Below are 144179 nucleotides of genomic sequence, written 5' to 3'. Positions count from 1 at the left end.
GGCTTACATGCTCTCCTTTGGTTTACAGAAGATAAAAGAATTCTGCCTTCTGCTCCCTGTAACTCCCCACCATTGAAATAAGTTTTTGCTTAATTGTGAATGAGATCATGAACTCTGGCATTTGCTTACCTGGTATACTCAAATTCACCTATGATATATTTATTTAAATTTTTTTTGTCATGAAAATTTTAAACATACACAATAGTAGAAATAATAGTATAATAAACCCCTATATATCTATCATCCAAATTAAATAGTACCAAGATTTTGCTACATCTGCTTCATTTATCCTTTTTGCTTTATTAAAGCAATGAAAACAAGCATCAGACATTATCATTACACCCCTGTATATTTTAGTGTGTATTTCTAAAAGTAAATATGTTATTATATAATCTCAATGACAATAAGATTTTCAACTGATATTCAATTATAGAAAAAATTTGTGAATGTATATTCAAATGATAGCAATCCAGGAAAAAGTCCTTTACTGTATATTTAAGGAATAGCCATTAGTGTAGGTTGATTATAGGCTATATGTATGTACAAAAGAATTAGAAAAGATTGAAAACATGTTTAATTCACACTGCAGGAACTAATAATAAGCCCTAGATACTGAGCTAGATACTTTACATACATCTTATTCCTATCATATAGGCATTATCAAGCCTATTTTACACATTAGGAAATTTAGGCATGGGGAGATTTTGAGTCCCAGGTTAAGGATTTTAGAATTAGATACTAGTGGCTAGATAGTGGAAGCTTATTTTAATTCCTGGCTAGTTATATGATGAAAACTGATTATGGAAGATTAAATTATGCACTATATTCAGTTCAGTTGCTCAGTCATGCCCAACTATTTTTGACCCCATGGACTGCAGCACACCAGGCTTCCCTGTTCACCATCTCCCGGAACTTGCTTAAACTCATGTCCATCAAGCTGATGATGCCATCCAAACATCTCATCCTCCGTTGTTCCCTTCTCCTGCTACCTTCAATCTTTGCCAGCATCAGGGTCTTTTCCAATGAGTCAGCTCTTTGCATCAGGTGGCCAAAGTACTGGAGCTTCAGCCTCAGCATCAGTCCTTCCCATGAATATACAGGACTGATTTCCCTTAGGATTGACTGGTTTGATATCCTTGCAGTCCAAGGGACTTTCAAGAGTCTTCTTCAGCACCACAGTTCAAAAGTATCAGTTCTTTGGCACTCAGCTTTCTTTATGGTCCAACACTCACATCCATACATGACTACTGAAAAAACTATACCTTTGACTATACAGACCTTTGTCAACAAAGTAATGTCTCTGCTTTCTAATGCACTGTCTAGATTTGTCATAGCTTTTCTTCAAAGGAGCAAGTGTCTTTTAATTTCATGGCTGCAGTCACCATCTGCAGTGATTTTGGAGTTCAATAAAGTAAAGTCTTTTACTGTTTCCACGGTTTCCCCATCTATTTGCCATAAGGTGATGGGACCAGATGCCATGATATTAGTTTTCTAAACGTTGAGTTTTAAAGCCAGCTTTTTCACGCCCCTCTTTTAATTTTATCAAAAGGCTCTTTAGTTCCTCATCACTTTCTGCCATAAGGGTGGTGTCATTTGCATATCTGAGTTTATTGATATTTCTCCCAGAAATCTTGATTCCAGCTTGTGCTTCATCCAGCCTGGCATATCACATGATGTACTCTGCATATAAGTTAAATAAGCAGGGTGACAATATACAGCCTTGATGTACTCCTTTCCCAATTTGGCACCAGTCTTGACCTGCATACAGACTTCTCAGGAGGCAGGTCAGGTGGTCTGGTATTCCCATCTCTTGAAGAATTTTCCAGTTTGTTGTGATCCACACAAAGGCTTTGGCATAGTCAATAAGGCAGAAGTAGGTTTTTTTTTTTTTTTCTGGAACTCTCTTGCTTTTTCTATGATCCAACAGATGTTGGCAATTTAATCTCTGGCTCCTCTGCCTTTTCTAAATCCAGCTTGAACACCTGGAAGTTCTTGGTTCATGTACTGTTGAAGTCTTGCTTGGAGCATTACTTTGATAGCATGTGAGATGAGTGCAATTGTGCCATAGTTTGAACGTTCTTTGACATTACCTTTCTTTGGGATTGGAATAAAAACTGACCTTTTCCAGTCCTGTGGCCACTGCTGAGTTTTCCAAATTCGCTGCCATATTGAGTGAAGCAGTTTTACAGCATCATATTTTGGTTAGGATTTGAAATAGTTGGAATTCCTTCACTTCCACTAGCTTTATTTGTAGTGATGCTTCCTACAAACTTTGACTTTGCATTCCAGCATGTCTGGCTCTAGGTTAGTGATCACACCATTGTGGTTATCTGGGTCATGAAGATCTTTTTGGTATAGTTCTGTGTATTCTTGCCACCTCCTCTTAATATCTTCTGCTTATGTTATGTCCATACCACTTTTGTCCTGTATTGTACCCATCTTTGCATGAAATGTTTCTTTTCTTTAAGAGATCTCTAGTCTTTCCCATTCTATTGTTTTCCTCTGTTTCTTTGCATTGATCATTTAGGAGGGCTAATCTTTCCTTGCTGTTCTTTGGAGCTCTGCATTCAGATGGGTATGTCTTTCCTTATCTCCTTTGCCTTTTGCTTCTCTTTTCTCAGCTATTTGCAAGGCCTCCTCAGAAAACCATTTTGCCTTTTTGCATTTCTTTTTCTTGGGGATGGTTTTGATCACCACCTCATATAGAAAGTCATGAACCTCCTTCAGTAGTTCTTCTGGCAGTCTCGTCTATCAGATCTAATCCCTTAAATCTATTTGTTACTTCTTCTGTATAATCATAAAGGATTTGATTTAGGTCATAACTGAATGGCCTAGTGGTTTTCCGTACTTTGTTCAATTTATGTCTTAATTTTGCAATAAGGAGTTCATGATCTGAGCCATAGTCAGCTCCTGATATTGTTTCTGCTGACTGTATAGAGCTTCTCCATCTTCAGCTGCAAAGAATATAATCAACCCGACTTCAGTATTGACCATGTGTAGATGACACATGACACATGTAGATGACACATGATGTCCATGTGTAGAGTCTTCTCTTGTGTTGTAGGAAAAGGGTGTTTTCTATGACCAGTGCGTTCTCTTGGCAAAACTCTATTAGCCTTTGCCCTGCTTCATTCTGTACTCCAAGGCCAAACTTGCCTGTTACTCTGTTACTTCAGGTATTTCTTGATTTCCTAGTTTTGCATTCCAGCCCTCTATGGTGAAAAGGACTTTTTTTTTTGATGTTAGTTCTAGAAGGTCTTGTAGGTCATCATAGAAACGTTCAACTTCAGCTTCTTCAGCAATAGACTTGGATTACTGTGATATTGTATGGTTTTCCTTGGAAAAGAACAGAGATCATTCTGTCTTTTTTGAGACTGCACCCAAATGGCTACGTTTAGGACTCTTGTTGACTGTGAGGGCTACTCCATTTCTCCTAAGGGATTCTTTTCCACAGTAGTTGATATAATGGTCATCTGAATTAAATTCACCCATTCCTGTCCGTTTTAGTTCACTGATTCCTAAAATGTCGATGTTCACTCTTGCCATCTCCTGTTTGACCACTTCCAATTTGCCTTGATTCATGGACCTAGCATTCCAGGTTCCTATGCAATATTGTTCTTTATAGCATCGGACTTTACTTCCATCACCAATCACATCCACAACTGGGTGTTGTTTTTGCTTTGGCTCCATCTCTTCATTCTGTCTGGAATTATTTCTCCAGTGTTTTCCAATAGAATATTGGGCACCTACTGACTTGGCGAGTTCATCTTTTAGTGTCTTTTTTTTTTTTTTTTACTTTTTCATACTGTTCATGGGGTTCTCAAGGCAAGAATGCTGAAGTTGTTTGCCATTCCCTTCTCTCAGTTCAGTTCAGTTGCTCAGTTGTGTCCAACTCTTTGTGACCCCATGAATCGCAGCACGCCAGGCCTCCCTGTCCATCACCAACTCCCAGAGTTCACCCAGACTCACATCCATCAAGTCAGTGATGCCATCCAGCCATCTCATCCTCTGTCGTCCCTTTCTCCTCCTTACCCCCAATCCCTCCCAGCATCAGAGTCTTTTCCAATGAGTCAACCCTTTGCATGAGGTGGCCAAAGTACTGGAGTTTCAGCTTTAGCATCATTCCTTCCAAAGAAATCCCAGGGCTGATCTCCTTCAGAATGGACTGGTTGGACGTCCTTGCAGTCCAAGGGACTCTTAAGAGTCTTCTGCAACACCACAGTTCAAAAGCATCAATTCTTTGGCACTCAGCCTGCTTCACAGTCCAACTCTCACATCCATACATGACCACAGGAAAAACCATAGCCTTGACTAGACAGACCTTTGTTGGCAAAGTAATGTCTCTGCTTTTCAATATGCTATCTAGGTTGGTCATAACTTTCCTTCCAAGGAGTAAGTGTCTTTTAATTTCATGGCTGCAGTTACCATCTGCAGTGATTTTGGAGCCCCAAAAAATAAAATCTGACACTGTTTCCTCATCTATTTCCCATGAAGTGATGGGACCGGATGCCATGATTTTCGTTTTCTGAATGTTGAGCTTTAAGCCAACTTTTTCACTCTCCACTTTCACTTTCATCAAGAGGCCTTTTAGTTCCTCTTCACTTTCTGCCATAAGGGTGGTGTCATCTGCATATCTGAGGTTATTGATATTTCTCCCGGCAATCTTGATTCCAGCTTGTGTTTCTTCCAGTCCAGCATTTCTCATGATGTACTCTGCATATAAGGTAAATAAGCAGGGTGACAATATACAGCCTTGACGTACTCCTTTTCCTATTTGGAACCAGTCTGTTTTTCCATGTCCAGTTCTAACTGTTGCTGCCTGACCTGCATACAGATTTCTCAAGAGGCAGATCAGGTGGCCATTAGAGTAGTATCATCTGTATATCTGAAATTTTTTATAATTCTCCAGTAATCATGAATTCAGCTTGTGATTCATGCAGCCCAGGGTTTCACATGATGCACTCTGCATATAAGTTAAATAAGCAGGGTGACAGTATACAACTTTGTCGTACTTCTTTCCTAATTTGGAAACATTCTATGTCTGGTTCTGTGTCTGGTTCTAACTGGTTGCTTCTTGACCCGGATACAGATTTCTCAGGAGGCAGGTAAGGTGGTCTGATATTCCCATCTCTTTAAGAGATTTCCACAGTTTATTATGATCTACACAGTCAAAGGCTTTTGGTGTTTGGTAGATGAAACAAGGGCTTTCCTCATAGCTCAGTCAGTAAAGAATCTGCCTGCAATGCAGGAAACCTGGGTTCAATTCCTTGGTTGGGAAGATCCCCTGGAGAAGGAAATGGCAATCCACTCCAGTATTCTTGCCTGAAAAATCCCATGGACAGAGGAGCTTGGTGGGCTACATTCCATGGGGTCTCAAGAGTTGGACACAACTTAACGACTAAACCACCACCACCAGATGAAACATGTACGTCTGTTTCATTAACTAGCCAAAACCTTTGGCTGTGTGGATCATAATAAACTAAACCTACACAGGTAGATTTTGGAATAGTTTTATACAATAATTTCCATACTACAGTGAATTATGGCAAGAGTTGAGACTTTCAGAGAGGAATAATTTGTCAACCCTGAGAATAAGCAGAATGTTATTTTGGCATTATTTGTACAAATGCAAAAAGAGATTTCTGAAATGTTCAAATTACAGCATTCATCGGTTAAAATGTAGTTGATGATTCACACATTATTATTAGAATTAGTTACTTTTTCTCTATTTTTCTTCTTATTTATATTCACTTACATGAACTTGTGAGTTATAACTCATTTTGGACAGCAGTTATTTGCTTTTTTTAGCATGACATCCAGAATTGTAATGAAATTTGTAAGATAGTTCAAACACTGACTTCTTTAAAATCTGAAGTTTTTTCTTGAAAGAAATGCCATATATGTTGTAACAGAGGCAATATGGTAAATTTTTTTTTTTGTTTGTTTCCAGAATGACTTTGCTACATGTGGGAACCGTCAGCAATTTAGCTTCACTCCCAATCAACATGAGCAATTCGTAATCACAAACTTTGTGACAGACAGACGAACAGGGAACTCTCAAGACCAAATTAGGCATAATTAATACAGGAAACTCTCCAGTAACCTGGCAATTTGCAGCCAGGGGAGGACACATGCAGCATTGTCTTAACAAGTTCATCAAACATGTAATTAGCCCCTGGCCATCTGTGCAAACAGAATCTGAGCTGCTCCTAATCACAGATTGGCTAGCAGATGCCTCTTAACAGAACCTAGGTATGTGTTCAAATACAGCGTGTACCACTAGAGGCAAACAGTCATATTTGTCTGGCTTTTTATTTGATGAACTCACAATATTTTTCCTTTTTTAATGAACTTGGATTTCCGGGGTCAGTTTCACTCAAGTTATTTTCTGAAGCAAAAAGCCAAGGCAGGATATTGCTTTCTCTAGTGGCAGATGAAGTCAGTTGGCTTGCAGAGATGGCCTTGATTCAGATAATTAGATTTTCCATTGGAAGGAGTTGGTTTTAAAACTTCTAATAAGGAGAAATAATCAGAACCCCACTGCTCATGGCCTGCCACATCCAGTATAGTGAGAAAGGCTTCAGGATCCCATCTTTTCATTCCAGAATTGTAGAAAGAATTAACTGAAAAACATTGTCTCTGCAAATAAAAAATAATAGTACATCCAATTAAGCATGACCAATAAAGATTAAAGTCTGTGGCTTTTCTTTCTGGAAAAATCTGTCAATTCATTCTAGGACCAGTATAGACTATTTCTCTCAGGATGTAAGATTTCAAAGGAAGAAAAATGTTCTCAGAGCTCAGTTGGTAATTCATCTTTCCATATGACTTCCTCATAGTTCTTATTAATTATCAATATTCAATCATGCATTAAAAATGAATCTTTTGGGCTTCCCTGTAGCTCAGTGGCAAAGAATCTCCTGCCAATACAGAGGACATGGGTTCAATCTCTGTTCGAGGAGGATCCCACATGCCACGAGACAACTAATCCTGTGTACCACTGTACTGAACCAGTGCTCTAGAGCCCACAAGCCACGACTACTGAAGTCTGTGCACCTAGGGCTGGTGCTTCACAAGCAAGAGAAATCACTGCAATGAGAAGCCTGCACAGTTAGAGAGTAGCTGCAGTTAGAGAGTAGCTCACACTTGCCTCATCTGGAGAAGGCCTGAGTGAACCAACGAAGATCCAGCACAGTCAAATAATAAATGAATGAATCTAGAATGAATCTTTCTTTTTAAAAAATGGATTTTTCTTTGACCGAATTTAGCTTTTTATAAAACTTACTTTTCAAACTTTAAAAAAATTTTTATTGTATATTCGAGCATAGTTGATTAACAACGTTGTGTTAGTTTCATGTGTACAGCAAAGTGATTCAGTTATGTATCTATTCTTTTTCAAATTCTTTTCCCCATTTAGGTTATTACAGAATACTGAGCAGAGTTCCCTGTGTTATATAGTAGATCCTTCTTGATTGTTGATTTTAAATATAGTAATCTGGGGAATTCGGTGCCAGTCCAGTGATTAGGACTCTGAACTCACTGTCAAGGGCCTGGATTTGACCCTTGGTCTGGAACTAAAAATCCCACAAGTCATGCAGTGTGGCAAAAAAAAAAAAAATAGTGTGCATCTATTAAATCCCAAACTCCTAATCTATTCCCCAAACCTTCCCCCCGTAACCCTAAATTCATTCTCTAAGTCTGTGAATTTGTTCCTGTTTTGTAAATAAGTTAATTTTGTATCATGTTCCTTAGATTCTGCATATAAGCAATATCATGTGATCTTTGTCTTTTTCTGTCTGGCTTATTTCACTTAGTATGATAAGCTCCAGGTCCATCCATGTTGCTGCAAATGTCATTATTTCATTCTATTTAATGGCTGAGTGATATTACAGTATGTGTTTGTACTACATCTTCTAAATTTTATTTTCTAAATTTTTATTTGAGTATAATTAATTTACAATGTTGTGTTAGTTTCAGGTGTACTGCAAACTGAATCAGTTATGCATATATCCACTCTTTTTTTAAAAAAAGATATTCCCCATATAGTCCATTACAGAGTATTGAATAGTGTTCCCTGTGCTATGCAGTGATCTATTTTATAGTTATCTATTTTAGTTATCTATTTTATATATAGTAGTGTCTGTATGTCAATCCTAATATTCCAATTTATCCCCTTATCCCCTGGTAACCATAAGTTTGTCTTCTACCTCCATGACTTTACTTCTGTTTTGTAAATAAGTTCATTTGTACCCCCTTTTTTGGATTCCATATATAAGTGATATTGTAAGATATTTGTCTTTTTCTGTCTTACTTCACTCAGTATGATAATCTCTAGGTTAATCCATGCAGCTACAAATGGCATTACTTCATTGTGTTTTTAATGGATGAGTAATATTGCATTTTATATATCTACCACATCTTCTTTATCCATTCCTCTATTGATGAACATTTACATTGCTTCCATGTCCTGGCTATTGAAAAATAGTGCTGCAATGAACATTGGGGTACATGTATCTTTTCAAATTATGGTTTTCTCTGGATATATGCCCAAAAGTGGGATTGCTAAATCATATGGTAGCTATATTTTTAGTTTTTTAAGGAATTCCATACTATTTTCCACAGTGGCTATACCAATTTACATTCCCCAGCAACAGTGTAAAAGGATTCCCTTTTCTCCACATGTCTACAACATTTATTGTTTCTGTTGGTATGTTTTTCCATCTTTTTGTGTCCTCTTCAATTTCTTTTGTCAACGTCACATAGTTTTTGGAGTACAGTTCTTTTTTCTCCTTCAGTTCAGTTCAGTCGCTCAGTCGTGTCCGACTCTTTGCGACCCCATGAATCGCAGCACGCCAGGCCTCCCTGTCCATCACCAACTCCCGGAGTTCACCCAGACTCACGTCCATCAAGTCAGTGATGCCATCCAGCCATCTCATCCTCTGTTGTCCCCTTCTCCTCCTGCCCTCAATCCCTCCCAGCATCAGAGTCTTTCCCAATGAGTCAACTCTTCGCATGAGGTGGCCAAAGTACTGAAGTTTCAGCTTGAGCATCATTCCTTCCAAAGAAATCCCAGGGCTGATCTCCTTCAGAATGGACTGGTTGGATCTCCTTGCAGTCCAAGGGACTCTCAAGAGTCTTCTCCAACGCCACAGTTCAAAAGCATCAATTCTTCGGCACTCAGCCTGCTTCACAGTCCAACTCTTACATCCATACATGACCACAGGAAAAACCATAGCCTTGACTAGATGGACCTGTGTTGGCAAAGTAAAGTCTCTGCTTTTCAATATGCTATCTAGGTTGGTCATAACTTTCCTTCCAAGGAGTAAGCGGCTTTTAATTTCATGGCTGCAGTTACCATCTGCAGTGATTTTGGAGCCCCCAAAATAAAGTCTGACACTGTTTCCACTGTTTCCCCATCTATTTCCCATGAAGTGATGGGACCGGATGCCATGATTTTCGTTTTCTGAATGTTGAGCTTTAAGCCAACTTTTTCACTCTCCACTTTCACTTTCATCAAGAGGCTTTTTAGTTCCTCTTCACTTTCTGCAGTTGAGCTATTTCAAATCCTGAAAGATGATGCTGTGAAAGTGCTGCACTCAATATGCCAGCAAATTTGGAAAACTCAGCAGTGGCCACAGGACTGGAAAAGGTCCGTTTTCATTCCAATCCAGAAGAAAGGCAATGCCAAAGAATGCTCAAACTACCGCACAATTACACTCATCTCACATGCTAGTAAAGTAATGCTCAAAATTCTCCAAGCCAGGCTTCAGCAATACGTGAACCGTGAACTTCCTGATGTTCAAGCTGGTTTTAGAAAAGGCAGAGGAACTAGAGATCAAATTGCCAACATCTGCTGGATCATGGAAAAAGCAAGAGAATTCCAGAAAAAACATCTATTTCTGCTTTATTGACTATGCCAAAGCCTTTGACTGTGTGGATCACAATAAACTGTGGGAAATTCTGAAAGAGATGGGAATACCAGACCACCTGACCTGCCTCTTGAGAAATCTATATGCAGGTCAGGAAGCAACAGTTAGAACTGGACATGGAACAACAGACTGGTTCCAAATAGGAAAAGGAGTATGTCAAGGCTATATATTTTCACCCTGCTTATTTAACTTATATGCAGAGTACATCATGAGAAACGCTGGACTGAACAAAACACAAGCTGGAATCAAAATTGCCGGGAGAAATATCAGTAACCTCAGATATGCAGATCACACCACAGTAGGTTAATTCCTAGGTATTTTATTCTTTTTGATGTGGTGGTAAATGGGATTGTTTCTTAATTTCTTTTTCTGATCTTTCATTGTTACTGTATAGAAATGCAATCTATTTCTGTGTATTTATTTTGTATCTTGTATCTTTTCCTAACTCATTTATGAGCTCTAGTAGTTTTCTGGTAGTATCTTTAGGATTTTCTATGTATAGAATGATGTCATCTATAGACAGTGAAAGTTTAACTTCTTTTCCAATTTGGATTCTTTTTAGTTCTTTTTCTTTGCTGATTGCTGAAGCTAGGGTTTCCAAAACTATATTGAATACAAGTGGTGAGAGTGTACATCCTTGTGTTTTTCCTCATCTTAGAGAAAATACTTTCAGCTTCTCACTATCGAGTATGATGCTAGCTATAAGGTTGTTTTATATGGCCTTTATTATGCTGAGGTATGTTTCCTCTATCCCCACTTTCTGGAAAGTTTTATCATGAATGGTTGTTGAATTTTGTCAACAGCCTTTTTTTCTTTTTGCATCTGAGTTGATCATATGGTTTTATTATTAAATTTGTTGATGTGGTGTATAACACATTGATTTGCAGATATTTGAGAAGTCCTTGGGTCCTTGGGATAAATTCCACTTCATCATGGTGTATGATTCTTTTAATGTACTGTTGGATTGAGATTGCTAGTATTTTGTTGAGGATTTTTGAATCTATGTTAATCAGTGTTATTGGCCTGTAGTTTTCTTTTTTTGTGATATCTTTCTCTGGTTTTGATATCAGGGTGATTGTGGCCTCATAGAATGAATTTGGGAGTGTTCCTTTCTCTGAATTTTTTGGAAGTGTTTCAGAAGAATAGGTGTTAAGTCTTTTCTAAATGTTTGATAGAATGTGAAGCCATCTGGTCCTGGACTTTTGTTGGTTGGGAGTTTTTAAACCACAGTTTCAATTTAGGTACTTTTGATTCATCTGTTCATATTTTCTATTTCTTCCTGGTTCAATCTTGGGAAATTGTACCTTTCTAAGAACTTATCTATTTCTTCTAGGTTGTCCATTTTATTGACATATAGTTGCTTGTAATAGTCTCTTATGATCTTTCATATTTCTGTGGTGTCAGTAGTTAACTTATTTTTCGCATTCCTAATTTTTTTTGAGTCCTCTTCCTTTTTTTCTAGATTAGTCTGTCTAAAGGTTTATCAGTTTTGTTTATGTTTTCAAAGAACCAGCTTTTAGTTTAATTGATCTTTGCTATTGTTTTCTTTGTCTCTCTTTTATTTATTTCTGCTCTGATCTTTATGATTTATTTCCTTATACTAACTTTAGGTTTTGTTTGTTCTTCTTTGCCTGGTTGCTTGACATGGAAGGTTGATTTTTCTTGTTTCCTATGGTAATATTGTATTGGTATAAAGTCTATTGGAACAGTTTTTGCTATATTTCATAGGTTTTAGATTGTTTTGCTTTCATTTTAACTTGTCTCTATGTATTCCCTCTTGGAGTTCTTTAGAGATCTATTGGTTTTTAATATCATATTGTTTGGACTCCACGTGTTTGTGTTTTTTCCCTACAGTTCTTTTATTGTAGTTTATTTCTAATTTCATAACTTTGTGATCAGAAAAAATGCTTGATATGATTTTAATTTTCTTAAATTTACTAAGGCTCACTTTGTGGCCCAGCATGTGGTCCATCTTGGAGTATTTTCCATGTCCACATGAGAAGACTGTCCTGTTGATTTTGGATGGTATGATGTATAAATATCGATTAAGTCCCTCTGGTCAAATGTATCATTAAGGCCTTTGTTTACTTATTGGTTTTCTGTCTAGATGATCTGTTGATAATAGTACAGTAATAAAGTCTCCCACTGTGGAGGCTGACAAGATGGCAGAGGAGTATGTGGATGAGGAGTACATCTCTCTCCATGGATAAATCAGGAATACATCTTCAGATGCAGAAGATCTTGCAGAGCACCAGCTGATAACTGGCAGGAGTCCCTGACAACTGGAAGGGAATATATAGATTTATGCAAGACTTGATAAGAAAAAGGAAGGAAGAGGAAAGAGAAGAATGAGCAGGACTGGACCTTACCCAGGGGTGACAGCCCTGCACCTGGGTCAATCATTTGGGACAGAAGGGAAGCATTTGAGGCTGTTAGAAAGTGAAACAGCTGACCTGTGACACTCTGAATGGAGTAAGAACCACATAGACAATCCATGCTGCAAGTGCATGTATCCCAGACAGGGACACAAACCCAACAGAATGTACAGCAGATGGGACCTGAGGCATGGGTGTTGGATAGAAATTCCAGAGCGAGGACATAAGGACTGCTATTGACTGTAGGGAGATGGCCTACAGGGATGGGAGGGAGGAAATTCATGGCAGAGAATGCCTTTGGAGAAAAGCAAGGCAGCCATGGAGGCAGGGCACTACTGCTTTAGTCATACACGAGGTGGAGCCATCACTGTAACCTCTCTCTCTCTAAATGCTGGTGCCAGCAGTTGACCAACAGAAAAAGACCCCAGCGAGGGTGGCCCTATGAGTGCCTGCTGTGCCAAGCAATAGAGAAGGACCAGTCAGAGAGGCCTTTGAGTGACAGCTGCTACAGGCTAGAAAAGAATCCTAATAGCTCCATATCTCCTGCACCAGTAGCCATTGGCTTCCCTGCGCACCCGGCACTGCTGGTGTCCTGATGACCCAAACAGCCACAATACCTATATGCCTAGTCCAAACTGGGGCAGGGGGTTCCCTCATAGCTCAGTTGTTAGAGAATCTGCCTGCAATGCATGACACCTGGGTTCAATTCCTGGGTTTGGAAGATCCCCTGGAGAAGGAAATGGCAACCCCTTCCAGTACTCTTGCCCGGAGAATTCCATAGATAGAGGAGCCTGGCAAGCTACATTCCACGGGGGTCACAAGAGTCAGATATGACTTAGTGACTAAACCACCACCAAACTGGGGCAGAGCTGCCAGAGCCTAGAAAACTATACTAATAGTGTTGTAACTCCTGCACCTGTAGTTACTGGCTTTGTTGAGCAACTGGTGCTGCTGGAGTTCCCATGATCCAAGCAGCTGCACCACCTCCACACCTGGTCCTCACTGGGGCAGACTCAAGTCCTCCATGGAAGCCTCAGGAGCAAAATCCTGTGTATGACCCACATGCAGAGGTGGAGATAAAAGAAAAATTGAGCTTCACGGGTGGAGAGATCACAGAAGAGGATCAAAAACCTTTCCACCAGATGTATAAGCTGCAGATTAAATCCACAGGATCAACTAGGTAGACTCTGTCTATGGAATATATAAACAGACAGTAAGTGTTCCCACAAAATAAAATGATCTAGCATTGGAAGCTGTGGACATTGGAGGCAAGCACTTGAAGGAGTATGACCAGATTAGAGTTGAAACTGTCCCTACAGCAGGTCCAGAGACCAGTCCTCCTCAGTACTGGAGGGCATCCTAGGGAAGTGAAGGTGGGCTATGGCTCATAGTGGAGAAAAGGATGGTGACAGCTAAGACCTGAGAAAAATATTTATTATATTCTTATATTTTGACTTGTTCCATAGTTCTGGACTTTTTATTCTTTTTTTCTGTGTTGCTGTGGTTGTTGTTTTTATTATCATCTCTGTTTAGGCTTTTGGGAATTTTTAATTTTTTTATTTTATTTTATTTTTTAACTTTACAATATTGTATTGGTTTTGCCATATATCAAAATGAATCCGCCACAGGTATACATGTGTTCCCCATCCTGAACGCTCCTCCCTCCTCCCTCCCCATACCATCCCTCTGGGTCGTCCCTGTGCACCAGCCCCAAGCATCCAGTATCGTGCATTGAACCTGGACTGGTGACTCATTTCATATATGATATTATACATGTTTCAATGCCATTCTCCCAAATGATCCCACCCTCTCCCTCTCCCACAGAGTCCAAAAGACTGTTCTATACATCAGTGTCTCTTTTAAATCACACTTTTAATCACTTTTCTATATTTCTACTTCTATTTGGCTTTCTGTAGTTCTCTGTTTTTTCTTTTCTTGTTTTAGTTTTTTGTTAATGCATATAGATATTTTTAATATATTTCTATTTAGCTTTGCTTTTCTGTTTTTTTTTTCCAGTTTTTCATCATGTTTATTTGCTTGTTTTATTTGCTTTGCTTTATTCATCAGTGGGCACTCTTCTGTAATCTTGTTTTCTGCTTTGTGTTTTAGTTAGTTTTGTTTTAATTGGTTGATGTCATTTTTGGTGTCCTTTGCTCTCTTCTACTTTGTTTTCTTTGACCTGTTTTGGTTTCGTGTGTGTGTGTGTGCCTGTGTGTGTGTATGTACCTTTGTTTTTATTTTCATCTGATTTTTCTTTTACTATTTGTCTGGGGTTTGGATTTTGCTTCTTCTTCTTTTTTTTTTTTTTTTGGTATTTTTATTTTATTTTTATTTTTTAAATTTTATTTTATTTTTAAACTTTACATAATTGTATTAGTTTTGCCAACTATCAAAATGAATCCATCACAGGTATACATGTGTTCCCCATCCTGAACCCTCCTCCCTCCCCATGAAGCTTTCTTCTTATTTTTTTGCTTCTTTGTTTTAATCCCCTTTACTGCCATAACAAACAGCTTATGTGGTCTTGGTTCCCTGAACAGATGTCCAGCCTGAACCTCCGGAGTGGGAGCGCTGAGTCCAGGACACTATACCACCAGAGAACTCTTGACTTCAGGGAGGATTAATCAGTGTGAACTCACACGGAGGCCCCCACTTGTATCCAATTCCTGGAACCACCTAATTGCCTGCAACACCCAGTGCAGGATGCCTCACTGAAATGACAGTCAAGTCAAGAACACAAACCCAGTCATCAACACACAGGCTTCCCACAGACATCCAAAACACACCACCTCACACAGCCCTGCTGTGTGTGCTTTGTGCTAAGTTGCTTCTGTCATATCTGACTCTTTGTGACCATATGGACTGTAGCCCACCAGGCTCCTCTGTCCATGAGATTCTCCAGGAAAGCATTTTTTGTAGACTTTTTGATTATGGCCATTCTGACCAGCATGAGATGATATCTCTTTGTGATTTGGATTTGCATTTCTTCAGTAATGAGTGATGTTGAGCATCTTTTCATGTTTATTAGCCATCTGTATGTCTTGGGAGAAATATCGGTTTAGGTCTTTTGTTCACTTTTTGAGTGAATTGTTCTTTTTTCTAGTACTGAGCTGCAAGAGCTACTTGCATGTTTTGGAGATTAATTGTCAGTTGCTTCATTTGTTATCATTTCTCCCATTCTGAGGGCTGTCTTTTCACCTTGATTATAGTTTTCTTCGTTTTTAAGTTTAATTAGGTGACATTTGTTTATTTTTGTTTTTATTTCCGATATTCTGGAAAGTGAGTCATAGAGGTTCTTCCTGTGATTTATGTCAGAGAGTGTTTTGCCTATGTTTTCCTCTAAGAGTTTCATAGTTTCTGATCTTACATTTAGGTATTTAATCCATTTTGAGTTTATTTTTGTGTATGGTGTTAGAAAGTGTTCTAGTTTCATTTTTTTACACATAGTTGACCAGTTTTCCCAGCATGACTCGTTGAAGAGACTGCGTTTTCTCCATTGTGTATTTTGCCTACTTTTTCAAAGATAATGTGTCCATAGGTGCTTGGATTTATCTCTAGACTTTCTACTTTTTTTCTCATTGACCTATATTTATTTGTGCCAGTATCATACTGTGTTGATGACTGTAGATTTATAGTATAGTCTGAAGTCAGGCAGGTTGATTCCTCCAGCTCCATTCTTCTTTCTCATGATTGCTTTGGCTATTTGGGGTCTTTTGTGTTTCCATACAAATTATGAAATTATTTGTTCTAGTTTGGTGAAGAATACCATTGGTAGTTTGATAGGGATTGTGTTCAATCTACAGATTGCTTTGGGTAGTATACTCATTTTCACTATATTGATTCTTCCAATCCACGAACATGGTATATTTTTCCATCTATTTGTGTTGGTTTTGATTTCTTTCATCAGTGTTTTATAGTTTTATATATATAGTTCTTTTGTTTCTTTAGGTAAATTTGTTCCTAAATATTTTATTCTTTTCATTGCAACTGTGAATGGGATTGTTTCCTTAATTTCTCTGATTTTTCATTGTTAGTGAACAGGAATGCAAGGCATTTATGTGTATTAATTTTATATCCTTCAATTTTACTATATTCATTGATTAGCTCTAGTAGCTTTCTGGTGGCAATTTAGGGTATTTTTAAATTTTATTTTATTTAACTTTACAATATTGTATTGGTTTTGCCATATATCAAAATGAATCTTCCACAGGTATACATGTGTTCCCCATCCTGAACCCTCCTCCTTCCTCCCTCCCCATACCATCCCTCTGGGTCGTCCTAGTGCACCAGCCCCAAGCATCCAGTATCGTGCATTGAACCTGGACTGGTGACTCGTTTCATATATGATATTATACATATTTCAATGCCATTCTCCCAAATCATCCCACCCTCTCCCTCTCCCACAGAATCTAAAAGACTGTTCTATACATCAGTGTCTCTTTTGCTGTCTTGTATACAGGGTTATTGTTACCATCTTTCTAAATTCCATATATATGTGTTAGTATACTGTATTGGTGTTGTTCTTTCTGGCTTACTTCACTCTATATAATAGGCTCCAGTTTCATCCACCTCATTAGAACTGATTCAAATGTATTCTTTTTAATGGCTTAGTAATACTCCATTGAGGGTTTTCTATGTAGAGAATCATATCATCTGCAAACAGTGAGAGTTTTACTTCTTCTTTTCCAATCTGGATTGCTTTTATTTTTTTTTTTTCCTCTGGTTTCTGTGGCTAGGGCTTCCAAAACTATGTTGAATAGTAGTGGAGAGAGTGGGCGCCCTTGTCTTGTTCTTGATCTTAGAGGAACTGCCTTCAGTTTTTTGCCATTGAAGATAATATTTTCTGTGAGTTTGTTGACTTTTGTTGACTTTGTGACTTTATATGACTTTTATTATGTTGAGTTATGTTCCTTCCATTCCTCCTTTCTGGAGAGTTTTTATCATAAATGGATGTTGAATTTTGTCAAAGGTTTTCTCTACATCTATTGAGCTTATCATATGGTTTTTATCCTTCAATGTCTTATATGGTGTATATTCCTGGTTCAGTTTTGGAAGCGATAGCTTACAGTGAATGGTGTCAAATTTGTGATCTCTGAAGAAGATTCACCTTTGGAACCAGGAACCAGGCTTGATCCCTCAAGAGCTTTTGTGTCACACAGTCTTATTAAAGTATAAAAAGGGACAGAGAAAGCTTCTGACATAGACATCAGAAGGGGTATGGAGAATGCCCCACTTGCTAGTCTTAGCAAGGGAGCTATATACTTTTTAAATTGGCTATTGCAATAAATCAAAAGAATGTCTCAAGGTTGTAAAGATCTTACTAGACCCACTCCCACAATTTACATTTTAAGATGACAGGATTAGAACTAACAATAGAAAGATCATACAAGACTTACTCCAATAATATACATTTTAAGATAACAGATTAATATGTTCTAGAATTAAGGTTGGTGATTATACAACTCTGTGAATATGCTCAAAACTACTAAATTATATATATGAAAATGGTAAGCTTATAGCATATGAATTGTTTCTTTATAAAAATGAATCATTTAAAAATTATTATATTTATTTTACATTGAATGATAACATTTGGCTATATTCAGTTAAATAAAATATAAAATTTAAATTAAAAAGTTTGTCCTTTCCTCCTCCTTGAGAATTACAGACCCCTTTCTCCTTCTTGGGGACCTCAGACTTCTTATCAACCTGCCTAGGAATTGACTCTCTCAGAAGGTTATACTCTTCTAAGAATTTGTCCATTTCTTTCAGGTCGTCCATTTTATTAGCATATAGTTGCTCATAGTAGTCGTTTGTATTTCTTGGATATATGTTGTAATTTCTCCATTTTCATTTGTAATTTTATTGATTGGAGTCTTCTCCCTTTTTTTCTTGATAAGTTTGGCTAATGGTTTGTCTATTTTGTTTATCTTCTCAAAGAATCAGGTTTTAGTTTTGTTGATCTTTGCAATAGTCTCTTCATTTCCTTTTCAATTTTTTCTGCTCTGATTTTTATGATTTCTTTGCTTCTACTAACACCGAAGGCTTTTTTGGTCTTCTCTACTTGTTTTAGGTGTAAAATTAGGTTGTTTACTTGACATTTCTCTTGTTTCTTGAGGTAGACTTGTATTGCTGTGAAATTCCCTCTTAGCACTGCTTTTACTGAATCCCATAGGTTTTGGGTAGTCGTGTTTTCATTATCGGGATTCCCTGGTGGCTCAGAGGGTAAAGTGTCTGCCTGCAATGCGGGAGACCTAGGTTTCATTGTTTTTATGCATATTTTGAATTTTTTATTTCTTCAGTTTTCTTTTGGTTATTCAGAAGCATGTTGTTTAGCCTCCATATGTTTGTGTTTTTTTATAGTTTTTTTTTAATGTGGTTGATATCTAATCTTATAGCATTGTGATCAGAAAAGATGCTTGAAACAATTTCAATTTTTAAAAATTTACCAAGGCTAGATTTGTGGCCCAGGATGTGATCTATCTTGGAGAATGTTCCATGTGCACTTGAGAAAAAGGTGAAATCCATTGTTTTTGGGTGGAATGCCAGATAGATATCAATTAGGTCTTACTGGTACAATGTATCATTTAAAGCTTGTTTTTCCTTCTTAATTTTCTGTCTGGATGATCTGTCCATTTGTGTGAGTAGGGTATTAAAGTCCCCCACTATCATTGTGTTACTGTCAATTTCCCCTTTAATAGTTGTTAGCATTTGCCTTTATGTATTGTAGTGCTCCTATGTTGGGTGCATATATATTTGTAATTGTTGTATCTTCTTCTTGGACTGATCCCTTGGTCCTTATGTATTGTCCTTAGTCTCTTATAAGAGCTTTATTTTAAAGACTTTTTTACCCTATGTAAGTATTGCCATCCCACTTTCTTTTTGTCTCCATTTGCATGAAATATCTTTTTCCAACACTTCACTTTCAGTCTGTATGTGTCCTTAGGTTTGAGGTGGGTCTCCTATAGACAGTGTATATAGGAGTCTTGTATCCATTCAGGTAGTCTTTGTCTTTTGGTTGGAGGATTTAGCCTATTTACATTTAAGGTAATTATTGAAAAGTATGATCCCATTACTATTTACTGTTTTGGATTCATTTTTATAAACCATTTCTGTGTTTCCTGTCTAGAGAAGATCCTTTAGCATTTGTTGAAGAGCTGGTTTGGTGGTGCTGAATTCTCTCAGCTTTTGCTTATCTGTAAAGCTTTTGATTTCTCCTTCAAATCTGAATGAGATCCTTGCTGGGTAGAGTGATCTTGGTTGTAGGTTTTTCTCTTTCATCACTTTAAGTATATCCTGCCATTCCCTTCTGGCTTGCAGAGTTTCTATGAAAGATCAGCTGTTATCTGTACGAAGATCCCCTTGTATGTTGTTTGTTGCTTTTCTCTTGCAGCTTTTAATATTTGTTCTTTGTGTTTAATTTTCCATCATTGATCAGTATGTGTCTTGCCATGTTTCTCTTTGGGTTTATCCTGCATGACTCTCTGGGCTTCTTGGACTCCAGTGGATATTTCTTTCCTTATTTTAAGAAAGTTTGCAACTATTATCTCCTCAAATATTTTCATGCCTTTTCCTTTTGTCTTCTTCTTCTGGGACACCTATGATTCAAATATTGGAGCATTTAACATTGTCCCAGATCTCTGAGACTGTCCTCATTTCTTTTTATTTTTTTTTCCCACTCTGCCTCACTTATTTTCATCATTCTATCTTACAACTCACTTATGCTTTCTTCCGCCTCAGTTACTCTACTGCTTGTTCCCTCTAAAGTGTTTTTAATCTCCTTTATTGCATTGTTCATTACCAATTGACCATTGTTTATTTCTTCTTGGTCCTTGTTAAAAATTCCTTGCTTCTTCTCAATCCATGTCTCTAGTGTACTTGCCTGTAACTCCATTTTGTTTTCCAAAGATTTTGGATCATCTTTGATATCATTATTCTGAATTGTTTTTTGGGTAGACTACCTTATCACCTCCTCTTTTGCTTTGTTTGGTGGTTTTTCATCATGATACTTCACCTGCTGGATATTTCTATGACTTTTAATTATTTTTTAGTCTAATGTGTTCATTTTCTCCTTTGTGCAGGTTGGAGAGTTGTAGTTCCTCTTAACAGTGGAGTCTTCTTGCTGTGGGTACAGTTTGGACCAGTTGCTTGTGAAGGTTTCCTGGTTGGGGCAACTTGTGTCTGTGTTCTGATGGATGGAGCTGGATGTCATCTCTCTGGAGGTCAATGCAGTGTCCAGTAGTGAGTCTTGATTAGTCTTTGGGTTTGGTGTGGCTTTGGACAATTTGTCTTTTAATGTTCAGGTTTGTGTTCCTGTTTTTCTGGAGGATTAGTGTGGGGTGTCTTTTACTGGAGCCTGTTGACTTTTGGGTGGAACTTCGTCTCAATGTATGGGCTCTCATCTATTAATGTTCCCTGGGGTCTGGAGTTCTTTGATGTTCCAAAGTTCTGGAGTTGAGGCTCCTGCCTCTAGGTTTGGCTCTCCCTCTGACATTAACCTCAAGACTTCTCTGTCCACACAGAACTGAAGGGAAAAAACTCTAGGTTAATGGTGAAACAACTCTCCACAGTCAGAAACACCCAAAGAGGTTCACAGAGTTATATATAAAATATAAGTGGGAGGAGGGAGATAGAGGTGATCAGGAGGAGAAAAGGGAGTGTCAAAATGTAAGTGAGTAACTGAGCCAGTAATCAAATCCCTATGTGAAAATGGATACTAAAAACTATAATCTTAAAGGTAAAAAATTAATAACAAATATCAAAATGTAAAAATTAAAACCTAGAATAGAGATTAGGCTCTCAAAAATACCATACATAAAAAGCAAAACAAAATTGAACACAAAAACTAATATATGCAGTTAGTTCAGTGTCAGATAATCCCATGTTCTGGCTTGTACTTGTTTTCAAAGCCTATAGTTGACCCTCAAATGCACCTCAGCTTAACTGCAGAATTTTAATCTGTTGCACCTGCCACTTTCAGGGCAGTTCCCCTTCTTTTCTTTGCTTGGGCTGGCCTCTTCTGTTTTCCAATGTCTTCAGTGTCTAATCTCCACCTTGACACGAGGGGATGAATGTGTCCATTTATGCAGGCTCACTTGCTCAGTTGTGCTATGCAGAGGGAGGGACACTGCAAACAAACACCACTGGCATATGTGGGGAGCACTCATGGTATGTGGATGGACCACACTTGGTTGCCACAGCCCTAGGCAGGGTGAGCTTTCCATGTCAAAGCCACTCAGGCTCCTGGGTGCTCCACGAGGGCCCAGTCCCAGGCAGGCTGTGCATCTCATGTACTTCCCAGGCTCAAGCTGCTCAGACTCTCCTTGAGGGCACAGTCCCAGGTGAGCTGTGCATCTTGTGCACTTCCCATGTCCAAGCCACTCAAGCTCCCAGGTGCACCACGAGCACACAGTCCCAGGTGGGCCATGCATCTCCTTAGGGGAGCTGTCTCAGGCTGTGACACTTCTGGCAGATATGAACCGCTCAGGACCCCAGGAAGACTTGGTTAGCAACTGGCACCCTGCTCACAGCTTGGCAGGAGATGTGGTCTCTGGGGTTGAGATTGCAGCAGCCCCTTACCTTCCCCTCTTTTGAGCACCTGCCTCTCTGCATCCACAGAGGGCTGTAAATGGCAGCCAGCTTGCTCTTCTTTGGTATTTGCTAGGGCACAATCCTTTGTTTTGTGAGTGTGCCAGGAGACACACTGTGGTATCAGAGCCTTCCTGGGGGAAAGATCCTTTGTTTTTCTTTGTCTCTCTGGCCTTCCCATGGTTTGGGTTGCTGTGTCATGTTAGTCCCCTCAGTGTGTCCTCAGGGCATTCAATATCAGTCCTTACCCTAAGGACCAATGATGCAGCCCATTCCTCTGCACCCAGCCCCCACTCACTGTGGGCAGACATGAGCATATGAGCTGCTTCTCCACTGGTAATTGCCATTTGGCACAAATTCTGTGATGATTTGTTGTTGTTGTTATGCTGCCCCAAAGTTCCCCACTGACTCCACCTGTGAAAGGGTTTGCTACTGTATGGAAACTTCTCCTTCTCTACTCCCTTCCCAGGATGGGTCCGTCTCTAAATCCTTTGTCTCTCTTTACATCTTTATCCTTTGTCTTCTTTCATTTCAAAGAGATTAGTTTGTCTTTCTGGGTATCTGGAGTCCTCTGCCAGCATTCAGAATTTGTTTTGTGGAAGTGCTCCACATGCAGATGATCTTTTCATGTATTTGTGGGGGAGAAAGTGGTCTCCCCATCCTATTCCTCCACGATCTTTGGACCAACTCTCAACATTTCTTGTAAGGCAAGTCTAGTGGAGACAAACTCTTTAAGTTTCTTTAAAAAATCATTTATTTTTAAATTGGAAGATAATTGCTTTACAGAATTTTGTTTGGTGGAATGGGGATGGAGATGGGAGGGAGGTTCAAGGGGGTGGGAACATATGTACACCTATGGCTGATTCATGTTGATGTTTGACAGAAAACAAAATTCTTTTAGCTTTTGTTTATCTATGAAAACATTTATTTCTCCTTTGCATTTGAAGGACAACTTTGCTAAATAGAGTATTCTAGGGTGAAAGATTTTTGCCTTTCAGTGTTTTAGGCTTTCCTGGTGGCTCAGATGGTAAAGTGTCTGTCTGCAATGTGGGAGACCCAGGTTCAATCCCTGGGTCAGGAAGAACCCCTGGAGAAAGAAATGGCAACACACTCCAGTACTCTTGCCTGGAAAATTCCATGGACAGAGGAGCCTTGTAAGGTACAGTCCATGGGGTCGCAAAGAATCAGACACGACTGAGCAACTTTACTTCACTTCACTTCATTTTGAGAATATCATTCCACATCCTCCTGGACTGTACAGTTTCTGCTGAGAAGTCAGCTAAGAGCCTAATTGGGTTCTTTTGTAGGTTACCATCCTTTCCCCCCTGTCTTTAAAATTATATCTTTGTCCATTCATCTGTTGTTGGACACCTAGGTTGCTTCCATGTCCTGGCTATTGTAAATAGTGCTGCAATGAACATTGAGGTACATGTGTCTTTTTCATTTATGGGTTTCTCAGGGTATATGTCCAGTGGTGGTGTTGCAAGGTCATATGGTATATTTATTCCTAGTTTTTTAAAGGAATCTCCATACTGTTCTAAATAATAGCTGTATCAGGTCACATTTCCACAAATATACAATGGAATATTACTCAGCCATAAAAAAGAATTAATTTGAGTCAGTTCTAGTGAGGTGGATGAGCCTAGAATGTGTTATACGGAGTGAAGTAAGTCATAACAAGAAAAAAATATAGTATATAAATGCATATATGAAATCTGGAAAAATAGGACTGATGAATCTATTTGCAGGGAAAGGATGGAGATGCAGATGTAGAGAATGGACTTGTGGATACAGTAGGGGAGAGAGTGAGTAGGATGAATGGAGAAAGTAGCATCAATATATATACACTATCATGTGTAAAGTGGATAGTTGGGGAGAAATTGCTGTATAACACAGGGAGCCCAGTCTGGTGCTCTGTGATGACTTAGAGGGAAGGGATGGGGAGAAAGCAGGAAGGCTCAAGATGGAGGATGTATGTATATAAGTATGACTGATTCGTGTTGTTGTATGGCAGAAACCAAAACAACACTGTAAAAATTGAAAAGCAAAAAATAATAAAATAGAAAAAAAATTATGTCTTTGTCATTGACTTTGGATAATTTTAATATAGTGTTTCTTGAAGAAAGTCTTTTTGTATTGAGATAACCCAGCATTCTCCTTAGCTTCATTAACTTGCACATTCAGTTTCTTCCCTGAGTTTCAGAAGTTCTCAGCTGTTATTTCTCAAAACAAACTTTCTCCTCTCTTTTTACCCCCTTCTCTTTCTGGGAAATTCATTATCCTTATATTACCCTTCCTAATGCAGTGAGATAATTCTTATAGAATTTATTAATATCTTTTAGATCTTTCTTCTCTCCCCTGTTCTACTGTATCTTTTCTAGATTTTTATCTACAAGCTTACAATTGCTTCCTTATGATCTGTTCTATTTCCAATGATTTCTAATGCTTATTTTGTCTCATTTTTGAGTTCCTCAGCTCTGGAAGAATTTATGTTTGGTTCTCTTTTGGAATTCCAATCTCTTTGGTAAAATGTCCCTTTTGGTTACTAATTTTATTTCTGAGCTTCTTGAACTGTCTTTCTGCATTTCCTTGTATCTCCTTGAATTTCTTCATGATACTATTTTGTATTCTGTATCAGTTAGATTGCAATATTCTGTGACTGTATATTTGGTTTATGAAGAATTGTCATTTTCTTTTCATGATACCATGTTACCATGTTTTTTTGTGGTCCTTGATGAGTTTTTTTCTCTGTTGATATCTTTGAAGCAACAAACACTTTTCTTCTGTAGGTAAAACTGTTTTACTTGATTCTAGCAATTCAAGATTATCAATCACAGGCCTTTCTTTTTATTTTTCAGTAGATGGCAATGTAGCACAAGTTTTTAATTTCTTTACCTGAGCTGCCTCCGGGTATTTTTGAGGACTGGCACCACTGCCTCTGCCAGAGTTGTTGTTTGGTGCTCTTTTCATCACTCTTTATGCCTCCCAGGTCATTGGTTCCTTGCTACTATCAATGTTGCTGCTGTCACTGGTGTCATTGCCTAGGGAGGTGTGTCTTTCAACACATCTAGTGTCACCTGGGTCACTGACTCCACTGCTGTGGGGTAAGAGAGAAGTTTAGTGGGGAGCTGAGGTCATGAATACCTCTGCTGAGTCCAAGGTAGTCGAGTTTATGTGCTCCACAACTGTGGAAGGGATAGCCAGAGTCACATGCAAATATGAAGCTAGAAGGATTAGGTCACAAGCCTTCCTGCTGCTGTTGCCTGGTTCCCTGTGGCTGTGGGTACATCTATGACCAGGAGGCTGGAGTTGTCTGGGGCACCTCTTCTGCTCCTACCAGGTTCTTTAGGGCTGTGGCTCAGTCACAACAACAGGGGAACTGAGGCCATAGCCATCACCTCTGTTGTTCCCCTTGTTCTACCTCCTCTATGTGTTCCAGTCCACCCTCCTTTAGATGTATGGATATGTAGAACTCTCTGGAATCCTGGTGCACTGGATAGAGATATCTTCACTGAGTTATGAAATTAGTTTCAGATTGCAAGTAAGACACAAAGAGAGCATTTCATACTGCTATGATGCTGATGTAATTGTTCTTTTTAATTTTAATTTTATATTTTATTTAACTGAATATAGCCAAAATGTTATCATTTCAACATAAAATAAATATAATAATTTTTAAAATGATTCATTTTTATAAAGATACAATTCATATGCTATAAACTTATCATTTTCATGTATATAATTTAGTAATTTTGAGCATATTCAGAGTTGTGTAATCACTAACCCTATCTAATTCTAGAACATTTTAATCTTTCTAAAAAGAAACTCCATGCCATTAGCAATTATTCCCTATTTTTCCTTTTCCATTAGAAATTTCCTTCCAGAAATAACTAATCTAATTCCTGTGTACATTGATTTCCTATTTTAGACATTTCATATAAATAGAATAATATATTATGTGATATTTTGCATCTGGCTTCTTTCACTTGGCATAATATATTCAATATTCACCAATGTTGTGCATACATCAGTACTTCATTCTGTTCTGTGGCTGAGTAATTTATATTGTATGAATATACCATATTTTGCTTATCCACTAATCAGTTGGTGGACAGTTAATTTGTTTTCATTTTGGTGATTATGAATAACACTGCTATGAATATTTGCATGCAAGTTTTTTAACCTGGAAATATGTTTTAAATTCTCTGGGATATGCCTAGGAGTGGAATTGCTGGGTGTGGTAAGCAGAATAATGGCCATCTAAAGTTGTTAGAATACATGGCAAAAGGAAATTGAAGTTGTAGACTGACTGAAAGTTGCCAACTGGGTGACCTTAAAATAGGGAGATTATCCTGAATTTTATGTGTGTCCTACATGTAATCACAAGGGTATATAAGTGTGGAGAGAGAGTCAGAATAAAAAATCCAGAGGAAAACATGTGACACCAAAAGAAGGGTTAAAATAATCTTATGGTACAGACTTTCATGATGCTTGTAGTCATAAACTAAGAAGTGCTGGATGCCTCTATAAGCTGGAGATGGAAAGAAAGTGATTATCTCTTACAGTTCCCCAGAAAGGATGGCAGCTCTGCCAACACATTGCTTTCAATCCAGTGAGATCTGATTTGTGGGGAAAAAAAAAAAAGAAACAATAAGATAATGTCTTCTTATTGTGCAATATATATGCAATATAAAATTTACTAATTTTAAACATTTTAAAGTATACAATTCAGTGGTACTAAATACATGCACAGTGTTGTACAACTATCACCAATATCTAGTTGCAAAACTTTTTGTTATGGCAAAAAGAAACTCTGTATTCATTAACAGTTACTCCTCATTTACCTCTTCACCCAGTCCCTGGAAACCACTAATCTGCTTTTTGTCTTTATGAATTGCCAATTCTATATATTTTACATAAATACAAACATATGTGGCTTTTGTATCTAGTTTCTTTCAATTAGCATAGTAGTTTCAAGTTTCATACAAGTTATACCATGTATCAATACTTAACTCTTTTCAATGGCTGACTAATATTACCTTGTATGTCTATCCCACATTATGTCTCTCTCTGTTCAACAGTTGATGGACATTTGAGCTGTGTTCACTTTTTGGTTACTGTGAATAGTGCTGCTATCAACATTTCTCTACAAGCTTTTATTTGAAAACCTGTTTTCAGTTCTTTTGGGTATATAAATATGAGTCAGATATGCAGGTGACACCACCCTAATGGCAGAAGCGATCACCCTCTTGATGAAGGTGAGAGTGAAAAAGCTGGCTTCAAACTCAACATTCAGAAAACTAAGATCATGGCATCTGGTCTCATCACTTCCTGGCAAATAAATAGGGAAGCAATGGAAACAGTGAGGCACTTTATCTTCTTGGGATTCAAAATCATTGCAGATGGTTAATGCAGCCATGAAATTAAAAGATACTTGCTCCTTGGAAGAAAAGCTATGACAAACCTAGACAGCATATTGAAAAGCAGAGACATCACTGTGCCAACAAAGGTCTGTCTAGTCAAAGCTATGGTTTTTCCAGTAGTCATGTATGGATGTGAGAGTCGGACAATAAAGAGGGCTGAGCACCAAAGAATTGATGCTTTTGAAATGTGGTGCTGGAGAAGACTCTTGAGAGTCCCTTGGACTACAAGGAGATCAAACCTGTCAATCCTAAAGGGAATCAATCCTGAATGATTGCTGAAGGTCAAATTCCAATACTTTGGCCACCTGTTGCGAAGAACTGACTCATTTGAAAAGACCCTGATGCTGGGAAAGCTTGAAGTCGGGAGAAGGGGACAACAGAGGATGAGATGGTTGAATGGCATCACCGAGTCAATGGACATAAATTTGACCAAACTCTGGGAGACAGTGAGGAACAGGGAAGCCTGAAGTACTGCAGTCCATGGAGTTGCCATGAGTTAGACATGACCGAATGACTGAACAACAGCAGGGTATATATATGCCCAGTAGTGGAGTTGCTGGATCATGCTGTAGATTTATTCCTAGTTTTAAAAGAAGTCTCCATACTGTTCTCCATAATGGCTATATCAGTTTAAATTCCCACCAACAGTGCAAGAGGGTTCTCTTTTCTCCACATTCTCTCCAGCATTTATTATTTCTAGATATTTTGATGATGGCTGTTTTGGTTGGTGTGAGGTGGCACCTCACTGTAGTTTTGATTTGCATTTCTCTAATAATGAGCAATGTTGTCTCTTCATGTTTATTGGCCACTTGTATTTCTTCTTTGGAGAAATGTCTGTTTAGGTATTCTGCCAATTTTTTTTTTTTTTTATTGAGTTGTTTGTTTTTCTGATACTGAGCTGTATGAGCTGCTTATATATTTTGGAGTTTAACCCTTTTGCAGTTGCTTTGTTTACATTTATTTTCTCCCATTCTGAGGGTTGTCTTTTCATCTTGTTTACAGTTTCCTTTGCTGGGCAAAATCTTGTGAGTTTTATTCGGTCCTATCTCTTTATTTTTGTTTTTGTTTCCATTCCTCTAAGAGGTGGGTGAGAGAAAATCTTACTGCTATTTATGTCAAAGAGTGTTCTGCCTGTGTTTTCCTCTAAGAGCTTTATAGTTTCTGGACCTAACATTTAAGTTTCTAATCCATCTTGAGTTTATTTTTGTGTATGGTGTTAGGAAATGTCCTAATTTCATTCTTTTTCACATAGCTGTCCAGTTTTTCTAGCACCACTTATTGAAGAGGCTATCTTTTCCCCACTGTATATTATTGCCTCCTTTGTCAAAGATAAGGTGCCCATATGTGCGTGGATTTATCTCAGGGCTCTCTATCATGTTCTATTGGCCTATATTTATGTTTTTGTGCCAGTACCATACTGTCTTGATGACTGTAGGTTTGGATATAGTCTGAAATAAGGGAGGTTTGTTCCGTCAACTCTGCTTCTCTTTCTCAATGTTGCTTTGGCTTTTGGGGGTCTTTTGTGTTTCCATACAAATTGTGCAACTTTTTATTCTAGTTCTGTGAAAATTGCCATTGGTAATTTAATAGGGATTGCATTGAATCTGTAGATTGTTTTGGGTAGTGTGAAATGAAATATTTTCTGCCATAACAATGGGCAAGAAATGTCAGCCCTCAGTGATTTTGGGCCTCCAAATGTGAATGAGGACTCCCAAAATGGAACATGGTGCCTGAAATCCAGCAGATATTGTATTCTTTTGTTGCAATGATGAATGGGACTGTTTCATTCGTTTGTCTTTCTGATTTTTCCTTGTTAGTGTATTGGAATGCCGGAGAAGGCAATGGCACCCCACTCCAGTACTCTTGCCTGGAAAATCCCATGGACAGAGGAGCCTGGTAGGCTGCAGTATTGGAATGCAAGGGATTTCTGTGTATTAATTCTATATCCTGTGAATTTACTAAATTCATTGATTAGTAGTTTTTTGGTTGCATTTTAAAGGTTTTCTATGTATATAGTATCATGTCATCTGCAGTGAGAGTTTTACTTCTTTTCCAATCTGTATTCTTTTCATTCCCACTTTCTAGATATCTTTTGATTTCCTCTTTTATTTCTTCAGTGGCTTCTTGGCTATTTAGAAGTGTATAGTTTAGAAGTTTAGAAGTTTATCTTTGTGTTCAAACACTTTGCTTTTAAAATGTGCAGAAAAACTTTGTACATTTTAAAAATTGGATAGTTTTTTGTATTGCTTTTGAATTGTGAGAGTTTTTGATGTGATCTGGATATTAGACATTTATCAGATACATAATTAACAAATATCTTTTCCCATCCTGTAGGTTGTCATTTAACTGTCTTGAGAATGACCTCTGGCACATAAGTTTACTTTCATGAAGTTCATTTATTTATTCTTACCTTTTATTGCTCATAATTTTAGTGTCATATCACATAAACCATTGTCAAATCCAAGGTCATGAACATTTGTCCTCATGTTTCTTCCAAGAGTTTTAAGTTTTAGTTCTGTTATTTCAGTCTTTTAAACCACTAAAAATTTGCATATGCTATGAGATAAGGGTTCAGCTTTATTGGATTGTATGTGGATATCCAATTGTTCCAATACCATTTGGAACAATTGGATATTGTTGAACATATTGAACACGTTGAATGACTATTGAACACATTGAATGATTATGACATATCTTTCAAAAGCCAATTGACATATTTTTTTGTTGACCCTCAATCCAATTTCATTGATCTATATGGCTATCCTTATACTATAATGACACTTTTTATGGATGTAACTTTGTGTAAGTAAACTCAAGATGTTTGAGTCCTCCAAAGTTGTCCTTCCTTTTCAAGATTGTTTTGACTATTCAGGGCCCCTCATATTCACACATAAATTTTAGAGTTGGTGTTTTTCATATCTGCAAAATTGCTGTTGGTATTTTCTAGTAACTGCACTGAATCTGCAGACTTCATAGATTTTATTAAGCAGTATTATAATCTAGAAAATAATGTATTTCAATTCATGAATATGGAATATCTTTTCATTTATTTAGGGCCCTTTGAATTTTCAGTGTTTGTGTCTTATACTTCCTTAGTTAAACTTTTTCCTAAGCATGCTATTATTTTAAATGTTACTTTAAATAGAATTGCTTTAGTAATATAATTTTTGGGTTGTTGATTGCTAGTACATCAAAAGGCACCAGATTGTTTTTTGTGTCGGTTTTGCATCTTGCAACTTTGCTGATTTTTTTCTTAGCTTTAGTAGACTTTTTGGTAAATTCTTTAGGGCATTTTACATATAAAATCATGTCATCTGTGACTAGAGATAGTTTTACTTCTTCCTTTTAAAAGTATATACCATTTGTTTATTTTTTGTGCTTAATTAATCTGTCTAGAAATTTATTACAATGTTAAGCAGATGGGGTGAAAATGAACAACCTTTTCTTGATCCTAGTCCTAAGGTTAGGTATTTAGTCTTTCACCATTTAGTATGATATTATCTGTGGGTTTTTTATGAAGTGCTTAATCAGCATAAGGAAAGTCATTTCTATTCCTATATTGCTAAATACTTTTATTATGAAAAGGTGTTGAATACCATCAGTTGCTTTTTCTGTGTTATTTAGTGTGATAACATTTTTCATGCCTTCATTCTATTACTGTAGTGTCAAACATAGTCTTATTTTTATATGTGGAAACACCCTTGCATTCTTAATAACCTTCACTTTGAAATGGTTATATTTCTTTTAATATGTTTCTGGATTAGAGTGAATAGCATTTTTCTGAGAGTTTCTCCATCTATACATGATGTACATATATATTCTATAATTTTCTTTCTTTTTTTTAAAAAAAATGTTCTTTCCTATATTTTTAATAAAGGTAATCACAATCTCACAAAACATATAAGGATGTACTCCCTCTTCTATTCTTTTGGAAGAGTTTGAGAAAGATTGATATATTTTTTTTTAATCAAATACTGTAGTACTGATTTAATCAGTATAAAATTGAAAGAGCTTTAGATCTGTAATAAAAATCCAAATTTGGGGAAGGAAGGGCAAACTTTAAAACAGCAGCCAGTAGGGGAGGGCATGGGCGAGTGAACAGGCACGTCGGAGCTGTGGGGACGTGTATCGACCACTGTCAAACCAGTGTAGTTTCTTGGTTTCTCATGGAAAACATTTTATACACCTAGTTTTTTCCTTCTATACTTAAGGTCAATCAGTGTTCAGACAGGTCCATTCCTTGTTTTTCTTGGTGATATTACCACATAATATTGCATTGACTCCAATTTCTGCCCCCGGTGGAAAAATTAGATGATTTCAAACACTTTCTTCAGCTCCACAATAAGCTGCCAGTCACTCTTCTGCATCTCGTCTCTGAACCAGTCTTTGAGAGCATCGATGGACTGCCGGCTGATCTTACTGACGAGAATGTCTGTAGCTTCAAAATGGCGTCCATACATTTTGGGAGATTCACCTGGGATGGGTTCTATTTTGACACAGACTTCTTGTCCTTTTTTCGCAACATCCACTTGTTTATGGTTTACTTCAATACTTGTTACTATTCCAATGTCAACAAAATTTTTGCTGGGCACGCACATGGGTGTCCCCTGCTTCACCTGCCCTGCTTCCACAGTCACGCCCATCACTATCGGATCCCGAGAATTGAAGATAAACTGAGGGAGGATCTTTATCTTGCAGGGGAATACTGCTATGTGCTTAAATTCTTCTTGTTTCTGTTTCTTGTAGTCTTGTCTGTATTTTGTAAAGGCATCAAATAAATGATAAATAATTTCTGCACTAAAAATTCTAACTCCTAAACTATCAGCCATTTCTTGGGCATCCCGTTCAATTCTCACATCGAAGGCCAAAATCACTGCATACTGAGGGTCGTGTTCCAGCATCACCGAAGCCTTCATGACGTCTTTTTTGTGGACGGGCCCAATGTTGATCCCTGCGTAGGGCACTTCTGATGTCTTCAGAAATTCAAGGAGAGCTTCCAGAGATCCCAGGGTCGAGGCCTGGACATAGACGCCTTTCTCTTCTAATTTGATAGCGTTCAGTGTCTGCTTTAACTCGTGGATCAGCTCATCTTTAAGAACTGGGACTTCATCTTCTTTATAAGCTACGAGGAGGGATAAACCAGCCAATGTTTTTTCCAGGTCCTTTCCAAGAATCTTTACCCCCTGAGCTGCTTCTACCTCTTTATGCTTCTCATATTGGTTCTTCACTCTTAACTCCTTCATAGGGGGAGGTAACAGGAGGCCTCGGATCTGCGTGACGATAGGCCCTTCTACTCCGGGAACAATAATCGTGTCTCCTTCCTTCAGACGCCCGTTGATCAGTATTACATCAATAGTCGTGCCCATTCCCGGGAGAGCCTTAACCTCCATCACCTGGGCTCTCAGCTCCTCACACTGGGCAAGCCTCTTACTCAACATGGTCTGAGTCAACTCAACAAGAAGGCAGATCAGACTTCCCATGCCATCGCCAGTGTGTGCAGAGGTAGGTACCAAGGACACAAAAGTGCGGGGATCCTTATTCTCATAGAACAAAGCTGCATTCAGCCCCTGCTGTGCAAATTCCACAATGATCGCCTTGGCCCGCTCCTCAAATTCATCTCTGGTGTTCTTCTTCTGCTTCTTCAGAGTAGCGGCCACGTCAGAGTCAGGGCTCTTTTTCCAATCATACAACCTATCAATCTTATTGAGGGCAACAATGAAGGGACATTTTTTAGATTTCAAAAGGTTGATAGATTCAATTGTCTGGGGCTCCAAACCATGCATAATATCAACAACTAAAATGGCAATGTCACAAAGAGAGCTTCCTCTGTTTCTCAGATTACTGAAAGACTCATGCCCCAGAGTGTCAATAATCAGCATTCCTGGAATCCGTACGTTCTCTCGATCAAAATTTTTAATCATCTTAGTTTGTTCATTAATAGCTTCAGGAGGGACATTGGTGGCACCAATTTGCTGTGTGATACCACCTGCTTCACCATCTTGTACATGTGTGTGACGGAGCTTATCTAGAATTTTTGTCTTCCCTGTATCCACATGTCCAAGTACACAAATAACAGGAGCTCTTAGCTTCTCTGTATTTACATTTTTACTGTGTTCAAGTCACCGTTTCTCAATCCTCCGTTTTGCTTTGTCATAAGCCCGTTCTTCTTTAGTTCGATCGTCGTCAGAGTCATCCTCAGATTCTGAGCTCACGTCTTTGCTTGGCTTTTTATCCAATGTTTTCCGAGCGTCCTTCTCATCTGACACCTTTTCATCATCATCTTCACCTTCACTGCCTTCACTGTCTCCTTCTTCCTCCTCTTCGTCTTCACTCTCTTCTTCCTCCTCCTCCTCCTCCTCTTCAGGGTTTTCTTTTACTTCTATATGCACCGTGTTTTCTTCTGTCTCTCTCTCCTCATCGCTAGCCATAGCTTCCCAGTCATCCAACCCAGCATCCTCGGTTTCTTCTTCCTCTTCTGGTTCAACAGGAGGCGGTGTCTCTTCTTTTTCAGGTAGTCCTTGCTCCACAACTTCTGCAGCAGCACTTAATTCCACTGGTTCAGAAACTTTATTTTCCATCTGCTGCGGTGGTTTTTTCTTCTTTTTATCTTCATAAATTGGCCTCTTCTTTGGCAAAGAGTCTTTTGATGGCACTTCAACACCCTGAGCTTGTAGAAGTTTAAGGGTAGCTTCGCCTCTGGCTCTGGCTTCTCTCTGGGATTTAGTTAAAAGTTTCCCCTCTTTTTTCAAGCGTTCTTTCCTTTTCTTTTCTTTTTGCTTTTTCCTTTCTCTTTTTTCTTGTTCCAATCTTTCCTCTTCTTTACGCTTGGCTTCTAACTCTTCAAGCCGTTTTATCCGTTCTTCCTCCTCTCTCTTCTGTCTTTCCTCCTCTTCTTTAAGCTTAGCCAGAGCTTCTGCATAGCCTTAACTGTGGCTTTGCTAGGTCCTTTCTTCTTTTCTTCCTTTTCTCCTTTCTTTTTCTTCTTATCTTTTTTCTTTTTGTCTCCTTCATTGTCATCTTCTGCGCCTGTGGGACCCTCTCCTTTCTCTTCAGAGGCAGGAGCTGCCCCAGAGTCAAGTGTCACTTTGGATTTCAGAGCTTCCTCCTCAGGTTTCCGCTGAGATTCTTTTGGTTTACCCTGATCCTTTTTACCAGACTCCAGCTCTTCTTTTTCTTTCAGCTTCCGAAGTTTTGCCTTTTCTTCATCCCGTTTTTTTCTCTCACGCTCTTTCTTCTCTGCCTTCTTTTGAGCCACTGTCTTAATTTTGAAGGACGAGTCGTCATCTTCATTTCCACTCTCGACAGTAGGACCTGGCTTGTTTTTCTTTTTTTTTTTTTTCTGTCCTTTCCTGGATTGCAAAAATTCATCTGATTCATCACCACTTTCACCAGAAGAATGTGCTCTCATACGCTCTTTAATTCTTTTACTGTTATCCTCATCCTCTTCTGATGCATCACGCTTGAAAGATTGATATTAATTCTAATTTTAAAGGTTTTATAGAAGGAGAATAATGGAGACAGAAGATAGGATTAGTGAGGTAGAAGATAGAATGGTAGAAATAAATGAATCAGAGAGGAAAAAAGAAAAAAGAATTAAAAGAAATGAGGACAATCTCAGAAACCTCTGGGACAATGTTAAACACCCCAACATTCGAACCATAGGAGTCCCAGAAGAAGAAGACAAAAAGAAAGACCATGAGAAAATACTTGAGGAGATAATAGTTGAAAACTTCCCTAAAATGGAGAAGGAAATAATCGCCCAAGTCCAAGAAACCCAGAAAGTCCAAAACAGGATAAACCCAAGGCAAAACACCCCAAGACACATATTAATCAAATTAACAAAGATCAAACACAAAGAACAAATATTAAAAGCAGCAAAGGAAAAACAACAAATAACACACAAGGGGATTCCCATAAGGATAACAGCTGATTTTTCAATAGAAACTCTTCAGGCCAGGAGGGAATGGCAGGACATACTTAAAGTGATGAAAAAAAAAATAACCTACAGCCCAGATTACTCTACCCAGAGAGGATCTCATTCAAATATGAAGGAGAAATAAAAAGCTTTACAGACAAGCAAAAGCTGAGAGAATTCAGCACCACCAAACCAGCTCTCCAACAAATGCTAAAGAATCTACTCTAGACAGGAAACACAAAAAGGGTGTATAAACTTGAATCCAAAACAATAAAGTAAATGGCAATGGGATCATACTTATCAATAATTATCTTAAATGGAAATGGGTTGAATGCCTCAACCAAAAGACAAAGACTGGCTGAATGGATACAAAAACAAGACACCTATATATGTTGTCTACAAGAGACCTACCTTAAAACAAGGGACACATACAGACTGAAAGTGAAGGGCTGGAAAAAGGTATTCCATGCAAATAGAGACCAAAAGAAAGCAGGAGTAGCAATACTCATATCAGATAAAATAGACTTTAAAACAAAGGCTGTGAAAAGAGACAAAGATGGTCACTATATAATGATCAAAGGCTCAATCCAAGAAGAAGATATAACAATTATAAATATATATGCACCCAACATAGGAGCACCACAATATATAAGACAAATGCTAACAAGTATGAAAGGAGAAATTAGCAATAACACAATAATAGTGGGAGACTTTAATACCCCACTCATACCTATGGATAGATCAACTAAGCAGAAAATTAACAAGGAAACACAAACTTTAAATGATACAATAGACCAGTTAGACCTAAGTGATATCTATAGGACATTTCACCCCAAAACAATGAATTTCACCTTTTTCTCAAGGGCACACGGAACCTTCTCCAGGATAGATCACATCTTGGGCCATAAATCTAGCCTTGGTAAATTAAAAAAATTTGAAATCATTCCAAGCATCTTTTCTGACCACAATGCAGTAAGATTAGATCTCACTTACAGAAGAAAAACCATAAAAAATTCCAACATATGTATGCGAGACAGCAAAAGAGACACAGATATACAGAACAGTCTTTTGGACTCTGTGGGAGAGGGAGGGGGAATGATTTGGGAGAATGGCATTAAAACATGTATGATATCATATAAGAAATGAATCGCCAGGTTCGATGCAGGATACAGGAAGCTTGGGGCTGGTGCACGGGGATAACCCAGAAGGATGGTATGGGGAGGGAGGAGGGAGGGGGTTCAGGATGGGGAACACGTGTACACCCATGGCAGATGCATGTTGATGTGTGGCAAAACCAATGCAATATTGTAAAGTAAAAAAAAAAAAAATCCAACATATGGAGGCTGAACAACACGCTGCTGAATAACCAACAAATCACAGAAGAACTCATAAAAGAAATCAAAATATGCATAGAAATGAATGAAAATGAAAACACAACAACCCAAAACCTGTAGGACACTGTAAAAGCAGTGCTAATAGGTAGATTCATAGCAATACAGGCATACCACAAGAAACAAGAAAAAAGTCAAATAAAGAACCTAACTCTACACCTATAGCAACTAGAAGGAAGAAATGAAGAACCCCAGGGTTAGTAGAAGGAAAGAAATCTTAAAAATTAAAGCAGAAATAAATGCAAAAGAAACAAAAGAGACCATAGCAAAAATCAACAAAACCAAAAGCTGGTTCTTTGAGAGGATAAGTAAAATTGACAAACCATTAGCCAGACTCATCAAGAAACAAAGGGAGAAAAAAACAAATCAATAAAATTAGAAATGAAAATGGAGAGATCACAACAGACAACACAAAAATACAAAGGATCATAAGAGACTACTATCAGCAATTATATGCCAATAAAATGGACAACTTGGGAGAAATGGACAAATTCTTAGAAAAGTACAACTTTCCAAAACTGAACCAGGAAGAAATAGAAAATCTTAACAGACCCAACACAAGCACAGATATTGAAACTGTAATCAGAAAATTTCCAGCAAACAAAAGCCCAGGACCAGACAGCCTCACAGCTGAATTCTACCAAAAATTTAGAGAAGAGCTAACACCTATCCTACTCAAACTCTTCCAGAAAATTGCAGAGGAAGGTAAATTTCCAAACTCACTCTATGAGGCCACCATCACCCTAATACCAAAACCTGACAAAGATGCCACAAAAAAAGAAAACTACAGGCCAATACCACTGATGAACATAGATGCAAAAATCCTTAACAAAATTCTAGCAATCAGAATCCAACAACACATTAAAAAGATCATACATCATGACCAAGTGGGCTTTATCCCAGAGATGCAAGGATTCTTCAATATCTGCAAATCAATCAATGTAATACACAACATTAACAAATTGAAAAATAAAAGCCATATGATTTTCTCAATAGATGCAGAGAAAGCCTTTGATAAAATTCAACATCCATTTATGATAAAAACTCTCCACAAAGCAGGAATAGAAGGAACATACCTCAACATGATAAAAGCTATATGTGAAAAACCCACAACAAACATTATCCTCAATGGTGAAAAATTGAAAGCATTTCCCCTAAAGTCAGGAATAAGACAAGGGTGCCCACTTTCACCACTACTATTCAACATAGTTTTGGAAGTTTTGGTCACAGCAATCAGAGCAGAAAAAGAAATAAAAGGAATCCAAATTGGAAAAGAAGAAGTAAAACTCTCACTGTTTGCAGATGATAGGACCCTCTACATAGAAAACCCTAAATACTCCACCAGAAAATTACTAGAGCTAATCAATGACTATAGTAAAGTGGCAGGATATAAAATCAACACACAGAAATCCCTTGCATTCCTATATTCCTATGAATATAGTAAAGTGGCAGGATATAAAATCAACACACAGAAATTCCTTGCATTCTCATTATACACTAATAATGAGAAAATAGAAAGAGAACTTAAGGAAACAGTTCCATTCACCATTGCAACGAAAAGAGTAAAATACTTAGGAATATAACTACCTAAAGAAACAAAAGACCTTTATATAGAAAACTATAAAACATTGGTGAAAGAAATCAAAAGGGACACAAATAGATGGAGAAATACCCTGTGTTCATGGATCAGAGGAATCAATATAGTGAAAATGAGTATACTACCCAAAGCAATCTATAGATTCAATGCAATCCCTATCAAGATACCAATGGTATTTTTCAGAGAACTAGAAGAAATAATTTCACAATTTTCATGGAAATACAAAAAACCTCGAATAGCCAAAGCAATCTTGAGAAAGAAGAATGGAACTGGAGGAATCAACCTGCCTAAATTCATGCTATACTACAAACCAACAGTCATCAAGATGGTATGGTACTGGCACAAAGACAGAAACATAGATCGATGGAACAAAATAGAAAGCCCAGAGATAAATCCATGCACCTATGGACACCTTATCTTTGACAAAGGAGGCAAGAATATACAATGGAGAAAAGACAATCTCTTTAACAAGTGGTGCTGGGAAAACTGGTCAACCACTTATAAAAGAATGAAACTAGAACACTTTCTAACACCATACACAAAAATAAACTCAAAATGGAATAAAGATCTAAATGTAAGACCAGAAACTATAAAACTCCTAGAGGAGGACATAGGCAAAACACTCTCCAACATAAATCACAGCAGGATCTTCTATGACCCACCTCCCAGAATATTGGAAATAAAAGCAAAAATAAACAAATGAGACCTAATTAAAATTTAAAGCTTCTGCACAACAAAGATAACTATAAGCAAGGTGAAAAGCCAGCCTTCAGAATGGGAGAAAATAATAGCAAACAAAGCAACTGACAAAGAATTAATCTCAAAAGTATACAAACAACACCTGTAGCTCAATTCCAGAAAAATAAACCACCCAATCAAAAAATGGGCCAAAGATCTAAACAGACATTTCTCCAAAGAAGACATACAGATGGCTAACAAACACATGAAAAGATGCTCAACATCATTATTATCTGAGAAATGTAAATCAAAACCACAATGAGGTATTTTTTCATGCCAGTCAGAATGGCTGCTATCCAAAAGTCTACAAGCAATAAATGCTGGAGAGGGTGTGAAGAAAAGGGAACTCTCTTACATTGTTGGTGGGAATGCAAACTAGTACAGCCACTATGGAGAACAGTGTGGAGATTCCTTAAAAAACTGGAAATAGAACTGCCTTATGACCCAGCAATCCCACTGCTGGGCATACACACCAAGTAAACCAGAATTGAAAGTGACAGGTGTACCCCAATGTTCATCGCAGCACTGTTTATAATAGCCAGGACATGAAAGCAACCTAGATGTCCATCAGCAGATGAATGGATAAGGAAGCTGTGGTGCATATACACAATGGAATATTACTCAGCCATTAAAAAGAATACATTTGAATCAGTTCTAATGAGGTGGATGAAACTGGAGCCTATTATACAGAGTGAAGTAAGCCAGAAAGAAAAACACCAATACAGTATACTAATGCATATGTATGGAATTTAGAAAGATGGTAATGACAGCCCTGTATGAGAGACAGCAAAAGAGACACAGATGTATAGAACAGTCTCTTGGACTCTGTGGGAGAGGGAGTGGGGGGATGATTTTGGAGAATGGCATTAATGCATTTATAATATCATATAAGAAATGAATCACCAGTCCAGGTTTGATGCAGGATACAGGAAGCTTGGGGCTGGTGCACAGGGATGACCCAGAGGGATGGTATGGGGAAGGGAGGTGGGAGGGGGGTTCAAGATGGGGAACACGTGTGCACCCATGGTGGATTCATGTTGATGTATGGCCAAACCAATATAATATTGTAAAGTAATTAGCCTGCAATTAAAATAAATAAATTTATATTAAAAAATAAATAAAATAAAGGTTTGGTAGCATTCATCAGTGAAACCATACTGTCCTGAGATTTTCTATGTGAAATTTTTTATTACTGATATAATTTATTCTCTTTTTGCATAATAGAGATTGCATAAAGATAAGAAAGAGAAAGGGGGAATCAAAAATGTATTTGGAGAAAAGTTCCCCAAGCTTAAGAAAGATACAGATATCCAAGTACCAGAGGCACAGAGAGTCCCATACATTATGAACCCAAACAGACCTACACGAAGACATATCATAATTAAAATGGTAAATTTAAAGGTAAAGAGAGGATTCTGAAGTAGCAAGAATAAAATAAGAGTCAGTTACAAGGGAACTCCCATATAATTATCAGATGATTTCTTTACAGAAAGTCTGCAGGTCATAAGAGTGTATAGAGATGTAATATATTCAAAAATTGAAAAGGAAAAATCTACAACTTGGGATACTCTAGCCTGCAAGGTTACCATTTAGAATGGATGGAGATAAAAGAATTTCTCAGACAAGTGAAATCTAAAATAATTCATCAATACTAAACCTACCCTAAAAGAAATATTGAAAAGTCTTCTCTAAAAGAAATAAAAAGAAGTAAGAATCTATAGGAAAGGGAGAATTGCAATAGGAAAAGCAAATAATAAAAAAGATTGTAGATCATTTAAATAAAGCAGTGCTGCTGCTACTGCTGCTAAGTCACTTCAGTCGTGTCTAACTCTGTGTGACCCCATAGGTGGCAGCCCACCAGACTTCCCCACCCCTGGATAAACAAAAAAATTTTTGTGAAAGCAATTATAACTACTGTGAACAGCAAAAGGAAAGGATAAACATGAAGATGTAAAATCATACACCAAAAGCACAAAATATGAGGAGAGGAGTAAGAAATTGTAGAATTTTTTAAGAATGTGTTTGAGCTTATATTCAGTTCAGTTCAGTTGCTCAGTCGTGTCCGACTCTTTGCGACCCCATGAATCACAGCACGCCAGGCCTCATTCCTTCCAAAGAAATCCCAGGGCTGATCTCCTTCAGAATACTACCAATCTAAAACAGGTAGATGTAATAATGGGTCAACATACTTGAAAACAAGGGTAACCACAAGTCAAAAACATGCAATGATTCACAAAAACAAAAAAGAAGAGAACTCAAAAAAAATTCAAAAGAAAGCCATTATACACACCCAGTATAGGGGCACCTAAATACTAACAGACATAAAAGGAGAAATTGACAGGAATACAATAATAGTAGGAGAGTTTTACACCCCACTAACACCAATAGACAGCTCCTTCAGACAGGAAATCAATAAGGCAACATAGATGCTAAATAACACAATCAGGCAATTAGGTTTAATTGATATTTTCAGGACATTGCATTAAAAAAGCAAGAATACAAGTTCTTTTCAAGCACACATGGGACATTCTCTTGCTTAGTTGCTCCATGGCATGTGAGGTCTTAGTTCCCCAACCAGGAATCAAACCCATGTCCCCTACAGTGCAAGGTGGATTCTTTACCATTGGACCACCAGGGAAATCCCTATTTGATGTAACCTAAATAATAATTTTTATATGATCTTCCAGTTTGTTGGCTAGTATATGGAGATAAAATTTTTGGTTTATCAAATTTGTGTGCATTAACTTTACCAAATTCACTTATTAATTATAAATGTTTATTGATCAATCTTAAAATTTAAAATAAGAAATAAAGTCATCCTGAAAATTAATGAATGATCACATGGAAACTAAATGACATACTACTGAAAAATCAATAGGCCAATGCTGGAATCAAAGAGGAAATTAAAAAACACCTAGAGACAAATGACAATGAAAACACAACTATACAAAATATATGGGATTCAGCAAAAGCACTCCTAACAGGGAAGTCCACAGAGATACAGGCCTTCCTTAAAAAATTGAAAAATATAAAATAAACAGCCTAACCTACTACCTAAAGGAAGTAGAAAAAGAGGAACAAATGAAACCTAATCAGCTGAAGGAAGGCAATAATAAAGATCAGAGAAGGAATAAATAGAGATTTTTAAAAAGCAGGAAAAATTAAATAAAATCAGAAGCTGGTTTTTTGAAAGTATAAACAAAAATGACAAATATCTGGCCAAGTGTTTGACAAATATCACCAAAAAGAAAACAGAGAGGACTAAATAAACTAAATAAGAAATGAAAGAGGAGAAATTACATGCAATACCACAGAATACAAGAAACAGTAAGAGAATACTATGAACAACATCACTCATTAATTCAGTTCAGTTCAGTCGCTCAGTTTTGTCCGACTCCTTGCGATCCCATGAATCGCAGCACGCCAGGCCTCCCTGTCCATCACCAACTCCCGGTGTTCACTCAGACTCACGTCCATCGAGTCAGTGATGCCATCCAGCCGTCTCATCCTCTGTCGTCCCCTTCTCCTCCTGCTCCCAATCCTTCAAAGCATCAGAATCTTTTCCAATGAGTCAACTCTTTGCATGAGGTGGCCAAAGTACTGGAGTTTCAGCGTTAGCATCATTCCTTCCAAAGAAATCCCAGGGCTGATCTCCTTCAGAACGGACTGGTTGGATCTCCTTGCAGTCCAAGGGACTCTCAAGAGTCTTCTCCAACACCACAGTTCAAAAGCATCAATTCTTCGGCACTCAGCTTTCTTCACAGTCCAACTCTCACATCCATACATGACCACAGGAAAAACCATAGCCTTGACTAGATGGACCTTTGCTGGCAAAGTAATGTCTCTGCTTTTCAATATGCTATCTAGGTTGGTCATAACTTTCCTTCCAAGGAGTAAGCGTCTTTTAATTTCATGGCTGCAGTCACCATCTGCAGTGATTTTGGAGCCCCCCAAAATAAAGTCAGCCACTGTTTCCACTGTTTCCCCATCTATTTGCCATGAAGTGATGGAGCCAGATGCCAGGATCTTCGTTTTCTGAATGTTGAGCTTTAAGCCAACTTTTTCATTCTCCTCTTTCACTTTCATCAAGAGGCTTTTTAGTTCCTCTTCACTTTCTGCCATAAGGGTGGTGTCATCTGCATATCTGAAGTTATTGATATTTCTCCCGGCAAACAGTCCAGCGTTTCTCATGATGTACTCTGCAAAAAAGTTAAATAAACAGGGTGACAATATACAGCGTTGACGTACTCCTTTTCCTATTTGGAACCAGTCTGTCATTCCATGTCCAGTTCTAACTGTTGCTGCCTGACCTGCATACAGATTTCTCAAGAGGCAGGTGAGGTGGTCTGGTATGCCCATCTCTTTCAGAATTTTCCACAGTTTATTGTGATCCACACAGTCAAAGGCTTTGGCATAGTCGATAAAGCAGAAATAGGTGTTTTTCTGGAACTCTCTTTCTTTTTCCATGATCCAGCGGATGTTGGCAATTTGATCTCTGGTTCCTCTGCCTTTTCTAAAACCAGCTTGAACATCTGGAAGTTCATGGTTCACATATTGCTGAAGCCTGGCTTGGAGAATTTTGAGCATTCCTTTACTAGCATGTGAGATGAGTGCAATTGTGCAGTAGTTTGAGCATTCTTTGGCATTGCCTTTCTTCTGGATTGGAATGAAAACTGACCTTTTCCAGTCCTGTGGCCACTGCTGGATTTTCCAAATTTGCTGGCATATTGAGTGCAGCATTTTCACAGCATCATCTTTCAGAATTTGGAATAGCTCAACTGGAATTCCATCACCTCCCCTGGCTTTTTTGTAGTGATGCTTTCTAAGGCCACTTGACTTCACATTCCAGGATGTCTGGCTCTAGGTCAGTGATCACACCATCATGATTATCTTGGTCGTGAAGATGTTTTTTGTACAGTTCTTTTGTGTATTCTTGCCACCTCTTCTTAATATCTTCTGCTTCTGTTAGGTCCATACTATTTCTGTCCTTTATCGAGCCCATCTTTGCATGAAATGTTCCCTTGGTATCTCTAATCTTCTGGAAGAAATCTCTAGTCTTTCCCACTCTATTGTTTTCCTCTATTTCTCTGCATTGATTGCTGAGGAAGGCTTTCTTATCTCTTCTTGCTATTCTTTGGAACTCTGCATTCAGATGTTTACATCTTTCCTTTTTTCCTTTGCTTTTTGCTTCCCTTCGTTTCACAGCTATTTGTAAGGCCTCCTCAGACAGCCATTTTGCTTTTTTGCATTTCTTTTTCTTGGGGATGGTCTTGTTTCCTGTCTCGTATACAATGTCATGAACCTCCATCCATAGTTCTTCAGGCATTCTATCAGATCTAGTGCCTTAAGTTTATTTCTCACTTTCACTGTATAGTCATAAGTGATTTGATTTAGGTCATACCTGAATGGTCTAGTGGTTTTCTCCACTTTCTTCAATTTAAGTCTGAATTTGGCAATAAGGAGTTCATGATCTGAGCCACAGTCAGCTCTCAGTCTTGTTTTTGTTGACTGTATAGAGCTTCTCCATCTTTGGCTGCAAAGAATGTAATCAATCTGATTTCAGTGTCAACCATCTGGTGATGTCCATGTGTAGAGTCTTCTCTTGTGTTGTTGGAAGAGGGTGTTTGCTATGACCAGTGCGTTCTCTTGTCAGAACTCTATTAGCCTTTGCCCTGCTTCATTTTGTACTCCAAGGCCAAATTTGCCTGTTACTCCAGGTGTTTCTTGACTTCCTACTTTTGTGTTCCAGTCCCCTATAATGAAAAGGACATCTGTTTTGGGTATTAATTCTAGAAGGTCTTGTAGGTAACTCTTGGCTGATCCTAAATAAACACACTTTGCCTGGAGTAATGACTGGAAGTTTATTTTAGGTCAAAAGTAATAAACGATTCTTTCAAGAGTAGTTGTCTCTGTGTCTGTCATCCTGCCTACCTGATTAAAACTAAATCCCAGTTGCTTTTTAAGACATTGGGGCAAAATTGTGGTCAAGTGGAAAGCAATTCATCCCTATAGGAGATCTTTCTGACATTCAAAATGATTCTGTCTGCTAACCATAATTTGTTCACCAACTTTTCAGTCACATGTGAAGATAATAATTTACCTGGTAATTTGTCTAACCAACTCATGACAGGTGACCCTCCACCAGCAATGTTGATAAATGGAGGAAAGGTTGAATTCATCATAAATCCATAGAACTATGTTTTGAGAGGATAAATAATTCTACTTATGTGAGAATTCCCAGAAATTTCAATTAAGTTGTAAAACTCGTATTACAAACACTAGCCTTCAGAAAAATATTCAACCTTTACACCTTTCAGTCTCCCTGGCTACTGTGGAGGAATTTGCATCCAATTTTTGTATTGATGATGTTATCCATGACAAAGTAACAGCCATATGAAGAGTTGCTCCTGTGGGTTCAGTATCTATTCAACAGTGGGGAGGAAATATGTTTTTAAGAAAACTGTGTTTATTTTCATTCTTCTCACCAATTGAAGTTAAAACTAAGGTTTATGATTCAGAGATGAGTGACTTATTTTTTCAAAATCATATTCAGAATCTTCAGCTACCTTTATACAAAAGGTTTCCTTAGAGCCATCTGAAATGTACACTGTGATAGAGTTAAATATTCTCAATCAGGTTGGAGAATATGAATGTACATTTGAAACAAGAACATTTTTTTTGCAGTCAATTGAAAGACGCCAGTATTTATATCACGTTCAGCTCAAGCAGGAATTTTCAGAGACATCTGCTCCTATTAGAGGCTAGAAGAAATGGGAAAATTGGATATAGTATGGAAAATAAATCTGGGTGAAATGGCAATGCTAGAGACAATTGAACTTTTTTTTTTTTTTTTGAGACAATTGAACTTGAAAGAGACTCCAGGTTACAGAAACTTGAGGCTGTCTTTGGAGACAATCCCAGATACTGTAGTTCTAGAAGAGCCTTTTCATAGTACCTGTAAGATAACAAACTACAGTGATAGGAAATTTAAATTGGTTTTGAGGATGTGTGATACAGATTCTATTCTTTGGTGTGATAGTTCAGAAAGATACCTTGGAAAGCTACCACCAGGCTCAACTCTCAGGTTTACCCTGATACTGCTGTCCTTGCAACTGGGCCTACAAACTATCTCTGATATACAAATAACAGAAAAATTATTAAAGCAATGTTGTGTCTGTGATGATCTTGCAAAAGTCTGTGTAATACCTCCCATGGTTAAAATGAGAAGCTGAGAAAATTTGCAGTATTATGCTCTCCAGAGCATTTCACAGAAAAACTTTTCATAGTTTTATTAGCAGCAAAATGATCAACTAATAGCAAATATACAGGCAGATTATTTTCATTTTCTTCCTTTGAAACCATGAATATATTAAGAATTAAACATATCTTGATCTAAAAAAGAACAATCTTGACTTTCATGTTATATGAAGTACTTTTTAATTCTACATTTGTATGTTTCCTAATATTTGTGACTTAATTAAGGTCATTACAGGTAGCCATTGATTTTTTTTCAGAATGAGATCACCATTTAAAAATGATTACATTTGCTTTCCATGAATGCTTAATAGCATTCAATATCAGGAAAGCTGATATTGAGAGAACATAAAATACTGTAAATCTATTGACAATTTAATTAAAATAATTACTATGGTTTACTTGGTCAAATTTAAATTTACCTTGTTTTATTATTTTCCTTTTTCATTTGCATTCAACAGAGTACTATCAGTGGCAGTGCTTAATATAATTCAGGATGGTCCTCATTATTTAAACTTGTTGACATTTACTACTTGGAAAAGACATAAGCTTTTCAAATATTCCAAATTATTGGGGCTATAGAAATGCATTCATGTGACACACTGAGCTGTTTTTCATTCCTCTTGGCAAACTTCTATGAAGTGTGGAGTTGGTTTACTTTCAGTAGTTATTCCTACAAGGGCCCTTGTGTATACTACTTGGATTGCTCACTTGCTTCTTAACCGTTCACATAATATATTCTTTCTCTTTTATGCAAAACCAAAAATCATGACAAAGAATTTGCTAGAGTGCTTATATTTTGGTTTGTTCGTTTATTTTCATTCTCCTTATATTTTATTTACATAGCAGTATTTCTTTTGGAAAACAAAACCATTTCACATATTAACTAACTACTGATTTGAGAATGTAAACTCTTTACTTTTATTCTTTTTTCTCTTTTTTAAATTGAAGTATAGTTCATTTACAATATTATATTAGTCTTAAGTATAGAACATAGGATTCAGTATGTTTATAGATTATATATAGATATGAATATTTTACATAGTTATTATATAATAATGGTTATATTTCCTTGTGCTGTGCAATACATATTTGTTGCTTATTTATTTTACACAGTAGTTTCTGTCTCTTATTCCCAGCTGCACCTTTTTAGGCCCCAAAATCACTGCAGATGGTGACTGTAGTCATGAAATTAAAGGACGTTTGCTCCTTGGAAGAAAAGCTATGACCAACCTAGACAGCAAGAACACTGGAGTGGGTTGCCATTTCCTTCTCTAATGCATGAAAGTGAAAAGTGAAAGTGAAGTCACTCAGTTGTGTCCAACTCTTAGTGACCTCATGGACTGCAGCCTACCAGGCTCCTCCGTCCATGGGATTTTCCAGGTAAAAATACTGGAGTGGGATGCCATTAGTATACAATATTTATCTTTCTCTTTCTGACTTACTTCACTCTGTACAATAGGCTCTAGTCTTATCCAACTCATTAGAACTGACTCATGTGCATTCCATTTTATGTCTGAGTAATATTCCATTGTGTATATGTACCACCGCTTCTTTATCCATTCATCGGTAGACATCTAGGTTGCTTCCGTGTTCTAGCTATTGCAAATGGTTCTGCAATAAACAATTGGACACATGTGTTGTTTTCAATTTTTATTTCCTCAGGTTATATGCCTAGGTGTGGGGTTGCTGGGTCATATGGTGGTTTTATTCTTAGTTTTTTTTTTTTTAACTTTACAATATTGTATTGGTTTTGCATTATATCAACATGAATCCACCACAGGTATACACGTGTTCCCCATCCTGAACCCTCCTCCCTCCTTCCTCCCTGTACCATCCCTCTGGGTCATCCCAGTGCACCAGCCCCCAAGCATCCAGTATCGTGCATTGAACCTGGATTGGCGACTTGTTTCATATATGATGTTATACATGTTTCAATGCCATTCTCCCAAATCATCCCACCCTCTCCCTCTCCCACAGAGTCCAAAAGACTGTTCTATACATCAGTGTCTCTTTTGCTGTTTCGTATACAGAGTTATTGTTACCATCTTTCTAAATTCCATATATATGCGTTAGTATACTGTATTGGTGTTTTTCTTTCTGGCTTACTTTACTCTGTATAATAGGCTCCAGTTTCACTGTTGGTGGGAATGCAAACTAGTAAAGCCACTATGGAGAACAGTGTGGAGATTCCTTAAAAAACTGGAAATAGAACTGCTTTATGACCCAGCAATCCCACTGCTGGGCATACACACTGAGGAAACCAGAATTGAAAGAGACACTTGTACCCCAATGTTCATTGCAGCACTGTTCATAATAGCCAGGACATGGAAGCAACCTGGATGTCCATCAGCAGATGAATGGATAAGAAAGCTGTGGTACATATACACAATGGAGTATTCTTACTTTTATAAGGAATCTCCATACCATCTTCCAGAGTGGCTGTACCAATTTACATTCCCACCAACAGTGCAAGAAGGTTCCCTTTTCTCCACACCCTCTCCAGCATTTATTGTTTGTAGACTTTTTGATGATGGCCATTCTGACCAGTGTGAGGTATCTCATTGTATTTTTGATTTGCATTTCTCTAATAATGAGCAATGTTGAGCATCTTTTCATGTGTTTGTTAGCCATCCATATGTCTTCTTTGAAGAAATGTCTATTTAGTTCTTCTCCCCACTTTTTGACTGAGGTCTTTGTTTTTCTGGTACTGAGTTGTATGAGCTTCTTGTATATTTTAGAGATTAATCCTTTGTCAGTTGTTTCATTTGCTATTATTTTCTCCCATTCTGAGGGTTGTCTTTTCACCTTGCTTTTAGTTTCCTTTGCTGTGCAAAAGCTTTTAAGTTTAATCAGGTCCCACTTGTTTACTTTTCTTTTTATTTCCATTACTCTAGGAGGTGGGTCATAAAGGATGTTGCTGTGATTTATGTCAGAAAGTGTTCTGCCTATGTTTTCCTATAAGAGTTTTATAGTTTCTGTCTTATATTTAGTTCTTTAATCCATTTTGAGTTTATCTTTCTGCATGGTGTTACGAAATGTTCTAATTTCATTCTTTTACATGTAGCTGTCCAGTTTTCCCAGCACCACTTATTGAAGAGGCTGTCTTTGCCACATTGTATATTCTTGCCTCCCTCATCAAAACTAAGGTACCCATAGGTGCATGGGTTTATTTCTGGGCTTTCTATTTTGTTCCGTTGGTCTATATTTCTGTTTTTGTGCCAGAACCATGCTGTCTGGATGACTGTAGCTTTGTAGTATAATCTGAAGTCAGGAAGGTGGATTCCTCCAGCTCCATTCTTCTTTCTCAAGACTGCTTTGGCTATTAAGGGTCTTTTGTGTTTCCATATGAATTGTGAAATTCTTTTGTTCTAGTTCTGTGAAAAATGCCATTGGTAATTTGATAAGGATCACGTTGAATCTGTAGATTGCATTTTCACAATATTGATTCTTCCTACTCAGGAACAAGGAATATCTCTCCATCTGTTTATGTCAGTTTTTATCTCTTTCATCAGTGTCTTATAATTTTCTGTGTACAGTCCTTTTGTCTCCTTAGGTAAGTCTATTCCTAGATATTTTATTCTTTTTTTTTAAAAATGTTTTTTTTTTAAATTGAAGAATAATTGCTTTACAGAATTTCGTTGTTATCTGTCAAACCTCAACATGAATCAGCCATAGGTATACAAGTATCGCATCACTTTTGAACTTCCCTCTCATCTCCCTCCCCACCCCCGCCCCTGTAGGTTGATATAGAGCCCCTGTTTGAGTTTCCTGAGACACACAGCAAATTCCCATTGGCTAATAGATATTTTATTCTTTTTGTTGCAATGGTGAATGGGATTGATTTCTTAATTTCTCTTTCTAATTTTTCATTGTTAGTATATAGAAATGCAAGTGATTTATGTGTATTTATTTTTGTACCCTGCAACTTTGCTAAATTCACTGATTAGTTCTAGTAATTTTCTGATAGTGTCTTTAGGGTTTTCTATGTACAGTATCATGTCATCTGCAAACAGTGAGAGCTTTACTTCTTTTATGATCTGGATTCCTTTTATTTCTTTTTCTTCTCTGATTGATGAAGCTAGGACTTCCAAAACTATGTTGAATAATAGTGGTGAGAGTGGACACCCTTGTCTTTTTCCTGATCTTAGGGGAAATGCTTTCAGTTTTTCACCATTGAGAATAATGTTTGCTGTAGGCTTATCATATATGACCTTTACTATATTGAGGCTAGTTCCTCCTATGCCCATTTATTGAAGATTTTTAATCATAAATGGGTGCTGAATTTTGTCAAAGAATTTTTCTGCATCTGTTGAGATTATCATATGTTTTTTTCTTTCAATTAGTTAATATGGTGTGTCACATTGATTGATTTGCATATACTGAAGAATCCTTGCATCTCTGGAATAAACCCAACTTAATCATGGTGTATGAGCTTTCTAATGTGTTGTTGAATTCTGTTTGCTAAAATTTTGTTGAGGGTTTTTGCATCTATGTTCATCAGTGATATTGGCCTGTAGTTTTGTTTGTGTGTTGCCTTTGTCTGCTTTTGCTATCTGGGTGATGGTGGCCTCATACAATGAGTTTGGAAGTGTTCCTTCCTCTGTGATTTTTGGAAAAAGTTTCAGAAGGATAGGCGTTAGCTCTTCTCTAAATGTTTGATTGAATTCTCCTGTGAATCCATCTGGTCCAAGGATTTTGTTTTTTGGGAGATTTTTGATCACAGCTTCAATTTCAGTGCTTGTAATTGGGTTGTTCATCATTTCTATTTCTTCCTGATTCAGTTTTGGAAAATAGAACTTTAGAATCTGTCCATTTCTTCCAGGTTATCCATTTTATTGCCATATAGTTATTCATAATAGTCTCTTATAATCCTTTGTATTTTTGCATTGCCTGTTGTAGCCCCTACTTTTTCATTTCTAAATTTGTTGATTTGGTTCTTCCCTCTTTTTTCTTGATGAGTCTGGCTAAAGGTTTGTCAATTTTGTTTATCTTCTCAAAGAACCAGCTTTTAGTTTTGTTAATCTTTACTATTGTTTCTTTCATTTCTTTTTCATATATTTCTGCTCTTATCTTCATGATTTCTTTCCTTTTGCTAATTTTTTTTTGATGATTTTATTGTTTCTTGAGGTAGGATTGTATTACTTTAAACTTCTGTCTTAGGACTGTTTTGCTGCATCCCATAGGTTTTGAGTTGTTGTGTTTTCATTGTCATTTGTTTCTAGAATTTTTTTATTTTCCCTTTTTATTTATTCAGTAACCTGTTGGTTATTTATAAATGTACTGTTTAATCCTCATGTGTTCATATTTTTTACAGTTTTTTTCTTGTAATTGATATCTAGTCTCATAGCATTGTCCTCAGAAAAGATGCTTGACACGATTTCAATTTTCTTAAATTTACTAAGGTTTGATTTGTGATCCAAGATGTGGTCTATCCTGGAGAATGATCCATGTGCATTTGAGAAGAAGGTGTATTCTTCTGCATTTGGATGGAATTTCCTGAAGATATCAATGAGATCCATCTCATCTAATGTATCATTTTAAGACTTGTGTTTCCTTATTAATTTTCTGTTTTGATGATCTGTCCATTGGTATTAGTGGGGTGTTAAAGTCTTCTACTATTATTGTATTACTGTCAATTTCTCCTTTCATGTCTGTTAGTGTTTGTCTTACATATTAAGGCGCTCCTATGTTGGATGCAGTGATATTTGCAATTGTTTTTTCATCCTCTTGGATTTCTCTCTTGATCATTATGTACTGTCCTTCCCTATCTCTTGTAAAGTTCTTTATTTTAAGGTCTATTTTGTCTGTTATGAGGATTATTACTCCAGCTTTCTTTTGCTTTCCATTTCCATGGGATATATTTTTCCATCCTCTCACTTTCAGTCTATATGTGTCTTTAGGTTTGGAGTGGGTTTCTTGTAGACAGCATATACACGGGTCTTGTTTTTGTATCCATTCAGCCAGTTTGTGTCTTTTGGTTGGATCATTTAATCCATTTACATTTAAAGTTCTGTTGATATATATGTTCCTATTTCTATTTTCTTAATTGTTTGGGGATTCATTTTGTAGATTTTTACTTCCTTCGTATTTCTAGACTGTATAAGTCCCTTTAACATTTATTGTAAAGCTGGTTTGGTGGTACTGAATTCTCTTAACTTTTGCTTGTCTGAAAAGCTTTTGATTTCTCCATCAATTTTGAATGAGAATCTTGCTGGGTAGAGTAATGTTGGTTATAGACTTTTCCTTTTCAGTACTTTAAATATATCTTGCCATTGCTTTCTGGCCTGCAGAGTTTCTGCTGAAAGATCAGCTGTTAAATGTATGGGGTTTCCCTTGTATGTTACTTGTTGCTTTTTCCTTGCTGCTTTTAATATTCTTTCTTTGTTTAGTCTTTGTTAGTTTGATTAGTATGTGTCTTGGTGTGTTCCTCCTTTGGTTTATCCTTTATGGGACTCTTTGCCTGTTGGACTCGATTGACTATTACCTTTCCAAGGCAGAGGAAATTGTTTTCTAAAATCTCTTCAAAATTTTTCTCATACCCTTTCTTTTTCTCTTATTCTTCTGGGACCCCTATAATTCGAATGTTGCTGTGTTGATATTGTCCCAGATGTCTCTGAGTCTATCCTCAGTTCCTTTGATTTTTTTTTTTTACTTTGTTCTGCTCTTTAGAAGTTATTTCCACCATTGATTTATTCTTCAGCTTCAGATATTCTGCCATTCAGTTCAGTTCAGTCGCTCAGTCATGTCCGAGTCTTTGCGACCCCATGAACTGCAGCGCACCAGGCCTCCCTGTCCATCACCAACTCCTAGAGTCCACCCAAACCCATGTCCATCTAGTCAGTGATGCCATCGAACCATCTCATCCTCTGTCGTCCCCTTCTCCTCCTGCCCTCAATCTTTCCCAGCATCAGGGTCTTTTCCAATGAGTCAGCTCTTTGCATCACGTGGCCTTTTAATTTCAGTAATTGTGTTGTTTGTCTCTGTATGTTTATTCTTTAATTCTTCTAGGTCTTTGTTAATTGATTCTTGCATTTCCCCATTTTGTTTTCAAAGTTTTTGATCATTTTTTTTTTTTTTACTATAATCGTTCTGAATTCTTTTTCAGGTCGTTTGCCTATCTCTTCATTTATTTGGATTTCTGTGTATCTAGTTTGTTCCTTCATTTGTGCAGTATTTCTCTGCCTTTTCATTTTTTAAAAAACTTATTGTATTTGAAGTCTCCTTTTCCCAGGCTTCAAGGTTGAATTCTTTCTTCCTTTTGGTTTCTGCCCCACTAAGGTTGGTGCAGTGGGTTGTGTAAGCTTTGTATAGTGTGGAATTCATGCTGAGTTTTTTTTTCCTCTGATGGCCAAGCTGAGTGAGTTGGTAATCCTGTCTGTTGATGATTGAGTTTGTATATTTGTTTTGTTTGTTGTTTGGATGAGTCGTCCTGCACAGGGTGCTACTGGTGGTTGGGTGATGCAAGGTCTTGTTTTGAAGTGGTTTCCTTTGTGGGAGTTTTCACTATTTGATACTCCCTAGTGTTAGTTCTCTGGTTGTCTAGGGTCTTGGAGTCATTGCTCCCACTCCAAAGGCTCAGGGCTTGATCTCGAGTTTTGTGTGGTTCTATTGATCTGATCTGATATATTCTTTTCTGCTGGTCAGGTACTGCTGTCTGCTTGCAGCTGGGGTTATGCATGCACTTCTTTGTCTGAAGGTGTATTCCTGATGTATCCATGGAGAGAGAGGTACTCCACATCCACCTAAATCCTCCCCCATCTTGTTCTCCTATTTGTAGACTTTTTGATGATAGCCATTCTGATGATGTGATGTTATGGCTTTGATTAGCATTTCCCTGATGATTAGCAACATTGACCATCTTTTCTTGTGCTTGTTGGCAATCTATATGTCTTCTTTTGAAAAATGTCTATTACAGTCATCTGTCCATTTTTTAATCAGGTTGCTGTTTTTTTTTTCTTTTCTTACTTATCAATAGATTTAGTTTTTAATTTATCTCTTTTAATTGTAGGATAATTACTTTAAAGTATTGTGATGGTTTATGCCGTACATTAACATGAACAGCACACAGGTATAAATGTGTCACCCTCATCCTGAATCCCTTTCCCACCTCTCTCCCCACCTTAGTCCTCTGGGTTGTCCCATAGCACTGGCTTTGGTGCCTTGCTTCATGCATCAAACTTGCTCTGGTCATCTACATTACATATGGTAATGTCCATGTTTCAATCCTGTTCTCTCAAATCATCCCACCCTTGCCTTCTCCCACTGAGTCTAAATGTGTGTTCTTAACATTTATGACTCCTTTGCTGCCATGCTGTCAGTGTGTGTGTGTATGTGTATGTGTGTGTTAGTTGCTCAGTCATGTCTGACTCTTTTTGGCCCAGTGAGGTGTAACCTACCAGTCTCCTCCATCTATGGGATTTTCTAGGACTGTTGGTACAGTCTTTCTAAATTTCATATTTATGCATTAATATACAACACTGGTATTTCTCTTTCTGACTTACTTCACTCTATATAATAAGCTCGAGTTTCATCCACCTCATTGGAGCAGATTCATACGTTTTCTTTTCATAGCTAAGTAATATTCCATTTTTTATATGTACCAAGGTTTCCTTATCCATTCATCTGCTGAAGGACATTTGGGTTGATTCCACGTCCTAGCTATTGTAAACTGTGCTGAAATAAACACTGGGGTACATGTGTCTCATTTCTGGTTTCCTCGAGGTATATGCCCAGCAGTGGGATTGCTGGTCATATGGCAGTTCTATCACAAGTTTTTAAAGGAATCTCCACACTGTTCTCCATAGTGGCTGTACGAGTTTGCATTCTCACCAACAGTGTAAGGGGGTTCCCTTTTCTTCACACCCTCTCCAGCATTTATTGTTTGTAGACTTTTTGATTATGGCCATTCTGAAGAGCATGAGGTGATACCTCATTGTGGTTTTGATTTGCAGTTCTCTAATAATGCAAAAATAGGAAGTCAAGAAACACCTGTAGTAACAGGCAAATTTGGCCTTGGAATATGGAATGAAGAAGGGCAAAGACTAACAGAGTTTTGCCAAGACAATTCACTGATCATAGCAAACACCCTCTTCCAACAACACAAGAGAAGACTCTACACATGGACCTCACTAGATGGTCAACAATGAAATAAGATTATATTCTTTGCAGCCGAAGATGGAGAAGCTCTATAAAGTCAACAAAAACAAGACCAGGAGCTGACTGTGGCTCAGATCATGAACTCCTTATTGCCAAATTTAGACTTAAATTGAAGAAAATAGGGAAAACCACTAGACCATTCAGGTATGACGTAAATCAAATACCTTATGATTATACAGTGGAAGTGAGAAATAGATTTAAGGGACTAGATCTGATAGAGTGCCTGATGAACTATGGACAGAGGTTCGTGACATTGTACAGGACACAGGAATCAAGACCATCCCCATTGAAAACAAAGGCAAAAAAGCAAAATGTGAAATGTGATACAAATGTATCCATGTAGATACAAATGTAGGATTTCCTCATAATTTTTAATGGCTGAATAATATTACATTGTTATTTATACCACAACTTCTTGTTCATTCATCCATCAATGGACACTTAGGTTGTTTCCATGTAATGGCTATTGTAAATATGCTGTTATTAACATGGGGGTGCATGTATCTTTTTGAGTTAGTGCTTACATTTCCTTTGGATATATATTCACAGAAGTGGAGTTGCTAGATCATATGGTAGTTCTTTTTAGTTTTGAGAATCCCTCACAGTGTTTTCCATACTGGTTTATCAATTTATAATCCCCAAAATAGTGCACAAGGGTCCTCTTTCTTTATTTCCACATGGCCAGTTATTTCCTGTCTTTCTGAGAATAAAAACTCAAAGAGGTGTGAGGTGATATCTCATGCTTTTGATTTGCATTTCTTTGATGATTAGTGATGTTGAGCATCTCTTCATGTATGTTTTGACCATATATATGTCTTCTTTAGAAAAATGTATATTCAGATCCTCTGCCTATTTTGTAAACAGATTGGTTTTGGAGTTTGTTTTTTTTTTTGTTGTTGTTGCTGTTGTTTTCCTGTGGGGGTTTTTTTTTTTTTTTTGCTATTGAGTTGTATGAGTTCTTTAGATATTTTGATTATTAGCCCTTTATCAGATATATGGTTTGCAAGTATTTTTCCTATTTGATGGGATGTCTTTTCACTTTGTTTATTGTTTCTTTTGCTGTACAGAAGATTTTTAGCATTTTATATTCTTACTTTTTAATTTTTTATTCTATTGCTTGTGCTTTAGATGTCAGATCCAAAAAATCATTGCCAAGACCCATGTCAAGTTGCTTATTCCCTATATTTTTTTAGAAGTTTTATGATTTGAGGTCCTATATTTAAGTCTTTAATGCATTCTAATTTAGTTTTTGTGAGTAATGTAATATAGGGCTTCAGTTCAGTTCAGTTCAGTCGCTCAGTCGTGTCCGACTCTTTGCGACCCCATGAATCACAGCACGCCAGGCTTCCCTGTCCATCACCAACTCCCGGAGTTCACTCAGACTTACGTCCATCAAGTCAGTGATGCCATGCAGCCATCTCATCCTCTGTCATCCCCTTCTCCTCCTGCCCCCAATCCCTCCCAGCATCAGAGTCTTTTCCAATGAGTCAACTCTTCGCATGAGGTGGCCAAAGTACTGGAGTTTCAGCTTTAGCATCATTCCTTCCAAAGAAATCCCAGGGCTGATCTCCTTCAGAATGGACTGGTTGGATCTCCTTGTAGTCCAAGGGACTCAGGAGTCTTCTCCAACACCACAGTTCAGATCCAAAAAATCATTGCCAAGACCCATGTCAAATTGTTTATTCCCTATATTTTTTAGAAGTTTTATGATTTGAGGTCCTGTATTTAAGTCTTTAATGCATTCTAACTTAGTTTTTGTGAGTAATGTAATATACTCGGCGCTCAGCTTTCTTCACAGTCCAACTCTCACATCCATACATGACCACTAGAAAAACCATAGCCTTGACTAGACGGACCTTTGTTGGCAAAGTAATGTCTCTGCTTTTCAATATGCTATCTAGGTTGGTCATAACTTTTCTTCCAAGGAGTAAGCATCTTTTAATTTCATGGCTGCAGTCACCATCTGCAGTGATTTTGGAGCCCCCAAAAATAAAGTCTGACACTGTTTCCCCATCTATTTCCCATGAAGTGATGTGACCAGATACCATGATCCTCGTTTTCTGAATGTTGAGTTTTAAGCCAACTGTTTCACTCTTCTACCTTCATCAAGAGGCTTTTCATTTCCTCTTCACTTTCTGCCATAAGGGTGGTGTCATCTGCATATCTGAGATTATTGATATTTCTCCCGGCAATCTTGATTCCAGCTTGTGCTTCTTCCAGCCCAGAATTTCTCATGATGTACTCTACATATAAGTGAAATAAGCAGGGTGACAATATACAGCCTTGACATACTCCTTTTCCTATTTGGAACCAGTCTATTGTTCCATGTCCAGTTCTAACTGTTGCTTCATGACCTGCATACAAATTTCTCAAGAGGCAGGTCAGGTGGTCTGGTATTCCCATCTCTTTCAGAATTTCCCACAGTTTATTGTGATCCACACAGTCAAAGGCTTTGGCATAGTCAGTAAAGCAGAAATAGATGTTTTTCTGGAACTCTCTTGCTTTTTTGATGATCCAGCAGATGTTGGCAATTTGGTCTCTGGTTCCTCTGCCTTTTCTAAAACCAGCTTGAACAACTGGAAGGTTTACGTATTGCTGAAGCCTGGCTTGGAGAATTTTGAGCATTCCTTTACTAGCATGTGAGATGAGTGCAATTGTGTGGTAGTTTGAGCATTCTTTGGCATTGCCTTTCTTTGGGATTGGAATGAAAACTGACCTTTTCCAGTCCTGTGGCCACTGCTGAGTTTTCCAAATTTGCTGGCATATTGAGTGCAGCACTTTCACAGCATCATCTTTCAGGATTTGAAATAGCTCAACTGGAATTCCATCACCTCCACTAGCTTTGTTCGTAGTGATGATTTCTAAGGCCCACTTGACTTCACATTCCAGAATGTCTGTCTCTAGGTCAGTGATCACACCATCATGATTATCTGGGTTATGAAGATATTTTTTGTACAGTTCTTCTGTGTATTCTTGCCACCTCATCTTAATATCTTCTGCTTCTGTTAGGTCCATACCATTTCTGTCCTTTATTGAGCCCATCTTTGCATGAAATGTTCCTTTGGTATCTCTAATTTTCTTGAAGAGATCTCTAGTCTTTCCCATTCTGTTGTTTTCCTCTATTTCTTTGCATTGATCGCTGAGGAAGGCTTTCTTATCTCTTCTTGCTATTCTTTGGAACTCTGCATTCAGATGTTTATATCTTTCCTTTTCTCCTTTGCTTTTCACTTCTCTTCTTTTCACAGCTATTTGCAAGGCCTCTCCAGGCAGCCATTTTGCTTTTTTGCATTTCTTTTCCATGGGGATGGTCTTGATCCCTGTCTCCTGTACAATGTCACGAACCTCAGTCCATAGTTCATCAGGCTCTCTATCTATCAGATCTAGGCCCTTAAATCTATTTCTCACTTCCACTGTAGGCAATATAGGGCTTACTTTCATTCTTTTCTATGTAAATATCCAATTTTACCATTTATTAAAGAGCGTGTCTATTTCCCATTGAGTAATCTTGGCTATATTGTCAAACATTAGTTGACAGTATGTATTTCTTAAAGTTATCTCAATTTTGTTCCCTTGGTCAATTTGTTTTTATGCCAGTACCATACTGTTTTGATTACGATAGCTTTATTGTACAGCTTGAAATCAGGAAGTGCTATGCCTCCTACTTTATTCTTCTTTCTCAGACTTGCTTTGGTTGTTTGAAGTCTTTTGTGATTTCCTATAAATTTTAGGGGGCTTCCCAGGTGACTCGGTGGTAAAGAATCCACCTCCCAATGCAGGAGATGCAGTTTTGATCCCTGGATTGGGATGATGCCCTGGAGAAGGAAATGGCAGCCCACTCCTGTATTCTTGCCTGGGAAATCCCATGCACAGAGGAGCCTAGCAAGCTACAGCCCAAGGGATTGCAAAAGAGTTTGGCACGACTTACCAACTAAACAGCAACAATAAATTTTAGATCTAGAATTGTTAATTTCATCTTCAATTCATTGACTGTTTAGTGTATTTTCATTTCCACATATATATGAATTTTCTAGCTTTCCTCCTGTTGTTGATTTTTAGTTTCAAACCATCTGGACAGAAAAGTTACTTGACATAATTTCAGTCTTTTATATATGCTGAGACTTGTTTTGCTACCTAACATTTGCTACTTAACTATTCAGTGTGTGCTTGAGAATAGCGTGTTTTCTTCTGCTGTTGGGTGGAATATTCTGTGTATATCTGTTAAGTCCACTTTGTCTAAAGTATATTTTAAGTCTGATGTTTCCTTATTAATTTTTTTCTGGATTATTTATTCATCATTAAAAGTGAGGACATGAAGTCCCTTATTATTGTTTTGTTGCCTATTACTCTCTTTTGATCTGTTAGTATATGCTTTATATATTAAGTGTACTCATATTAGGTACATATATATTTACAATTGTTATATTTTTGATGAATTAATCACTTTATCATTATATAAATGACCATCTTTGTCTTTGTTACAGTTTTTGACTTAAAGTTAACTTTGTCTGATATAAGAGTAGGTATCCCTACTCTCCATTTGTTTTCATTTTCATGGCATATCTTTTTTTTCCCAGTCCCTTCAATTTTAGTCTATATGTGTCTTATAAGTTTACATGAGTCTCCTGTAGGCAGCATATAGCTAGGACTTCTCTTTTTATCCATTCAACTACTTTGTGCCTTTTGAATAGGAACATTAATCCATTTACATTTAAAGTAATTATGATAAGTAAGGACCTGCTATTGTCTTCTTGATAATTGTTTTCTGGCTGTTTTGTAGAATCTTTGTTCCTCTGTTCTTCTCTTGTTGTCCTTTTTTGTGAGTTGATAATTTTCTATAGTGGTAAACTTTGATTTTCTTTTTTGTATATCTATACATTTTTGTTTTGTGGTTATCCTAGGGTATAGTTGAAACATCTTATAGATATAAAGGTATATTTTAAGTTGATAATAATTTAACTTTGATCACATACAGAAACTTTATGCTTTCTCCACCCTACACTTTTTTATGGCTTTTATATCACACTTTATATCATTTTATATTGTTTATCTGTTAACAAATTATTGTAGCTCTAGCTGTTTTTAGTACCTTTGTCCTTCAATATCTACACTAAATTCAAGTGGTTAACACACCATGATATTACAGTACTTGAGTATTCTTAATCTGACCATATACTTGCCTTTATCAGTGTGTTATTTATTTTCATGCACTATTTAACATCCTTTTATTTCAGCTTGAACAAATCCCTTCAGCATTTTTTGTGTGACAGGTCTAGTGCTGATGAACTTCCTCAGCTTTTTGTTTGTTTGGGGAAAGTTTTCATCTTGCCTTTGTTTCTGATGGACAACTTTCCTGGGTGAAATATTCTTGGTTTGCAGTTTCCTTCTTTCTGTACTTTGCATATATCATTCCATTTCCCCTTGGCCTATAAGGTATCTGCTGACAAATCCATTGATAACCTTATGGGGTTTACGTTGTATGATAAAGACATTTTTTAAAATCTTGCTGCCTTACAAGTTTCTCTTTGATTTTAGACAGTCTTATTATAATTTGTCTTGAAGAAGATCATTTTAGATTAAAGTTGGTGGGGGGTGATCTATTAGTTTTATGAACTTTGATGTCCTAATCTTTGCCAAGGTTGGAAAGTTCTTAGCCACTATCTCTTTAAATAAACTTTCTACTTGTTACTCCCTCTTTTCTCCTTCTGGTACTTCAATAATATACCCATTGTTTCCTATATGATGTCCCATAAAACCCACAGGCTTTCTCACACCTTTTCATTCTTTTTGTCCGTTTTGTTCCTCTGACTCGATAATTTCAAATGATGTCTTCAAAGTGAATGATTCTTTTTTGATTGTCTTCTATTTAAACTCTCTATTGAATCCTTCGGTTTAATCATTGTATTCTTTAGCTCTAAAATTTCCTTTTTTTATTACTATTTTCTACTTCTTTATTGGACTTATTTTGTTCTTGTATTGTTTTGCTGATATGGTCAAATTGTTAACTTGTGTTCTCTGAACATCTTTAAACAATTATTTTGAAGTCTTTGCCAGGAAAATTCTGTATCTCCATTTTTTGGGTCTGTACTGGAGATTTACTATATTCACTTGGTAGAATCATGCTTCCCTGATTTTTTATGGTACCTATAGTTTTGTGTATGTCTCTTCATTTGAAGAAGCAGTCACTTCTAGACTTTATGGACTGATCTTGGTAACAGAAGTCTTATCTATGGGTGGGGGCATGATGGAGTGTACTGTGATCCAGGGTCTAGTGGTACAGGGCATCAAGTGCAGAAATGTTTGGTGGCACCAAGAGGATGGGGTAGTTCATTGAAGCCATTGAGGTCCACAATATCCACAACTGCATGGTCCTTGGCAAACATTATGGGGGGGGGGGGAGACACTGAAACTGCAAGGGTTATTGGGATAATCAGTAGCATCTCCAGGTCCAGCAGGTAGGGATTGGAGCAAGCAGCTGTAGTGGTCAAACCAATGATATGTGCACACAGCACAAGGGACAGTGTAGTAGTAGGTGCTGGTTGAAAACATATAGTAGTGGTAGCCAACACAGGCAGGAACTGCAGGGCCAACTGTTACACTGGCTGTTTTGGGGACCCTGTCTGTCAGCATGCACTACTATGGCTGCTGGGTCTCACAATGGAGCATGAAAGTAGAGGCCAGTGATAGGGTTTGAGCTGGGCAGGTGCACTTTTGGTAGAGATAGCTGCAGGTGAGTGCAGGCTTCATGTCAGAGACAGAAAATAAGGCCTGATCTTAGCCCACTAGCAGTTGCAGGAGCCCTGGATGTCAGTATGCTCTCCTGTGGCTGCACAGTCCCTCCTGTGGTCAGGTACATCAAAATGGAGATCGGTGGTGGTGTCAGACTGATGATGTGCAATCATGCTACTTGGAAGAACTAGCCCCAGGCGAAAGCATGGTAGTGGGAGTCAGCTACACAAGTGTAGGATGGCATTTGCACTTATGTAGCCTCAAAAGCCTGGGCTGGCTGCTGATGTGGTTTCTGGGCTCTGGTAGGGGTATGAGGGCAGAGAGTGAGCAAGGACTCTGATGGCTGGTGATAGCGAATGCAGATACATGTGAAATGAAAACCAGTAAAATCTGCAGGAGGTCCACAGTGGCTGTACTGTCCATTGGCTTCTTCAGTGTCAAAAGCTGCTGGGTTTACCTACATAGCATATCACTAGGAATGACAATCACTTCTGCTGTATTGCTGCTAATGGTAATGCCTGGTTTTCTTCCTTTTCCCTGGCTGTCTGTGTACATCTCATATTTGATGGTCTTGGTGGAGTGAAACCAAAGTGGGACCTTCATGCAGTGTCCCAAAAGGCTGGAGAAACTGGTTGCTCATCCCACTCTTCTGTTATCTAGTAGGACAACTTTTTCTAGCTTGAGAGTTCTCCTTTGGTGCTGAGCGATTCTTTGTTGTGTGATTATTCTCAAGCTTTATGTTTCATTGTGTTAGTTACGTTTCTTAAATGAACTCCAGAGCTCCCAGATGGCAGGTTTTTTTTTTCCCCCCCATGGGTAGCAGTTTAATTATTTATCATTTATGGGAGATGGGGGCTTGGTTCTCCTACTATACCATCTTGGTGACATAATTTCTCTATATAGTCCTTTGTGAGTTCAATCTTTTTAGGGTCTTTTGGGTCTCATATATCTGGATGTCTACTGCTCTCTCAATTTTTGGAAAGTCTTCGGTCTTCTTTCCTTTAAATAGATTTTCTATTCCTTTCTTCTATTGTTATCTTGATATCCCATAAATCCTGTAGGCTTTCTTCTCTATTTTTTTTTTCTTTTTATTTATCTAGATAATTTCAAATGACCTGTTTTCAAGTTCATGGATACTTTCTTCTGCTTGATCAAGTTTGCTCTTGAAGCTTTCTATTAAATTTTTCATTTTCTTATATTTTTAAGCTCTAGAATTTCTGTGCTTTTTAAAAAATATTTCTATTTTTTTGACAAACTTATTGTGTTCATGCCTTGTTTTCTAATTTAATTTAGTTGTCTGTTTTGTAGTTCCCTGAACTTCTTTAAGAGAATTATTCTTAATTCTTTGTCAGACAGTTCATAATTTTCCTTCTTTAGAGTCAGTTATTGGAGTTTTAATTAGTTTCCTTTAGTGGTATCATGTTTTCCTGATTCTTCGTGATCTTTGATTCCTTGCATTGGTGTCTGCACATTTGATAACATAGTCTCTTCTTCCAGGCTTTATGGGTTTACTTCAGAAGGAAAATACCTTCATCAGCCAGTTCAGTTTGGGGTACTGGATAGGATAGCTGATTGTACCCACAAGCAGGCAGTTTTTTCTATCAGGTTCTCTAGCTGGGTGAAGCCCATGCTGAGGTCATGGGTTTGAGAATGCCAATTTCTAGGTCCACAGCTGGGTGGACCTGCTTGCTGGGCTCCATATTTAAATGAGACTATTGTGTAGAATCCCTGGTTGGGTAGGGCTGCTGGCTGTGCTACACAAGACCACTAGCTGGACTCAGCAATCACCTCTGGGCAGCTAGGATTTCAAACTGTGTTTCTGAAACTGTAAGGGCAGTGCCACTGGTTGGGCTGTTCAATTGGGCAGAGCTGCAAGCTTGTTTCAGAAATCGCTTATTCTAGTGGGGTCTCAGGCTGTGCTTTCCAGTTGGACATGCCACTGGCTAGACTCTGTGTTTAGACAAAGCAGCAGGCAGGGCTTGGCAAGCAGATAAGGACTTAGGATGTTGGCCTTCTTATGAGGGAGATTGAGGTTAGAAACAACCTAAGTCACCATCTCAATATTGTCACCACATGCAACTGTATATAGAAAATAATGATGAAGTTCTAATTTGAAAAACTTGCCCTCACAGTTAAGAAGTCAGTCTGGACGCTAAAAGTGAGGATATCATTCATAAATAAATGGAAAAATCCAGATTTGAATTTGAGATAGCTTCCTGAAACTGAGCTAGACAGTTCTTACCCATCCCAACTTGTATTGCTTTGCTATGTACACTAAAGATGAGCTTCTTAAATCACTACTCTCCTCACTTATTCCAAGCTAGAGATATTGGAAGCCTTTAATTCTTGACAATTATAAGGATAAAGATGTGACCTGGGAAATGAAGGATGGTGATAGCAAATGTTTTTGATCAAATTTTATTGGTGTTGCTATCATCAGTGATACTCACAAATTTATTCTTCTTAATCTATATAACTTTTGATTGGGAACTAGAAATGTTTGACCCACATGTGCTCCTTTGTGTTTCACGATTCTTTATTCACTATTAATTCCACATGACAATCCTCAGAATCAAAGTAGAAAAGAGGAGCAGAGGGCATGCTATATAAGCTCTTACCCATCTATCTCCTGACTCCTCCCTCAGGTGCAAATACTACAGCAAGACACTTCTGTGGTTGGGGGCAAGAGTGGGCAAGTGAATCTATCTAAAGCAGAAAGCTGGACTTGCACATTAAGTGTTTACAAGACCTCAGGAGATGTTTTGTTTTCTTTAAGACCAAGAGGGGCTTTGTTTTGTTTTCCTTACTTGAAAGTAGGCAAATTATAGTATATGTATCCCTTATCTCTAGTAATCTTGATAAGAAAGTGCAATTTTCTATTAAATGCAAATTTATATATATTTTATTTATTGACCATATTTGTTGTTGTTCAAATATTCTATAATCTTGTTGCTGTATGTTCTCAATGTGTCTATTTCTAAAATTGATGCATCAAGGAGTCCATTACAGTGGTGAATTTTCCAGTTTTACCCAATATTTCCAGCAGTTTTGCTTTATATATTTTAAAATTATGTTGATATGTAGGTAAAGTTTGGTCATTATCTTATATTCTTGCTTTAACAGTTTTATCATTATAAAACATACCTATTTGTACTGCTTAATGATCTTTACCACAAATTCCATTTTGCTTAATATTTGAAATGCCAAGCTGGATGAAAATCAAGCTGGAATCAAGGTTGCCAGGAGAAATACCAATAACCTCAGATATGCAGATGACACCACCCTTATGGCAGAAAGTGAGGAAGAACTAAACAGCCTCTTGATGAAAGTGAAAGAGGAAGGTGAAAAGCTGGCTTAAAACTCAACATTCAAAAAACTAAGATCATGGCATCCAGTTCCATCAATTCAAGGCAAATAATTTGGAAAAAATGGAAATAGTGACAGACTTTATTTTCCTGGGCTCCAAAGTCACTGTGGACGGTGACTGCAGCCATGAAATTAAGATGCTCGCTCCTTGGAAGAAAAGTTATGACAAACCTAGACAGTGTATTAAAAAGCTGAGACATTACTTTGCCAACAAAGGTTCATCTAGTCAAGGCTACGGTTTTCTCATAGTCATGTATGAATGTGAGATTTGGACCATAAAGAAGGCTGAGCAACAAAGAATTGATGCTTTTGAACTGTGATATTGGAGAAGACTCTTGAGAGTCCCTTGGACTGCAAGGAGATCCAACCAGTCCATTCTAAAGGAGATCGGTCCTGGGTGTTCTTTGGAAGGACTGATGCTAAAGCTGAAACTCCAGTACTTTGGCTACCTCAAGCGAAGAGTTGACTCACTGGAAAAGACTCTGATGCTGGGAGGGATTGGGGGCAGGAGGAAAAGAGGACAACAGCGGATGAGATGGCTGGATGGCATCACCGACTAGATGGACGTGAGTCTGGGTGAACTCCGGGAGTTGGTGATGGACAGGGAGGCCTGGCGTGCTGCGATTCATGGGATCGCAAGGAGTCGGACACGACTGAGCGACTGAACTGAACTGAACTGAACTGGTTTGGATATTCTTGTACTTAATTGCTCAGTCATGTCTGACTCTTTGTGACCCCATAGACTGTAGCCCACCAGGCTCCTCTGTCCATGAGGATTCTCCAGTCAAGAATACTGGAGTGTGTTGCCATGTCCTGCTCCAGGGGATCTTCCCAACCCAGAGATCAAACCCAGGTCTCCCACACCGCAGGTGGATTCTTTACCAACTGAGCCGCCAGGGAAGCCCTTGGATATTCTTATTATTCTTTAAATAAGGTTACATATGGAAATTTAATACAATACGATTTTTATAAAAGGGGACCTTACTGGTTAAAATGAGAACCTTCCTGAACCACTACCACTTGATCCCTCGCACTTCATGGAGCACAGTTTAACAACTGCTGTTCAGTGATTCCCCCAGAGATGTTAATTCTGATCTGATCTTTTAACACATTCCATCATTCCATTCACTCGTTAAAAATTTTCTTATTTTCTCTGATGAAGACTCCCTGCCCTTTAGGAGATCTACCCTTCACTCCAGCCACTTAAATGGCTCAAGAGTAGGCCAGCCATAACCAGTTTATTATTGAGTATTGAGAGGGTTAAGACTGGTTCCCTTATGATCTCTGGTGAGTGACTTTGGCAAAGTCAGGGTTAGTCTACCTAAAAAGCCTCTTTCTCATTTCTTTTCTTTTTCTCCTTCCTGACATGGGGGTTTCTTTAATATTTTTCTTTTGGTGGCAGTATTGCTCCACTAAAATAAAACCATTCCATCCTCCCACCCTTTGCTTTTGAAAAACACCTACAATTGTAGCAAACATTTTATTTGTAAAAGTGATTTGCATCTGAGTCTGAGATTTGTGTCTAAGGTTTCCTGGAACTCATCCCTAATAATTCTCTGCCCAGGTTTTCTTGATTATATAGGAAAGGAAGGTCAAGCAGATCCCATGATCTCCTCTCTGTTTCTTTTCTTCATGTTTCTCTTTTTTTCAATAACTTTTCCATAGCTATAAAATATACACCTCCTTATTGTAGAAAATTTGGAAAATACAGAGAAAATTAAAGAAGAAAATAAATATCCGTAATCCCATAAACAAGAGAGAGAACTACTGTTAAAAGTTTGAAACAAGTCTCTCCAGTGTGTTTTCTTTGTACACATTAAACATAATTATGATCATATGGTACATATAATCTAGAATTCTAGTTTTTATCACTTATATATAATAAACATGTTTCCATGCTCTGTAATTTGAAACATTCTTAATTTATCATTCTTAATGGCTGGAATAATCTTTATATGAATGTAGCATATGCTAATTGTTGCTTCTTCTAAGATGTGACAGTTAGGTTGCTTCTAAAATATCACTATTTTAGGACTTCCCTGGTGGCATAGTGGATAAGAAGCCACTACCACTAAGCCCACACTCTAGTGCCCACAAGCTGCAACTACTGAAGCCTGAACACTTACAGCATGTGCTCCACAACAAGAGAAATCACCATAATGAGAGACCCATGCACTGCAACAAAGCATAGTGCCTGCTTTCAACAAGAGAAAGCCTAATCACAGAAACAAAAACCCAGCACAGCCAAAAATAAATAAATAAAATTTTATTTATTTTTTTTGTGAGTAGATTTCACTTTTATTTATTTTTAATATAAATTTATTTATTTTAATTGCAGGCTAATTACTTTACAATATTCTAATTGTTTTTGCCATACACTGACATGAATCAGCCATGGGTGTACTTGCGTTCCCCATCCTATCCCTCTGGGTCATCCCAGTGCACCAGCCCCAAGCATCCTGTATCATGCATCAAAACTGGACTGGCAATCTGTTTCACATATGATAATATACATGTTTCAATGCCATTCTCCCAAATCATCCCACACTCGCTCTCTCCCACAGAGTCCAAAAGACTGCTCTATACATGTGTGTCTCTTTTGCTGTCTCACATATAGGGTTATTGTTACCATCTTTCTAAATTTCTTATATATGCGTTAGTATACTGTATTGGTGTTTTTCTTTCTGGCTTACTTCACTCTGTATAATAGGCTCCAGTTTCATCCACATCGTTAGAACTGATTCAAATGTATTCTTTTTAATGGCTGAGTAATACTCCATTGTGTATCTGTACAATGGCTTTCTTATCCATTCAGCTGCCAATGAACATCTAGGTTGCTTCCATGTCCTGGCTATTATAAACAGTGCTGCGATGAACATTGGGATACACGTGTCTCTTTCAATTCTGGTTTCCTCGGTGTGTATGCCCAGCAGTGGAATTGCTGAGTCATATGGCAATTCTATTTCCAGTTTTTTAAGGAATCTCCACACTGTTCTCCATAGTGGCTGTACTAGTTTGCATTCCCACCAACAGTGTAAGAGCGTTCCCTTTTCTCCACACCCTCTCCAGCATTTATTGCTTGTAGACTTTTGGATAGCAGCCATTCTGACTGGCGTGAAATGGTACCTCATTGTGGTTTTGATTTGCATTTCTCTGACAATGAGTGATGCTGAGCATCTTTTCATATGTTTGTTAGCAATCTGTATATCTTCTTTGGAGAAATGTCTGTTTAGTTCTTTGGCCCATTTTTTGATTAGGTCATTTATTTTTCTGGAATTGAGCTGCAGGAGTTGTTTGTATATCAAAAATAAATAAACAAAAATTTCAAAATAACACTATTTAAAATAATACTTCAAATGTATTCTTTTTAATGGCTGAGTAATACTCCATTGTGTATATGTACCACAGCTTTCTTATCCATTCATCTGCTGATGGGCATCTAGATTGCTTCCATGTCCTGGCTATTATAAACAGTGCTGCGATGAACATTGGGGTACACGTGTCTCTTTCCCTTCTGGTTTCCTCAGTGTGTATGCCCAGCAGTGGGATTGCTGGATCATAAGGCAGTTCTATTTCCAGTTTTTTAAGGAATCTCCACACTGTTCTCCATAGTGGCTGTACTAGTTTGCATTCCCACCAACAGTGTAAGAGGGTTCCCTTTTCTCCACACCCTCTCCAGCATTTCTTATTTGTAGACTCTGTGGGAGAGGGAGAGGGTGGGAAGATTTGGGAGAATGACATTGAAACATGTAAAATATCATGTATGAAAAGAGATGCCAGTCCAGGTTCGATGCACGATACTGGATGCTTGGGGCTAGTGCACTGGTACGACCCAGAGGGATGGTATGGGGAGGGAGGAGGGTTCAGGATGGGGAACACATGTATACCTGTGGTGGATTCACTTTGATATTTGGCAAAACTAATACAATTATGTAAAGTTTAAAAATTATATAAAATTAAAAAAAATAAAAAATAAAATTAATTGAAATGATACAAAAAAATATAATACTTCTATTGAGTGAACAAATTGGGTGCTTCCTTATTTGAATGGACAAAATGCATCTTTGAGGAAATAAAGACTGAATAGCAATAAGTTTCTACCTTTTATTGAAGATATTGAGGTACTTTTTATACTGACTTCCCCAAGTCACCTATTCAAGAATTAGAAGAAATTCCTCTAGAACTTTAAAGAATCTAAAACACAGTTTTAAAATATCTCTTTAATTATGGTCTACTCTGAAACAAACAAGCAGTAAATCATTGAAACTGATTTTCTTAATCCTGTAATTGTATCATGCTTACCCCAAAAGGGCTTAAATTCATGAAACCAGGATTCTTGCATCTTTTTTTAAATTATTTATTTTTAATTGAAGGATATTTGCTTTACAATATTGTGTTGGTTTCTGCCATACATCAACATGAATCAGTCATAGGTATATCTTGCACATGTTTTAAAAGGCAGTTGCTCTTCTAACCAAGGAAACCTATCCTCTTATACCCAGGAATTATGGGAGATGAAGGCAACCTTTAGGGTTTGAGATACTAACTGACAGGTATCTGGCACAGCTAATTAGAAAGTTCCATCTACTACATATGAGCTGATACTACATATGAGCTGAGTCCTTTTTGTTTTTATCCTGATTTAATTTTTTTAAGTATGCAAATTACTAAGCACCCCTCCTCCATCTTAGTTTTCCATCACTCTGCTACATCTGGGTCACACATTTCCACCTACTACACCATAATCAAACATCGATTCCAGAGATGGAGAAGCAATAGATAGTAGAGGAAGTATAAGATTCTTATTATTGCCATAACCAAAATTGTAATACCTGGTATAATAAAAATATAACCCAGAAGAATAGTCATGGAACCAAAATTATCACATAAATAGTGGACTAGTTCAGTTCAGTTTAGTCGCTCAGTTGTCTCCGACTCTTTGTGAACCCATGGACTGCAGCACGCCAGGCCTCCCTGTCCATCACCAACTCTTGGAGTCTACCTAAACTTATGTCCATTGAGTTGGTGATGCCATCCAACCATCTCATCCTCTATCATCCCATTCTCCTCCTGCCCTCAATCTTTCCCAGCATCAGGGCCTTTTCAAATCAGTCAGTTCTTCACATCAGGTGGCCAAAGTATTGGAGTTTCAGCTTCAGCATCAGTCCTTCCAATAAACACCCAGGACTGATCTCCTTTAGGATGGACTGGTTGGATCTCCTTGGAGTCCAAGAGACTCACAAGAGTCTTCTCCAACACCACAGTTCAAAAGCATCAATTCTTTGGCATTCAGCTTTCTTTACAGTCCTACTCTCACATCCATACATGACCACAGGAAAAACCATAGCCTTGACTAGACGGACCTTTGTTGGCAAAGTAATGTCTCTGCTTTTGAATATGCTATCTAGGTTGGTCATAACTTTCCTTCCAAGGAGTAAGCGTCTTTTAATTTCATGGCTGCAGTGGACTAGAATGCTTCATAAAAATTAAATACCAAGTCACTTCAGCCAGTGGTTCCCTTTTCAGTTAAAGCTATCTCTAACTCAGTAATTTTAAAAATTAATTAATTAATTTTAATTGGAGGCTAATTACTTTACAATATTGTAGTGGTTTTTGCCATACACTGACATGAATCAGACATGGGTGTACTTGTGTCCCCCATCCTGAACCCCCCTCCCACCTCCCTCCCCATCCCATCCCTCAGGGTCATCCCAGTGCACCAACTTTGAGCACCCTGTCTCATGCATCAAACCTGGATTGGGGATCTATTTTGTATATGGTAATATACATGTTTCAATGCTATTCTCTCAAGTCATCCCACCCTCGCCTTCTCCCACAGAGTCCAAAATTCTGTTCTTTAATCTCTGTGCCTCTTTTGCGGTCTTGCATATAGGGTCATCGTTATCATCTTTCTAAATTCCATATATATGTGTTAATATACTGTATTGGTGTTTTTCTTTCTGACTTACTTCACTCTCTATAATAGGATCCAGTTTCATCCACTTCATTAGAACTGATTCAAATGCATTCTTTTGAGTAAAATACTGAGTAAAATACCATTGTATTTTTAAGTAGTTTTTTCCCTGTAGTTGACATCTAATCTTATCACATTGTGATCAGAAAAAATGCTTGAAATGATTTCAATTTTTTTGAATTTACTAAGGCAAGATTTATGGCCCAGGATGTGATCTATCCTGGAAAATGTTTTGCGTGCACTTGAGAAAAAGGTGAAATCCATTGTTTTGGGGTGAAATGTCCTATAGATATCAATTAGGTCTAACTGGTCCATTGTATCATTTAAAACTTGTGTTTCCTTGCTAATTTTCTGTTTGGTTGATCTATTCATAGGTGTGAGTGGGGTATTAAAGCCCCCCACTATTGTTGTGTTATTGTTAATTTCCCCTTTCATACTTGTTAGCATTTGCCTTATATATTGTGGTGCTCCTATGTTGGGTGCATATATATTTATAATTTGTATATCTCCTTCTTGGATTGATCCTCTGATCATTATGTAGGGTCCTTGTTTGTCTCTTTTCACGGGCATTATTTCAGTCTATTTTATCTGATATGAGTGTTGCTACTCATGCTTTTTTTTGGTCTCCATTTGCATGAAACATCTTTTTCCAGCCCGTCACTTTCAGTCTGTATGTGCCCCTTGTTTTGAGGTGGGTCTCTTGAAGACAGCATATACAGGGGTGTTGTTTTTGCATCCATTCAGCCAGTCTTTGTCTTTGGGTTGGGGCATTCAACCCATTTACATTTAAGGTAATTATTTATAAGTGTGATCCTGTTGCCATTTACTTTGTTGTTTTGGGTTAAAATTTATAGACCTTTTCTGTATTTCCTGTCTAGAGAATCTCCTTTAGCATTTGTTGAAGAGCTGGTGTGGTGGTGCTGAATTGTCTCAGCTTTTGCTTGTCTATAAAGTTTTTGATGTCTCCTTCATATTTGAATGAGATCCTTGCTGGGTATAGTAATCTGGGTTGTAGGTTTTTCTCTTTCATCACTTTAAGAATGTCTTGCCATTCCCTTCTGGCCTGAAGAGTTTCTATTTAAAGACCAGCTGTTATCCTTGTGGGAATCCCCTTGTGTGTTATTTGTTGCTTTTCCCGTGTTGCTTTTAATATTTGTTCTTTGTGTTTGATCTTTGTTAAGTTGGTAAATATGTGTCTTGGGGTGTTTCGCCTTGGGTTTATCCTGTTTAGGACTCTCTGGGTTTCTTGGACTTGGGTGGCTATTTCCTTTCCCATTTTAGGGAAGTTTTCAACTATTATCTCCTCAAGTATTTTCTCATTCCCTTTCTTTTTGTCTTCTTCTGGGACACTGATGATTCGAATGTTGGTGTGTTTAACATTGTCCCAGAGGTTTCTGAGGTTGTCTGCATTTATTTTAACTCTTTTTTCTTTTTTCCTCTTTGCTTCATTTATTTCCACTATTCTTTCTTCTACCTCACTTATCCTATCTTCTGCCTCTGTTATTCTTCTGTTGGTTCCCTCCAGAGTGCTTTTTATCTCAGTTATTGCATTATTCATTATTGATTGACTCTTTTTAAATTTCTTCTAGGTCCTTGTTCAACATTTCTTGTATCTTCTCAATCCTTGTCTCCAGACTATTTATCTGTAACTTCATTTTGTTTTCAAGATTTTGGATCATCTTTACTATCATTATTCTGAATTCTTTTTCATGTAGACTCCCTATCTCCTCCTCTTTGGTTTGGTTTGATGGGCATTTATCATGCTCCTTTACCTGCTGAATATTTTTCCACCTTTTTATTTTGATTAGATTGCTGTGTTTGAAGTGATCTTTCTGTAGGCTGGAAGTTTGTGGTTCCTCTTTATTGTGGAGGTTGCTTCCTGTGGTTGGGGTTGGACTAGTGGCTTGTCAAGGTTTCTTGTTTAGGGGAACTTTTATCTGTGTTCTGGTGTGTGGAGCTGTATCTCTTCTCTCTGGAGTACAATGAAGTGTCCAGTAGTAGCTTTTGGGGTATCTATGGGTTTGGTGTGACTTTGGGCAGCCTGTATTTTAATGCTCAAGTCTGTGTTCCTGCGTTGCTGGAGCATCAGCATGGTATGTCTTGCTCTAGAACTTGTTGGCTCTTGGGTGGAGCATGGTTTCAGTGTAGGTATGGAGGCTTTTGCGTGAGCTCTTGTTGATTAATATTCCCTGGAGTCAGGAGTTTAATGGTGTTCTCAAGTTTTGGATTTAAGCCTCCTGCCACTGGTTTTCAGTCTTATTCTTACAGTAGCCTCAAGAGTTCATCCATACAGCACAGATGATAAAACATCTAGATTAAAGGAGAAAAGATTCTCCACTGTGAGGGACACCAAGAGAGGTTCACAGAATTACATGGAGAAAAGAAGAGGGAGGAGGGAAATAGAGGTGACCAGGAGGAGAAGAGGGAGAGTCAAAAGGGGAGAGACCAATCTGGCCAGTAATCGGTTCCCTAAGTGTTCTCCATGGCCCGGAAAACCCAGAGAGATTCAAAGAGTTAAACAGAGAAGAGAAGGAGGAGGGAGGAGATAGGGGTGACCTGGGGGAGAAAAGGAAGAGTCAAAAGGGGAGAGAGCAATCAAGCCAGTAATCACACTCCTAAGTAAAAATGGGTACTGAAGACTAGATTCTTGGTACAAAATTGATAACAAATACCAAAAGGCAAAGATTAAAAATCTAGAGTAGAGGTTAGACTCTAAAAAATACAATATTAAAAATACAAAACAAAATCAATCACAAAAATTATGAAAAATATATATATGAAATTTTCTTTAAAAATAGGGTCTCTTTTTTTAGGAGGTAATAGTAGGTTATAAAAATGAAAATTAAAAGAGTAATAAAGAAGGTAAAAATAAAAAATTAAAAATTTTAAAAATATTTAAAAAATGATAATAGTAAAAAATATATCTAGGAATTTCTCTGGAGCTATTGAGAGGAGTATGGGGTCAGTTCAGTTTCAGATAGTTCCTTGTTCCAGGTTATACTTCTTCTCAAGGTCTATAGGCCCCTTCCAATGCTTAGTCAATGCTAACTACAGGGTTTTAATCTGTTGTATCTGTCACTTCCAGAGCAGTTCTCTCTTCTTTGTTTGTTTTGGCTTTCTCTGTTTGCAAGTCTCTTCAGTGTCTAATTTCCACCTTGACATAATGGGTCAAAGGTGGTAACTTATTTAGGCTCACTTGTTCAGTTGTGTTGTGGGAAGGGAGAAACACTGCAAACAAATATCACTGGCATGTGTGGGGAGTGCTCGCAGCGTATGGAGCACACTGGGTTTGCCCAGCTCATGGCAGTGTATGTTTTCCTGGTCTACATTGCTCATGCTCCAAGTTGCTCTGCAGGGGTACTTTCCAAAGTGGTCCTGCGTTTCGTGTACTTCCCAGGTCTAAGCTGCTCAGATTCAGGTTCTTGGGTATTCCATAAAGGCACAGACTTGGTTGGGTGTGTGTTTTGTGCCCTTCTCAAGTCCGAGCAGCTCAGGCAACCAGATCCTTGGCGAATGCACTGTCCCAGGTGGGCTGTGTATCTTAATCACCTCCCTGGTCTTGGCCACTCCATTTCCCAGGTGCACCACGAGAGTGTCATCTCAGGTGTGCCATGTGTCTCCTCTGGGGAGCTGATCTCAGGCTGTGACCCTCCTGGCAGGTGTCAACCATCCAGGATCCCAGGAAGATGTGGTTAGCAACTGGAAGCCCATTCACAGTTTGGTGGAGGATGCCATCTCTGGGGCCGAGATTGCCCCTTGCCTTCTGGTGCTGGCTGTCACACGCCTGCCTCTCTGCCTCCAGCAGGGGCATGGGCCAGTCCGCAACCGGCTAGCTCTCCTTTGGTATTCACTCAATCCTTTGTTCTGTGAATGGGCCAGGCTGTGCCTTAGGTGAGAGCTTTTCAGGGGAAAGTTCTCTCTGTCTCTCTCTTTTCTCTCTCTGGCTATCCCACAGTTTGGGTTGCTATCTCATGTTAGCTCCCTCAGATTGTCCTCAGGGCATTCAGGCCTGGTCCTTACCCTAAGCATGCAACGCATGCCTCCCTGTACAGCCCCCATTCGCTGGTGGCAGACACGAGCATCTGGGCTGCTTACCCACTGGGAGTTGTGGTTAGGTGCGTATTCTGTGGGTTTTTTTCCTTCCAGTTATGTTGCCCTCTGAGATTCCCAAACTCCCCACAGACCTGCCAGTGAGAGGGTTCCCTGCTGTTTGGAAACTTCTACTTCATGTCTCCCTCCTCAGGACAGGTCTCCATCCCTAACTCTTTCGTCTCTCTTTTTGTGTTTTATATTTTGTCCTATCTCCTTTTGAAGGGAATGGGCTGCCTTTCTAGGTGCCTGGGGTCCTCCGCCAGCATTCAGAAGTTGTTTTGTGGAAGTTGTTCAGCATTCAAATGATCTTTTTTGTGGGAGAGATCAAATGATCACATTTGTGGGGGAGAAAGTTGTCTCTCCGTCCTATTCCTCTGCCATCTTAGGACCGCCTAACTCAGTTTTATATATATATCAGGATGGATGAAGCACAAGCTGGAATCAAGATTGCCAGGAGAAATATCAATAACCTCAGAAATGCAAATGACACCAACCTTATGGCAGAAAGCAAAGAGGAACTAAAGAGCCTCTTTATGAAAGTGGAATAAAAGAGTGAAAAAGGTGGCTTAAAACTCAACATTCAGGAAATGAAGACCATGCCAACTGGTTCCATCACTTCATGGCAAATAGATGGGGAAACAATGGAAACAGTGAGAGACTTTATTCTTTTGGGCTCCCAAATCACTGCAGATGGTGACTGCAGCCATGAAATTAAAAGATGCTTGCTCCTTTAAAGAAAATCTATGACCAACCAGGATAGCATATTAAGAAGCAGAAACATTACTTTTCTGACAAAGGCCCATTTAGTCAAAGCTCTGGTTTTTCCAATAGTCTTGTATGGATGTGAGAGTTGCACCATAAAGAAAGCTGAGTACCAAAGAATTGATGGTGTTGGAGAAGACTCTTGTGAGTCCCTTGGTGAGCAAGGAGATCAGCCCAGTCAATCCTAAAGGAAATCAGTCCTGAATATTCATTGGAAGGACTGATGCTGAAGCTGAAACTCCAGTACTTTGGCCACGTGTTGTGAAGAACTGACTCATTTGAAAAGACCCTGATGCTGGAAAAGACTAAGGGCAGGCGGAGAAGGGGGTGACAGAGGATGAAATGGTTGGATGGCATCATCATCTCAATGGACATGAGTTTGAGCAAACTCTGGGAGTTGATGATGGACAGGGAAGCCTGGCGTGCTGCAGTCCATGGGGTTACAAAGAGTCAGACACAACTGAGTGACCAAACTGAATATATAAATATTCAGACATTCCAGACTTTCTTGATGACCCCAGGCCACACGGAGTGCTGAATTTAACATAGAAATAAATACAAAAGTAATATAGTCTATCTTTTGTGGATACATACAAAATCAGAGCTACCATTACTGAGTATTTGTGGGAAACCTGTTCTTTCTTCAAACTATACCTGGTTGAAAAAGTAAGGCATCATTTATCCAACTCCTATCCCTCTTCCTATCTTTTCAAAGAACTCATCAGTCTCTGTGTTTTCAGGTTATTGACTATTGGAAGAGAGATGAAGGAAACAAAAATAGCAAAATTGGATATAGAAAAAGTTTAAGACTACAAAATTAACAAAAATCCTGGTATGGTCCTCATGAATGCCTTTCTATTGATGCTATCTGAAAGATTTCATTGTACATTTTGTTTGTTTTTTGCTCATAAACCTCCACTCCAATCTTGGTACTAATTTTACCTACATCATGTAGACACTTTTATCATGAAGGTTCACTTTGCTAGACTTCAGTTCTAGAGACGCATTGTGTGTGTTAGTTGCTTAGTCGTGTCCGACTCTGCAACCCCATAGACCCCAGCCCACCAGGCCCCTCCGTCCATGGGATTGTCCAGGCAAGAACACTGGAGTGGGTTGCCATTTCCTTCTCCAAAAGAAACTATAGAAAGAAAGAAAGGGAAGTCTCTCAGTCGTGTCAGACACGACTCTTTGCAACCCCATGGACTATAGCCTAACAGGCTCTTCCATCCATGGAATTTTCCAGGCAAGAGTACTAGAGTGGGTTGCCATTTCCTTCTCCAAAGAGGCACTGCTGCTGCTGCTGCTAAGTTGCTTCAGTCGTGTCCAACTTTGTGCGACTCCATAGATGGCAGCCCACCAGGCTCTCCCGTCCCTGGGATTCTCCAGACAAGAACACTGGAGTGGCTTGCCATTTCCTTCTCCAATGCAGTAAAGTGAAAAGTGAAAGTGAAGTCGCTCAGTCGTGTCCGACTCTTAGCGACCCCATGGACTGCAGCCTACTAGGCTCCTCCGTCCATGGGATTTTCCAAGCAAGAGTACTGGCGTGGGGGGCCGTTGCCTTCTCCGAAAGAGACATTAGATCATAACAATTTAAAGGACATGCTTGCAGATTGATCTCAATCTAAATTCTAGCTCAACCATTTAATACGCATGTCTTTGTTTAAGCATGAATGCTCAGTCGCTCAGTCCTGTCTGGCTCTTTGTGACTCCATGGACTGTAGCCTGCCAGGATCCTCTGTTCATAGAATTTTCCAGGCAAGAATACTAGAATGGGTTGCCATTTCCTACTCCAGGGGATCTTCCCGACCCAAGGATCAAACCTGCATCTCCTGCCTATCTCTTGCATTGCAGGCTGATTCTTTATCACTGAGCCACCAGTGAAGCTCCCTTTGCACAACACACACCTCAATTTGTGTACCAGCAAAACACAGGTGCCCAATATGCTACTGGAGATCGGTGGAGAAATAACTCCAGAAAGAATGAAGGGATGGAGCCAAAGCAAAAAGAATATCCAGCTGTGGATGTGACTGGTGATAGAAGCAAGGTCCGATGCTGTAAAGAGCAATATTGCATAGGAACCTGGAATGTCAGGTCCATGAATCAAGGCAAATTGCAAGTGGTCAAACAAGAGATGGCAAGAATGAATGTTGACATTCTAGGAATCAGCGAACTAAAATGGACTGGAATGGGTGAATTTAACTCAGATGACCATTATATCTACTACTGTGGGCAAGAATCCCTCAGAAGAAATGGAGTAGCCATCATGGTCAACAAGAGTCCAAAATGCAGTACTTGGATGCAATCTCAAAAATGACAGAATGATCTCTGTTCGTTTCCAAGGCAAACCATTCAGTATCACAGTAATCCAAGTCTATGCCCCAACCAGTCACGCTGAAGAAGCTGAAGTTGAACGGTTCTATGAAGACCTACAAGACCTTTTAGAACATCCCCAAAAGATGTCCTTTTCATTATAGGGGACTGGAATGCAAAAGTAGGAAGTCAAGAAACACCTGGAGTAACAGGCAAATTTGGCCTTGGAATACAGAATGAAGCAGGGCAAAGACTAATAGAGTTTTGCCAAGAAAATGCACTGGTCATAACAAACACCCTCTTCCAACAACACAAGAGAAAACTCTATACATGGACATCACCAGATGGTCAACACTGAAATCAGATTGATTATATTCTTTGCAGCCAAAGATGGAGAAGCTCTATACAGTCTGCAAAAACAAGACCAGGAGCTGACTGTGGCTCAGATCATGAACTTCTTATTGCCAAATTCAGACTTAAACTGAAGAAAATAGGGAAAACCACTAGATCATTCAGGTATGACCTAAATCAAATCCCTTATGATTATACAGTAGAAGTGAGAAATAGATTTAAGGGACTAGATCTGATAGATAGAGTGCCTGATGAACTATGGACAGAGGTTTGTGACATTGTACAGGAGACAGGGATCAAAACCATCCCCATGCAAAAGAAATGCAAAAAAGCAAAATGGCTGTCTGGGGAGGCCTTACAAATCGCTGTGAAAAGAAGAGAAGTGAAAAGCAAAGCAAGGAGAAAAGGAAAGATATAGGCATCTGAATGCAGAGTTCCAAAGAATAGCAAGAAGAGATAAGAAAGCCTTCCTCAGTGATCAATGCAAAGAAAAGACTATATTACTTTTATATTTATTTCTATGTTAAATTCAGCACTCAGTGTGGACTGGGGTCATCGAGAAAGTCTGGAATGTCAGGAAAGGAGGATGATAATGTAAACTACTAAAGCATGGGAAAGTTCTAGAAAAAATACAAAAAAAAAAATCTATTGCTTTATGGCATTGGCCATATCTTCTGACCTCCTCATCCTTCTTGATTTGCTTCTCTCATTTTTTATTACTCTATGATTTTATAAAACAGTGAATTACTTTCTTGAACGAATGTTTAAATATAAATGAGCATGGAAAGTTATCAGTATGAAAGCTCAGAGCAAACACAACTGATATTGTGTAAGAAAAGAACAACATTTCTGCAGATGAAAGCTGAAAAAGTCTTTGAGTTTCAGAGTCTGGCTTCAGTTTCTCTCAGCATTTATAAACCCATTCTAGACAAAGCCTCTAGTGAATCCAGGGAACTTAGGCTCACCAATGTGGAGATAATCTAACAGGGTAATAGAGTGAGTTAGATAATGAACTTCTGACAAGTGAGCTTATGTACATATCCTTCTAAACCTACCATGGCCAATCTTCTCTCAGGAGCAGTTAAAAGCAAAACACTTTATTGAGGGCTTATTAATCAGGGTAAGCTAGTGAGCATAACAAATTTTCAGTAGATTAACACAATAAAATTTTATTTTAAACACATTGTTGTTGTTTAGTCTTTAAGTCGTGTCCAACTCTTTTGCGATCCCATGGATTGTAGCCCATCAGGCTCCTCTGTCCATGGGATTCCCAGGCAAGAATACTGGAGTGGGTTGCTGTGCCTTCCTCCAGGGAGTCTTCCTGACCCAAGGATTGAACCCAAGCCTCTTGCATCTCCTGCATTTCAGGTGGATTCATTATGCTGATCCACCAGGGAAGCCCATTTTAAACACACACCACAGTCCAGTGTAGGTAGGCAGGGTGAACTTTCTATGTCATCATCTCCAATTGATCCATACAACATTGAGAGGAAATTAGAAATTCCAAGAGTACTTATTCTGAGAAAGCTAAGTACTCAGAAGAATCTGGGCCAAACCCACCTAGGTATTCTGCCCTAAGATAACAAAAATAAATGGTCTCATAGCAGCAGGAATCTTGTTGATGACTGCCCTTGACATGTCTGTATTAAATTCCACTGCACCAGTCTAGACTGGTTGCTTTCAACACTTGATGCAAAGCTGGGATCTCCTTTACCTTATCCTAGGGATTCATTTTGACCCTTTCATGTGTTTGGTTTCCAGTTTTATCTATCCTGTGTCTTTCTCTTTTGTATGTATTACCAGTTTTGGCAGCATACATCTTCATATTGCTACATGAGGAATGGTGCATGACAGGTAAAGTTTTTTGAATCTTTATATATTAGTCTGCTAGGGCCGCCATGACAAAGTACTACAAACTGAGTGGTGTGACAACAAAAATTTGTTATCTCACAGTTCTGGAGGCTAAAATTCCAAAATTAAGGAGTCAGAAGATTTGATTCCTTTTGAGGGTTGTAACAGAGAAACTGTTCCATAGAGCTTTTGAAACATCTGGTGGATTGAAAATGCCAAGCCAATGCCAATCTTTGGCATTCTTTGGCTTGTAGATGCACCATCCCAATCTCTGTCTTCAGGGTCACATGGCGTTCTCACTATGTGTGTATATCAGTGTCTGACTTTCCCCATTTTAAAGGATATCAGTCATAAGAGATTAAGGGCCCAGGCTATTCCAATATGATATCATATTAACTAAAATGGTATCTTCAATAACTTTATTTCCAAACGAGATCACATTATAAAGTACTGGGAGTTAGGACTTTAACATGCGAATTAGAAGGATACATAATTCAATCCGCAACATTTCACATATCTGAAAATGTCTTCATGCTCTCCTAAAATGTCATTACATTGAAGGTTAGAAATAATTTTCTTTCAGATTTTGAAAACATTGCTTCTTTATTGTGTAGCTTCTAGTGCTGCCTATTGAGAAATCTAAAGTTATTTGAATTCCTAATTTTTCACATGTGACTTGTTCAAATCTCTCTAGAATCTTTAACATCTTTTCTTTTCTACAAGCACTCTGAAATCTTACAATAATGTCACTTGGTGTGGAAATATTTTCATCCATTGTTACAGGCACCTTGTGGACCTTTTCTAGGGACCCATGGCTCTAAGTCCTGGGATTTTCTTGAATTTGTTAATGGTTTGATATTTCTTGCTTCTACTTTTAATGTTCTCTCTCCCTTGGAACTCTTATCATATGGTTGTTATATCCTCTGGACTGGTCCTCTAATTTTCTTTTCTCTTCTATATCCTATTTATCTGTTGTTTTGTTCCATTTTCTGAGATTTATTCAAATATCTTCAAAATTTTCTATCAAGTTTTAAATGTTTTGCTATCATGTTTTTAAGTTCCATGAGGTTTTTTGTTTTCTGAGTGCTTCATTTGTGTAACATCCTATTCTTATTTGTTTGTATCTCTGCCTGCATAATCTCCATTTGCTATAAATTGCCTTTTCTTTTTGTCTCCTCAGCTGTTTCATAACTCTTAGTTGTCTGGTATTACTTCCTTTTATTGATTGTAATCTTTGAGTTCAATCCTAAAGGAAATCAGTCCTGAATATTCATTGGAAGGACTGATGCTGATGCTGAAGCTCCAATACTTTGGCCACCTGATGCAAATAACTGATTCATTGGAAAAGACCCTGATGCTGGGAAAGATTAATGACAGGAGGAGAAGGTTGGATGAGGATGAGATGGAAGAGGATGAGATGGTTGGATGGCATCAACAACTCAATGGGCATGAATTTGAGCAAGCTCCGGGGAGTTGGTGATGGACAGGGAAGCTTGGTGTGCTGCAGTTCATGGGGTCACAAAGAGTCAGACATGACTGAGTGACTGAACTGAACTGAATCTTTGAGTTCATATTTATGACTTCTTGACTATGAGCCTCATTTTAAGGTTATATCACTGCACTTCATTTTAAGGTTATATAAGATTATATCACTTCATTTTAAGGTTATGGTTATATCCTTTCTCTTAAAAATGGTCAGTTTGCCGCCCACCCCAAATACTCTTCCAGTTTCCTGCCTAAAAGGCAAAGACCTATCTGCCACCTTTCTGGAAGCCCAGTGGAAGAAGAAGGCTTAGGGGAGGTAGTTTCGGTTCAGTACATTAGCCCTATCCTCAGCTACACCTGGTGTCCTTCAGTCAAGAAATCTTTTGTTTTACCCTCGCTAGAAAATAAATGCCCAAATATCTGTCAGGGTTTAGGAATGGAATCGCCCAATTCCATTCACGGTAATATAGAGTGCCAAAAGTGAAAGTTGCTCAGTCATGTCTGACTCTGCAACCCCATGGACTGTAGTCCATGAAATTCTCTAGGCCAGAATACTGGAGTCTTTCCCTTCTCCAGGGGATCTTCCGGACACAGGAATCAAACCAGGGTTTCCTTCATTGCAGGTGGATTCTTTACCAACTGAGCTATGAGGGAAGTATAGAGTGCCACCTAGTGCTCAAATCTGTTTGTCAGTTTTCTAGTTATACCCCTTTTCTTAGAGTCCTTTATGGTAGACACTAAGGAAATACAACAATAATTCAGCTTTCCTCATTTCACTTCCCAATCTCCTTTGGATTAACCTCCAATTCACAGTCATGTGAATTGTTTTGGCCTTGAAATGTGAGCAGGTGAAGCATGTCATTTCCAAGCAGAATGCTTAGGAACAAATGTATGGTTTGCCATGTTACTTTTTTTCTGCTATGGCAATTGTTTCAAGATGAAGCCCCCACAAGCCTCATTTCCTGAGTGATTACACTAGACATGTAGTGTGAGCAATAAACAAATCTTTTAATGTTTTAAACCTATGAGATTCCAGTTACCATAGTATAAGCCTATTGATCACAGACTCCACTTTATCCTTACTTCCAAATTAAATGTTGCCATCATTCCTGAAATTTTTGAATATGGTTCAACATAAAATTTATTTGCTGTTAGCTTTATTCCATCCTAGCTTAGGATCATGCTTCCTTTTTTCTTTCTTAAAAATTATTTATTTGTTTATTTTATTTTTGGTTGTGCTGAGTGTTCATTGCTGCATGGGCTTTTTTTCTAGTTTCAGGCCAGTGGGGGCTACTCTCTAGTTGTGGTACACAGGCTCCTCATTGCAGTGGCTTCTCTTGTTGCACAGCACAAGCTCTAGGGCATGCAGGCTTCAGTAGTTGCAGCATATGGATTCAGTAATTGTGACTCCCAGGCTGTAGAGCACAGGTGCAATCATTGTGGCACATGGGTTTAGTTGCTCCGTGGCATGTGGGAATCTTCCTGGATCAGGGATCAAACCTGTGTCTCCTGCATTAGTAGGTGAATCATTTACCACTGAGCCACCAGGGAAGCCCAGGATCATGTTTTCTTGAGCATGATAAGTTGGCTGCTACTTGTCCATTTACATTCTATTTGCTAAACCTAATTGCTTGTATCCCCTCTCTTATTTCTCCCCTCCTTTTGGATGTATGGCTTTAAGAAAGATCCCTTTACTTTATCTTTAGTGAGGTTTCAAGAGGTAATGAAAGTAGATGTGCATGTTCAAGGTGCCATCTTTACTCAGAAGTTTTCACTCCAAATGAACTTGAAGGAAAATTGAAGGACATGCTGCTTTTTGGACCCACTGTCTGAGATCCTGTGGACTCCTGCCACCTGCTACAGTTTGAGATGTTGAGGAGAGCCTCTTATGACTTCCAGAATCTGGGTCAATTTTTGTAAGGCTTTTTGTTCACCATAAGGGCTCTAGGGTGTGAAAGTACTTTTCACATTGTAATGTCCAGTTGAATTTCTGCCAAAATACTTGCCTTAGATATTGGGCCTGGCATCAGCCTTCAGTGCATAGAAACAATCAAGTATCGTATGTCTTGCAGAATTTTTAATTTTCTAGTGGCAGCATTACTGGCACAAGCTTATATTTTTGGGGATTCCTTAGGTCCTTTAGTATTTTTAATTTTAAATTTATTTATTTTTAATTGAAAGATAATTGCTTTACAGAATAGTGTTGGTTTCTGCCAAACATCAACGTGAATCAACCATAGGTATACATATGTCCTGTCCCTCTTGAACCTCCCTCCCATCTCCCTCCCCATCCCACCCATCTAGACTGTTACAGGGTCCCTGTTTGAGTCCCGTGAGTTATACAGCAAATTTCCATTGGCTATCTATTTTACACATGGTAATGTAAGTTTCCATATTACTCTCTCCATACACCCCACTCTCTCCTTCCTCCCCCTCCCCATGTCCATAAGTCTGTTCCTTATGTCTGTAGGGAACAGACATTGCTGTTTTGCAAATAATTTCATCTGTACCATCTTTCTAGATTCCATATATATGTGTTAGTATGATATTTGTTTTTGTCGTTCTGACTTACTTCACTCTGTATAATAGATTCTAGGTTCATCCACCTCATTAAAACTGATTCAAATGTGTTCCTTTTTATGGCTTAGTAATATTCAATTGTATGTATGTACCACAGCTTCTTTATCCATTCATCTGTCAATGGACATCTAGGTTGTTTCCATGTTCCAGTTATTGTAAATGGTGCTGCAATGAACATTGGGATACATGTGTCTTTTTCAATTTTGGTTTCCTCAGGGTATATGCCTAGGAGTGGGATTCCTGAGTCATATGGTGGTTTTATTCCTAGTTTTTAAAGGAATCGCCATACTGTCTTCCATAGTGGTTGTATCAATTTAAATTCCCACCAACAGTGCAAGAGGGTTCCCTTTTCTCCACAGCCTCTCCAGCCTTTATTGCTTGTAGACTTTTTGGTGATGATCATTCTGACCAGTGTGAGGTGATATCTCATTATACTTTTGACTTGCCTTTTTTTAAAATTTTTAAATTATTATTATTTTTTACTTTACAATATTGTATTGGTTTTGCCATACATCAACATGCATCCTTCCTATAATAATGAGCAATGTTGAGCATCTTTTCATGTGTTTGTTAGCCACCTGTATGTCTTCTTTGGAGAAATGTCTGTTTAGTTCTTTTCCCCACTTTTTGATTGGGTTCTTTGTTTTTCTGGTATTGACTTGTATGAGCTGCTTTTGTATTTTGGAGATTAATCCTTTGTCAGTTGTTTCATTTGCTAATATTTTCTCCCATTCTAAGGGTAGTCTTTTCACCTTGCTTATAGTTTTCTTTGCTGTGCAAAAGCTTTTAAGTTTAATTTGGTCCCATTTGTTTATTTTTGTTTTTATTTTCATTACTCTAGCAGGTGGGTCATAGAGGATCTTCCTGTGATTGATGTCAGAAAGTATTCTGCCTATGGTTTCCTCTAAGAGGTTTGTAATTTCTGGTCTTACATTTAGGTCTGTAATCTATTTTGAGTGTAATCTTTGCGTATGGTGATAGGAAGTGCTCTAATTTTATTCTTTTATGTTTAGCTGTCCAGTTTTCCCAGCACCACTTATTGAAGAGACTATCTTTGCCCCATTGTATATTCTTGCCTCCTTTGGAAAAGATAAGTTACCCATAGGTGCATGGGTTTATCTCTGGGCCTTCTATCTTGTTCCATTGGTCTATGTTTCTGATTTTGTTCGAGTAGCATGCTGTCTTGATGGCTGCAGCTTTGTGGTATAGTCTGAAGTCAGGAAGGTGGATTCCTCCAGTTCCATTCTGCTTTCTCAAGATTTCTTTGGCTATTAAGGGTCTTTTATGTTTCCATGCGAATTGTGAAATTCTTTGTTCTAGTTCTGTGGAAAATGCCATTGGTAATTTGATAGGGATTGCATTGAATCTGTAGATTGCATTTGGTAGTATAGTTATTTTCACAACTTTGATTTTATTCCAACCCAGAAACATGGAATATCTCTCCATCTGTTTATGTTGTCTTTGATTTCTTTCATCAGCGTCTTACAGTTTTCTGTATACAGTTCTTTTGTCTCCTTAGGTTGGTTTATTCCTAGATACTTTATTCTTTTTGTTGCAACAGTGAATGGGATTGATTCCTTAATTTTTCTTTCTGATTTTTCATTGTTAGAATATAGGGATGTAAGTGGGGGGGTCCTTTATTAATATACCCTGAGATTTTCCCATGTTTTGGCTCCTGGGGAAACAAGACAGTAGTGTGCAATGCATGGGGAAGGTATGTGGTCATGAGAAATATTCATCAGCTTTGGGGTCTGTGTTTTCATTGGTAAGTTATGTCCTAAAAGACAAGAGCTGTACAAGAGTCACCTGAGGCTGACCTATTTGAGGCCCTAAGGAGTTTTGGCCTGAGCTTTAGGGAATCTTAGTTATAGACTATGCTTGTCTACTAACTCCCTCTGTGATCTTGAACAATTTCACCTCCCTGAGCCTCTCAGTTTCCTAAAATCTCTTCCAGCTCAAATATTGCAATTCATGAAAGTTTAATGATGCTGGGGATTGACCTGCTCAGGGTAATAATGGTTTAAGGAGAGAAATGAATAGGCTGGTTAAAGTGTGACCTTCCCAGGGGATATAAAATATTTTCTCAATTAAATGCACATCTTCTGAACCAGTTTGCAGTTAGCAAGGGCTGTGTGAGTCAGCTTTATGAAGAGGCTGCCTAGACAGGAATTCAGAATTTAGGAAGTAGATGGTGACGGACACATAATGATTCTCACCTGTCACACAGTAAAGCCGGAGTATGGTGCTTACAGCTGACAGTCACATTTTAGTCAGGGCCATAGAGAGGCAGAAGAGGTTTCAGGGCTGTGACCAGGATGATAATGGTACTCTGAACTATGCCACATGAAAAGCAGAAGGGCTTGGGGATAAGTAGTTAGAATAAGACCCACAGGAAGGTCTGGACCCTTGTTTTTAGCTGTCTGAAGGGCTTTTGTGAGGGAGAAGAGTGACTTCAAACAGTGGAGTTTGGCAGAACAGAATCTGCTGCAAAAGAAAAAAATTCAACAACAGAAACCCACTGCTTCTTGAGGCATCCTATGATTCTAAAAGTTAGCAAGACCTTCCTATTAACTTGATGTAGCTCTGTTACATCTACCTGCCAAACTCCATTGTTTGAAGTCACTCTTCTAACTTTACAATATTGTATTAGTTTTGCCAAATATCGAAATGAATCCGCCACAGGTATACCTGTGTTCCCCATCCTGAACCCTCCTCCCTCCTCCCTCCCCATACCCTCCCTCTGGGTCGTCCCAGTGCACCAGCCCCAAGCATCCAGTATCGTGCATCGAACCTGGACTGGTGACTCGTTTCATACATGATATTATACATGTTTCAATGCCATTCTCCCAAATCTCCCCACCCTCTCCCTCTCCCACAGAGTCCATAAGACTGATCTATAGACTCAATTACCATTTGATAAGAAAAATGTACAAAGGGTCAGATATCAGGTGAGGAAGTAGATTAAATAATCCAAAATATCAGAGCACCATTCAAATCCTGAAAGTCAATCACCAAGATAGTGCTAAAGGAATTTTAATCATGAGGTCTGAAATTCAACATAGAAAAAGTACCTATATACCACCATTTATAATGAAATTCCTGTCCATTGGCCTCTGGACAAATATCTGATTGCCATCTTGGAGTTGTTGTTTAGTCACTCAGTCACGTTCAATTCTTTTGTGACCCCTACTGTAGCCCACCAGGCTCCTCTGTCCATGGGATTTCCCAGGCCAGAATACTGGAGTGGGTTCCCTTCTCCTTTCCATTCCCTTCTCCATGGGATCTTTCTGACCCAAGGATTGAAACCACGTCTCCTGCATTGGCAGGCAGATTCTTTACCACTGAGCCACCAGGGAAGCCCTGCCATCCTAGAGACTACATCTTAAATTCAGCAATTTTGTCATTGTTTCCCCAAATTCTAAATTTATGTCTTGTTCAGTCTGTAGCATTATTTTCTGTTTCAAGTATAATTTGAATATTTGAATTATAATGTCATAATATTTGATATTCAAATATGATAATGAATATAAAGGTGTTTGGTAAGTTGCAAAGTGCCACAGAAAAATACAAGATTATCAGTGTTACACTGGTCTAAGTATAATCTGGTCTCTGATAGATTCAAAAGAAGGTCAGCTTCCCTAAGGTAGGAAGAGGTAGATGGTTTGCTAAGTGATTCCCTCTAGGACCTCTGACTAATAATTGCTAACCTTACAATTACTTCTAGAATCATCTATGTTTCCCTCTAGAGCCATGTGGAAAGAAAGAGAGATGATTGAACACTATGAGTAGTTGGAGGTAGGAGATTGCAGAGTATAATGTTGTTCAGTTGCCCAGTCTTGTCTGACTCTTTGTGACTCTATGGACTGCAGCACAAAAAGGCCTCCCTCTCCCTCACCATCTCCTAGAATTTGCCCAAGTTCATGTCTATTGCATCGGTGACACCATCCAGCCATCTCATACTCTGACGTCCTCTTCTTCTTCTACCCTCAATCTTTCCCAGTATCAGGGACTTTTCCAAAGAGTTGGTTGTTCGCATCAGGTGACCAAAATACTGGAGCTTCAGCTTCAGCATCAGTCCATCCAATGAGTATTCAGGGTTCATTTTCTTTAAGATTGATTGGTTTGATCTCCTTGCTGTCCAAAGGACTATCAGAAGTCACAGAATATAATAGCAGGGCTATATAAAAGATTGCAAGAGTGGGGATGGGTATAACAGAAACAAGAATAGAACATACAGAGGCCAATGTGAATTAAATAGTCAATGTCTTATGCAGATGCTCCCAGTATTTTTTAAATAAAAGTTTTAGATATTTGTTCATTTGTACAAGACTGTTTAGGTGGTGCCACCTCAGGATAGAAATTGTTGTCCAAAGCCTAGGGACTTTAAAAGTACAAAAGCCTCTACTTTCTTTGGCACAGGTATGATGGGTGGGAAACTTCGTCTCTGCAAATGTGTTGGATAAAGAACTAGTATATTGGGAAAGGGAATTGTATCCCTGGAATGAACTCTGGGGCTGGCAAGAACAGTTGATATTCTTTCCTATTCTTTCCTACTCCCAGCTGTTTCTAAGAAACAAGCATTGTTTACTTTTTGAAGAGGAGGGAAAAAAAATGACACTTTTTTTTTTCACCAGGGAGGAAAAAAGATGTCTCTGTCAGATTGTCTTTGGGCTTGGGCTTGTTTATTTATTAGCTGCTAGGAATCAACTGTTTTCTGAAGCCAAGGCCCAGGTCACAGGGCCTATGTAATGAGAGGATGTATCATTAGTGAGCAGTGGATATCAGCATCAACTGTGCATAGTAACACCTCAGTATTATTTGTGATTAAAACTCTTCTCAGCTATTCTCTCTCCTTTTTCTCCTTGGCTTCTGATTCACTCTGTTCTCTTTTCATTTCTCCCTCTCTTTGTCTTTTATTTCTTAATCTCTCTTTCCTAATTCTTCCCCATTATCCCTGTTCTACATTCTATTTTTCTTCTCCTCCCTATCTGTGGATTTCTTTTGCTTATCATTCCCAGCTGGCTCAGGCGCCATGCAGATGTGCATCCACTTTTCCATTCCCAGCGTTTTTTCTAAAAAAAAAAAAAAGACAGATGCAAAGCCCTTATTAGCTCATCTCCTTGGTCTCCCAGCCAGGGAAAGATTGCTCCCCAGATAGGTTCTACTTTACCTTACTTCAATTCAATGTGAAATGACTCAAACCAATCGACTTCCACAACTTCCTTGGGGATGATCACTTCATTGTTTAATACTACATGCTTTCAATTTTTCCTTCTTGGTCTAATATTTCCTTTGCTTCACTTTAACTCACTACTCTTGATTAGGATATCTGGGACTATTCTAAACCTTTTTGCTCCTTCCTTAGTGTTTATTCCTTTCTTAGGACTTAAATGTACTTATCACACTCCCACAGAGTAATAATGCCTTTGGCCCCTAAAAAGTTCTGTTCCATGGCCACTACGCCATAAGGTAGGTATTATTATCACCATTTTTAAAATATGGAAATTGAGACCCAGAGGGATTAAGAAACTTGCATAAGAATGCAGAGTTAGAAAGTAGTAGACTCTAGATCCAAAACTAGATCTGCTTGATTCCAAAGCCCATCATGTTCTGTTCACACAAAAACAAGGCTCAGGAGAGCTTAAGAAAAAAATCTCATAAAATACTTCTCTAGTTACTTGATCAGTCCTCAGGTCTAGCCCAAAATTCACTTGAAAATTTAATTTTGGAGTACATTAAAGGCAGCATGGCATATCAGAAGAACCTGGGCTATAGTCCTACACACACACACACACACACACACACACACTATACTTATATACATACATACATACATACACACACTGTAGGTGCCAGGCATTAAGCTAAGTTCTTTATGTATACTAAGCTATTTTGTTTTCTGCATTTCACAGATTAAGAAACTGAAGCAAGTAAAATTAAACAGTACTCAAGGTCACTCATTTATTAAATAGCAAAATTAAATCCAAAACCGGACAGTCTGACTCTAGAGTCTATGGTCTCATCTACAGCATTATCTCTTGCCAAATACAACATTATCTCTTAGTCCTATTGGTCCTGTTTCTTCTCAGTTGTTCACTTTCCTCATATACAAAATAAGCAGGCTGGACTAATGCAAAGGTCTGCAAAGTATGTTTTGTAGAACCCTGGGTTCCACAGAGGTATCTCAAGGGCCAGTGAAAATAAAGGAGAAGATTGGGAAGGGAAGACTAACCAACAGCGTTCTAGGTCTCCCAGCTTGCTTTCAAACCAGACCAGAGTTGCCTTTATCTGTTTTATGTATTGGAGTTCCTCTACCATGAAAATGTTTGAAAATACTTTTAAAGGATGGTGCAAATTGGGGGCAGAATGTTTTAGAGAATGGCGATCCCATTTTATCTCATTTTAATGTTCACCTGTATTCAGTCCTTGTATTTAGTCCCTTGATAAAGGCCATTTATTTTATGGACGTATTTACTCCAAGATACTGCAAGCTGTGTCTAGGCTTCCACGTAATTTCCTACACGCCATTTGCACTGCCTTTATCTTCATCTTATCAAGAAATCAGTTCTAGTCTATTTGATTTTCAGCCTTAGCACCTTCTCCCCCCTTTACCCAATAATCACTCAAAGATTATGAAAATATTTGAACTTCTAGGGACATAATATACTTATTTTTAGTGAGATGAACTGAAAGTTTTACTGAGGTAGGGACTGGAAAGCTTCGATATTCTGCTGTGTTATAGCCTGGATTTAAGTTCACAATTTTAAAAATATTTATTCATTTGGCTTTGTCAGGTCTTAATTATGGCACTTAGGATTTTTTTGCATCATGTGGAACATTTCATTGTGGCGAACGGGCTCTCTAGTTGCGGTGCACAGGCTTTGTTGCCCTGTGACATATGGGATCTTAGTTCCCCAACCAGGGATCAAATCCAAGTCCCCTGCATTGCAAGGATTCTTAACCACTGAATGACAGGGGAAATCTCTTAAGTTCACATTTTTATTATGCTCAGATAATTCTGAGCACCAAGGATATGTTAGGTATATTCTAAACATGAGACTAAACGGAAACACAGAGTAATTGAAATAATGTGGGAGAAGGGGAAGAGGTAAAAGTTCTATATTGACTTCTTTATCTTGAATTATAACTAAAGCTCCATATTTCACCTTGAGATTAGAAGGTCTTATGTATTGGAAGACTTAATTTAGCTCCATTTGGGAAGTTTGTAAGCCCTATAACATTGAGGTGAGACATCTTATTAGCATTTCCATGAACTACAGACCTTTCCTGGAGAAATTTTCATTAGCTCCACTTACATTCTAATTATCATGGAACTATATGGAGGGAAAAAGATAAACCAGTTTTGAAAACTGGTTGTCATAATTTTATCTCAACAACAAAATAAGTTCACACAGTAAATTTATGTTCTATTTATGTTCTCTTTGAGAAATGCCTACTAAAGCTTTACTCTTTCTGGTTCTGTGAAAGAAGAATGCTTTGTTCTCAATTGAGGAAGAAGTGGGAGGCTTCAGTGCCGTTAATATTTTTATTTTCCTAGAGAAATATTTGCATTTTATGCTTATTTGTGGGAAGACTTATCATCTGATTTTTCACACATTGCTTCCTTTCAAAATAGCTACATATGACACTCTCTCTTTCTACAGTACAGGGAAGGCACAAAGAAGATAATGGAAGACAAGAGACAGTCCAAGATCTTAAAAAGGAGAAATTTCAACTGAGTTTCTCAGATCATGTAAAAATGAATCTGTAAATCAGATAAACTATGACAGGTTGAGAACTCAGACTGTCAGCTTGATTATATAATACTCATATTTTTAATTTTATCTGCTGTCTTCCACTTTTCCTTTGTTTTTAGTAGTGTTTCTTTGGACAATTATAGTATTTCTGCATGCCTGCATGCTCAGTCGCTCTGTCGTGTCTGGATCTGACAACCTATGGACTGAAGGCCGCCAGACTCCTGTGTCATGGGGTTTTCCGGGCAGGAATACAGGAGTAGGTTGCCATTTCCTCCTCCAGGGGATCTTCCCAACCCAGGGATCCAACCCACAACTCCCTTCTCGCCTGCATTACAGGCAGATTCTTTTACCACTGAACCACATACACTGTGTTAAAGCTGACAAAGAAAAGGGATATTTTTATGTCAAAAAGTGTTTGAGTTTAATGGAGAAGCAGTGTCTTTTGATGTGAATTTTTAAAAAGGTACAAGGGATAAACTATTTCAAGCCATACTCTACTATTTAGAAATTTAATTCTCAGAATTATTCTCTATTCCAAATTTGGAAAGGTTTGTTTTATATAATGAGAGGGATTATCCCCTAAGCAAATTCACCAGAAGATGCTTTTGGACACCAAAAGATTAAATTGCCCGTTTTCATTAATAGATATTACTATATGCTTCATTTTCAATGATATATTGTTCAGCCAATCAAATGTGTAAAATACCTAATGTTTGATACGAAGATAAGTTTTGTCTTCAGATTAAATGAAATTGATGCAGTGGTAAAGAATCCACCTGCCAATCAAGGAGACATAAGAGACACGGGTTGGATACCCGAGTTGGGAAGATCCCCTGGAGTAGGAAATGGCAATCCTGCTCCAGTATTCTTGCCTGGAAAATTCCATGGACAGAGAGGCCTGGTGGGCTACAGTCCATGGGGTTGCAAAGAGCCAGACATGACTGAGGACACACAGACACATCCTAGCCCACAAGTTTTGGCTAAGAAATTTTAAGACATAATAACTTAGAAGTCATCTACATTTTATCCTCTTTCCTTCCCACCCACCCCCCTCACCAGTGCCATGAGTCCTCATGTACTGGCAGACTAGATTAAGTTTAGTTTGGCTAACATTATCCCTGTTAAATTGGAGTTAGTTTTATTAACACATAATACATAACAATGACCAGAATCATGGCCAACAAAGGTTCGATCCTGAAAATTCTCTCTTCTGTTCATTCTAACTGGGCTGTGCACAGAGGAAAGCAAGTGACCAGTGTGCCAGGAAAATAGGAACTGTTCTGAACTGCAGATTCTACTAGGGGAAAGACAGCACCATCACCTGAGTACTAATCCTAGAAATGAGCTAAACACTTAAAGCAGTTAAAGTTTTAAATACTTCATCTTTGTTACTTAGTCAAAAGCAAACTTTGCTTATCATGTTACTTAGGCTTTTGAAAAATTGAGGGGTAGTTTTTAATAAACATTAGGCTCAAAGTGTTTAACAATCTCTTTGTTACATCTGTAATGCCCAGTGTTGCATTATTTGCTCTTATGCCAAAACATGTCCAAATTCTTTGTCTGTATAAACTTGGAATATTAGAGTTTTATTTTTTTTCATCCAGGCAAGAAATAGTTATTGAGTGCCTATTGTGTGTAAAATAAGACTCTAGGTGCTGGGGAACACAACTACCAAGATGGTAAGCAAAGAGTGAAAACAAATAGGATGACTTTAAATTCTATTAAGAACTATTAAGAAAATAAAGTACAATAATGGGGCATTACAGTGTTTAGAAAAGGCTTCTTGAAAGAAGTGACATGAGTTTAGATAGGAAAGATGACATACTTGTTTTCTACTACCACATAACAAGTTGCCATTAATTTACTATCTCGGAGTTTCTGTGAGTCAGGTGTCCAAGTACATATTAGCTGAATACTTTGCTCAGGGTCTTGCAAGCCAAAACCAAGGTGCTGGCTGGGATTGTGAATCAAAAGGAGAGAGACAGATCCAGCCAGTAATCAGTTCCCTAAGTGTTCCCCACAGCCCATAACACAGACAGATTCACAGGGTTGGGGAGAGAAGAGGGAGGAAGGAGATAGAGATGACCTGACGGAGAAAAAGAAGAGTCAAAAGGGGGAGGGAGTAATCAAGTCAATAATCACCCTCCTAAGTAAAAATGGGTACTGAAGATTGGATTCTTAAAGGTACAAATTTGATAACAAATACCAGAAAGCAAAGACTAAAAATCTAAAGTAAAGGTTACACTCTCAAAAATATAATATTAAAACAAAACAAAACAAAATCACATAAATTATAAAAAATATATATGAAGTTTGCTTTAAAAATAGGGTCCTTTTTTGTAAGGTAATAGTAGGTTATAAAAATGAAAAGTAAAGGAGTCACAGAGGACCTAATAATGAAAAAAATTTTTAATTAAAAAAATGATAATAGTAAAAATATACCTAGAAATTTCTCTGGAGCTGTTGTGGGAATTGTGGTGTCAGTTCAGTTTCTGATAGTTCCTTGTTCCAGCTTATACTTCTCAAGATCTATAGGCCCCTTCCAATGTAGTTGGTGTTAACTACAGGGTTTTAATCCTTTGCACCTGTCACTTCCAAGGTGGTCCCCTCTGTTTATTCTGGTTTCTTCTGTGGCAGGTCTTTTCAGTGTCTAATTTCCTCCCTGACACAAGGGGGTGAAGGTGGTCACTTACTTAGGCTCACTTGTTCAGTGCTGTGGGGAGGGAGGAACACTGTAAACAAGTATCATTGGTGTGTGGGGGGAGTGCTTGCAGTGTTTAAGCCACACTGAGTTTGTGCCTGCTCGTGGCGTGTGTGCTTTTCCAGTCTACACTGCTCAGGCTTCAGGTCGTTCTACAGTGGAACTGTCTAAAGTGGGCCCTGCCAAAGAACTAAATAGACATTTCTCCAAAGAAGACATACAGATGGCTAACAAACACATGAAAAGATGCTCAACATCACTCATTATCAGAGAAATGCAAATCAAAACCACAATGAGGTACCATCTCACGCCACTCAGAATGGCTGCGATCCAAAAGTCTACAAGCAATAAATGCTGGAGAGAAAGTGGAGAAAAGGGAACCCTCTTACACTGTTGGTGGGAATGCAAACTAGTACAGCCACTATGGAGAACAGTGTGGAGATTCCTTAAAAAACTGGAAATAGAACTGCCATACGACCCAGCAATCCCAGTGCTGGGCATACACACTGCGGAAACCAGAATTGAAAGAGACACGTGTACCCCAATGTTCACTGCAGCACTGTTTATAATAGCCAGGACATGGAAGCAACCTAGATGTCCATCAGCAGATGAATGGATAAGAAAGCTGTGGTACATATACACAATGGAGTACTACTCAGCCATTAAAAAGAATACATTTGAATCAGTTCTAATGAGGTGGTTGAAACTGGAGCTGATTATACAGAGTGAAGTAAGCCAGAAAGAAAAACACCATTACAGTATACTAATGCATATATATGGAATTTAGAAAGATGGTAATGATAACCCTGTATGTGAGACAGCAAAAGAGACACAGATGTATAGAATGGTCTTTTGGACTCTGTGGGAGAGGGAGGGGGGGATGATTTGGGAGAATGGCATTGAAACATGTATAATATCATATAAGAAACGAATCGCCAGTACAGGTTTGGTGCATGATACAGGATGCTTGGGGCTGGTGCACTGGGATGACCCAGAGGGATGATATGGGGAGGGAGGTGGAAGAGGGGTTCAGGATTGGGAACACGTGTACACCCGTGGCAGATTCATGTTGATGTATGGCAAAACCAATACAATATTCTAAAGTAATTAGCCTCTAATTAAAATAAATAAATTTAAAAAAAAATCATAAAATAAATAAATAAATAAAGTGGGCCCTGGGTTGCGTGCACTTCCCAGATCTAAGCCACTCAGGTTCAGGTTCTCGGGTATTCCACAAAGGCGCAGACTTGGTTGGGCCTGCATTTTGTGCCCTTCCAAGGTCCGAGCAGCTCGGGCGACCAGGTGCTTGGTGAGCGCACTCTCCCCAGGTGCGGTGCATCTTATCACCTCCCTGGTCCCAGCTGCTTGATTTCCTGGGTGGCAGTGGGTGCGCCCTCTCAGGTGTGCTATGTGTCTCTTCTGGGGAGCTGATCTCTGGCTGCAACCCTCCCAGCAGATGTCAACTGTCCAGAATCCCAAGAAGTCTTGGTTAGGAACTGGAAGCCTGCTTGCAGTTTGGTAGAGGATGCTGTCTCTGGGGCCGTTTGCCCCTTTCCAGCTCTGGCTGCCACCCGTTTGTTTCCCTGCCTCTGGCAGAGGATGGGCCAGTCAGCAGCCAGCTAGCTCTCCTCTGGTGTTCACTCAGTCCTTTGTTCTATGAGCGGGCCGGCAGTGCCTTAGGTTAGGGCTTTTTGTGGGATAGTTCCCCCCCACCCCCACCCCCACCCCCGGCTAACTCACAGTTTAGGTTGTTTTCTCACGTTAGCTCCCTCAGATTGCCCTCAGGGCATTCAGACCAGGTCCTTACCCTAAGCAATGCAGCCCGCTCCTCCCTGTTCAGCCCCCGCTTGCTGGTGGTGGATGTGAGCGTCTGGGCTACTTCTCTGCTGGGAGTTGCCATTAAGCATGTAATCTGTGGGTTTTATTTATTTATTTATTTATCCTCCTGATTATGTTCCCCTCTGAGATTCCAAAACTCCCCACAGACCTGCCAGTGAGAGGGTTTCCTGGTGTTTGGAAACCTCTCCTCTTTAAAGACTCCCTCCCCAGGATAGGTTCCCATCCCTAACTCTTTTGTCTCTCTTTTTATCTTTTATATTTTGTCCTACCTCCTTTCAAAGACAAAGGGCTGCCTTTCTGGGTGCCTGGTGTCCTCTGCCAGTGTTCAGAGGTTGTTTTGTGAAATTTGCTCAGCGTTCAAATGATCTTTTGATGAATTTGTTGGGGAGAAAGTGGTCTCCCCATCCTATTCCTCCGCCATCTTTGGACTGCCCCCTAGAGTTTTATTGTGAACATTCCAGGACTATATTTTCCTGAGAGCCTATTCCTGTTACTTATCAGCATTTCTTAGAAAAATCCACATGTCCATGTCTACTTCTTCCTCAAATTGAAACAAAACAAATAATCAGTTATTGGAGAGGCAGAAAGTTGATTTTGTCAATGGATTTTGTTTTGGTGTCTTCCTTATGGCTGTTGATTAATTCAACATGGCTGTCACATAGTAGCCTAATGGAAAGAACAAGGGGTTTGGAGAAAATATACTTAAGTGCTCTGGATCACATTTGGCTGGATGACCCTTGGAAAAGTCACTTAACTGATTTGATCCTTATTTAACTAAACTCTAAAAAGGGGGAATAAAACTGATTTCATAAGGATGCTGTGAGGGTTAAATAATATAATTTGTAGAAATTTACAAGCATAACGTAGGTGCTCAATATTTAGTAGTCATTCCACAAAATGAATGATCTTTGATAACATTAGGCTAAGTGCTGCATGCCAGTCACAAAAATATAGTAAGTTTATGACCCTATTTATATGAGTTATCTAAAATAGTAAAATTTCTAGAAAATGAACATAACATTGTGGTTTCCAGGGATGGAAGGGAGGGAGAAATGGGAAACTGTTGCTGACCAAGTAATAGAGTTTCAGTTTTGCAAGATGATAAAGTTCTAAAGAGTGGCCAAGATGATGGAAGAGAAAGACCTTGAGCTCATTTCCTTGCACAGGCACACCAAAACTATAACTATTTACAAAGCAACTATAGATGAGAATGATCTGAAGACTAGCAGAAAAGATTTTCTACAAACAAAGACAAAAGGAAAGAGCCAGTACTATATTTAAAATAGATAACCAACAGGGACCTACTTTATAGCACAAGACTCTGCTCAAAATTCTGTAACAACCTAAATCGAAAAAGAATTTGCAAAATTATATATATATATATATATATATATATATATATATACCTGAGGGTTTCCCAGGTAGTGCTAGTGGTAAAAAAATCCTGCCTGCCAGTATGGGAGACACAAGAGACATGGGTTCAATTCCTGAGTCAGGAAGATCCCCTAGAGGAGGGCATGGCAACCCACTCCAGTATTCATGCCTGGAGAATCCCATGGACAGAGGATCCAGGCAGGCTGTGGTCCGTAGGGTCCCAAAGAGTAGTACATGACTGAAGCGACTTAGCACACGTGCACACGTAACTGAATCACTTTGCTGTACACCTGAAACTAATACAACAGTGTAAATCAACTATAGTCCAATATAAAGTGTTTTTGTTCAGTTGCTATGTAATGTCCGACCCTTTGTGACCCCATGGACTGCAGCATGTCAGGCTTCCCTGTCCTTCCTATCTCCCGGAGTTTGATCAAATTCATGCCCATTGAGTCAGTGCGTTATCCAACCATTTCATTCTCTGCTGTCCTCTTCTGTTCCTGCCCTCAGTCTTTCCCAGCATAAGGGTCTTTTCCAATGAGTCGGCTCTTCACATCAGGTGGCAAAGTATTGGAGCTTCAGCTTAAACATCAGTCCTTCCAATGAATATTCAGGATTGATTTCCTTCAGGATTGACTGGTTTGATCTCCTTGTTGTCCAAGGGACTCTCAAGAGTCGTCTCCAACTCCACAGTTCAAAAGTATAAATTCTTTAGTGCTCAGCTTTCTTTATAGTCCAAGTCTCATATCCGTACATGACTACTGGAAAAAAATTATTGGAATATAGTTGGTCTACAATATTTGTTAGTTTCAGGTGTAAAGCAAAGTGAATCAGTTATATATATGCATATATCCACTCTTTTTTAGATTCTTTTCCTATGTAGGCCATTAAAGAGTACTGAGTAGAGTTCCCTGTGCTATACCATAGATCCTTGTTGTTCAGTTGTTAAGTTGTGTCCAGCTTTTTGTGACCCCATAGGCTGTAGCCCGCCAGGCTCCTCTGTCCATGGAATTTCCTCGACAAGAATACTGGAGTGGGTTACCATTTCCTTCTCCTGGGGATCTCCTCAGACCAGGGATCTAACCCATAACTCCTGCATTTGCAGGCATATTCTTAACCACTGAGCCATCAGGGTTCAGTTCAGTTCAGTCGCTCAGTCATGTCTGACTCTTTGCAACCACATGGACTGCAGCACGCCAGGCTTCCAGTCCATCACCAACTCCCAGAGTTTACTCGAAGTCATGTCCATTGAGTCGGTGGTGCCATCCAACCATCTCATCCTCTGTCATCCCCTTCTCCTCCTGCCTTCAATCTTTCCCAGCATCAGGGTCTTTTCAAATGAGTCAGTTCTTCCCATCAGGTGGCCAGAGTATTGGACTTTGACCTTCAGCATCAGTCCTTCCAATGAATATTCAGGACTGATTTCCTTTATGATGGACTGGTTGGGTCTCCTTGCAGCCCAAGGGACTCTCAAGAGTTTTCTCCAACACCACAGTTCAAAAGCATCAGTTCTTCAGTGCTCAGCTTTCTTTATAGTCTCACATCCATACATGACTACTGGAAAAACCATAGCTTTGACTATAGGGACTTTTGTTGGCAAAGGGATGTTTCTGCTTTTGAATATGCTGTCTGGGTTTCCTGTAGCTTTTCTTCCAAGAAGTAAGTATCTTTTAATTTCATGACTGGAATCACCATCTACAGTGATTTTGGAGCCCAAGAAAAAAAAGCCTGCCACTGTTTCCATTGTTTCCCATCTATTAGCCATGAAGTAATAGGACCAGATGCCATGATCTTAGTTTCTGAATGTTGAGTTTTAAGCCAGCTTTTTCATGCTGTTCTTTCACCTTCACCAATAGGCTCTTTAGTCCTCTTTGTTTTCTACCATTAGGGTGGTATAATCTGCATATCTTGATTACAGCTTCTGATTCATCAAACCTAGCATTTCATATGATGCACTCTGCATAGAAGTTAAATAAACAGGGTGACAATATACAGCCTTTCTCAATTTTGAACCAATCCATTGTTCCATGTCCAGTTCTAACTGTTACTTCTTGACCTGCATATGGGTTTCTCAGGAGGCAGGTATTCCTGTCTCTTTCCACAGTTTGCAGTGATCCACACAGTCAAAAGGCATTAGCATAGTCAATGAAGCAGATGTTTTTCTGGAATTCTCTTTCTTTTTCTATGATCCAGCAGATGCTGGCAATTTGATCTCTGGGCCCCCTGCCTTTTCTAAATCCACCTGGTAGATCTGGAAGTTCCTGGTTCATGTACTGTTGAAGCCTAGCTTGAAGGATTTTGAGCATTACCTTGCTAGCATGAGAAATGAGTACAATTGTATGGTAATTTGAACATTCTTTGGCACTCCCTTTCTTTGAGATTGGAATGACAACTAACCTTTCCCAGTCCTGTGGCCATTGCTGAGTTTTCCAAATTTGCTGGCATATTGAGTTCAGCACTTAACAGCATTATCATTTAGGATTTGAAATAGCTCATCTGTAATTCCATCACCTCCACTGGCTTTATTCATAGTAATGCTTCCTAAGGCCCACTTGACCTCCCACTCTAGGATGTCTGGCTCTAGAGAACTGACCACACCCTCATGGTTATCCAAGTCATTAAGACCTTTTCTTGGGAGTACAGTTCTGTGTATTCTTGCCACCTGTTATTATTAATCTCTTCTGGTTCTGTTAGGTCCTTGTTGTTTCGGTCCTTTATCATGCCCATCTTTGCATGATATGTTCTCTTGGTATCAAAAATATTCTAATTAAAAACAGCTAAAGGATCTATTTAAGTTTATTGGAGAATAGTATTTGAAAACATGTGCTTTCAAATAATATTTGAAACATGTGCTTTTCAAAGCACAAAAAGATGTGCTTTTTGTTGTTTCTTTTATGCCCTCTCTATCGACAGAACAAGAAAATATATATGTGTATACTAATCCATATGTTATACATATCTTTGTTTTCCTGATGGCTTATTGGGCAAAGAATCTGCCTGTAATTCAGGAGACACAGGAGATGTGAGTTTGATCCCTACATTGGGAAGATCTCTTGAAGGAGTAAATGGCAACCCACTCCATTATTCTTGCCTGAAAAATCCCATGGACAGAGGAGCCTGTCGGGCTTCAGTCCATGGGATCACAGAACAGTTGGACACAACTGAGCTCAAGCACATATACAAGGATATCTGTTCAGTTCAATTCAGTTGCTCAGTCGTGTCCAACTCTTTGCAACCCCATGGACTTCAGCACACCAGGATTCCCTGGTCATCACCAACTCCTGGAGCTTGCTCAAACTCATGTCCATAGAGTCAGTGATGCCATCCAACATCTCATCCTCTGTTGTCCCCTTCTCCTTATGCCTTCATTTTTTCCCAGCATCAGGGTCTTTTCCAATGAGTCAACTCTTCGCATCAGATGGCCAAAGTATTGGAGTTGCAGCTTCAGCATCAGTCTTTCTAATGAATATTCAGGACAAATTTCCTTTACAATTGACTGGTTTGATCTCCTTGCTGTCCAAGGGACTCTCAAGACTCTTCTCCAACACCACAGTTCAAAAGCATCAATTCTTCAGTGCTCAGCTTTCTTTATGGTCCAACTCTCACATTCATACATGACTACTGTAAAAAAACCAGAGCTTTGAAAAGACAGGCCTTTGTCAGCAAAAGGATATACATATCTTTGAATCTTTCTATAGGTCAAACATCAGTTTTTATTGATGTCTCCAACTCCAATCCATTAGCAATTAAGCCATTTAGCCTCCTCCCCCCTTTTAACCTATATTCTCCTACTTTATTCCAAAAAATAAGAAAACTGGTTCCTACCATCCACCACGCATTTACTTAACTGTTTATTTCCTGTACACATGTATAAAAGTATCGAAATTATTAACCCATATCCCCATGGAAACAATTTTATCAACTAGACTTCAGTGAATATGTATAGTTTTGTTTCCCTTTTAGTTCTACAGACCACTCCTTTCCAAATTTACTTACATGTGCACCTTTTTTCTCCGTCTTCTTTATTGAGATTGTTTCATACATTTATAATAATGCAATTTAATTGTTTTGTCACATTCTAAATCATATTCTGGGATACTCCAGTCCCCTAAATGATGTCTTCACTTTGCATATATTAAGGTTCAATTTTTGTGCTGTAAAGTTCTGTAGGTTTTGACAGATGCATATCCTACATTATAGCATCATACAGAATAATTTCACCAACCTAAAAAATATCTTGTGCCTCACTAATACACCTCTCTCCCTCTTTCTCCCCACTGGTGACCCATGATCTTTTTATTGTCTGTATAAATTTGCCTTTTCTAAAATATGATGTATCTGGGATCATACAACATGTAGTTTTAAGCTGCATTCTTTCGCTTAACAATATGCATTTAAAATTAAGCTGCATCTTTGCATGACATGGTAGCTATCCCTGCATAGTATGCCATTATATGGATGTACAACAGTTTGCTTATCCATTCACATGTAGAAGAGCATTTTGGTTTGGGGGAATTATAAATAAAGTTACTATAAACAAGCATAAGCAGGTATTTATGTAGACATTTTTAATCAATTGGGTAAGTACTTGGGAATGTGATTGCTGGATCATATGGTATCATTATGTTTGGCTTCGCAATATACTGCCAAATGATCTCTGAAAGTGGCTGTATTCCACAACTTTTCATGTAAAGAAAAATAAAAATCCTTAACATGGATTACATGGTCTGGATAATTTCCATATCTTCAGCCTCATCTTACATTACTTTCCCCCTCACTTTGCTTGCACAGACATACCCCATAGTTACCATACTCCCTTTAGCCTCTGAGAACCCATTCTGTGCCCTAGGACTGGAAGCTACTCCTTCTATAATCTTCCCTTCCCCAACTTTGTTATCATCCCACGTTTCCATCACATCAGAATTTAATCAAAACCACTATGAGGTACCATTTCACACCAGTCAGAATGGCTGCGATCCAAAAGTCTACAAATAATAAATGCTGGAGTGGGTGTGGAGAAAAGGGAACCCTCTTACACTGTTAGTGGGAATGCAAACTAGTACAGCCACTATGGAGAACAGTGTGGAGATTCCTTAAAAAACTGGAAATAGAACTGCCTTATGATCCAGCAATCCCACTGCTGGGCATACACACTGAGGAAACCAGAAGGGAAAGAGACACGTGTACCCCAATGTTCATCGCAGCACTGTTTATAATAGCCAGGGCATGGAAGCAACCTAGGTGTCCATCAGCAGATGAATGGATAAGAAAGCTGTGGTACATATACACAATGGAGTATTACTCAGCCATTAAAAAGAATACATTTGAATCAGTTCTAGTGAGGTGGATGAAACTGGAGCCTATTATACAGAGTGAAGTAAGCCAGAAGGAAAAATACCATTACAGTATACTAACGCATATATATGGAATTTAGAAAGATGGTAACAATAACCCTGTGTATGAGACAGCAAAAGAGACACTGATGTATAGAACAGTCTTATGGACTCTGTGGGAGAGGGAGAGGGTGGAAAGATTTGGGAGAATGGCATTAAAACATGTAAAATATCATGTATAAAACGAGATGCCAGTCCAGGTTTGATGCACGATACTGGATGCTTGGGGCTAGAGCACTGGGACGACCCAGAGGGATGGTATGGGGAGGGAGGAGGGAGGAGGGTTCAGGATGGGGAACACATGTATACCTGTGGCAGATTCATTTTGATATTTGGCAAAACTAATACAATTATGTAAAGTTTAAAAATAAAATAAAAAATTAAAAAAAAAGAATTTAAGCATATTTTCTCTTTTCTAAATTAATTAATTTTAATTGGATGATAATTGCTTTACAATATTGTGTTGGTTTTTGGGTTTTTGGCATACATCAACATGAATCAGCCATAGGTATACATATGTCCTCTGCCTTGAACCTCTCTCCCACCTCCCACTCCATCTAACCCCTCTAAGTTGTCACAGAGCACTGGGTTTGAGCTCTCTGCATCATACAACAAATTCCCACTGGCTATCTGTTTTATATATGGTAATATATGAGTTTCAATGCTACTCTTTCAATTTGCCTTACGCTCTCCTTCCCCGACTGTGTCCACAAGTATGTTCTGTTTGTGTCTCCATAGAGCTTAAGCATCTTTTCTTTAGGCTAGCCTTCACTGACAACTTTGGCAAAGTCAAATACCCCTAATATAGGCTTTCATAGCTCCAAGTATCTTGCATTTGTAGCCCTTATCATAGTTATGGTACTATTAATGTATTCATTTGACCCCCCCACCCCACCCATATATGTCCTTACCAGGCTGTAATCACCATGAAGTCAGGACCAGATTTTTCTCACTGTTACAGTCCTAGCACACAGTACAGTATCTTACATATAGGAGGAGTTTAACATACACTTTTTAATTAGATGAACAAATAAATGAATGTGTAAATAGAGTAGAAAGTATTGATTACATTTATAAGTTAATGGTATACATTTACAACATGGATGAAATTTGAAGGTATTATGCTAAGTGAAGTAAGTCAGATAGAGAAAGACAAATACTATACTCCACTTATATGTGGAAACTAAAAAAGCCAAATTCATAGAATGAGAGAATGGAGAGTAGTTACCAGAGGCTGAGTGTTGGGAAAAACAGGGAGATGATGGTCAAGGGTATAAGTTTCCTAAAAGATGAATAAGTTCTTAGGGTCTAATGTACAACATGGTGATTATAAATAATGCTGTATTATATACTTTAAAGTTGTGAAGAGAGTTGATCTTAAATGCTTTTACCACAAAAGAAGAAATGCAATGGCAGTGTTAGCCTAACCCTGTGGTGGTAATCATTTTGCAATATTTAAGTGTATCAAATCAACACATTATTTACCTTAAATTTAGACAATATTATATATAAATAAGATATTGTTATATATCAGTAAGGGCTTTCCTAGTGGCTCAGATGGTAAAGAATCTGGCTGCAGTGCAGGAGACCTGAGTTTAATCACTGGGTCAAGAAGATCCCCGGGAGAAGGGAATGGCTACCCACTCCAGTATTCTTGCTTGGAGAATTCAATAGACAGAGGAGCCTGGTGGATTACAATCCATGGGGTCGCAAAGAGTTGAGCATGACTGAGAAACTAACACTTTCACTTGACTTTCATATATCAATAAGGCTTGAAAAGAGTCAATGGAAAAATATTCTTTACATTTAAAGATATCAACTAAATTTGTAGAATCAATGTTTTCATAACCTTTTTCAAAATATGTCAGTTTCACCATTTTATATCATAATAATGCCATGCTATAATTGCTGTTGTACATATAAAGTAACTACTAATTCTAACTGTAACTCCAAGGTTACTCAAGTTATTTATTTACAACATTTAGAACAAAGTGTGTCTGCGAAATACCACTGTAAAAGAGCAATGTTTCTTTTTTTTTTCAGTATGGCTCTCAGTTGGCTTAAGATTCTTTTTTTTTTTTTTTCATTCACCAGAATCCAAGAAGGGACAAAATGATAATAAAGAATCTACTGAGAAAAATCTGTCTTAAAAATGCTTTGCCTCAATCCTTATTAAGAGATTCAAACGAAAGTGGATGGATAGATTGTTTCCAATCAACAAATTTGACCAGTTTCTTACATGTAGTTAACCAAAAGCTTAATTGAATACTGAACCAAAAAAAATCAGTCTTAAGCTACATTAACAAAAATCCTACCACATCTTTATGGTATCTTACAAAAATCTTTATTTGTGCATTTCTTAACCTAAGTGTAAAAATGTATTCCTTTTGAATTTCTTTTTGTTTCACCAGCAAGAACAGTCATTTCAGACTAGTCAAAGTATCACTAACTCCAAGAAACTTAGACTTGGAAAGTATCACTAAGTCCAAGAAACTTAGACTTGGAAAGAAACTAAAGAAACTAGTTTAGTTTCCTATCCAATATATGTTTTCTTTTTACGATATTTGGGCTCTTCATGATGCCTTCCAGTGATGGGTATCTCACTTTGTACTGACACAATCAATTTCATTATTAGAAATTTTTCATCTATGAGTAGGTGACCAAAATTTTAAATAGGAGACAATCAAATACAGAGAAATGAGCAGGTACTGATCCAACATTGATTCAATGACAGCTTTTCATAGCTTGCTAATTTTGAATCATTGTAATTGTTGTTATCAAAGCTACAGATCAAAGCTAGAAATTCTTGTTTCTCTATCTCATCAGTAAATATAAATTTTTTATAGGCAACAGTAATATTTTCTTCATATCTACCACTCTCCAACATAAACTTCCTATGCTGGTCAATTTGATTTATTCTTACTCCAAATCCAAATAAACTTTTCCATCTCAGTGCACAGAATAATTTTCTAATTTCTTATAACCTAACTTCACTTCTGGAAATCAGGATCACTCTTTATTCTTTTTTAAAAAATTAATTTGTTTTAATTGGAGGCTAATTACTTTACAATATTGTGGTGGATTTTGCCATCAGTTCAGTTCAGTCACTCAGTCGTGTCCAACTCTTTGAGAACCCATGAACTGCAGCACGCCAGGCCTCCCTGTCGATCACCAACTCCCGGAGTTCACTCAAACTCACGTCCATCAAGTTGGTGATTCCACCCAGCCGTTTCATCCTCTATTATCCCCTTCTCTTCCTGCCCCAATCCCTTCCAGCATCAGAGTCTTTTCCAAGGAGTCAACTCTTTGCATGAGGTAGCAAAGTACTGGAGTTTCAGCTTTAGCATCATTCCTTCCAAAGATACCCAGGACTGATCTCCTTTATTTATTATTATTATTATTTTTTTAAAATGGACTGGTTGGATCTCCTTGCAGTCCAAGGGACTCTCAAGAGTCTTCTCCAACACCACAGTTCAAAAGCGTCAATTCTTCGGTGCTCAGCTTTCTTCACAGTCCAACTCTCACATCCATACATGACTACTGGAAAAACCATAGCCTTGACTAGACAGACCTGTGTTGGCAAAGTAATGTCTCTGCTTTTGAATATGCTATCTAGGTTGGTCATAACTTTCCTTCCAAGGAGTAAGCAGCTTTTAATTTCATGGCTGCGGTCACCATCTGCAGTGATTTTGGAACCCCCAAAAATAAAGTCTGACACTGTTTCCACTGTTTCCCCATCTATTTCCCCGAAGTGATGGGACCAGATGCATAATCTTCATTTTCTGAATGTTGAGCTTTAAGCCAAATTTTTCACTCTCCTCTTTCACTTTCATCAAGAGGCTCTTTAGTTCCTCTTCACTTTCTGCCATAAGGGTGGTGTCATCTGCATATCTGAGGTTATTGATATTTCTCCTGGCAACCTTGATTCCAGCTTGTGCTTCTTCCAGCCCAGTGTTTCTCATGATGTATTCTGCATATCAGATAAATAAGCAGGGTAACAATATACAGCCTTGACGTACTCCTTTTCCTATTTGGAACCAATCTGTTGTTCCATGTCCAGTTCTAACTGTTGCTTCCTGACCTGAATTTAGGTTTCTCAAGAGGCAGGCCAGATGGTCTGGTATTCTCATCTCTTTCATAATTCTCCACAGTTTATCGTGATCCACACAGTCAAAGGCTTTGGCATAGTCAATAAAGTAGAAATAGATGTTTTTCTGGAACTCTCTTGCTTTTTCCATGATCCAGCGGATGTTGGCAATTTGATCTCTGGTTCCTCTGCCTTTTCTAAAACCAGCTTGAACATCTGGAAGTTCATGGTTCACGTATTGCTGAAGCCTGGCTTGGAGAATTTTGAGCATTGCTTTACTAGCGTGTGACATGAGTGCAATTATGCAGTAGTTTGAGCATTCTTTGGCATTGCCTTTCTTTGGGATTGGAATGAAAACTGACCTTTTCCAGTCCTGTGGCCACTGCTGAGTTTTCCAAATTTGCTGGCATATTGAGTGCAGCACTTTCACAGCATCATCTTCCAGGATTTGAAATAGCTAAACTGGACCTCCATCACCTCCACTAGCTCTGTTCGTACTGATGCTTTCTAAGGCCCACTTGACTTCACATTCCAGGATGTCTGGCTCTAGGTCAGTGATCACACCATCGTGATTATCCAGGTCATGAAGATCTTTTTTTGTACAGTTCTCCTGTGTATTCTTGCCACCTCTTCTTAATATCTTCTGCTTCCATTAGGTCTATACCATTTCTGTCCTTTATCGAGCCCATCTTTGCATGAAATGTTCCCTTGGTATCTCTAATTTTCTTGAAGAGATCTCTCGTCTTTCCCATTCTGTTGTTTTCCTCTCTTTCTTTGCATTGATCGCTGAGGAAGGCTTTCTTATCTCTTCTTGCTATTCTTTGGAACTCTGAATTCAGATGCTTATTTCTCTCCTTTTCTCCTTTGCTTTTTGCTTCTCTTCTTTTCACAGCTATTTGTAAGGCCTCCCCAGACAGCCATTTTGCTTTTTTGCATTTCTTTTCTATGGGGATGATCTTGATCCCTGTCTCCTGTACAATGTCATGAACCTCTGTCCATAGTTCATCAGGCACTCTATCAGACCTAGTCCCTTAAATATATTTCTCACTTCCACTGTATAATCATAAGGGATTTGATTTAGGTCATACCTGAATGGTCTAGTGGTTTTCCCTACTTTCTTCAATTTAAGTCTGAATTTGGCAATAAGGAGTTCATGATCTGAGCCACAGTCAGCTCCCAGTCTTGTTTTTGCTGACTGTTTAGAGCTCCTCCATGTTTGGCTGCAAAGAATATAATCAATCTGATTTCGGTGTTGACCATCTGGTGATGTCTATGTGTAGACTTTTCTCCTGTGTTGTTGGAAGAGGGTGTTTGCTATGATCAGTGAGTTCTCTTGGCAAAACTCTATTAGACTTTGCCCTTCTTCATTCTGTATTCCAAGGCCAAATTTGCCTGTTACTCCAGGTGTTTCTTGACTTCCTACTTTTGCATTCCAGTCCCCTATAATGAAAAGGACATCTTTTTTGGGTGTTAGTTCTAAAAGGTCTTGTAGGTCTTCATAGAACCATTCAACTTCAGCTTCTTCAGCATTACTGTTTGGGGCATCAACTTGGATTACTGTGATATCGAATGTTTTGCCTTGGAAATGAACAGAGATCATTCTGTCATTTTTGAGATTGCATCCAAGTACTGCATTTCAGACTCTTTTGTTGACCATGATGGCTACACCATTTCTTCTAAGGGCTTCCTACCCACAGTAGTAGATAGGGTCAGCGTCTGTGCTTTGCTGGAGCAGCTGTGAAGAGATACTCCACGTCCAAGGTAAGAGAAACCCAAGTAAGATGGTACGTGTTGTGAGAAGGCATCAGAGGGCAGACACACTGACACCATAATCACAGAAAACTAGTCAATCTAATCACACGGGCCACAGCCTTGTCTAACTCAATGAAACTAAGCCATGCCTTGTGGTGCCACCCAAGATGAGTGGGTCATGGTGGAGAGGTTTGACAGAATGTGGCCCACTGGAGAAGAGACTGGCAAACCACTTCAGTATTCTTGCCTTGAGAACCCCATGAACAGTATGAAAAGGCAAAATGATAGGATACTGAAAGAGAAACTCCCCAGGTCAGGAGATGCCCAATATGCTACTGGAGATCAGTGGAGAAATAACTCCAGAAAGAATGAAGGGATGGAGCCAAAGCAAAAACAATACCCAGTTGTGTATGTGACTTGTGATGGAAACAGGGTTCAATGCTGTAAAAAGCAATATTGCATAGGAACCTGGAATGTCAGGTCCATGAATCAAGGCAAATTGGAAGTGGTCTATATGTCGGCACTCTAGGGATCAGCAAACTAAAATGGACTGGAATGGGCGACTTTATCTCAGATGACCATTATATCTACTACTGTGGGCAGGAATCCCTTAGAATAAATGGATTTTGCCATACACCAACATAAATCAGCCATGGATGTACATGAGTTCCCCATTCTGACCCTCCCACCCACCTCCCTCCCCATCCCATCCCTCAGGGTCATCCCAGTGCACCAGCCTTGAGCACCCTGTCTCATGCATCAAACCTGGACTGGCGATCTATTTCACAAATGATAATATACATGTTTCAATGCTATTTTCTCAAATCATCCCACCCTTGTCTTCTCCTACAGAGTCCAAAAGTCTGTTCTTTACATCTCTTTCTCTTCTGCTGTCTTGCACATAGGGTCATCATTACCATCTTTCTAAAGATGCATTATAAACAGTGCTACAATGAACATTGGGGTACATGTGTCTTTCAGTTTTGGTTTCCTCAGTGTGTTTGCCCAGCACTGGGATTGCTGAGTCATATGTCAGTTCTATTTCCAGTTATTTTTTTTTCTTCCTTAAAAAAAATTTTTTTTTTTTTACTTTACAATATTGTATTGGTTTTGCCATACATCTAAGGAATCTCCACACTGTTCTCCATAGTGGCTGAACTAGTTTGCATTCCCACCAACAGTGTAAGAGGGTTCCCTTTTCTCCACACCCTCTCCAGCATTTACTGCTTGTAGACATTTGGATAGCAGCCATTCTGATTGGCTTGAAATGGTACCTCATTGTGGTTTTGATTTTCATTTCCCTGATAAGGAGTGATGTTGAGCATCTTTTCATGTGTTTGTTAGCCATCTGTATGTCTTCTTTGGAGAAATGTCTATGTAGTTCTTTGACCCATTTTTTGATTGGGTCGTTTATTTTTCTGGAATTGAGCTGCAGGAGTTGCTTGTATATTTTTGAGGTTAATTCTTTGTCAGTTGATTTGTTTGCTATTATTTTCTCCCATTCTGAAGGCTGTCTTTTCACCTATTATAGTTTACTTTGTTGTGCAGCTTTTAAATTTATTTAGGTCTCATTTGTTTGTTTTTGCTTTTTATTTCCAATACTCTGGGAGGTGGATCATAGAGGATCCTGCTATGATTTATGTCGGAGAGTGTTTTGCCTATGTCCTCCTCTAGGAGTTTTATAGTTTCTGGTCTTACATTTAGATCTGTAATCCATTTTGAGTTTATTTTTGTGTATGGTGTTAGAAAGTGTTCTAGCTTCATTTTTTTAACAAGTTGTTGATCAGTTTTCCCAGCACCACTTGTTAAAGAGATTGTCTTTTCTCCATTGTATATTCTTCCCTCCTTTGTCAAAGATAAGTTGTCCATAGGTGCGTGGATTTATCTCTCGGCTTTCTATTTTGTTCCATTGATCTATATTTCTGTCTTTGTGCCAGTACCATACTGTCTTGATGACTGTGGCTTTGCAGTAGAGCCTGAAGTCAGGCAGGTTGATTCCTCCAGTTCCATTCTTCTTTCTCAAGATTGCTTTGGCTATTCGAGGTTTTTTTTGTATTTCCATACAAATTGTGAAATTATTTCTTCTAGTTTTCTGAAAAATACATTGGTAGCCTGATAGGGATTGCATTAAATCTATAGACTGCTTTGGGTAGTATATTCATTTTCACTATATTGATTCTTCTTATCCATGAACACAGTGTATTTCTCCATCTATTTGTGACCTCTTTGATTTCTTTCACCAGTGTTTTATAATTTTCTATATATAGGTCTTTTGTTTCTTTAGATAGATATATTCCTAAGTATTTTATTCTTTTTGTCACAATGGTGAGTGGAATTGTTTCCTTAATTTCTCTTTCTGTTTTCTCATTGTTAGTGTATAGGAATGCAAGGGATTTCTATGTGTTGATTTTATATCCTGCAACTTTACTATATTCATTGATTAGCTCTAGTAGGAGTCTTTAGGGTTTTCTATGTAGAGGATCATGTCATCTGCAAACAGTGAGAGTTTTACTTCTTCTGTTCCAATCTGGATTCCTTTTATTTCTTTTTCTGCTCTGATTGCTGTGGCCAAAACGTCCAAAATTATGTTGAATAGTAGTGGTGAGAGTGGGCACCCTTGTCTTGTTCCTGACTTTATGGGAAATGCTTTCAGTTTTTCACCATTGAGGATAATGTTTGTTGTGGGTTTGTCATATATAGCTTTTATTATGTTGAGGTATGTTCCTTCTTTGTCTGCTTTCTGGAGGGTTTTTTTTTTTAAATCATAAATGGATATTGAATTTTGCCAAAGGCTTTCTCTGCATCTATTGAGATAATCATATGGTTTTTATCTTTCAATTTGATAATGTGGTGTATTACATTCGTGGATTTGTGGATACTGAAGAATCCTTGCATCCCCGGGATAAAGGCCACTTGGTCATGATGTATGATCTTTTAAATATATTGATGGATTTTGTTTGCTACAGTTTTGTTAAGGATTTTTGCATGTATGTTCATCAGTGATACTGGCTTGTAGTTTTCTTTTTTTATAGCATGTTTGTCAGGTTTTGGTATTAGGGTGATGTTGGCCTCATAGAATGAGTTTGGCAGTTTACCTTCCTTTGCAATTTTCTGGAAGAGTTTGAGTAGGATAGGTGTTCAGATCAGATCAGATCAGTCCCTCAGTTGTGTCCAACTCTGCGACCCCATGAATCGCAGCACACCAGGCCTCCCTGTCCATCACCAACTCCCAGAGTTCACTGAGACTCACGTCCATCGAGTCAGTGATGCCATCCAGCCATCTCATCCTCTGTCGTCCCCTTCTCCTCCTGCCCCCAATCCCTCCCAGCATCAGAGCCTTTTCCAATGAGTCAACTCTTCGCATGAGGTAGCCAAAGTACGGGAGTTTCAGCTTCAGCATCGTTCCTTCCAAAGAAATCCCAGGGCTGATCTCCTTCAGAATGGACTGGTTGGAACTCCTTGCAGTCCAAGGGACTCTCAAGAATCTTCTCCAACACCACAGTTCAAAAGCATCAATTCTTTGGCACTCAGCCTTCTTCACAGTCCAACTCTCACATCCATACATGACCACAGGAAAAACCATAGCCTTGACTAGAAGGACCTTTGTTGGCAAAGTAATGTCTCTGCTTTTGAATATGCTATCTAGGTTGGTCATAACTTTCCTTCCAAGGAGTAAGTGTCTTTTAATTTCATAGGTGTTAGCCCTTCTCTAAATTTTTGGTAGAATTCAGCTGTGAAGCCGTCTGGTCCTGGGCTTTTTTTTGTGAAAGATTTCTGATTACAGTTTCGATTTCCATTCTTGTGATGAGTCTGTTTAGATTTTCTATTTCTTCCTGGTTCAGTTTTGGAAAGTTGTATTTTCTAAGAATTTGTTCAGTTCTTCCAAGGTGTCCATTTTTTTGGCATATAGTTGCTGATAATAGTCTCTTACGATCCTTTGTATTTGAGTGTTGTATGTAGTGATCTCTCCATTTTCTTTTCTAAAATTGTTGATTTGATTTTTCTCCCTTTGTTTCTTGATGAGTCTGGCTAATGGTTTGTCAATTTCATTTATCTTCTCAAAGATCAAGCTTTTGGCTCTGTGGGTTTTTGCTATGGTCTCTTTTTTTTCTGTTGCATTGATTTCTGCCCTAATTTTTAAGATTTCTTTCCTTCTAGTAACTCTGGGGTTCTTCATTTCTTCCTTTTCTGGAAGATACACGTGTACCCCGATGTTCATTGCAGCACTGTTTATAATATCCAGGACTTGGAAGCAACCTAGATGTCCATCAGCAGACGAATGGATAAGAAAGCTGTGGTACAGATACGCAATGGAATATTACTCTGCTGTTAAAAAGAATACATTTGAATCAGTTCTAATGAGGTGGATGAAACTGGAGCCTATTACACAGAGTGAAGTAAGTCAGTAAGAAAAACACCAATACAGTATACTAATGCATATATGTGGAATTTAGAAAGATGGTAACAATAACCCTATATGCTGCTGAGTCACTTCAGTCGTGTCCAACTCTGTGCGACCCCATAGACGGCAGCCCACCAGGATGCCCCGTCCCTGGGATTCTCCAGGCAAGAACACTGGAGTGGGTTGCCATTTCCTTCTCCAATGCGTGAAAGTGAAGTCCCTCAGTCGTGGACTCTTAGCGACCCATGGACTGCAGCCTACCAGGCTCCTCTGTCCATGGGATTTTCCATGCAAGAGTACTGGAGTAGGGTGCCATTGCCTTCTCCAATAACCCTATATGTGAGACAGCAAAAGAGACACAGATGTATAGAACAGTCTTTTGGACTCTGTGGGAGAGGGCAAGGGTGGGATGATTTGGGATAATGGCATTGAAACATGTAAATTATCATATGTGAAACAAATTACTAGTCCAGGTTTGATACATAATACAGGTGCTTCGGGCTGGTGCCTTGGGATGACCCTGAGGGATGGGATGGGGAGGGAGGTGGGAGGGGGTTCAGGATGGGGAACAAACGTATACACATGGCTGATTTATGTCAATGTATGGCAAAACCAGTACAATATTGTAAAGTAATTAGCCTCCAATCAAAATAAATAAATTTATATAAAATAAATAATTAAAAAATAAAGATGCGTGATATATATGTGTTATATATATGCATTATATATGTATATGTGTTATCCATATATATGCTTTAATATACTGTATTGGTGTTTCTCTTTCTGGCTTACTTCACCCTGTATAATAGGCTCCAGTTTCATCCACTTCATTAGGATGGACTGAAATGCGTTCTTTTTTATAGCTAAGTGATATCCCATTGTGTATATGTACCACAACTTTCTTATCCATTCATCAGCCAATGGAAATCTAGGTTGCTTCCATGTCTTAGCTTGTAAACAGTGCTGCAATGAACAATGGAGTACATATGTCTCTTTCAACTCTGGTTTGCTCAGTGTGTATGCCCAGCAGTGGGATTGCTGGGTCGTATGGCAGTTCTGTTTCCAGTTTTTTAATGAATCTCCACACTGTTCTCCATAGTGGCTGAACTAGTTTGCATTCCCACCAACAGTGTAAGAGGGTTCCCTTTTCTCCACAGCCTCTCCAGCATTTATTGTTTGTAGACTTTTTGATGGCAGCCATTCTAACTGGAGAAGGAAATGGCAACCCACTCCAGTGTTCTTGCCTGGAGAATCCCAGGGACAGGGGAGCCGGGTGGGCTGCCATCTATGGGGTCACACAGAGTCAGACACGACTGAAGCGACTTAGCAGCATTCTAACTGATGTGGGATGGTAGGATCCCTCTTTTTTAAACTCCATATTAGAAGTCCTTGCACCACCACAGAAATCTTCTTTGATCAACCCCATATGATTTCAACCTTTGAATTTGAACCAGCCAAAGTAATTGTAATTAGTAACCTCCAACTCAATTATTCTAGTCTTAGTATTTACTCCAAAAGTTTTTTGGACACTTCTGTAAATAAGACATAGGTTAAGGAACCTCCCCATGAGAATAAACACTGAAGGATACAAGCGAATGTATTTGAGGTTTCAGAGGGAAGAGAGAAGACTACAGATTGAAGAAACAAAGAAAACTTTGTGGAAGAAGTAGCATTTGAGCTGGGCCTCAAAAGATGGCCCTGTGAAAGTTCTGAATGTTGTAAATACCAGGAAAAGCCATTTTATGCAGAAAGAACAGCTGGAACAATGGCACAGAGATAAGAAAGGAAATGATGTATATGAAGAACTATATCTTTAGTCCTCTGTGGCCAGAATAAAAGTTTATGAAGAGATCAGTGAAAGGTGAAGCTAGAGTATGCAGGGACGATATAATACAAGGACTTGTTTGCCATTCTAAGGAGATGAGACTTTATTTCTTCCAAGGATAATAGAGCACCATTAAAAACAGGTAGCAAAGTGGCATGGCCAGATTTATTTTTTAACAAAGAATAGCAAAGAATAAGAAAACCAACATTAATAAATCTTTAGAATTGTAATTTCAGATAGTACAGACAGTAGTTTTATATCAGGGGCCCTCTTTTTTCCAAAATACTCAATATCTACTGACATCTTATAATTTCAGTTCAGTTCAGTTCAGTCACTCAGTCGTGTCCAACTCTTTGCGACCCCATGAACTGCAGCACGCCAGGCCTCCCTGTCCATCACCAACCCCAGTGTCCATTCAAACCCATGTCCATCAAGTTGGTGATGCCATCCAACCATCTCATCCTCTGTCGTCCCCTTCTCCTCCTGCCCTCAATCTTTCCCAGCATCAGGGTCTTTTCAAATGAGTCAGCTCTTCACATCAGGTGGCCAGAGTATTGGCGTTTCAGTTTCAACATCAGACATACCAGTGAACACCCAGGACTGATCCCCATTAGGATGGACCGGATGGATCTCCTTGCAGTCCAAGGGACTCTCAAGAGTCACCTCCAACACCACAGTTCAAAAGCATCAATTCTTTGGCACTCAGCTTTCTTTATAGTCCAACCCTCACATCCATACATGACCACTGGAAAAACTATAGCCTTAACTAGATGGACCTTTGTTGACAAAGTAATGTCTCTGATTTTTAATATGCTATCCAGGTTGGTCATAACTTTCCTTCCAAGGAGTAAGCGGCTTTTAATTTTGTGGCTGCAATCACCATCTGCAGTGATTTTGGAGCCCAGAAAAATAAAGTCAGCCACTGTTTCCCCATCTTTTTCCCATGAAGTGATGGGACTGGATGCCATGATCTTCGTTTTCTGAATGTTGAGCTTTAAGCCAACTTTTTCACTCTCCTCTTTCACTTTCATCAAGAGGCTCTTTAGTTCTTGTTCACTTTCTGTGGTGTCATCTGCATATCTCAGGTTACTGATGTTTATCCCAGCAATCTTGATTCCAGCTTGTGCTTCCTCCAGCCAAGTGTTTCTCATGATGTACTCTGCATATAAGTTAAATAAGCAGGGTAACAATATACAGCCTTGACATACTCGTTTTCCTATTTAGAACCAGTCTGTTGTTCCATGTCCAGTATGTTAATTCAGGCAAAGAGTGACAAGAATCAAGAATAAGAAGAAAAATAAACTTACTGAGTGTTAATATACCAGATATCTTTTATTTGCTTTATAGCCCCATGAGTTGATATTATTATTATTCCCATTTTACAGATGATAAAATTGACTATCAGATGACTTTAGAAGCTGGCCAAGGGTCAGCTAAGTTGTAGAGCTTGGATTTGAATCCATACAGTTTGATAACAATACCTGTGCTCTTAAGCACTACATCACTTGACCCTCATCAGTTGACCCTATACAGCTAATTCAATGGCTGAATAGCTACTAAACAAGAGCATCAGAACTTAGATACCTTCTAAAACAATTTGTTCAACCCTCATATTGTCAGATGGTGAAACTGAGGGACAGGAGATAGGAGAGCATCTTACTCAAGGTCACAGAACTCATTAGAAATACCTGGCTAGAACATAGGTCTCCTGTTTCCCAGTCGTGCTCATTCTATTATACTATTTTGCTGTTCTTCTAGCAAAATGAAAGCTGTGTAGCTCCCCAATACTAAGGTTTGAGTTTTGCAGGAAATTGATTCAAACATAAAGTCCCTAAAATCGAAATGCCATGGCAAGTCAAAAATTCCAAATGTATGTTATCGTGTGTGTGTGTGTGTGTGTGTGTGTGTGTGTGATGTGTGGCTGGAACAGGTTATAGAGATGCAAGTGAAGGTCTACAACTTTGGGAAGGAAAGAATTTCTTCAGACAAGGATTTCCCCTCACTAACCCCAGGTTCATGGCTTCCCTTCTTATCCCCTGGGAATAGGGCTGTTCCAAGCATGTGACTCCTGTCCTCTGCAAAGTCTGAAGCAGCTGACTGTTTGCTTTGGAATATAACTCCAGGTGTTAAATTCAGTCAATCTCAAAGGTCATAAAATTTTCAGGCCACAATTCCTGGAATAGTTGCCTGTTCCAGCTCAATCTTGTATATGACCATTGCAAAACACCACCAGAATTCTTGATAAATAGGAGGCCAGGAATTCCCTTAGACCTCTTATCTCCTCCTGCTAAAGCATAGGTGGGTAGTTACTTTTGAGCTTCCTACCACAGTTTCCAGCCACTCTCTTGAATTTTCAAGGTTTAAAGGTGACTGTTACCTATTCAAAAATAGCCTTAGCAAAAAGAAAACTTTGTACCATGAGTTTCTTTTTTTTATTGTAAAGTTAAAAAATAAAATAAAAAAAGGAATAATCAAAGAACATACAGAGGAAAAAAAGTAGGGAAAATTATTCTAGAGGTTGATACAACAGTTAATTAATAAAATGATCTTGTTACTGTACCATGAGTTTCTATGGTAATTCTTCTCAAACTTTGATGGCAACCAAATAACTTGGGCTTTGGGAAAAACTCAGTCTGGCTTTATCCCCAAATATTTTGATTTGGTCTATCTGGGGTTCAGAGATTGAAACCTTCATTTTTCTCAAGAACCACCTGTGAATCTATTATGTACCCAAGTTTGGAAACCATTGATCTATGGTTTGTATGTTCAGGATGAAATTCTGAGAGGTATTGTAACTAGCATTATGGATAGACATTGATGCATGTATGCAAACTTCTCTTGTCTCCTCTCCTCTCCTTTCACTCATAAAAGTCTCAGATGCTTTCTTTTGACTTGCTATACTCTGAAGTCCCACCCCTAGAACAGCTCATTCAGGATGATTAGATGAATTCAGCACAGGTGTAAACAGTAGATTGCCAGTATCTCTGACTTGCACACACATACATTCCCACCTATACCAGGGCTCCATAGAAAACTGAGCCATCACTGAAGAAAATCTGCTAACTGAGTTTTATACCTAAATTAATCAAATCTTGCAGCTAGGAAAATGAGAAAAGTCTAACATTTTGAATTTTACCTGTTTTTCCCTAAGATTGTACTGCAAATAAGTAAGAATGTGTGTGTGAACATGACAGAATAATGCTTTCCGTTCATACAGAGTAAAACTGAAGACCCTCCAAGCTGGAAGATCTGAAGAAGTCACATAGAATAGTGTTTCACAACCTTTTTTGATATGTCTGGATAGATTCTCCATCTACTCAAAACATGATCCCTGGACCAACAGTATTAGCATAACCTGAGAGTTTATTGGTACTGCATCATCTAAGTCCCCACACCAGACCTGCCAAAATAGAGTCTGCATTTTAATAGGATCTCCAGGTCTGAACCAGTGGTTCTCAAAGTGCATTTCCAAGAACAGCACCATCAGCATCACCTGGGGACTTGTCAAAGATATACATTCTCGGGTACCACCTTGGACCTTCTGAATCAGAAACTCTGGAGTTGGGAGTGAGAATTCTGTTTTAAGGCCCTCTAGGTGATTCTAATGCACACTCGAGTTTGAAAACCACTCTAGACCATCCTTCTGCCTTTAGGCAATATTGGCTTTCAGTAATAGAATATTGGGGAAGAGATGGGAAAGTTTCAGGGTAAGAGATTCCATTATCAATTTCAGAAAGCTCCCTCTCTTTTGTGAAACACTGTATGATCTCTGGTATACAATGTATGTTTTGTGTCACCCCAAATTTCATATGTTGAAACCTAATTAATCCCCAGCCTTGTGGTATTTGGAGGTGGGGACTTTGAGAGGCGATCATGTTATAAGAATGGAGCCCTTATAAATGGGATTAGTGCCATTATAAAAGAGACCTCAAAAAATTCCCTTGGCCCCTATCACCATGTGAAGACGTAGCAGAAGATGGTCATCTATGAACCAGGATGTGGGGAGAGAGCAAATTAGCAAAGATGGCATGTCCAGGCTCTCTGACCCCACTTTTGTAAATAATGACTATATAACAGCTAAGATCATTTACAGCACTGTGCATGCATATCATGAGGTACTCACTTGGTCATGGGTTACTGTGTGTGGTATGTCTATATGAGCTCCACCTAAAAAAAAGTGGTGGCATTACTGCTGCATCATGGCTGTGTCCTTTGGGTCAGCCATGAGAGGAGAGAATATATCATGTCTACCACTATGGCTGCTGTGTCAGCTAGGAGAGAATAAACATGTCTGCAGTTCCCATGGCTCCTCAAGTCTTCTTTCAGCCTCTTAGCTCGTGCTTTGCTTACCATGTGTTCATCGAACAGTGTGAACAGCAATACAATTGGTGCAGTGAGCTGGATCAGCAATACACAGGAGGTGAGCTCTCACCAGACACCACATCAGCCAGCACCTTGCTCTTGGACTTCCCGGTTTCCAGAACTGTGAGAAAAGTTTCTGTTGTGTATAACCCACCCAGTTTATGACATTCTTTTATAGTAGTCTTAACAGACTAAGACAGTGCCCTGTCTTCACACAGGGTCCTCCCATTGGCAACCCTTTTCAAATCCATTTCGCTAGAAAAAAGCCTTCCCAGGTTTGGCAAATACTTCCTCATATCCTCTGTCAAGTGCTTGCCTAGTGTCTGAGCTTCTACATCAAGTATTTCAAACATAACCATCAGAAATAAAACTCCAAATTTTTCAACATTCTAAAGTTGCAATGAATTTTATTTTCATCAGTATGCTGGTGGAACTCTACTCTTTAAAGTTATCTTTACTCACTTTATCTCATGTAATCCTCAAAATTTTTCTGAAGGAGCTCCTGTTTTTATCCCATTTTCATGAGAAATTGAAGCTTAGAAAGGTTAGCAATTTCTGTATGATTAGAGCTAGCCAGTAGCAGAATCATGACTGAAGGTGAGGTAATATTTCAAAGCCTATGGGCTTAATTATAAGACACCCTTCTCTGTACAATTCCAGGCAGACTGGACACAAGGATTTGCATGAGCTTAATAAAGTTACAGGAGACACAGCAAAATAAATAAATAAATAAAAATAAAAGTATGCATGACCAAGTTCCCTGAAGGGGAGGCCATGGTAGAAGGATGTAGAAGGACAAGGCCTGGAGTAATAAGCCTATTGGAGAGAGTAGGTATAGTGATGAGGTGGAGGAGGAGCAAGGAGGGGCAAAAGGAGGTATAGTTATCTCCTGTTTTGGATTATGATCGTGGAGGAGAAAACTACATTGTCCTGATAGAGTGTGCTTCATTCAAACTAGAATAGTGTGTTTAAATAGGGTATCCAACTAGAGGGTCTGAAGCAATTTATCAAAGCCATGTTAGTTTTAAATCTAAACTAGAGTAGGACGGGGGATAGTAAGGAACAGTGGACATATTGTTTACCTGGATTAATATCAGAATTCCAGAGATGGTGGGAAGAGGTCAGAAGGACAACAGCAAGATTTTTCTGAGTTCCCAGCATGCATTTGTATCACTTTATCACATATTGTCTTTTAATTGTTCATTGCAATATCATGTGTATGAATAGTCACCCAATTATGCTGCAAGCCCCTTGATGACAATGTTACACTTCTTTTGTCTTTCCGCACAGTACCAAATGTTCACTAATTCAATTATTCTTTCACTGGTTATCTTAGGCTCTGTGCTAGATACCGGGGATACAAAGATGAGTAAGACATGGTCCCCATCCTCATGGACCTCTAGTATAAAAGGGATCCTCAGCAGGACTTAATGGATAAAATTCAGAAGTCATAGACCTGAGAAACAGTAGGCATGTGAGCACATATGCTTTTTTCTTTAAAGGATCTATAGTTTCTATCAGATTCTCAAAATTGATTAGAGCCTATAGTTTGGTGGGGGGAGCACACATGTAAATAAATATGAGTCCTAAGAGCTGGTGAGTGGAAACAAGTCACGGAAGGATGTAAACCTTCACAGAAGAATAATAGTTGGCCTTTTCAACCAAGCAGAGGGAGAAAGAAGATTCCAGTAATAGGGCACACTATGCGAATACATGGAAAAGAGGAAGAGCATGCTGCATTTGAGAAACTATCTTGTTCCCATATCAAACAGTTTGATATGGGAACAAGATAAGCCTAGAGAGGCAGAGTGCCAAGCCCCAAACTACCACCCAAAACTACCTCGTCTTCCATTCACCCTGCTTTTGGAATATTCTTGTCTCTTTCGCAGATAAAGAGAGACTCTTTCATACAGACAGCTTCCATACTGCAATAGCTGTTGAAGAATGACCAGTAGGCAGCTGTCCCCACAGAATCTGGCCCTCATTTCAAGATTTTAAAAGTGAAAAACAAGAGGAGGTTTAGATAGGTAGCCTTCTTCCTCTCTCCTATTTTTATTCCAAGCTTTGACACTTGGAGAAATCACCGGTGGTAAGGGAAATAAAATGCCATTATTCACTATTTTTCAGTCTTTTCCTCTTTTATTTCTAACAGACTTTTAGGGACCAGGGCAGTTAGTGCCGAGCACTATGTCTGTTGTCATGTAGCATATTGCCTAATTGCTAACTTTCCAACTCATTCTCTATTGCTCCTCTGTGAATGTGTATGGTTTCTTAAACTATTACTAGTCATCTTTGTTTTTCTCCCAGAGCTAGAATCTTTGGCATTGCCTTATTTCCCTTCCTTCTTATCCCTTTACTCAGGCTGTTACCAGGATTGACCCCGGAAATTAGTCATTTTAAGAAGCAGAGGGATCTGAGAGAGTATTGAGTTCAGATCAAATTTTTGACACCTCCCTCTTCCCTGCTTGGTGAACCATTACATGGCTTTGGATTTTGGCTTCCCTTTTAGTCTTTGTTTTTCCATCAGAGTACTCTGGATTTTTTAGCTTCTCTCAGTCTGACCTCTATCTGGTATGACTGCTGCCAGAACTTAGCTTCACTGAGGGTTCCTCCCTCTTCTAATCTCTGGCATAATATGCTTCAAGGGACAGATTTTTGTATTATTGAATCCTACCTGACTCTAGATTGGTTATATCTCAGCAAGAAGCCTTTTCCTGTTAACCTTCTTTAGTGTGTCTATATTTTGCGATTAGCATTTCCAAGCTAATTCTTGAGGTCCTTACTAGGAAACAAGTACCATTTCCCACCATCTGGTCCCCTGGCCTATGCCCATAGCCAACCAGATCCATTGTATCTTAGCTCCTATTTATACTTGCAGTGAGGAAATTTCACCACTTTCATAGCTCTATTTTCATGTGTTCCCCCGTTAGTTATGAATGAATAGACTTCTCTTATCTATCTTCTTACCTGTTGGTAGGTAGGAATAATAGTGAGGGAGATCAGAAGGGCCTTTATTAACTCCCTGGATTATGAGTTTCTTTGATATAACAGAAGAGTTGGGGAAAATTAGCTCAATTAATTTTTGTAGCCTACAATTTCTGGTCATAGTTTGTGACTGTTCTGCATCCTCAGAATGTTTGTGGAATTATACTATGTTCTTAGCTGTCTCACTAGGATGTGTTGTGCTCAGTTGCTTTAGTCATGTTTGACCCTGTGCAGCCCCATGGGCTATAGTCTGCCAAGCTGCTCTGTCCATGGGATTCTCCAGGCAGGAATACTGGAGTGGGTTGCCATTTCCTCCTCCCAGGGGATCTTCCCGACCCAGGGATCGAACTTGTGTCTCTTACAACTCCTGCATTGGCAGGTGGGTTCTTTACTGCTAGAACCACCTGGCAAGCCCTTATCTCACTAGGATAAGCTTTACAAAAACATCAAAGTAGATGTTTACCAACTGGTATACTTTCACAAGTCATAAGCCCTGTCCTGGCAGTGGCTTAGGCTTAAACACCTTTATCTAGAGTCCTTTACTTCACAATGAGGAATAAGACTCAGAATGAGAAGCCCAGGATTACCCCACACATGTGCATGGGTTACAGTCTCAAAGTAAGGCTTTTTCTCATAACAGTACTGGAGAAGGTGAAGGAAGAGAACTCAAGGGCCAAGGGAATATGTAATGGAGCTGAGAGAAAGGGTGCAATAGGGGGTTGTAAAGGTTCAGAGAAAAGTATGATTTAGTCAAAGAATCATTAAAAATTAAGACCTAGAGTTCCTTTTTCTCCACATCCTCACCAATATTTGTTATTTGTATACTTTTTGATGACAGCCATTCTGACAGATGTGAGGTGATATCTCATTGTGGTTTTGATTTGCATTTCTTTCTTTCTTTTTTTTTTGCAGTTTCTCTTCCTCCAGGCTCCTTGGCTCTGAGGCAGGGTCTGATATACTCATCCACACTCAAGTCTGAGAACAGATGCTCCCAGTGGCTCAACAGACCCAAAGAGGGTGGGAGAGGGGACATTGCTCATGCCAAAGGGGCCTTGACCCACAGGGATTCTGCAGGATCGCCTTTGACTACCAGACTACGTCTTTTGAGTTGGCTTTTCTGGTTTGCCTCATACCAGTCTTCCTTTTTTTTTTAACCAAATGGGAAAAGCAAACCCAGATGTGAAAGAACGTCTTCAGGTCATAATTCAGAGGGTCAAAAACAGACCCTAACAAGGACCCTGTGTCCTGACTGCCCCCTGGGCTCTCAGATCATCTCACTGCCCCTTAAAGCACTTGGTTGGCAGCAGCTATACAGGCATGGGGGCCTCAGGCAGGAAGGGGACACTTGATCTCCCTCAAATCACCCTATGCAGGCCAAGCTTTAGCAAGTTTCTTCTTTGGGGTCACAGACATGGTCAAGGAGCTGGTCTCGAGTTCTGATAGGCTCCTCCATGGGAGGTGGGCACTCTGGGTGATCACACAGACCCTCTAGTCTTCAGGGAGACCCTCGGGGGCTGAGTGACTGGGTTTGGTCTCTGAGGACTAGAGGGAGGCGATGTGGCCCCAACCCTTCCTTCCTCTCCATTCCCTGTTGGATTCCTGTTCAGGCTTTTCCTCCTGTGTCCCTCTGGTGTATCTGCCGGGCTCACAACACAAGCCTGATGCCCCTGCAAAAGGATCTTCATGAAAAACTGGTCCTCAAGGGCTTTTTAACATGTTTCCTCTATCCACCCCTGCCCCCAGATCTGACAGTGATGCTCCATGGCCCGTTTGACACACAATTCTGGAGAACCTACTGAACACTGGGCACCCCTGATTTGCATTTCTTAAATGATTAGTGATATTGAGTCTCTTTTCATGTGCCTATTAGCCATCTATATATAGCATTTATTTTTTAAAATTGTGTGAGGAAATGTTCTAATCTCACCTTTATACATGTAGCTGTCCAGTTTTTTTTCAGCACCACTTGTTGAAGAGACTGCACATTCTTACCTTGTTTGTTGTACTAATAGGTGTATGGGTTTATTTCTTGGGGCTATCTATTCTATTCAATTGATCTGTGTGCCTGTTTTTGTCCTGGTACCATGCTGTTTTGATAACTGTAGCTTTGTAGTATAATCTGAAGTCAGAGAGCCTGAAACCTCCAGCTCTGTTTTAAACACTTTGGCAATTCAGTGTCTTTTGCGGTTCCACATAAATTTTAGGATAATTTCTTTTAGTTTTCTGAAAACTGTCATGGGTATTTTGATAAGGATTGTACTAAATCTGTGGATTGCTTTGGGCAGTATGGACATTTTTATACATGATTTTTTAAAATTAGAGGATAATTACTTTACAATATTATGATGATTTTTGCCATACATCAGCATGAATCAGCAAGGTATGCATATATCCCATTCCTCTTGAAGCCCCCTCCACCTCCCTCCACATCCACCCCTATAAATGGTCACAGAGCACTGGCTTCAGATTCCCTGTATCATACATTGAACTCCCATTGGCTACCTATTTTACATATGGTAATGTATATGTTTCAATGCTATTCCATATCATCCCACATTCTCCTTCTCCAACTGTGTCCAAAATGTCTGTGTTAGCTTTGCTGCCCTGCAGGTAGGATCATCAGTACTACCTTTCGAGATTCCATATATATGCATTAATATACAATATTTGTCATTCTTTTTCTTACTTGCTTCACTCTGTATAACAGGCTCTAGATTCATCCACCTCGATAGAACTGATTCAAATGCATTCCTTTTAATAGCTGAATAACATTCCATTGTGTATATGTACAACTTCCTTATGCATTCATCTGTCAATGGACATCTAGTTTGCTTCCATGTCCTACTACTGTAAATAGTACTGTGATGAACATTTGAGTACATATGTCTTTTTCAATTCTGGTTTCCTCAGGGTGTATGCCTGAGGAATTACTAGGTGGGATTACTAGGTGATGTGCTGTGTGCTGTGCTGTGCTTAGTCAATCAGTCATGTCCGACTCTTTGCAACCCCATGGACTGTAGCCTGCCAGGCTCCTCTGTCCATAGGGATTTTCCAGGCAAGAGTACTGGAGTGGGTTGCCATGCCCTTCTCCAGGGAATTTTCCCAACCCAGGGGTCAAACCCAGGTCTCCCACATTGCAGGCAAATTCTTTACCATCTGGAGCCACCAGGGAAGCCCTACTGTTGGCTTTATTTTTTAAGGACTTTTCATACTGTTCTCCATAGTGGCCATATCAATTTGCATTCCCATCAACAGTTGAAGAGAGTTCGCTTTTCTTCACACCCTTTCCAGTATTTATTGTTTGTAGACTTTTTGATGATGGCCATTCTGACCAGTGTGAGATGGTACCTCATTGCAGTTTTGACTTACATTTCTCTAATGATGAGTGATATTGCGTATTTTTCATGTGTTTCTTAGCCATCTGTTTGTCTTTTTGGAGAAATATCTGTTTAGGTTTTCTGCCCACTTTTTGATTACATTGTCTGTTTTTCTGGTATTGAGCTGAATCAGCTGCTTGGATATTTTGGAGGTTAATTATTTGACAGTTGTTTCATTTGCTATTAATTTTTTCCGTTTGGGGGGTTGTCTTCTCACCTTGCTTGTAGTTTCCTTCATTGTTCAAAAGCTTTTAAGTTTAATTAGGTCCCATTTGCTTATTTTTGTTTTTATTGCCATTATTCTAGGAGGTGGTTTATAGAGAATCTTACTGTGGTTTATGTCAGAGAGTATTCTGCCTATGTTTTCCTCTAAGATATTTATAGTTTCTGGTCTTACATATAGGTCCTCAATCCATTTTGAGTTTATTTTTGTGCATGGTATTAAGACGTGTTCTAGTTTCATTCTTTTACATGTAGTTGGCCAGTTTTCCCAGAACCACTTGTGGGAGAGACTTTCTCCACTGTATATTTTTCCCTCCTTTGTCAAAGATAAGGTGCCCGTAGGTGTGTGGTTTTATCTCTGGCTTTCTATCTTGTTCCATTGGTCTATATTTCTGTTTTTGTGCTAGTACTGTCTTGATGACTGTAGCTTTGTAGTGTAGTGTGAAATCAGGAAGGCTGTTCTCTCCAGTTCTATTCTTCTTTCTCAAGATTGCTTTGGCTATTCGAGGTCTTTTGTGTTTCCATACAAATTGTGAAATTACTCATTCTAGCTCTGTAAGAGGGAGAAGGCAATGGCACCCCACTCTAGTACTCTTGCCTGGAAAAATCCCATGGATGGAGGAGCCTGGTAGGCTGCAGTCCATGGGGTCGCTAAGATTCAAACACGACTGAGCGACTTCACTTTCACTGTTCACTTTTATGCATTGGCACTCCAGTGTTCTTGCCTGGAGAATCCCAGGGACGGGGGAGCCTGGTGGGCTGCTGTCTATGGGGTCGCACAGAGTCGGACCTGACTGAAGCAACTTAGCAGCAGCAGCAGCTCTGTGAGAAATACCATTGGTAGCTTCCCTGGTAGCCGCAGCTGATAAAGAATTTGCCTGCAATGCAGGAGACCCTTGTTCAATTCCTGGGTCAGGAAGTTCCCCTGGAGAAAGGATAGGTGGGTACACTCCAGTATTCTTGCCTGGAGAATCTCCATGGACAGAGGAGCCTGGTGTGCTACAGTCCATGTGGTCACAAAGAGTTGGACATGATCAGATCAGATCAGATCAGATCAGTCGCTCAGTCGTGTCCGTACTGGAGTTTCAGCTTCAACATCAGTCCTACCAATGAACACCTGGGACCGATCCCCATTAGGATGGACCGGATGGATCTCCTTGCAGTCCAAGGGACTCTCAAGAGTCACCTCCAACACCACAGTTCAAAAGCATCAATTCTTCTGTGCTCAGCTTTCTTTATGGTCCAACTCTCACATCCATACATGACCCTTGGAAAAACCATAGCCTTGACTAGATGGATCTTTGTTGACAAAGTAATGTCTCTGCTTTTTAATATGCTGTTTAGGTTGGTCATAACTTTCCTTCCAAGGAGCAAGCATCTTTTAATTTCGTGACTGCAATCACCATCTGCTGTGATTTTGGAGCCCAGAAAAATAAAGTCAGCCACTGTCTCCCCATCTATTTCCCATGAAGTGATGGGACTGGATGCCATGATCTTAGTTTTCTGAATGTTGAGATTTAAGCCAACTTTTTCACTCTCCACTTTCACTTTCATCAAGAGGCTCTTTAGTTCTTGTTCACTTTCTGTGGTGTCATCTGCATATCTAAGGTTATTGATATGTCTCCCAGCAATCTTGATTCCAGCTTGTGCTTCATCCAGACCAACGTTTCTCATGATGCACTCTGCATGTAAGTTAAATAAGCAGGATGACAATATACAGCCTTGACGTATTCCTTTTCCTATTTGGAACCAGTCTGTTGTTCCATGTCCAGTTCTAACTGTTGCTTCCTGACCTGCATATAGGTTTCTCAAGAGGCAGGCCAGGTGGTCTGGTATTCCCATCTCTTTCAGAGTTTTCCACAGTTTATTGTGAGCCACACAGTCAAAGGCTTTGGCATAGTCAATAAAGCACAAATGGATGTTTTTTCTGGAACTCTCTTGCTTTTTCGATGATCCAGCAGATGTTGGCAATTTGATCTCTGGTTCTTCTGCCTTTTCTAAAACCAGCTTGAACATCTGGAAGTTCACAGTTCACATACTGCTGAAGCCTGGCTTGGAGAATTTTGAGCATTACTTTACTAGTGTATTAGCTTCCCTTGCAGCTCAGTCAGTAAAGAATCTGCCTGCAGTGCAGGAGACCCCCAGGTTCGATCCCTGGGTTGGGAAGATCTCCTGGAGAAGGAAATGTCAACCCACTCCAGTATCCTTGCCTGGAAAATCTCATGGACAGAGGAGCCTGGTGGGCTGCAGTCCATGGGGTCACAAAGAGCTGGGCATGATTGATCGACTAACACTTTCTTACTTACTAGCGTATGAGATGAGGGCAACTGTGAGGTGTTTGAGCATTCTTTGGCATTGCCTTTCTTTGGGATTGGAATGAAAACGGACCTTTTCCAGTCCTGTGGCCACTGCTGAGTTTTCCAAATTTGCTGGCATATTGAGTGCAGCACTTTCACAGCATCGTCTTCCAGGATTTGAAATAGCTCAACAGGAATTCCATCACCTCCACTAGCTTTGTTCATAGTGATGCTTTCTAAGGCCCACTTGACTTCACGTTCCACGATGTCTGGCTCTAGGTCAGTGATCACACCATCGTGATTATCTGGGTCATGAAGACCTTTTTGTACAGTTCTTCTGTGTATTCTTGCCACCTCTTCTTAATATCTTCTGCTTCTGTTAAGTCCCTACCATTTATGTCCTTTATTGAGCCCATCTTTGCATGAAATGTTCCCTTGGTGTCTCTAATTTTCTTGAAGAGATCTCTAGTCTTTCCATTCTGTTGTTTTCCTTTATTTCTTTGCATTGATCACTGAGGAAGGCTTTCTTATCTCTCCTTGCTATTCTTTGGAACCCTGCATTTAAATGGGTATATCTTTCCTTTTCTCCTTTGTTTTTCGCTTCCCTTCTTTTCACAGCTATTTGTAAGGCCTCCCAGATAGCCATTTTGCTTTTTTGTTATTTCTTTTTCTTGGGGATGGTCTTGATTCCTGTCTCCTGTACAAAAGAGTCCTCTCTAATAGTTGTTAGCATTTGTCTTATGTATTGATGTGCTCCTAGATTGGGTACATATATGTTTACAATTGTTATGTCTTCTTCTGGAATTAATCCTTTGACCTTTATGTAGTGTGCTTCTTTGTCTCTTGTAACGATATTTATTGTAAAGTCTGCTTTATTTGGTATGAGTATTCTTTAGATTTCTGTTTGCAAGGATTATCTTTTTCCAGCCCCTCATTTTCAATCTGTCTGTGTTCCTAGGTTTGAGACGGGTCTCTGGTAGACAGCATATGTAGTGTAAGGGTCTTATTTTTTTATCCATTCAGTCAATCTGTCTTTTGGTTGGACCATTTAGCCCATTTACATTTAAGTTTATTATTGATAACATTTACTTTATCATTTGGGTTTGTTTTTCTGTGTTTTCTGTCTAGAGAAATTCCTTTAGCATTTGCTGAAGAGCTGGTTTGGTGGTGTTGAATTCTCTTAGCTTTGGCTTATCTCTAAAGCTTTTTGATTTCTCCTTCAAATCTGAATGTGATCCTTGTTGGATAGAGTAATCTTGTTTGTAGGTTTTTCCCTCTCATCACTTTAATTATATCCTGCCACTCTCTTCTGGCCTTCAGAGTTTTTGCTGAAAGACCCACTGTTATCCTTATGGAGATCCCCTTGTATATTATTGGTTGCTTTTCCCTCATTGCTTTTAATATTCTTTCTTTGTGTTTAGTCTTTGTTAGCTTGATTAGCATATGTCTTGGTATGTTTCTCCTTGGGTTTATCCTGTATGGGACTATTTGAGCTTTCTGGGCTTGTGTGTCTATTTCCTTCACTATATTAGGTAATTTTTTTTTTTTTTTACTATAATCACCTCAAATATTTTCTCATGTCCTTTCCTTTGTCTTCTTCTGGGACAGATGCCTATGAATCAAATGTTTGGGTGCTTTATGTTGTCTCAGTGGTCTCTGAGGCTGTCTTTATTACTTTTTTATTCTTTTTTCTTTATTCTGGGCTTCCCTTGTGGCTCAGCTGGTAAAGAATCTGCCTGCAATGCAGGAGACCTGGGTTAGATCCCTGAGTTGGGAACATCCCCTGGAGAAGGCAAAGGCTACCCACTCCAGTATTCTGGCCTGAAGAATTCCATGGACTGTATAGTCCATGGGGTCACAAAGGGTTGGACACGACTGAATGACTTTCACTTCACTTTCTTTATTATGCTCTGCTTCAGTTATTTCCACCATTCTGTCTTCCAGCTCACTTATCCATCATTCTGCCTCTGTTATACTCTACTATTGTTTCCCTCCAGTGTATATTTAATCTCAGTTATTACATTGTTCATTATTGATTGTTCATTCTTTAATTCTTCTACTTCTTTGTCAAATATTTCTTGCATCTTCTTGATCTATGCCTCCAATCTATTTATCTATGTCTCCATTTTGTTTTCTAGGTTTTGGATCATCTTTACTATCATTATTATGAATTATTTTTCAGGTAGACTCCTTTTTCCTTGTTGCTTGCTTGATCCGGTGGGTTTTTACCTTGTTCCTTCATCTGCTGGATATTTCTCTGCCTTTTCATTTTGTTTCATTTTCTGTATTTTGGATCTCCTTTCTGAAGACTGGAGGGTTGTAGTTCTTCTTAATTGTGGAATCTGCCTCCCGTGAGTGGGGTTGGACCCATGCCTTGTGAAAGTTTCATCATTGGGGGGACTTGTGCCTGTGTTTTGGTCAACTGAACTGAATCTAGTCTCTCTGAAGGGCAGTGTCGTGTCCAGTAGTAAGTTTTGAGGTGTCTCTGGGTTTGGTATGGCTTTGGGCAAGCTGTCTGCTAATGAGCAGTGTTGTGCTTCTGTTTTGTTGAAGAATTGTGACGGGGCATCTCGGCATTGGAGCTTGCTGGCTTTTGGGTGGGCTTGGTTTTGGTGTTGAGATGGAGGTGTTTGGGAAGGCTCTTGCTCCTTAAAGTTCCCTGGGATCAGCAATTCTCTGGTGGATCAAAGTCTTGGGCTTTGGCCTCCTACCTCAGGGGTTCAGGCTTGACCCCTACTGTAGCTCACAAGCCACACAGCCTAGAAAACAAGTCCCCAAGACTCTTTGTGAAGGTAACAATAAACAGCCCAAAACACCCAGCGACACTTACACCAAAGTCCTCTAATGTTTCTAAGAAGGTCTATGGACCTGTTGTGGGCAGTGTGGGGTCAGTTCAGTCTCATATCTGGCCTTATTCCAGCCTGTAGTTTCTCCTAATGTTGACACTTGCCCCTAAAGTCCACAGTCTGTTCCCCACCTGGATACGAGGGGGCAAAGGCTGAGGCTCATTAGGACTCACTTGCTCTGTTGTGCTGAGAAGAGGGGAGGATATGACAGCTACAATTGGGATGTACCAGGTAGTGTCTGGGACCACAGACACTTTTAGAGTCTGAGGCAGGTCTTGAGTTCTCCCAGAGGAAAAGGTCCTAGTTCGTGGGTCCCTAGAAAGAGTCAAGCTGTTTAGACTTCCAGCAAGGTGTGGGAAGTAACCTGTACCAGCTCACAGCCTGGTGGTAGCTGCCACCTCTTGGGTTGGGACCACATCAGTCCTGTTTTGTTCACTGCCTCAAACACTGGCCCAGCTTTGGCAGTGGCAGTCATGTCTAATTCCACAGATATTTCAAAGGAGCCCTCTCAGCATATCCTCATGGCTGCCAGCCCTCAAACTCTCCATGCGATCTTTGAAATCTCTTTGGGATCTTTGCCAGGGTCTCAGTACCCCACCCCCACCATGTGAGGTAGGCCAAGGCTTGCTAGCTGCTCCTCTTGGCTCCCTGCCACCACCCTCTGATCTGGGCTGAGGCTTGTGAGCTGCTTATCAGCTGAGAAGTGCTGTTCAGCAGTAATTTCTGTGGCAAATTTTCTCTGTGTTCTGCCCTCTGAGCCCCACTGATGTATAGCACTCTGAGGTCCCATAGTCAGGTCCCTTGGCTCTGACTGCGAGGAGTTTCTAGTGCCTGGAAACTTTTCCTCCTTCAGGACTCTCTCCCTCCCTCTCTCAGGGCACAGGCCCCCACATTGAAATCCTTTATCTCTTTTTATGTCTTTATCTTTTGTCCTACTTCATTCTAAGGAGATGGGCTTACCTTTTCGGAGGTTTGGGGTCTTCTGCTATCCTTTAGAAGGTGTTCTGTAGGAGCTGTTCCATATTCTGATGAATTTTTTATTTATTTGTGAAGAGGTAGGTAATTTCCCTGTCTTATTCCTCTGCTGTCTTTTTCCATCTCTCTGGACACTTTAATAACTTTAATTCTTCCAATCTTAGAACATCTTTTAATTTATATTTTTTGATTTGTTTTATAATTTCAAGTTCCTTCATCATGGTTTTGTTATTTTTCAGAGTATAAATCTTCCACTATTTTGGCTAAGTTTATGCCTAGGTATTTTATACTTTTTGGTGCAATTTTGCTGCTCAGTTACTAAGTTGTGTCCGATTTTTGCAATCCCATGAACTGCAGCATGCCAGGCTTCCCTGTCCTTCACTAACTCCTGGAGTTTGCTTGAACTCATGTCCACTGAGTTAACGATACCATACAACCATCTCATCCTCTGTCACCCCCTTCTCCTCTTGCCTTCAATCTCTCCCAGCATCAGGGTCTTTTTCAATGAGTTGGCTCTTCCCATCAGGGGGCCAATGTATTGGAGTTCAACTTCAGCATGAGACCCTCCAATGAATATTCAAGGTTGATTTCATTTAGAACTGACTGGCTTGATCTTGCTGTCCAAGAGATTCTCAACAGTCTTCTCCAACATCACAATTAGAAAGCATCAATTCTTTCAGCACTAAACATTCTTTATAGTCCAACTCTTATATCTTTACATAACTACTGGAAAAACCAAAGCTTTAACTATATGGACCTTTGTCAAAAAAATGATGTCTCTGCTTTTTAATATGCTGTCTAGGTTTGTTGTAGCTTTACACTCAAGTGGCAAACATCTTTTAATTTTGTGGCTGCAGTTACCATCCGCAGTGATTTTCAAGCACAAGAAAATTAGATCTGTGACTGTTTCCACCTTTTCCCCATTTATTTGCTATGAAATGATGAGACCAGATGCTATGATATTCATTTTTTGAATGTTGAGTTTTAAGCCAGCTTTTCCAGTCTCCTCTTTCACCTTCAGGAGGCTCTTTAGCTCCTCTTCCACCTTCAGGAGGCTCTTTAGCTCCTCTTCACTTTTTGCCATTAAAGTGATATCATCTGCATGTCTGAGATTGTTGTTGTTTCTCCTGGAAATTTTGATTCCAGCTTGTGAGTCATCCAGCCCAGCATTTTGCATGATGTACTCTGCATTGTGCTTCTACTTCATGGACTCTGCTAAAGCCTTTGACTGTGTAGATCACAACAAACTGTGGAAAAATCTTAAAGAGGCAGGATCATCAAGCCAATTTACCTGCCTCCTGAGAAACCTGTATGCAGGTCAAGAAGCAACAGGTAAAACCAGACATGGAACAACAGACTGGTTCAAAATTTAGAAAGAAGTACATCAAGGCTTTATATTGTCACTTTGCTTATTTAACTTATATGTAGAGTACATCATGAGAAATGCTGGGCTGGATGAAGCACAAGCTAAAATCAAGATTACCAGGAGAAATATCAATAACCTAAGATATGCAGATGACAACACTCTAACGGAAGAAAGTGAAGAGGAACTAAAGAGCCTCTTGATGAAAGTAAAAGAGGAGAGAGAAAAAAACTGGTTTAAAACTCAACATTCAAAAAACTAAGCACATAGCATCTGGTCCCAGCACCTCATGGCAAATAGATGGGGAAACAATGGAAACAGTGACAGACTTTATTTTCTTGAGCTCCAAAATCACCGCAGATGGTGATGCAGCCATGTAAGTAAAAGACTCTTGCTCCTTGGAAGAAAAGCTATAACCAACATAGACAGTGTATTAAAAAGCAGAGACATTATTTTGCTGACAAAGGTCTATATATTCAAAGCTATGGTTTTTCCAGTAGTCATGTATGAATGTGAGAGTTGGACCATAAATAAGACTGAGTGCTGAAGAATTGATACTTTTTAACTGTAGTGCTGGAGAAGACTTTTGAGAGTTCCTTGGACAGCAAGGAGATCAAACCAGTCAATCCTAAAGGAAATCAATACTTAATATTCATTGGAGGGACTGATGCTGAAGCTGAAGCTCCAATACTTTGGACACCTGATGCAAAGAACTGACTCATTAGCAAAGACTCTGATGCTGGGAAAGATTGAAGGCAAGAGGAGAAGGGGATGACAGAGGATGAGATGGTTGGATGGCATCACCAACTCAATGGACATGGGCTTGAGCAAGCTCTGGGAGATGATGAAGGACAGGAAGGCCTGGCGTGCTGCAGTCCCTGGGTTTACAAAGAGTTGGACATGACTGAGTGTCCAACATGACTGAGTGAACAACATGACTCAGTCAACATGACTGAGTGAACAACAACAACTCTGCACTGAGGTTAAATAAGCAGGCTGATGTGTACTGCCTTGATATACTCATTTCCCAATTTTGAACCAGTCTGTTGTTCCATGTCAGGTTCTAACTGTTGCTTCTTGACTTAAATACAGGCTTTTCAGAAGGCACATAAGATGATCTGGTAATTTCACCCCTTTAAGAATTTTCCACAGTTTGTTGTGACCCACACAGTTCAAGGTTTTAGTGTGGTCAATGAAACAGAAATAGATTTTTTTTTTTTTAATTCCTTTGAGTTTTCTATGATCCATTGGATGGTGGCAGTTTGACCTCTGGTTCCTCTGCCTTTTCTGTATCTGGCTTATACAACTGGAAGAACTGCTCAAGCCTAGCTTGAAGGAATTTGACTATAATTTGGCTAGTGTGTGAAATGAGTGCAATTGTAGAGTAGTTTGAAAATTCTTTGACAATGCCTTTCTTTGAGGTTGGAATAAAAAACCTGACTATTTCCAGTGCTGTGGCCACTGCTGATTTTTCAGAATTTGCTGGGATATTGAGTAAAGCACTTTACCAGCATCATCTTTTAGGATTTAAAATAGCTCAGCTGGAATTCTATCACTTCCCTTAGCTTTATTCATAGTAGTGCTTCCTAAGGCCGACTTAACTTTCAGCTCCAGGATATCTGACTCTGGGTGAGTGATCACACCATCGTGATTATCCAGGTCTTCAGGACCTTTTTGTACAGTTCTGTGTATTCTCGACACTTCTTAGTCTCTTCTGCTTCCTTGCCTTTTCTGTCCTTTATTGTTCCCGTCTTCACATGAAATATTCCCTTGGTATCTCTAATTTCCTTGAAAAGATCTCTAGTCTTTCCCATTCTATTGTTTTCCTCTACTTCTTTGCACTTTTCACTTAAGAAGGCTTTATTATTTCTCTTTGCTATTCTCTGTAACTCTGCATTCAGTTGGGAGTCCTTTTTCTACTTTGCTTTTTGTTTTTCTTTTCTCAGCTATTTGTAAGGCTTCCTAAAACAACCACTTTACCTCCTTGCATATCTTTTTCTTGGGAGTGGTTTTGGTCAGCACTTCCTATACAATGTTATGAACCTCCATCCATATTTCTTCAGGAAGTCTGTCTACCAGATCTTATCTCTTGAAACTATTCATTATCTTCACTGTATAAAGATTTATGTCATACTTGAATCACCTGTTGGTTTCCCCTACTTTCTTCAATTTAAGTCTGAATTTGGCAATCAATTTAAGTCTGAATTTGGCAATAAGGAGTTCATGATCTGAGCCACAGTCAGCTCCCGGTCTTGTTTCTGCTGACTGTAGAGAGCTTCATCTTTGGCTACAAAGAATAAAATCAATCTGACTTCAGTATTGACCATATAATGATGTTCATCTGTAGAGTCGTCTCTTGTATTGTTGGAAGAGGGTGTTTGCTATAACCAGTACATTCTCTTGGCAAAACTCGATTAACCTTTTCCCTGCTTCATTTTGTACTCCAAGGCCAAACTTGCCTGTTACTCCACGTATCTCTTGACTTCCTACTTTCACATTCCAGTCCCCTATAATGAAAAGCACATCTTTTTTTGGTGTTAGTTCTAAAAAGTCTTGTAGATCTTCACAGAGCCATTCAACTTCAGCTTCTTCAGCATTAATGGTATTCAGCTTCAAGTATTAATGGTTGGGGCATAGACTTGGATTAGTGTGATATTGAATGGTTCGCCTGGGAAATGAGCCAAGATCATTCTGTCGTTTTTGAGATTGCACCCAAGTACTGCATTTTGAACTCTTTGGTTGACTATGAGGGCTACTCCTTTTCTTCTAAGAGATTCTTTCCCACAGTAGTAGACATAATGGTCATCTGGATTAAATTTGCCCTTTCCTGTTAATTCTAGTTCACTGATTCCTGAAATGCTGATGTTCACTCTTGCCATATCATGCTTGAACCCATCCAATTTACCTTTATTCATGGACCTAATTTTCCAGGTTCCAATGCAATGTTGTTCTCTACCACATTGGGCTTTACTTTCACCAACAGACAAGTCCACAATTGAGGTACATTTCCACTTTGGTCCAGCCTCTTCATTCTTTCTGGAGCTATTTATCTGTTCTTCCCCAGTAGTATATTGAATGCTTACCAACCTGGGCGCTCATCTTCTGGTGTCATATATTTTTCCTTTACATTGTGTTCATGGGGTTCTTGAGGCAAAAATACTGAAGTAGTTTGCCACTTCTTTATCCAGTGGACCATATTTTGTCAGGCCCTGACTAGAAGTGACACATCCTTCAGCCACTCCATGTAAGTGAACAACATGCCTGGCACCCTGCTTGTCCCACTGCTTGTCCTCCTTGAGCATGTAAACCTTCACCTATTGCAGGGTGTTGGTCAATGTGCTGCTTGGGGGCTGGGTCAAAGGCCCTGCTGGAGTTGCTGGTAAGGGGCTCCAGGGAAGGCTGGAGCGAGGTTGGAGGATGCCCACGAGTGGAGGGCTCCCCGGCCTCACCTTTGCCGCTAGTTACCTGAGACCATTCTTCCAACCACATGGCCTGCCACCAGTGAAGTGCTGGCCTATACCTTTCCTCTCTGGCTCCTCAGTGTTACTGCCCAGGCCTGGCTAGCCTTGCCTCATCGGGGGTGGAGGGTGCACAATGTTTCATAGTGTACCACCCCATCACACTAGGAAGTCGGGGTACTGGTCACTACCCTGTTCCCACCTCCTCCTCAGCCATGATCTCCGTGAAGGTGCTTCTTGTACCACCACCACTGCCTCTTCAGGCCACCACTGCTGTCTTTTCAGGCCACTGCTGCCATGTTGTAAGTTTTGTTGCAATCTTAAGTGGGATTATTTTCTTGCTTTCTCTTTTTGGTAACTCATTATTAGTGTATAGAAAAGCAACAGATTTATGTATATTAATTTTGTATCCTGCAACTTTACTGAATTTACTTATCAGTTCTAATAGTTTTTTTATAGCAACTTTAGGGTTTTCTATATATATTATCATGTTTTCTGCAAAGAGTGACAGTCTTACTTATTCCATTCTAGTTTGAATGCCTTTTATCTCTTTTTGTTTTGTCTTATTGCTGTGACAAGGACTTCCAATCCTATGCTAAGTAGAAGTATCAGGACTGGTAGGAATGTAAGTTGGTGCCACCACTACAGAAAAAAGGTAGGGAAGCTTCTAAAAAACTAAAAATAGAACTATCACACAATCCAACAATTCCAGTCCTTTGCATACATCTGTGAAAATAAAAACACTAATTCAAAAGATACACTCCAGTGTTCAAAGTAAAGTTGTCTGCAGTTACCAAGACAAAGAAGCAACCTATATGTCCATCAACAAACAGATGAACAGATGAAGAAGATATGGTATATCTATATAGGCTACATACTGTGTGCTTAGTCATGAGTTGCTCAGTCATGTTCAACTCTTTGTAACCCCATTAACTGTAGCCCGCCAGGCTCCTCTGTCCATAGGGATTCTCCAGGTAAGAATACTGGAGTGCATTCCATGCCCTCCTCCAGGGGGTCTTCCCAAGCCATGGATCGAGCCCAGGTTGCCCACATTGCAGGCAGATTGTTTACTGTCTGAGCCACCAGGGAAGCCCAAGAATACTGGAGTGGGTAGCCTATCCCTTCTCCAAGGTATCTTTCCAACCCAGGAATCAAACCAGGGTCTCCTACATTGCAGGCAGATTCTTTAATAGCTGAGCTACCAGCAAAGCCTGATATATGTACACACACACACACACACACACTGAGTGAAATATTACTCAGCCATAAAAGGATGAAATTCTGCCATTTTCAACAACTTGGATGGATATAGAGATGACTGTGCTTTGTTTTTTTCTGGTAAAATCTTTTTTGAAATCATTTATTTATTTAATTTTTTGGCTGTAATGGGTCTTTTTTCCTGCATGTGAGCTTTCTCCAGTTGAGGCAAGCAAGGGCTACTCTTCATTGCAGTGGCTTCTATTGTTACAGAGCACAGGCTCTAGGCATACAAGCTTCAGTAGTTGTAGCTTGCAGGCTGTAGAATGCAGGCTCAGTAGTTGTGGATGCATGGGCTTACTTGATCTGTGGCATGTGGGATCTTCGCAAACCAGGGGTTAAACTAGTGTCCCTTGACTTGCAAAGCAAATTTTTAACCACCAGGGAAACCATGATATAATCTTTTAAGTCTATGATATTCCCTTTTGAAAACTGCTTCATCTCCTCATTGCACACATTTTGGCATGTTGTGTTTTTATTTTCATTTTTCCTCAACTATTTTCTAATTTCTTTTGATTTCTTTCTTGTTCAATGTGTTATTTAGAATGTTATTGCTTTACTTCCAATTATTTGTGTTATTTGCAGTTATTACTTTATTATTGATTTCTAATTTTATTTTCATCAAAGAATATATTGTTCCAATCATTCAAAATATACTGGTATTTATTTTATGGCAAAATACATGTTTATCTTTATGAATATTCTGTGTGCATTTCAAAAAATGTGTTAGGTGAAGTGTTCTATAAATGTCAATTAAATCAAGTTGGCTGATAGTGTTGTTCGAATTCTATGTCTTTCAGTTCAGTTCAGTTCAGTTCAGTTGGGTCGCTCAGTCGTGTCCGACTCTTTGCGACCACATGAATCACAGCACGACAGGCCTCCCTGTCCATCACCAACTCCCGGAGTTCACTCAAACTCATGTCCATCGAACGGTGATGCCATCCAGCCATCTCCTCCTCTGTTGTCCCCATCTCTTCCTGCCCTCAGTCCCTCCCAGAATCAGGGTCTTTTCCAATGAGTCAACTCTTTGCATGAGGTGGCCAAAGTACTGGAGTTTCATCTTTAGCATCATTCCTTCCAAAGAAATCCCAGGGCTGATCTCCTTTAGAATGGACTGGTTGGATCTCCTTGCAGTCCAAGGGACTCTCAAGAGTCTTCTCCAACACCACAGTTCAAAAGCATCAATTCTTTGGTGCTCAGCTTTCTTCACAGTCCAACTCTCACATCCATACATGACCACTGGAAAAACCATAGCCTTGACTAGACGGACCTTTGTTGGCAAAGTAGTTTCTCTGCTTTTGAATATGCTATCTAGGTTGGTCATAACTTTCCTTCCAAGGAGTAAGCGGCTTTTAATTTCATGGCTGCACTCACCATCTGCAGTCATTTTGGAGCCCCCCAAAATAAAGTGACACTGTTTCCACTGTTCCCCCATCTATTTCCCATGAAGTGATGGGACCAGATGCCATGATCTTAGTTTTCTGAATGTTGAACTTTAAACCAACTTTTTCACTCTCCTCTTTCACTTTCATCAAGAGGCTCTTTAGTTCCTCTTCACTTTCTGCCATAAGGGTGGTGTCATCTGCATATCTGAGGTTATTGATATTTCTCCCGGCAATCTTGATTCCAGCTTGTGCTTCTACCAGTCCAGCGTTTCTCATGATGTACTCTGCCTATAAGTTAAATAAGCAGGGTGACAATATACAGCCTTGACGTACTCCTTTTCCTATTTGGAACCAGTCTGTTTTTCCATGTCCAGTTCTAACTGTTGCTTCCTGACCTGCATATAGGTTTCTCAAGAGGCAAGTCAGGTGGTCTGGTATTCTCATCTCTTTCAGAGTTTTCCACAGTTTATTGTGATCCACACAGTCAAAGGCTTTGGCATAATCAATAAAGCACAAATAGGTGTTTTTCTGGAACTCTCTTGTTTTTTTTCCATGATGCAACAGATGTTGGCAATTTGATCTCTGGTTCCTCTGCCTTTTCTAAAACCAGCATGAACACGGTTCACGTATTGCTGAAGCCTGGCTTGGAGAATTTTGAGCATTCCTTTACTAGCGTGTGAGATGAGTGCAATTGTGCAGTAGTTTGAGCATTTTTGGCATTGCCTTTCTTTTGGATTGGAATGAAAGCTGACCTTTTCCGGTCCTCTGGCCACTGCTGAGTTTTCCAAATTTGCTGGCATATTGAGTGCAACACTTTCACAGCATCATCTTTCAGGATTTGAAATAGCTCAACTGGAATTCCATCACCTCCACTAGCTTTGTTCGTAGTGATGCTTTCTAAGGCCCACTTGACTTCACATTCCAGGATGTCTGGCTCTAGGTCAGTGATCACACCATCGTGATTATCCAGGTCATGAAGATCTTTTTTTGTACAGTTCTCTTGTGTATTCTTGCCACCTCTTCTTAATATCTTCTGCTTCTGTTAGGTCCCTACCATTTCTGTCCTTTGTTGAGCCCATCTTTGCATGATATGTTCCCTTGGTATCTCTAATTTTCTTGAAGAGATCTCTAGTCTTTCCCATTCTCTTGTTTTCCTCTACTTCTTTGCACTGATCGGAGAAGGCAATGGCACCCCACTCCAGTACTTTTGCCTGGAAAATCCCATGGATGGAGGAGCCTGGTAGGCTGCAGTCCATGGGGTCACTAAGAGTCAGACACGACTGAGCGACTTCACTTTCACTTTTCACTTTCGTGCATTGGAGAAGGAAATGGCAACCTACTCCAGTGTTCTTGCCTGGAGAATCCCAAGGACGGGAAGCCTGGTGGGCTGCCATCTATGGGGTCGCACAGAGTCGGACATGACTGAAGTGACTTAGCAGCAGCAGCAGCAGCAGTCTTTCCCATTCTCTTGTTTTCCTCTACTTCTTTGCACTGATCACTGAGGAAGGCTTTCTTAACTCTTCTTGATATTCTTTATAACTCTGCATTCAAACAGGTATATCTTTCCTTTTCTCTTTTGGTTTTCACTTCTCTTCTTTTCACAGCTATTTGTAAGGCCTCCTCAGACAGCCATTTTGCTTTTTTGCATTTCTTTTCCATGGGGATGGTCTTGATCCCTGTCTCCTGTACAATGTCATGAACCTCAGTCCATAGTTCATCAGGCACTCTATCAGATCTAGTCCCTTGCATCCAATACTGCATTCAGGACTCTTTTGTTGACCACAATGGCTACTCCATTTCTTCTAAGGGATTCCTGCCCGCAGTAGTAGATATAAGGGTCATCTGAGTTAAATTCACCCATTCCAGTCCATTTTAGTTCGCTGATTCCTGGAATGTCGACGTTCACTCTTGCCATCTCCTGTTTGACCATTTCCAATTTGCCTTGATTCATGAACCTGACATTCCAGGTTCCTATGCAATATTGCTCTTTACAGCATTGGACCTTGCTTCTATCACCAGTCACATCCACAACTGGGTATTGTTTTTGCTTTGGCTCCATCCCTTCATCCTTTCTGGAGTTATTTCTCCACTGATCTCCATTAGCATATTGGGCATCTACCGACCCAGGGAGTTCCCCTTTCAGTATCCTATCATTTTGCCTTTTCATACTGTTCATGGGGTTTTCAAGGCAAGAATACTGCAGTGGTTTGCCATTCCCTTCTCCAGTGGACCACATTCTGTCAGACCTCTCCACCATGACCCTTCCATCTTGGGTGGCCTGACATGGCATGGCTTAGTTTCATTGAGTTAGACAAGGCTGTGGTCTGTGTGATCAGATTGGCTAGTTTTCTGTGAATATGGTTTCAGTGTGTCTGCCCTCTGATGCCCTCTCGCAACACCTACCATCTTACTTGGGTTTCTCTTACCTTGGACGTGGGGTGTGTCTTCTTGTCTTCTTGTCTTCTCCAGCAAAGCGCAGCCACTGCTCCTTACCTGGGACGAAGTGTATCTCCTCACAGCTGCCCCTCCTGACCTTGAAGGTGGAGTAGCTCCTCTCTCATTTTCCATTTTTCTATCTGTTACTGAGGTCAGAGTAGTAACACCTCTGACTGTAATTGTGCAACTGTCTATTCTTTCTTTCAATTATATCTTAGCTTCATGAATTTTAGAGCTCTTTTATTGTGCTCATAACATGGAAGATTGTCATCTTTCCTGCTAAATTAACTCTTTCATCATTAAAAATACCCCTTTAACTATGGAAATTATCCTTATTTTCAGTTTACATTTTCTGATATTATTATAAGCACTCCAAATGTTTTGCTTAATTTTTGCATGGTATTTTTTCATTATTTCTCCTTGAATTTTTTTTGTTTTTGTTTTTATATTTAAAGAGGTTTCAGTTTGGCAAAATATGTTAGAGCTTTGTTACCCTGTCTGAACATATCTGCCTTTTATTTAAACTATTCAAAATTAATATAATTCTATACATGGGTGGGCTTAAACCTGTTATATTGCTTTTTCTCATTTTTGTTCATTTTTTTCTCTTTTCGTGTTTTAATGGCTTTAATATTTTCTACTATTTAATTTACAATATTGGCTTATTACATAAATTTCTTTTGCCTCTTCCTTGAGGTGAAATTCACGTGATAAAAACGTATACTGTTGATCAGATCAGATCAGATCAGATCAGTCCCGCAGTCGTGTCCAACTCTTTGCGATCCCATGAATCGCAGCACGCCAGGCTTCCCTGTCCAACACCAACTCCTGGAGTTTACTGAGACTCACGTCCATCGAGTCAGTGATGCCATCCAGCCATCTCATCCTCTGTCGTCCCCTTCTCCTCTTGCCCCCAATCCCTCCCAGCATCAGAGTCTTTTCCAATGAGTCAACTCTTCGCATGAGGTGGTCAAAGTACTGGAGTTTCAGCTTTAGCATCATTCCTTCCAAAGAAATCCCAGGGCTGATCTCCTTCAGAATGGACTGGTTGGATCTTCTTGCAGTCCAAGGGACTCTCAAGAGTCTTCTCCAACACCACAGTTCAAAAGCATCAATTCTTTGTGGCTCAGCCTTCTTCACAGTCCAACTCTCACATCCATACCCCACAGGAAAAACCATAGCTTTGACTAGACGGACCTTTGTTGGCAATGTCTCTGCTT

At 39.1% G+C, this 144179-nt stretch overlaps 1 protein-coding gene across 1 annotated transcript; it reads right to left on the bottom strand.

Moving 5' to 3' along the window:
• Nucleotides 1-31547: 31547 nt before the first annotated feature.
• LOC133242606 (eukaryotic translation initiation factor 5B-like) lies at nt 31548-137912 on the bottom strand. The gene is given in 3 exon segments (XM_061408779.1): nt 31548-34231; nt 34234-34774; nt 137685-137912. Coding segments are annotated over 3 exon segments (3378 nt in total). The 3' UTR covers nt 31548-31622.
• Between the last annotated feature and the right edge of the window lie 6267 nt (nt 137913-144179).

Source organism: Bos javanicus, chromosome X, assembly GCF_032452875.1.
Source record: "Bos javanicus breed banteng chromosome X, ARS-OSU_banteng_1.0, whole genome shotgun sequence".
In the NCBI taxonomy this organism is placed as follows: Eukaryota; Metazoa; Chordata; class Mammalia; order Artiodactyla; family Bovidae; genus Bos; species Bos javanicus.
This window is presented reverse-complemented; position numbering and strand designations above follow the sequence as displayed.